Source organism: Acomys russatus, chromosome 30 (assembly GCF_903995435.1).
Source record: "Acomys russatus chromosome 30, mAcoRus1.1, whole genome shotgun sequence".
NCBI lineage: Eukaryota > Metazoa > Chordata > Mammalia > Rodentia > Muridae > Acomys > Acomys russatus.
The window spans coordinates 24,461,810-24,605,988 of NC_067166.1; the positions used below are offsets into that span (position 1 = coordinate 24,461,810).

Consider the following 144,179-nt stretch of genomic DNA (forward strand, 5'->3'; position numbering starts at 1 on the left):
AAGCCAAGAAGAGTTCCTGTATAACCTGTAGGGCCACGCAGCCAGTTTCGGATTCACTTCTGACTTATTGATCTCAGCTTCCAGTGATTTTACATGCTCCTGCATACACCGTGTCACTGTTGGGAAACACTGCTGCTTTTGACAGTGTGCTGCTGCCTGAAGGGCACAAGCATAATTTGTTCATTCATTCACAAGTTGTACTGAATGCAGAACCTGAGTGTTTTAGCATGTATATAACAAATCTTGTTTGGAAAGCAAGTTAACATGGGCTCTTCGTGAATGCCCACAGCTCTTCCTCCTGCCCCTCCCCTATTTATGACTTTCCTTTTATATTCTAGCCACCTTACACTAGCCCACACTACACATATGAACCTGGCTGTGTGTCTGCTATGACCTCTCCTCTCTTCTCTTTTTTTCTGTTCATCTTTGGCCCTCCCCTCTGCCTTGCCAACAGAGGTGAAGTGTAAAAGTCCATTGCAGGGGAACAAAGAGTCCTTTGGAGAGCACTCAGAACTCAACGCACATCCAATGCATGAGAGAAGCCATAGATGAGTTTCCAGTACCTTTCTAACAGAGACTAAACAATACATGGAACAGTAAGAGAAGGATACTAGGGCATGTGGCAGGTTGTTTGTTTGTTTGTTTTTAAATTTGGCTTTTTTTTTTATACAAAGTCTCATTATGTAGCCCAGACCAGCCTGGAGGCTTCCTGCCTCAATCTCCCAAGTGCTAGCGATTATACTTGTGTACCATGCTTGGCCAGCATAATTTTATTTTATTTTTTTAGTTTTTGGGTTTTCAAGACAGGGATTCTTTGTGTAACAGCCCTGGCTGTCCTGGAACTTGCTGTGTAGACCAGCCTGGCATCAAACTCACCAAGATCTGCCAGCCTCTGCTCTGAGTGCTGGGATTAAAGGCATGTGACTCCACCAGCTGGCATGAAATGTAAACACCAAGAATGGAAAAGTTTCAGGTTCAGAAGTGCATGGTGATGACTGTCTCCTCGTAGCCAGGTCACACTGTGACCTTTGAACTCAGATGAATTGTTATCTCTGGCCCATTCCTTCCCCTCACCCCCAAGCACCTGGTCAACACAACTAACTGTTCCAAACTAAGCAAACCCAATACATAATTTCTCACTCCTGATTTCAATTCACAATGCCACCACCCACTCCTCCCGATTTTTCCCCATCACCGTGTACATCTTACCTGACTATCCTGGGAACAGATACATGTGGGTTTCCCCTTTTCTTGGGCACTGCTGGCCACCAGTCCATGAGGGTGAGGAGCCAGGAGCCAGGGTTCAGACGGCCTTGAGTACGATGATGGATTGTCTTCTGGGACCACTTTCAGTGAGGCAGTTGAAATTTACTCAGGATGAACAAAGGTTATATAGAATTTCGGGAGGGTGTAGGCATTTCCAGGGTGGGTATACACCATTGGCTGGGGACCTAAGGTACCAGAATGCCTCATTTCCATGGAGAGGCATTCCAGGGACCCCGGGTGCTTGCTAAGTGGGTTCTTTAGCGGAGGAAGGAGCCTGTAATTTTCCAAAGGAAGTCTTCCATTTTGCACTGAGCTCAGGGCTTTCTGGTCATGATGGACCGACTGAAACCTCAGCAGCAGAGTTTCCCAACAGCTCCCCTTGATTTATTTTATATTGGAGAGGTGTTGTTGTAGTCCTCAGCCTCTATGCTAAGGACAGTTTGGTATTGAAACAGAGCCCGTTTTAAAAATTGAATGAGGCGGGGTGCAAAGGTCAAAATAGAACACAGCATAATCAGAGGGCTAATAAGGAGTAGGGGCCAGGAAAACAAGGGATTTTTGAACCAACTTAATTGTTCAGTGTGTTGAAATCTCAAGAGCAGGTCTGTACAGAGTTTTTTGAGGGTATGAAACTTGGTCTCAAATAACATTTGATTCATTTACACAGACCCAACATTCTTTCCCCAATACTATGCAAGTCCCCACATGTTTAGGAGTCACTGGGTATAGTGCTCTCCTGCTTTGGAGCAGGAAGCCAGTTTTGAGTCTCAGAAGAGACTTTGGACTTTGAAACAGTCAAAACTGAACAACTATGGGGACTTTTGAAGTTGAACTCAATGTATTTTGTATTATAACATAGACGCAAGCCTATGGAAGCCATGGAGTGGAATGTGGTGATTAAAGTGAGAATGTGGCCCCTCTCCCTGCTCCAGTCCCAGATACTTAAGATGTTTGGGCTCTAGCTGGTGGAACTTCTTGGGAAACATTAGGAGGCATGTAACTAGGAGATGGACTTTGTGGTTTTGTTTTATTAGGTTTTTCGAGGCAGGTTTCTGTATAGCCTGGCTGTCACTGTGTAGACTAGGCTGGCCTCAAACTCAACAAGAGAACCACCTGCCTCTGCCTCCTGAGTGCTGGGGATTAAAGGTGTGCACACTGATGCCATTCCAAATTGTGCTCTGAACTCCTCCCTCCCTGCCCCCAACCCCTGTGACTTCTGGCTATTTAAAGATGTGAGGGCTCAGCTGTTGCTCTAGCACCTCATCTGCCTGCTGCTGGCCATGGACTCTAACCCTCTGAAACTGTGAGTCCCAAATTAAACATCTTCTGTAAGCTGCCTTGGTCACAGTGTTTTGTTACAGTAATAGAAAAGTAACTGATACAATCACCTGAAAACCTTTTTGTTGTTGTTTTTGGTTTTAAGTCTTCACACTGTTTTCCATAATAGTTGTATCATTTCACATTTTGTCAACAGCACACCAAGATTCTACCTTCTATTATAACAAAACATTATTTTCTGTTCTTCTGACAGATTAACAGGATGATTAGCTCACTGTAGCTATATTGTACTTACCTGAAAATTAATGATGCTGAACATCTTTCTTTTGCTCATTGGACATTTATACAGTCTTTGGAGGAATATTTATCCAAGCATTTTTGTTGTTGAGTTGTAGATGTTCTTTATGTATTCTGAATACTAAACTTGTAGGCTGTCTTTTCACTTCGTTGCTATTGTCCTAAATTAATGAAAGTCTCTAAGATTAATGTACTACCTTTGGCCTTTTTTGTTGTTGATTTTTTCATTTTGTTGCTTGTGTTAATGTCATTGTCAACAGATAATTTCCTTTTTTTTTTCAATGTGTTTTTTTCTTTTCCTTGCTTAACATGGCTTGAAATTTCAGTACTACAATAGATATCTGTGACAAAAGTAAATGTCCTCTCCTTGTCTCTAATCTTAGATGAAGTGTTCAGCCTTCCATCACTAAACACACTATTACCTATGGACTTTCATAGGTGGCTTTATCAGGTTTAAAGTTTTCTTCCTTGCTGAGTGTTGAGTAGGTGTTTGTGCCAGACTGTGTGCGAGTGTGTGCATGTGTGTATGAAGAAGAGAGGGTGCCAGGCATCTGCTTCTAAGTTCAGTTTTGGCTAGCATGACTGGCCAGTGAGCTTCCTCTGTCTCCATCCCTAATGCTGGGATTATACAAGCATGGCCATGCCTTCTGTTTTTCACAAAGATGCTGGGGATTCAAACTTGGTTGACATATTTGCATAGGAAGTACTCTTAGCTGCTGAGCCCAGCCCTAAGTGTTATTGTTTGTTTTGTTTTGTTTGTATATGGGCTGCTGTCCTTCCATGAAGGTGTGGAATTTTGTTTTTGTCTGTGTTGGTTTTAATGATGACATGGTTCTTGTTATTTTTATTTTCTGTTTTAATGGGATACATTTTCTTTTTATTCACAAATTACTACACATTGTCAGTACACCTTAAGAGGTTTTTGTTTTTATAATGTACAGCTGTTTATTTATTTATTTATTATGTATACAGTGCTCTGCCTCTATATTCACCTGCAGGCCAGAGCAGGGCATTAGATGACATTATAGATGGTTGTGAGCCACCATGTGGTTGCTGGGAATTGAACTCACGACCTCTGGAAGAATAGCCAGTGCTCTTAACCTCTGAGCCATCTCTCCGGGCCCTTGTTCTTTGATTTTATATGCGGAATTTCAGGTACAAATATACATTTGTTAGGGTGAGTGATTCTTTAGTGTGAAGTTGAATTTGGCTTGCTAGTATTGTATTTGAGATTGTGTGTGTGACACTCAGTGAGTACAGAAGCATGACTGAGGGGTTATTTACAGGATGGTGGATATAAGTAATCACAGATGCAGAGACTCAAAAGTGCAACGGTCATGTGGTGCTTGGAAGTCAGAATCCTACAACACTCCACCGCTTCCTTTCTCTTGCTCTTACATTCTTTCTGCTCCTTCTTGTAATTAGGGTTTTTGTATCAAGGATATTGGTCTTCTTTCTTTGTCTGGTTTTGATATAAGACTAATGTGGCCTCATTGTGTTGAGAGTATTCTGTCTTCTTTGTTTTGAGATGAAGTATTTCTGTGGCCCTGGCTGGGTGGCCTCCAACTCTCAAAGAGATCTACCTGCCTGTGCCTCCAGAGTGCTGGATTACAGACATGAACATACTGATTCTAGCTTCTCTAATTTTTAAGAGTGTATATTCGCACACACACAGGCACATACACACAACCTGTATGTGTACTCAAGTATGTCATGGCACTCATGTGAAGATATGAGGGCAAATTGTAGGAATTAGTTCTATCCTTACACCATGCGGTTCCTAGGAGTGAAATCAGGCCATCAGGGTTGGTGGCAGATGCCTTTATAGACTGAGCCATCTTTTAGGCTTTCTTGTCTTACGAAGACTGGTGTTAATTGTCCTTTACATGTTTTAATTTTTCAGGGATATAGTATAGATTTCTGGACTTGCTGTTAGGCTTCTGATTATTGATTCAATCACCTTATTAATAACAAGTCTGTAAGACTTTATTTCAGCTGAGGCGGTGGTGGCCACACCTTTAGACCCAGCACTCAGTAGGCAAAGGCAGGTGAATCTCTTGAGTTTACAGGGCCACACATAGAAAACCTGTCTTGAAAAAAAACCAAGACTTTTTATTTACTGTTATAGACATGTTTCACGTATTTCTTTTCCTTTGTGTATTATGTTGCACTGTCTCTCTTAATACTTTTTAACGTTTTTCCTAATATATATGAAAGTCTGTCAGTTTTCTTCAAGTAAGTGTTTTTAAAAAGATTTATTATGTATACAGTATTGTGCCTGCATGCCAGAAGAGGGCATCAGATCTCATTATCGATGGTTATCAGCCACCATGTGTTTGCTTGGAATTGAATTCAGCACATTTGGAAGAACACCTAGTGCTCTTAAGCTCTGAGCCATCTCTCCAGCCCAATAAATGTTTTTTAAAAATATTTTTTGTCTTATTTATATCTGCTCTAATCTTTAGCACTTACTCCTTAATATTGGGTTTGTTATTTTTCAGGTCCTTAAGTTATAAAGTTATTTCTGTTTGAATATAAATAGTCAATGCTATAAATTCCCCTAAATTGTTTTTGTTGTATCCCTTAGTTTTGATGTATTGGTGAGTAAATACATGCATTTTTATGTATTTTGTCTTTTTGTTGTTTTTAGTTTCATCCTGTTGTGTTTGCTGAAGATATTTGGAAAGGTATTAATCTTATTAAACTGGTTAAACTTTTTGTGATCTGAAGGAGGACGACCATATATTTGAATGGCCGGTCCCCAGTTGGTGGAACTGTTTGGGAAGGACTATTAGGTGTGGCCTTGTTGGAGGCGTGTTGGTGGTGGTGTGTTTTGAGGTTTTTAAAAGTCCCACTCATTCCCAGTTAGTGGCTGCTGTCTCAGTATGTAAGCTCTCAGATACTGTTTCCGTGCCATGCTTCCAGCCATGGTCGTGAATAGACTCTGAAACTGTAAGCACACCCCCAGTTAATTGTTTTCTTTTGGTCATGGTCTCTTCACAGCAATAGAAAAGATAAGACTGCTTCAACTTCTTGAGAATACTATATTCTCTACGATTCTGAAGTAGATTATTTTGTATGTGGAAGTTCAGATAGTACACGGTGTTGTTCATGTTTTCTTTCCTCATTATGTCTTCTTCAATGTAACTGACAACAGAGTCTGTGTTCTACTCTCTCATTTCAGTGTTTGTTTTATATATTTGGAAGTCTGTTAGGTATATACATGTACACATTTCGTAACTGATGTTTGCTAAAATACTGCCATGCTGCCCTACTTCTCTTGTTTCAGCCTTTTGTTTATCTGGAGAAATGTTAATTTTAACTTCCTTTGTGAGTAAGTTTTCCAAATATTGTCTTCCTAGCTGATAGGGATATATTAGTTCCTTATCTTCTAGTCTAGGTTTCCATTGAGTAACCTGGTGACAATATAGTAGTAGGTGCCTTGTACACAATGCTTTGCTGTCTTGGACTCACTTTATAGACCAGGCTGGCCTTGAATTCAGGTATCTTCCTGCCTCTGTCCGCCCCCCCCCCACCCTGTGGTGAGATTAAGGGTGTACAACACCATGCCTGGCTACAACGGTTTATTTTTCTCACCATCATTACTTTGGTGACAGAATCTTATGTACCCAAGGCTGGGCTCCCAATTTGCTATGATACACCAAGTGACTCTGAATTCCTGATCCTCATGTGCCACCATGTCCTTTATGAGGTGCTAGGGACTGAACACACTCTCTGTGAGCCCTTGTAAGTGTTCTGTCAGATGGCTTCACCATCTTTTTTTGTTTTGTTTTGTTTTGTTTTTGTTTTTCAAGACAGGGTTTCTCTGTGTAGCCTTGACTGTCTTAGACTTGCTTTGTAGACCAAGGTGGCTTTGAACTCACAGCAATCCGCCTGCCTCTGCCTCCTGAGTGCTGGGACTATCGGCGTGCGCCACCACGCCCATCAATTTTTTTAAAAGGTAAAGTTATCAGAACTTCCTACTTTTCACAGACATTCTTGTCCTAAGACTATGGGAAGTTTTGCTCTTTTTCATTCAACTAGGTTCTCTGCTTCTTTCCTTCATCTTCTGGAAGACAGATAAAGAATTCTATGGGCATGTATCTTTGCCTACTTCATTTCCTATCAAGTTATTTACATTTGAAATAATTTGGCTGGGCACAGTGGCGCATTCCTGTAATCCTAGAATTTAGGGAGGCAGAGGCAGGCAGATCTCTGTTGAGTTTGAGACCCGTCTGGTCTACAGAGTGAGTCTAGGACATTCAAGGCTACACAGAGAAACCCTCTCTCAACCCTCCCATCCCCCCAAAATTATATAAAAGTACTTTTAGGGTTGCCAAGATGGCTCAGTGGGTAAAGGCACTTGCTGCCAAGCCTAAATAACATGAATTCAATTTTTAGAACTCACATGTGGAAGGAGAATGGACTCCTCATCTCCACAACCTTGCCCTGCCATCTACATCTACAAAACAATAATGCAAAAATTAAAGGTCACCTCAATGAGTAGGAAACAGAGTCAACACTACTGAAGCATTCATTTATTCACCTGAACACAATCTGTTTGTGCTGTGATGGATGTTAAACTTCACCACTTCTGACTTCTCTTTTATCTAATTGACACTATTCATCAGTTTGTTGGCACTTCTACAATCCCAGCACTCAGCAATCTAACACACGAGGAATGCTGCGATTTTAAGGCCAGTCTAGACAACATACTGAGTTCCAGAATAACCTGGGTTAAAGACAGTCCTCTCAGAAATGAAACAAGTTATTTATATCCTGTCATTTCTGTCTTTTCCTGAATACATAACATACCAACATCTGGGCATGGTAGTGCATGCCTGCAATTCCAGCAGTTGGGAGGCAGAGGCAGTACTGCCATGTGTTCCATGCTAGCCATGGCTACACAGCAAGATGATTTAAAATAACCAAATAATGTATCTTCTCATTAAATGATTTTTAGTAATGCAACTGCTGTTGTCAACATTTTATAATGGTATAATGTAGATTCTACCTCTAAGTAAGTAACAATACCCAAAAGGACCTGACAGTCTCTCTACATTCTCACAGGACAACCAGAAAGTGCAGGTATGCCAAAACTGACATTTCTAAGATACAAACCAGGTAAAAATCTTACAAGTTTAATTCAGAAGAGTTCTGCCTAGGTTCCTTCTTGCTACTTAGACATTTTCTCAAGGTAGCAAATTTGAGGATAACTGTAGGCCATCCCTTCTTCCCTTCTCTCACCATCACTATTCTCGACCTTTCTATGTTCAGTACTGTGAGGCCATCTTTTCATATTTTGCCTGACTTTAGCCATTATTCGTCATGACTAAAAAAGGATATGCCAAAAACTTACCATGAAATATACAGGGAATGGGGAGGGGAAAAAAAAAAAAAAAAAAAAAAAAGAAAAGAAAAGAAAGAAAGAAACTAGAGCAAAGATGAATTCTTAACGCAGTGAAGTCTGATATGCCCAGATTGTAAGCACTTGAGAACTTGCTAGAAACGTAAATTACTGGATACCTTGCAGGAGACTCTTGATACTAAAGCTTGAGGAAAAATGCTGGTATAAAATATTAAGATACATGCAGGTTTTACATTGACACATACAGTAAGTTATTAATGAAACACAGATATTAAGTACTCATTATAAACTTACAACTTTGCTGGAACAATATAGGGCCGATGGTCAGGAAATCCTGCACATATTGTTAACTTGATAAAGTTTACATTGCACATAGTAAGCAAAGCAGACTTGGGGCTGGAGAGATGGATCAGAGGTTGAGACCACTGGTTGGTTTTTCTTCTTCAGGGCCTGAGTTCAATTCCCAGCATCTACATGGAGGCTCATAAGCATCTGTAACTCCAGGGCCAGGAGACTAGTGCCCTATTCCATGGGCACTGCACACACGTGGTACACAAGCATATTTGCAGCTAAAATAGGCATACACTGGGCTTATACAATTAATGCAGAGAGACCACGTAGCTGGATCTCCACCTGACCCAACACTCAGTGATAAACTCAAAATGGATGGACTAAGGGTCTAAATGATAGAACATCTATACAACAGAAGTAAACATGAAAAGAGGAATTTTGTGAATCAGACATGAAGGTTTTATTAAGAATATTGAAGCATAAACGAGATTTGATCATACACATGCTAATCCCTTAAAAAAAGAAAACAAAAACAAGATACTATCAACAATGGTGATATTGTAGAGTGGGAGATGTTTGTAATGCCTAAAATAGGAAATTCAGGCACTGAGATAAAAGCCTGTAATGTCAGTACGAGGACAGCGGAAGCAGAAGGATTCAGAGTCCTAGCTACATTGTTAGTTTGGATACTTCCTGGGCTACACAGCAGAACTCTGTCTCAAGTACTCCTATGGCAAAAAAATAAGAAATCAGTATTTAAAACCTGTAGTAAACTCCTGCAATTTTGTCTTTAAACCTTAGAGAAGTTTTTTTTTTTTTTTTTAAAGCGAGAAAAAATGGCCAAAAATACTAAGAAATGTCCAAAATGGTAAGATAAACCTTAATGGACACTATGACAGACTAATCCCCATTGCAGACTTGCATGGATTTAGAATGGCCCATAGGTGTGGTTTTGAGGGATCCCAGAGGGTTTAACTGGAGAGAGAAGACACACTTGAAGTGGGTGGGGGGACGGCTCTGTACTGAATTAAAATTAGAGAGTAAACTGAGAGCCCATATTCAATTCTTCTTCCAGAGTACAGAAGCAATGTGATAGCTGCCTCGAGCCCCTGCTAAGTTTCTGCCAAGAGGGACTGTAATGTACCTCAAATGCAAAACCAAAATAAGCCCTTCCTTCCTCCCTTCAGTTGACTGTGTTACAACCAAGAGACAGTTTTACTAATAAGGCACTTAGTTAAGACACTCCAGTAAGCAGAGGAACCAAGTTTAAACAAACACTAGGATACAAAGCTGTGTGTGTACATGTTTATGTGTGCATGTGGTATTGGGTGTCTTTTCAATAGCTCTCCATCTTACCTTTCTTTTTTTTTCCTTCCCTGATTGTCTCCTGAGCCCCTCGATGATCATTCTGATGGGTACAATTCTCTGCTAAGTGGGACACCATATTAAACAGTTACCACAAATAAGATGCATCTGCTTTTGAAAAACTGCCGCAGAGAAGATGCTAAAGTCAGTTTTGAGCATGGTCATTACTACAATCTAGTAAAAGCAATATAAAAAAAAATGGCTTTTGCAGTTCATTAAAAGATACAGATTGTAGCTGGGCGGTGGAGGCACACGCCTTTAATAGAATACTTTGGGTATAGTGTAAGTGCAACATTTTACTACTTAATTTGTTTTAAACTTTTATTCTATATTATATGCTATTCCAAACTTTGACAACAAACTTTCCCCTCCAACTTTCAAGAATACTTGAAACCAGAAATTGAACTGCAGTGGAATAAAATGCTAGTGCATACACACCTGCTGCACTCAGTTATCTCAATGAGATATGCACAGCAGATCACTGAAGAAGTCCTGATTCTGTAAAGTCTAATTCCATCTGCAAAATCATAATCAACCATTCAATTATATCTATTTTAATTATTCCTAATTAAAAGTGATTGTGGAAATGTGAAGCCACATGACAACATAAAATAAGAATGAAGGGAACACCGAGACTTGCAGTAAAGAAGCTGTTTGTCATTCTTTGTTTAAGAGATTACAACACATACAAGTGAATTTTATCAAAATACAGCACATTTCTTCTACTATATTCATAAAAATCAATTCCTATGTAAATAGTACTGAAAATCAACTAAAATGAGTTAAAATTTACAAAGAGTTGTTAAAGGGTTTCAATCAAAATTATTAAAACTATACAGTACAATACCCAATTGATAACAACTTGAAAGAAGTGCAATATTTGACTTCAAATATTTTAAAAGTGCTGACTATTCTGACTAGAAATGGGAAGTGAATGACTCCAACTCATTTTGTAAAATAATGTAAGTGGTGTTTTAGCTAGTCCCATAAGAACCTCAATGAAGCTGGGCGTGGTGGCACATGCCTTTAATCCCAGCACTCGGGAGGCAGAGGCAGGCGGATTGCTGTGAGTTCGAGGCCAGCCTGGTCTACAAAGTGAGTCCAGGATGGCCAAGGCTACACAGAGAAACCCTGTCTCGAAAAACCGGAAAAAAAAAAAAAAAAAAAAAAAAAAACCTCAATGAGTTGAGGTTTAAAAAACAAACAAAACAAAACAAAACAAAAAAACACTTAAAAAATACCCAAATTATGCTTCTCAGAAATTTAAAAAAAGAAAATGAACTCAAGAACCAAGTACCACTCTAATAAAAGTTTTCAGAACGGCCTTAACTAAGAGCTGCTGCTGGTCTCCTATGGCACTCTTCTCTGGTCCAAATAACCATGCATTACTTCTTACCATTCATGTTACTCCAATTTTATTTGATTACATAGAACAAAAGCAAATAAAATTAATGGTTTGGATAAACGAAATTAATAAACCTCTATCTCAAATATTTGTTACAGCAACTAGGAACAAAGGCAATTGTGGTAAAACACTATCACACCAAGACACTTGGAAACCCTTTAAAGACTCTGAAGTGTGGAGTTCACATTTCATGTTATCTGTAGGAACAGCCCTTTATCTCAACACCTGACACCCTGGCAGGTCTCGAGGACCACCCCTCTGCTCTGCACCTCTCCGTGGCCACTCTCTATCGCTGCGCCAGTTTCACAGACTTGCTTTGGTTTCCTAGCTCCATGCACACTCACGTTTCCTTTCACTTTACCAAGGCAATGCCAGGCCAACAAAACCCAGAGGCTTTCTGAAACCTTCCGATGCTTTGTATTACAGGCAACACACACAACTTAAAACTGGCCTTTACGGTTCATTTGCTTCTTAAAATTAAAAATTATAAATTAGATTATGATGGATTACTAATTATAAAAGTTAGATTGCAAGTACCACCATTTGCTAAAGAAAAAAGTATTGGGACTTCATAGTCTGGGAAATGCATGGACATGCATCTATATTAGAGTTAAAAACTTCAGTAACTAAAAAAATAAAAAATTGAATCACCAGTAGCAAATTTATTATCAATAGCTATGACAAGAATCGATCTTTTAGAGCTCATAAAATGCAATTATTGTCTTTTAAAAAGACATTACATATTTTATTGCATTATTCTATTAATAAAAATACATTATCAGATAACTTTTTTTTTCACCGTTTGCCTCAGATTTTTATAAGAAATAATGTTTTAATCTGGCCTTGGAAAGTGAACCCACCAGCATCAACTTCATCTACCCACTCTTCAGGATGCACATAGCAAAAGCCAACACTTCAAATCTCCTACCCACATGGAAAAAAGCAGTTCGGCAGAAAAAACATTAATACCAGTTGGATAAAAGTAAGGGCACAAAAGCTATGAGACAGATAGCTCTGCCATCTGTCTCTGGGCTACAATCAAGGCTAACTATTGCCTTGCATACAGTCAGTCATGTGTATGAAATCCAAAAATAAACCTACAATCTATACAAAAACAACATAATTTTGTTTTTGTAGCCTTGATTCTCTAAGTTTAAAAACCTAACAACAATTTTATATGATATGAATTCAACAGTCTCTTCTGTCTTCTGTACAGTGGTGCTTCCCCTCGACACAAGCTCCATTATTTCAGTAATGTACAAGTTCCATGCCAACTGTCTGCGTTCTTCTTTACATATAAAAATAAGCAAAATAGTCATTTCCCCTGCAAGTGTCTTCCAATAAATCTTGTTATCTTCCCCCATTTTTTTGTCTATAGTCCTTATGAAGAAACTTCTCGTACAATGATGAGTTCTACTGCATTATGGAAAGTTTTTAACAAGGATACTGCTTGTCCATGTTCAATGTTGATAAAACTGTAGCCATTAGCCTAGAAGAAAGAGGAAAAAAGATCTTAGGAAAAAATTTAGAAATGTATTTGCATGTATGTATGTATGTACGTACGTACGTATTTATGTATGTATGTATGTACGTTTGTACATACGTACGTACATGTCTAGATATAAAAAAGAACTCCTCTAGCAATTTAAATAACACACTGGCTGATGAGATGGACAGGAGAATAAGGCCACTCAATTCCATGTACGAAGCCCTGAGTATGATTCTGGGGACCAACGTCACACAAGAAAACTGACCCCTTCAAGTTCCTCTCTGACCTCTTCACTAACAAACTGCAATACATGTGTGCACACACAAATACACAAAGCTAAAAACACATACAGACTAATGGCCCCTACACTCCATACTTATGGAAATACAATCTCTGAAGAAATAACACAGAAACTTGTTGTTTTGTTCAGGTTATCAGATGATTCTTTTTAGATTTTTATTTTATTAGGTTTTGTATATGGTTGTTTTGCCTTCATATATGTCTGTGCATGGTAACCAAGGAGAGATGCCCTGAAATTGGGGTTACCAATTGTCGTTTCTAGGAACACACCCTAGATCCTCTGTAAGAACAGCTGGTATTCATAACCACTGAACTATTTATTTGCCCCTCAGATAATTCCAATATAGTGGCCCAATGTTGGGACGCACTTGTCTAACAAAGGACCAAACAGGATGTTGTGTGCATGTATTAAGGTATACCCAGGCTTACCAAACTGCAAGGGTAACTGAAGGCAATGTCTAGACTTTTCATTCACTGGAGCCATTGGCTCAAAGCCAGCATACAGGCTATATAAAGGCTCGCTAGAATTTACTGAGCTCACACATACATGCTGAGATGCTTCATATGAATTAAGTGCTTTCATTACTAAAGAGGATGCTATGAATTAACATTATAGTCTTCTCCCCCCACCCCAGGACAAGGTTTCTCTGAGTAGCCCTGGCTAGCCTTGAACTCAGATCCACCTACCTCTCACTCCCGTTAGCTGGCATTAAAGGCTTGTGTCAAGATGGGCTGGCTCTATAGATTCTTTGATTTTATTTGAGAGAATCAAAAACCCAAGAATGTCTGGTCAGGAAGAGTTAACTCCCTGTCTGTCACCAAACTAAAACCACCACAGATTTTCATGTGATTCAGAAAAATATCTCACTCTGTCTGTGTGGTGTGGTGTGGTGTGGTGTGGTGTGGTGTGGTGTGGTGTGGTGTGGTGTGGTGTGTGTGTGTGTGTGTGTGTGTGTGTGTGTGTGTGTGTTTGTGTGTGTGTACACACACGTGCGTTCAGTGTAGAGGGAAAATAAAAGTGGTTATTACAGTGTGGCAAAATATGATCTCTTTTGTTACAAGGTTCTTGTGAGTTTTCTAAGTTTGAAATTACTTAAAAATAAAAACCTTTACATTTAAAAATTCTATTATGAATTTTTATGTCATAGTTTGAATCACTCCAATTTTATTTTACGTACTGACACAGGCACAAAGTTAACATTTAAAAAGTGTTGAGCAAGAATTCAATCTGAGGTTTGTAAAACTCTAATGTCTATCATTTTGGGTTTGAAGGTCACTTCTTATTGTTATCTGAACTAACAACAGTGAGAGGAAGAGGAGGAAATGCACTGACTGTCTTGTGTCCTAAGAAAATGGCATATTGCATGTATTTAGGTAAAATGAGTGACTGAAGTAATAGAAAAGTAGTGTAAACGCAAAAATAAGTTTCGCAGATTTTGAAATTTTACTCACCTCCAAGGAGATTCCCCTAAGTTAATAAAAAGTAACATTTCTAAATTTATTTATTTTTAAATAAATTTTGTTTTGTTTTGTTTTTCAAGACAAGGTTTCTCTGTGTAGCCTTGGCTGTCCTGGACTTTCTTTGTAGACCAGGCTGGCCTCGAATTCACATCTATCCACCTGCCTCGGCCTCCCAGGTACTGGGGATTAAAGCTGTGCATCTCCACACCTGGCTCATTTCTAAATGTATCAAATATATAAGCATGATTTCAAATGTGTAAATTAGAAATACTTAAAACTATAAAAACACTAGAAATTGCTGTAAAGTAAGATTTTAAAAAACATCATAACCTCTAACCTACTAAGCTTAATTGAAAGACTAAACTATCTGTTTTTCAAACCCATCAGAATCTTGAGGAGGGATAAAACTTAAATACCCGAGTGAACCGGAGTGCAACTTAGCAGTTTCCAAAGTGAAAAAATGACAGAGACAGTTCACTGCCTGAACAGTCTCACCCAACACACTCTATAGCGTTGGAGCATCATCTTCAGCCTCTGGCCCAATGTATCTGACAGACATATTGGCAAGGCAGGAACCATTGATGACATGCTTACCCTGTCTTTGCTTTTTAGATCAAGATAGGTGTTTTAAGTTAATAGAGATGAAATATGATAGATATTAAATCTCCATTCAGACATTTAGACCCAACAAGATAGGAAAGATGTTTACTTCAAGTTTGCCAAATATAAATGGCCAAATCACTATGAATCTAACATTTACCTAATTCCTAATTGTCTCGTGGTTCTTCCTGCTGTATGTAGTTTATTTTACTCATGTGTAGTAATATAAATGTATATATTAAAAAAGAAACATAATAAAAAATTTCAAAAAAATAAGATTTTTATTTATTTTTGTTTTTTTGAGACAGAGACTGTGTAGCCTTCCAGAGTACTGGGGCTATAGCCATGCACCACCTGTAATGTGCCTAGCGGTAAAATAAGATTATTATAAAATGAAAGGAAATAATAAAAGGTTGACTTAATTACCTGAATAATTTTATCTCCTGGCTGTAGTAATTTTGATGCTGGTCCGTCAGGCTGTACCCTTGTTACAAATATACCCTTTAATGAACAATAACAAAAAATAATTATTTAAGGCCAAGCTACAAACTGAAAGCATGAATCAGTAACAAGGAAAAAAAATTTTTTTAATTCCATGCAAACATGTAAATAGGGTGGAAACTATTTCCTTGACTTTTCAGAGCAACACCCTGACAGGTCACAATAATTTCTGCAGCTAGTAATTCTGAAAAGCAATGTAATGAAATCACTTTTATGGATTTTGGAGGGAACAATAACAAAACTAAGTATCATTTGGTAATATAGCATTCACATTTTTGGTTAAATTCTTTCCTTCAAACAATGTATAATGATCAAATTTCAAAACCAAAGGCAATAAAGAAAAGGGATGAGGACCCCATAGCTTTACATTAGGTTTTCACTTAATATGGCATTAATGAATGAAAACGTATGAACGTTCAAGGATATATTGAAAAGAAACTTACATCATCATCAGGTCTGAAAGGGTTTCCTCTACCCCCGACACCTCCTGATATGCTAAATCCAAGTTCTGGATCCTTTTCTACTCTTACTCGAATCTGATTTAATATGAAAATAAAGGAAATATTATACCAGAAAATTTTATTCAATAACACCCATCTTTAAATACTGGCAAATTAAATACAAGCAGGTTTTTCAATGATTCATTAAAAATAAACATTTCAGGAGATGAGGTGACATGACAACACAAAACATCATTAATGTTAATAAGTTAGTGAGTTAAAGGCACAGTGGGATTAGAATGTGTAGCTCCTAACTTTACCACTTATGAGTTCAGTCAGTCAACTGATGGAGGCTCTATTTCACTTTTGAGTCAGCATGAATTTTAACAGCATGTGCATATCTATAGAACAGGTATGCATATTCCCACTAGTTTTCACTTACAGACCATCTAAATAACATGCTGTCTTTGCCATAAGATATGTCTTATGTTATAAGATACTTAGGAAATTCAGAGCTGGTTTTAGGAAGTCAATACTTCATTCCCTCTATCTGTTCATATGCTTCAGGTGAGTTAGGATTTTAAGATCAACTGATGGCAGTTTTCGTAAACTAATATAAAATAAGAGGTGCAGAAGCATGTTCTTTTCTTGGGACAGGGTCTCACCACATAGTGCTGGTTGGCCTGGAATCTAATGTGTAGATCAGGCTAGCTTAAGCTCACAGAGATCCTCTTGCCTCTGACTCTTAAGTACTGACTTGTGTTTTGTCACAGTGTCTCACTAAACGGCCTGGGCTAGCCTGGACGGTCTGATGCATCCAAGCTGGCCATGAATACACTGCCCTCCAGCCTCAGCCTTCAAAATGCTGGAATACAGTGGGCTACAGAAGCTAAATGTCTGCTACAGGATGCTCCTGCTTACAAAATAAAATGCGACCACTACCAAAGATTCCAGTGCTATCACCACTTCATAAATAAACCACTAAGGCATATGAAAGTATGACTTACACATCTTGAAGATCAAACTCGTAACACAGTCTGGAACTATACCTGAATTTCCAACTCTAAGAGCTGAGACCCTGGTGTAGAGCGGAGACTGAGTGATGTGCTAGTCAGCGTCCAGAAGGGTATCTACAGGAGCACCACCTACCCATGTGGCAAGCAACTGCTTTAGAATCTAAAGACCCACACCCCAAGACTAAATCCTATGTTACATGATCATAAAGCCAAGTTAAAACTATGAAGTTTAACACTTTAGAAAACTAAACTTTATAAACATAATGGTAAAAACTACTGTTACAATTCTATATAGAATTATTGCTATGGATATATGAAAAGTTTAATTTTGTATTTCAAACAGTCTATTGGTAATTCTTACCTCTTGCTTTGCCAGTTCATGGCCTGGTCTAGGAGAACAATGGGGATGTACATGTGGAGGCTGGTGGGCCACTTTCAGCATCAAATAATCAATTAGTTGTTCTCTAGAGGGATGCCTTGCCACAGATCCCTGAGGGGGGTGATGGATTTGACTATAATTTGCCTGAGGCCTGAGAGGCTGGCCCATCTGTCCATTACTCAAAGGCATCTAAGAAAAACATGAATTATCTTTAAAATGACCAGCAATAATGTGTTATTACAAGCACTTGGCTATTCTTCTTGGAGTAATACAAAAGCCCCAGAGTTTTAACATTCTACACCATTCAATACAGAGTTACTCTTCTAATTTTAAGCCTACCAAAAGAAAAGTTATTACTATCTTAATTCTAAACTTGCTTGAATGTTTACTGATTGAATCTATCAGTAATTGATTTTCTGTTAGATATGAATCTACTGTTATGTTTACCAAATGTTAAAGTAGGAACAAGTATATTGAAAAGCCTTAACTATTGATATACTATATTTTTTAACTTATTGGCCTACTAGAAGGGTATTCTTTTTTCATACCAAATCATAACGCACATACACAAAAGATGCATTTTGTTTGTTTGCTTTTTGAGACAGGGTTTCTCTGTGCAGCCTTGGCTGTCCTCAAACTTACGGAAATCATCTGCCTGCCTCTGCCTCCCCAGTGAGGGGACATCTGACTGTTTGGTTTTGGCTAAATCAGTATTAAACATAAAAAATATATTAAGCTATGTTTAGCCAGTACTTCAAGGAATTGAAAAAAAAAGTTAAGAACTAAGTTATAACGATATTGAAAAGAAAACTAAATTGAATGATAGCTTTGAATGAAAAAAAAAAGGAATAAAATAAATAAGCGTGTATGAGCTGATCTATGGCATGGCTGGAAGCCTGCCTCCAAGAGCAACTTAAGAGTTTTAGATAATAAATATGACCTCAAAATTATATCTAGTAAGAACTACACATGATGACATTTTCTAATATATATATATAGGTCTTTCAAGATAATTTCTTATATTTAATGATTTTCAAATGTGTTAACAGTAAAAGATTCTGGAATGCATAATTTAAGTCATCTTCTAACTCTCCAAATAGGCTAATTATCAAGAACACTAAAATAAGGAGGTGGAACTATAGGGACCAATCCTCTAGTATGTCATGAAAAACCATGGAATAAACCGAGAAACAGCAGAGTCAAATACTACCTTGCATTTATGAATCATTTAAAAAAAAAACCAATGCTACATAATAAAAGAAAGAAAGACCTCATAAGATATTTTTAATCAAAGAACAACGAGATTTCAAACTCAAACACTGCAAAGCACAGTAAGCTCAAAGACACTGCTCCTTGTATCTGCCGCGAGCACCTACTTTCATCAAGCTGTCTGGAGGGTCTCTGTGACTAAGTGGGCCTGGTGAGTAGTTCTGCTCTCCTGACATCAATCTATCATCTTGGCAAGAATCTCCTGGACTGGATGTCTGGGGATGCTTCAAATGAGGAAGGAAAACAAACAAATAATATACCTTACGATGTGAAACCAAACGATGAGGACACATGAAAGAAGACTAACAGAGAGACACTGCTAGACGGCAGAATGAGAAAGACTCAGGTTAGATACTGTAATCATTACTGCCATCAGTACCTTCAACTTCCTTCAAAAGCACATGGCAAGACGTTTGTTCCTGTAAATGTGTAAAAAATTTATAGACAGACATTCCTAATAAAGATTAGGATACATGCCATTTTCTGTTCTTTTTAGTTTCATTTAGACTCCTAAGTTAGTATCTTTGATCAATATAGTCATGGGTTAAAGCTAATTTCCTACAATTTTTAAGAGCAACTAATATATTACTGTTAAGCACTAAAGAAACTGGTTTTGATCAATGAAAATAAACTGTTCTTGCTTTGATTTCATGGTACTGCATCAAACTTCCTCTCAACTATAATGATGTGCAGCCCCAATAAATGTGCTGTATAAAACTTGTTTTGTTACTATGTTATAGTTAATATTAGCTCAATATTTTAAAGACACTGTTTTAGAGAAATGCTTTAAAAGTTAATTCATATCTCCATATGCTAAGTGTTTGCTCATTATAGTTTAATAACCTTGGAGGGAAAAAAATCAGGCTAAATGTCATTCTCCCTGAATATTTATTATTATAAATATGATGGGACTAAAACATCTATATTCACATTAAATTAACTCTAAGCACACCTAATTTAAAAAATAAAGAATAGTATGTTTTACTGTTATTTTCAATTGTTCAAGAAAGTATCCAGCAGTAAAAAACCGTAAATTTTATATTGAAAAATAATTCAAAATACACCCCACTATAATGCACCATGGAACCCATACAACTTTAAGGATTTGGAATTTAACCTTAAAAAAATTGTATTTGCAATAGACCTATCATGTTTAGTTAGTTGCTAGTTCAAAGCATGACTTAGCATTATTTGGTGTAATTTGATCTAATTTTATCTCCTAACAGTAAGAATTTCATTATTTCTTTTCTTATTGTGATATATTTTTAGAATACATAATTATCAATATAGCTCAAAGTGTGAAACTTAAACTCAAGCATGAATAGACAACTATGCTTATGCAGTCTTTAAAAAGAGCAAGCATATTAAGAATGAAAAGCTAAAATTCAAGCCATATAGACTTTAAATTTAAGAAAAACAAGGGCAGAATGTGATTGTAAAACAAAGTTTTAGGAAGAACAATTTTTCTAGATGACTATGAAAGCCACTCATGGTCTGCTGAAATGAAAAGCTGGCTCAGCATTTCTCTTTTAAACTAAGATGCTCCAAAGACTGCTGTTGCTATATATCAAAGAAACCAAGTGATGGCCCTAGCACAGGCCAAGACCAGCTCAGAGCAGGCACAACAAACGGAACCTGTGAAACTCCTCCTGTTCTAGAGCATAACAGAGCAGAGCCAGGGATGAAGGAAGTGGGACTGATGAAAAAGTGAAGAGCTTAGAATAAGTAAAGACTCAAAAAACAAAACAAAACAAAACAAAACCCTCAAGTTACAAGAAGGAATGAAATAAGGCCGTAGAAGAAAGGTCTTCAAGGCAGAAAGGAGTATTTACCCAGGGGCTGCACTACCTTTGTGTGTCCTTGCTGAGCCATGAAGGCTTGTGTTGTTCACGCTTGGCAGTCCTTATAATTGACTCTTAAACTGTCATTAGAATAGTCAGTCTTTCACTACCTAGGACCATGGGTGAAATGTGTTCAATTAAATATTTGATTTTTCCTTTCTGCTGATACTTTTACAACTTCTACAGTCTCATATTTAATCATATTCTGTGAAATATGATTAAACTGTAGTATATATAGTGCTTTTTATCACTGGGCTTATAAATAACAGCTAGCTAAATCATTAACTTATGACCAAAGAAACGGGACAGAAGTTGTAGAATTAAGCCATTAAGAAAATACAAAAATTTCTAACTCATAGAAATTTCCCCCCTAGAAATGTTAAAGCACTTAAGATCTCAATTTTCTCATGTATGTGCTAAAAGTACTAGCCTACTGTAGGTACTCACTCGAAAAATGTGCCCACCAGAACCTCTTCCGTCTGCAACACTCAGGGCAAGGCTGCCCTGGCTGCCAAGCAGATCCCTAGAGCTGCCATAGTGAGAGCTGCTTACAGCAGTAAGATTGGAATTAAAGGACCTTGACAGCATACTCTGAATAAAGAGAGGGTAGATTTACAGAGATTAGTGTAGCATGCAAAACCCACAAGACATGTTATATACACAGATTTATTTATAAGTAACCCCACCCACACCACACACAAGTATCATGCAACACTGAATTCAGAGCCTGAAAGAAACTGGTACATACAGCTACATAAGAACACACATGCACATGCAGAACATGTATAATCATAACCATCAGATGTTTAAGAACCAGAGAAGCACAAATGTGTAATTCCTTGAGTTTATTAAATACTGTAATTTCCTTTATACCTAATATATCATATATGTCAAAAATAGAAACTGAGCACAAACTCCAGTGTGTATATATTTATATAAAGTTGTATATAAGTAAACTTCTCATTATCAGATGAATTGACCAGCAACTACTAATTCTATGTCATTGAATTTCTAAAGGATCTATTTCATTCTATAGGAATTTTCTTATTGATATTATCAAGATTTAAAATACATACTACAGCAAAATGTATTAGTGATAAACATCTGGTTATCAGTCACTTTCATTCTTTCAAAAATTTATTTTCCACATTTTGAAACTACCTTAAATTTTAAGATGCAACGTATAAATTTTTTAAAAAGTTTATATACATGGGTCTGTGCATACATATACATATGCCCACATGTTCAAGGGGCCATGGAAACTAGAAGGCATCAGATCCCCTGGAGGAGGAGCTATGAGGCTTGATGGCTAAATTAGGGAAATCGTATTTAAGGCATGGACTGTTATTAAAGTAGAAAAATGAAACAACAATCATTGACATTACTCTTAGGAAATAGTTTCTCTAGAGTTGAAGTTGATAATACTGAGAAATAACACAAAAATACCAAAAGAAAAAACAAACTATAAAATTAGTTATTTTGCAGCTTCTAAGATATTGATTTGAACATGTTAACTTGATTAAATGCTAGGCACAATGTCCTAGGCACTGCTGTTCAATACTGCTGATGTTCATCTAACAGCAAGACAACAGGGCTAAGTACATACTTCAGGGTTAGCGAGACCCTTTATCAGTGGCTCTCAACCTTCCTAATGCTGAGACACTTTAATATAGTTCCTCATGTTGTGGTGACCCCCAACCATTTATTTTTGTTGCTACTTCGTAGCTGTAATTTTGCTACTATTATGAATAATAATATCAACATCTGGTACGCAGGATCTCTGATACATAAACCCCAAAGGGGTGGTGACCCACGTTGAGAACCCAAAAAGGATTCCTATTATGTAACAAAAACAAATAAAAGGGACAATTATTAACACTGTATTAATAATATTGTTTGGAGTACTTAATATCTGATTTTTTTTTTACATAGGTAGGAATTTACTAAATACTGGTATTAGTGATAATTCAACTCTGAAAGAAAAAGATTTGTCTGGTCTTGAACTCAAAGCCATCCACCTGCTTCTGTTTACTGATTGCTGGGATTAAAAACATGCACCACCAATGCTGTGTTTAATTCTTTTTCTAATTTTCCTTGTTAGTTTAATTAAGTCAGTAAAGAAATCTTCAAAGCAAAATCTGTTTTATGTATTTGGATTCCTAGTACAGTTTTTTATGGATAAAGGAGAGGTTTATAACTAAAAGGCCATAAACCCATATGCTTCAATAAACTATTATCTACTGTGTAAAGCAAAAACAAAAAGCCCTAATACCTCAAAAGGTAAAGGAAGCATTTTCTCTTGAGGAAAATTTAAAACGCCTCTTCTGCCACCTTGAATAAAAAACTGACAGACTAAGCCGGATATGGCAGGCGCACACAAACAGGCAGGCAGATTTTTTTGAGTTCAAGGCTAGCCAGGTCTATAAAACGAGTCCAGTACAGCCAAGGCTATACAGAGACCCCTGTAAACAGGGTTTACCTCGAAAACAAAACAAAACAAAACCCTGCCAGACTACAGCATAAGGTATTTCTTAGAAATAAAAAAAGTAACTTTCAGAACATTAGGCAATACTTTTAGAACATACAAAAAAATAAAGTATGTGTTTGCAAGTCCAGAAACCCTGTCTGAAGAAGAGGAAGAGGAGGGAGAGGAAGAGGAGGAGGAGGGGGAGGAGGAAGAGGAGGGGGAGGGGGAGGAGGAGAAAAAGAGGCTAAAAGGCACACTCAACAATGAGCTAGGTATTAATTGCTTCATATTTACTGAAGTCCAGACACACCTCTATCAAACAGAATAGAGGGAGAATAAGCCATTTACAATGTAAACTATACCAAATAAAAACTTTGCTCCATATATCAGAGCCCTCCTACTTTATATCTGGTAATAATGAAATTCCCAACAGCCACTTAGGCAAAGCACAAAGTCACAGGTTTTGTCACTTATCCATACTGATTATAGGAAAAGTCAACCAGAAACAAACTCTTAAGAATGTCTACTCCAAACGCTTCTTGAATTCATCCCTGTATCTCAATCCTACTGATAAAACATTTCATTCACTGTTACCTATGTCTCTGAAACAGTCTCCTCTTTGACAAAACATTTTCCTTCTAAAATTCATTTCTACATGTACATCAGAAGTTTGTTATAAATTAGAGCCATGCTCTTCATCTCAGCATAAGAAAATTTAAAATTGGCAATAAAATGAATATAAATTTGAACAGCTTCAACTGCATGCTATAGAGTTACAGCAAACAGAAGCGATGGTGAAGTCGCTACAACTGACAGATATTACCTAAAAACTAACAATTATAGACTGAGATCTAATACAACTGGATAGAAAGTGGTAATCATATTTTAGGCATTTTTTTTCAAAAACTTTAAGGAATTTAAAAACAATAGACTAGGTATGTTCAGCTGTAGTTAATATATATTTGATAAGCAAAGAAAATGGTAATTTAAAATAAAATCCATATATATGCATATACATACATACATACATACAAACAAACAAACATACATACTAATAAATACATCTTTGAGAGGGTGGGTGGGTAGGGAAATAAGGTCTCACTACCTAGCCCAGTCTGACTTCAAACTGGTGATCCTCCTGCAGCCTTCCAAGTGCTTCAATTATAGGTGTAGTGTCATGCCTGGCTTAAAGAGTATTGTCTATACATTTGGACCACATGGCCAATGTACTAACAAAACATAAATTTTATAGGATTTTGGTTTTTAATTACTTTCAAAAGACACAGATTTACAAATAAGGTTATGAAGTGAAGCATTAGTTATTTTACGAAGTTGCACTATAGCCACAAATATACTCTACCAAGTTGTTCAAGTACACCAGAAACGCAATCCAGCAAAGTCAAGGATAAAAATGTCACACCAGAATCATGTGTCAGTGACGATGTTAGTTCATTTAATATAGACTGGAGAAAAAAAAGTTTTTTGATGAAATATTTACACTTGGAAATATATTTTCTGTTATTTCAGTAATTCTAGTCTAAACTGGTATTTTCTTATGACACTTACATATCCATCATTGGTAGTGATCAGTTCAGAAAACACTGAACAAAGTTGTGTGTATGTACTGTGCCTGGTACGTGTGCACTGACGAGAAGAGATGCAGCATGACCATCAGAGACGTAGAGGCATGAGAAAGCAACCTGCACAACAGTCTCACCTGTCTTGACTTAAGCTTATTTATTTGATGTATATGAACACTCTGTTTTCATGTGCACCACAAGAGGGAATCAGATTCCGTTACAGATGGTTGTGAGTCACCATGTGGTTGCTGGGAATTGAACTCAGAGCCTCTGGAAGAGCAGTCAGTGCTCTTAACTACTGAGCCATCTCTCCAGCCAGTCTTAGGCTTAACTATAGAACTCTGTTCTCAGCAACAGGGGAAAACGCCTAGACTGTTAAGTAGGTAACAACTCAGTGTCTTATTTCATTGATTAAAAAACAAAGGATGAACCATTTCTGGGGGGAAATAGATTGATAAAGAGAGTAAAAAAAACAAAACAAAACAAACCACGTTCAATTACCTTTTCTAGCTTTTTGGCCTCAATGTGTCGAAGTACTTGTTCCCGCCAGTCATGAGGAACTTTGCTTCTTCCAGGAGCATCTAGTAAAGAATGCTCAGAACCAACCCTTGCATTCGGTCTTTTTGAAGGACTAGTCCGTGAGTAACTGAAATCACTAACTGACATAGTTCTCTCTGGTATTTCACTAATGGAGGGCCGGGCACTCTGAGGCCTTGATGTATTTGGGCCATCAATGCTGTATGCTCGTGCAGAGAGAGGTCTCTGTGATCCTGCCATGACTGGAGCTCTTCCCACTGACTGTAACTCTCTGTGTGATAAATAGTCTCCTTCAGTGCGCCTTGTGGGACCAGGATCACCAATGTTTAAAGAAGCTGCTGAAGACACACTACTCTGTCGCTGAACTGTAGTCCTAGTCACTGCTGGAGGCAGCCGATCATTTGGGGAGAGAGCCCACATTTCTCCATGTCTAGCTGGGGCAAGTCTCTGATGCAAGTGGTATGCAGTACTGGCTCTAACATTGTTGTGGTTAGAGAAATTCATATTGGCAGGATGTTTCCCGTAACTGTGATTTTCTGCACTCTCTGATCTAGGAAGGCGCTGAGGAGGAAAACTGACAGGATCTATTTGTGGATTCTGTTTAGGGTGCCACAATGTATCTTTGACTGCAGCACTGCCACTGTACTGGACATTGTATTGCGGAGGACCATATAGTTGAGGTGTAGGTTGTGGGCCAGTTACCATGGGAGCTCTTATGTCTGGCTCTTCTGGGTTATGATTTGAATCAAACCTGAAAACTGCCTTTGTACCTGACAGTAGCTCCGAAGATGAGGAAGAAGCAGTGAACACCTGCAGGGGCTGATCGTACAGCAGTGTGGCAGACTTGCTCCTCACTATGTTTTTCCCATCCACAGCAGATGCGATTTTAACAGTTGCACTTGGTGGCTGAGGACCATCATCATCAAGAATGTCATAGATTTTTAAACCTCCAGTCTCCATGTTGGTTATACTATGAGACTTCATGACAGGTCCAACTGGACCACTTCTCTGAGGGGAGAGATCCTCAGTACTTTTAGAAATACCCACGTCAGTGGCAGAACTGGTGTTCTGGGGCTCAGTCCTACCAGGAGACTGTGGAACTTCCTCAGAAAGACCGTTTATCGTATTTACGGACTCCAAATTCGGATACTTATTTCCATTTTCTGTGTGCTCAGCTTCACTTTTAGGATGAACATTTAAAAAGCCAGTTCCAAGCACTATATCCTGCATCTTTGTTCTTTCCATGATTTCTGGTTGAAAGGTATTATTGGTCAAAAGTTTATTCAGATTCATGTTGATACGGTCTAATTGGTGAGACTCATCAGATGTGGATTTTGAGTCAACATCTTTTTCTATTAGAACTAAATGATCTTCAATATTCAAATCATATGCAGATAAGTTAAAATCCTTTTTATCATTAACTTTGAATTTTTCCTCTGGTGAACTGTTTAAAATAACTCCGTTTTGTAAAAGGCTGTTAAAATTTTCATCTTCTTGCCTAAAATAATAGAGAATTTTATGAGAAAGTTAAAAAGACACGTTTTCTTGCTAACAGAAGATCATTAGCAACTGTTTGATATGTAGCTAATACAAATTAAAACAATTGATGGAGCTCCTGATGAAGTGCTTTAGAATAATACACAAGTTCAAGACATCACTATATCCTAATTGATATGTAAAATTGTGCTTTTATATCAGTTAAAGTTTTTTTTTTTTTTAAAGATTTATTTATTTATTGTGAATATAGTGCTCTGCCTGCTTGTACCCCTGCAGGCCAGAAGAGGGCATCAGATCACATTATAGATGATTGTGAGGCACCATGTGGTTGCTGGGAATTGAACTCAGGACCTTCAGAAGAGCAAATCAGTGCTCTTAACCACTGAGCCATCTCTCCAGCCCTAATTTAAAATCTCCATCAAGTAGAAAGAGATTTATTTTAGGGAAACATGTAAAACAGCTCAAAGGCATCAATACTATCAAGATCAGTTTTCATCAACATATTCAATATAACTTGCTACAAAATAGGTTACTAGGACTAAGCTAAGAACAAGAGCAGAGTGGTGTATGTTTTGTGTCTTTTCACAAATGTGCTAAAATATGAAATGTTTTAGTTTCATAAATAAAGGTGGAAAAGACACAGAGTCAGACAGTAACATGAGTAATTAAGGAAATGGCATAGGACCGTTTACAAGTGATTCTGAAGCTTTACATTAGCTGTGCTCATCACAGGCTACCATTCGTAACAAAGGGTTATTAAATCCAAATATATAAACAATTAAGTTAAACTAAAACAAAACTACATCAACAGCTAACTTCGTAAAGAGGTCAAAAGAGAAACTATACTTGAACATTACTCTGTGGTATAATTTGGCAAATATTTCATAAATTTGTCATTATAAACCTATAGAAAACACTTTATTTCTACTTGGTGGTACAGAACAAATGTATATAGACCTTGACCCTATACAAAGTTACAGTTCATTAATAAACAGCATATAAAAGGTATGCTATGCTCCTTGTTTAATACTCTTACTTTGTTATATAAAAGAATGATTTATACCCTACTACTTTCCAATAATAACATTAGCAAAGTTTCATAATCCAACAAATTAAGCATTTCCTTTAATACATAAGGGATTATAAAACCAGTATTTTACTCAGCGTATAGCATAAATAAAGAGAACAGATAATATAATATCTGAATTCATATTCACATAGAAAATTAGTTTGTTTTTTAAAGATTTATTTATTTATTACATATACAGTGTTCTGCCTGTATGTACATCTGCATACCAGAAGAGGGAACCAGATCTTATGATAGATGGCTATGAGCCACCATGTGGTTGCTGGGAATTGAACTCAGGACCTCTGGAAGAGCAGACGGTGCTCTTAACCATTAAGCCACCTCTCCAGCCCCCTTGTTGTTGTTTTTACAGTAAGACAAGTAACAGCTTTTACTGAAGTTAACTCTAGTCAGGGTTTAAAATACCTGTAAAACCAGCATGTAGTTCAGTAGCAGCCTACATCTTTCCCTCAAGCTGACTTCTAGCTCACAGACTGAATCCACAGTTGAATGATACTGTTTTGTTTTGAACTTACTCTGGTAACTAACTGAGTTTCTTGAAAGCTTAAAATGATAAAATGACTTTTAAACTTCAACTAAACCCAGGATAAAAGAAGTTTACACATTGTTTTCTCTCAAAAGATTTTTTTCCCTACAAAATTAAGTTGAGGCCAAATATACAGCAGCAAATAAGAGCATCTGAATGAACCCTTTTAATTAGCAAGAAAAACCCAGCATTTCTATGGTCTGAATGAGAAATGCCCCACATAGGTTCATATATGGGAACACTCGGTCTCTAGTCAATGATTCTATTTGGAGGAACTTTTAGGGCATGGGACCTCGCTGGAGAAAGCACATTACTAAGGGCCAGCTTTAAGAGTTTATAGCCTTGCCTCATTTCCAATTTGTTCTCTGCTTTCCAGCTGTTGTTGGAAATGTGAACTTTCAGCTGCCTGCAGGCGTGACTTTCTCACCGTTAAAAACTCTTCCTTTGGAACCATAAACAAGAACAAACTCCCCCCCCCCCTCCCCCGGAAAGCCGCACTTGGCCATGGCATTTTATCACAACAACAGAAGCTAACACAGAAACTGGCAGCAGAGAGTGAGGATGTTGCCGTGAAGAATCTGACAAGGCTGATTTTTGGAGGACGTGGAAGACTTTTGAAGGGCGGCATTAAAAATGTAAGCCGAGCTTCCAGGCCAGGCTAGTGAAGCATGGAAGACAGCAGTGCTGAGGGCAATGAGGGTGGGAGAAGCCCTGCTGAAGAGGTTCCAGAGGGAAGCACAAACCGCCTTAGCAACTACGCTGCAGGTCATTCATCAATATGTTGGCAAAGACTTTGGCTGCTTTCTCTGCCCTAAGAATTTGCCTGATGCTAAACTAACTAGTATCCAGCTGTGGTGATGCACATCTTTCATCTCAGTACTTGGGAGGCTGAAGCAGGAAGATCCCTATGAGTTCAAGGTGTAGGCAGCCAGAGTACGTAGTGAGACTGTCTAAAAACAGAACAGAACAAAACAAAACAAGGTAATGAACTAATTTCTTTTGTGCATGAAATTTCAAGAGAGTATAATGTTGAGTCTCTGGCATAGTTACTACTGGTTACTCTTTATACTGGTCTACACTAAAAAACAGAAAGTAGAATAAAAAGAAACAATGAGTTGTACCATTTGGAGAGAATAGGAACAGTAGGAAACAATATTATAGCCAATACTAGTGCTGGGAAACGGAATGTACCACCATTAGGAACAGTGCCTTGCTCTGACTAGAACAATGAGAAGGGCACCCTCAGGGCAAGACCCCACTCACCTAAGCTTCCAACTAATCAAACCCTAACAGGTCCTCTGCTCTTAGAAAGCAACTGCTTAAGCATGGAAAAATAACTAGTAATACTGGGTGAGGCATCAAGTGTCCATCCCAAGCTGTCAGTTTAACTTGCTAGTAGCATCCATGGCACAGAAGATGTTAAGAGTGGGGTGGCTATGGATTCCTCCTATATGGTTTCAGAGAGCCCCTGAGGACAGGTGAAGTCTGGCAGGGCTGGAGTTGCTGTGAATGGCCACTGCATGAAATACTGAAAGCAAAGCCTGGGATGCAGCAGAAACACCCAACTGTTAGGAAACACCAGAGCCACGAGACATCTGCTAAGATCTGACTACAGAGAGTGGAACCAGCCACGAGAGATGTATGCACAGGTCACAAAGCTAATTGGACAGAGCCATCTAAGCATCTGACACTGGACATGGAGTCTGGTCTTCCTGGGTTTTGGTTTTGCTTTGATTCAGTATTCCCTCACATGTCCTCATTCCTCATTTTAGGATGGTAATGTATATTCCATGCCATAGTATGTTGGAAATACATATATTTTGCAGGTTGGAGGTCACAATTAAGAGTTTTGAGTCTCAGATTTCAGACTTTTTAACAGTATTGAGACTGTTAAAAACCATGGATCCTTTTAACATTGATTTAAAAGAAATTTTCACTATGATATGACCATGAGCCTCTGGGGACAGGGAATGGAGTACTGCTGGAACAAATACATCGCTAGGAGTGGGCTTGAAAACCTGCCCCATATTTGACCACGTCCCCTGGTTGGGGAGACCTGGTGGCACTCAGAAGAAGGATAGCAGGCTACCAAGAAGAGACTTGATACCCTTTGAGCATATAGAGGGGGAGGAGGTCCCCCTCAGTCACAGTCATAGGAGAGGGGAGTAAAGGGAAAATGGGAGGGAGGGAGGAATGGGAGGATACAAGGGAGGAGATAACAATTGAGATGTAATATGAATAAATTAATAATAATAATAATAATAAAAAAAGAAAACCTGCAGCCTCCACTTTCATTTGCCTTTCCTGCTCTCTGCATTTGGTTGGAGCTGTGATCTCTCAACTTCCTACTCCAGCTCCCTGAAGGCATGCCTCTAGTACCATTACACATTGTCCCTCTAGAACTGTGAGCCAACACAAACTATTCTCCCATAAGTAGCTTCTGGTCATGGTGTTTTACCACAGCAACAAGAAGTAATTACATGATTTTTATGGACAAAAATAACTCTTTCCATCTCAACTTCCTCAAATCGGCTGTTTATATGTTCTAACACCTAGAAATATTTTTACGTGTTAATTTTACCTAGAGATGAAGAATCTATTGTGTTTTGTTGTTTTCTTCTCAACTAAAAAAAGCTATTTTAAAATAAAACTGTATAATCACTATAGTTTTAAAATGAAAGAAATATATTGCCCAAGCCACTTGTTTAATATTTGTAAAGCCATTATGTTTAGTCCTATACTTATTACTTGTATTGTTATTTCTATTTATTGTATAAGTAAATAATCTTGCTAAAATTTTCACAAACCTGACTTTGGAGTTACTATCAATAGGAGTTTGTTTCACTGGAGAACAAAGTGAGGCATCTTGACTACTGTCAGTATTAAGAGACACTGAATCAGACATCCGAGATGGAGAAGAACAGTTGCTGTTATTCTGATTGCTATTGTGTGTGACTTCATCTGATAAAGAATCTGTATCCTTTGCATCATCTGAAACAAGAACAAAGTATTTAAGAGTAATGATAAATTCACTAAGAATTTATAGAAAGCTTTGATTTAATGAGGTGAATAATTAAGTAGGTAATATAATCAGAGGCATCTCTGAAAATTAAATTCTATGTGCATATAAAAATTTAATAATTTTAAAATGGTGATACCACTTTTTAATGTAATCAAAGTAAAAGATACCCAAGATTTGACTTGGCTTATTGCACATTTTTCAAAGACTACCAATTCATTTTGGTGAATGAATTGTCCTTTCAATTTTAAGAACCCATGATAAAAAAAATACTTAATCATTCACAACCTCTTACATTTTATCTGGGCAAAAAAATACTTCCTACGCACATGGAATTTTTTTGAATCTATTTTGACAATAAAATTAAGCAACGCAATCAACACATACACAAAATCAAGTGACCTTAAAAGGTCAACTCGCTTATTTCATATGACTGTTTAGAGATTTATTTTTATATGTATGTCTGTATATATGCATTTGAGTGAGGGTGCTCACGGAGGCCAGAGTTATCATATCCCTGGAGCTGAAGTTATACAGTGAGTCACCTAATGAGTGCTGGGAACCAAACATGGTATCTCTCCAAGCTCAAAGAATTGCTTATAAAGTGGCAATCTCAATATGTGAGCTGGTTGTTTACCTAAGAAAAGGAAGCAGTATTTAATTCCACTAATGCAGAAGTTTAAAAGCAGTTTTGAAAATACTTATCCAAAAAACTCTTAAAAAAAAAACAAAAACTCCATTCTAGCCAAATCAAGGAGCTAGTGCACCCAGACATACCCACAGAGCAGCCTATGATTTAGACATGACAGCTGTTCTCAGAAGTAGGGCTCAAATGGTTTAGTAATTCCAACCTCAAGGTACTTACGTCTTATATCTTAATTTATAAAAATACCATTAGACTGCCTTTGAAGTTCTTGTTATCGGGCTAGTATGACAACCAACTGTTTAACTTCTAAACAATAACTGCTTAATACCTAAGCAACTAGTAAAGTATTCAATAGTTTCTAAGTATCATTACAAACCCCTTAACCAGGTGCCACCTTGGCAGTATCACTAGTTCTATGATGGCAACGGTTTGGATAAACATTTGGTAGAGATAATTCAAAGCTAATTAGGCACTAGTTGTAAGAGGTGTGTGATGAGACAACTTACTTTACTCCTAAGACTCTAATATTTTGTTACATGGAAATTAGTTGACATAGGAAGGGGAAGAAGGCTTAATACCTACCATGCTGGAATAGTTAAGAATAAAATAATAATGTGGTTAGCATATATCAGGTACTATGCTATATATTAGATACAAAATCCTTCATAAGCCTCATTGCAATTCAAAATTGCCATGCATCTATGGATAAAATTAAGCACACAAGGAATACATATCTAGAAAATAATCAATAGAAATGGAATTATAATCTGTAATTTATCCCTTTAATGCCATGCCCTTACAAACAAAATCTGCATAAGGGTAGGGAGGACCTTCTTTAAAAAAGGAGTAAGGAGAACCTTTTTGGAAAGGCAGTTTCAAAATTTGCTTTCAAAATGTTTGAATAATGTGACACTCAGTAAAATTTACCCCCCACAAAGTTACTACATCTTATTTAGGCCATTTCTAGTCTTAGTGCTTTTCCGTTTAACATCTAACCTTTTTTGTTATTACTGAGAGCTACAACTTTGGGTTGATTAATCGAGGTTTCAATTAATGGGGGTCGCATCTCTGCCATTTTCATTTCTTCATCAGAAGAAAGTTCTTCAGATTCCTAGTTTAAAGAAAAAGGGGGGAAATACTAAAATTAAATTTTGGACTTTTTGAATATAGAAACAGGAAAAACAAAGTAGACTGTTAAGAACATGCATAAAAGTCCATTTCGATGGTAATAGTAGAAAAAACTGTGTGATTTAACTTCTTCAAGCGCAGCAATAAAATTGCAGCAGTTACTAGTAACATACTGAAATATTTACTGTATCATATTTTGAGTTAAGCCTGAATAAGTATATTAACAGTTATTATGTGTTAGAGCTTTTTAAGATTACAGGCAAACAAAACTGACCAAAGCACAATCCTGTCTTTGAAAACTTCACCTTACAAAGTCCCTTAACAGAGTCTCTCCCTAGTTGTTGTTTAATCTCTTGAGTATATCCGGGTTCTAAGGGATCTTCTAAGATGGGCTGCTATCAATATGAACAATAAAAAACTTCACCTACTTTAAAAACAAAATTGTTATTTTTCCCTGTTTATTTCGTCTAATATGCCACAGTTGTTCCAGATTACTCACTGCTGAGTTGTGTCAACAAAGAACATGTCTTGCTAGTCAATAATTATTAATAGAAATTTTAATATCATGTATTTCTTGCCAGCTAAATCATTCCTAGATACTAAGATGAAATTAAAGCAAATGTTTTACAAGGATTGCTACCCTGAGAAAAAAGCAAACAAACAGTATTAGGGACTTAGATGTGTGTGTAAGTGGCACAATAAAGATATGAGTAGTGGAGAGACGGCTCAGCAGTGAGAGCACGTGTTGCTCTTGCAGAGCACATAGGCTTGTTTTCTAGCACCTACATGGTAGCTCTGGCTCTTGATACATAAAAATAGTGTCTATTTTCATGTAATAGTTTGTAATCTCTATTCATATATTTAAAGATTTATATAGTTTTATTTTTATATATGATTATTTTGTCTGCATCTACGTCTATATGCCATGTGTGTAAGATATCCATGGAAGTTAGAAGAGGATGTTAGAGCCTCTACAACTGGAGTTAAGGAAGAACCAGAGCTCCCATGGAGTTCCAGCTAGGCACTGTAGCTCACACTTACAGACACAGCATGCAAGATGCTAAGACAGGAGGAATACCATGAGTTATACCAGCTGGGGCTGCACAGTCAGCTGCCAGCCATCTGGGGCTATAAACTGATATCTAGTCTCAAAAAGCTTGGAGTTCTGTCTCTGTTTAGTCATCTCACTTACACCTGAGAATAGAATGCTATTCAGCTACGAAAGAAATAAGATGCAGCACTGAGAGATACCATATAATGAACTTCAAGAGAAAATGCTAAGTGAAAGAAGCTATAAAAGACTACTTACCAGACCAGTAAGATGGTAAAGGCACTTGCATATATATGCGTGTGTGTGTGTGTGTAAGTGTATGTTTCATTAATAAAAAATACCAACAACAGGCAAATCTATACAGGCAAAATAGGTATTAGTTGCTTAGAGTTTACGGGGATGCAAAGCCTGAAGAGGGACAGAAAGTATGAGATTTCTTTTTCTTTCTGTGGTTAGAAAAATATTCTGCAAGTAACTATAGTGGTGATAACTTTACAACTTTGTAAATTGTTTAAGCCATGAATTATATACTTTCAATCAATAATCTGTAGAGTTTGAGCTATGTCAATAAAAAGGCTCCCTGCTTTTAAAAACAAACAAAAACTACAGCTTTTACTTATTCAATAGGAGAAATTACATCTAGGTTCTCAGACCCTGAACAAAGGAAATACATTCAAGGATGAATGCTTACATAAGTTAAATGATTGATATACCTATCATAGACATTGTGCTGTTTTGGTTTTTTGCAGTGATAGGGATGGAATGCAGGGCCTTATACAAGGTAGGACAGCACACTACCACTGATCGACATCTTCCATTTTTCATTTTGATGTTAAAGAAAAAAAAGCAAGGTCTGGGGATGGAGATGAGAGACAGAACATGACCCTATTATGGACTGAGTTTGATCCCCATTGCTGCAAAAAATAAAAGCAAATGTAATTATTTATTTTATATAACCATGATAATTTACCTACAAGTCATTTACTCAAAAAGAATACAAAATTTTATGTTTAAAGTGATGAATGATATTTTAGCAGTTTTAGTATTGATATTTTAGGAGGTATTAGTATTTTTTGCACTCATACTATCAGCCTTTTATTATTTTTTGTTTGTTTGTTTGGTTTTTTGAGACAACGTTTCTCTGTCCCTGGTTGTCCTAGACTCACTTTGTAGACTCGGCTGGCCTGGAACTCACAGAGACCCACCTGACTCTGCCTCCCAAGTGCTGGGATTAAAGGCACGCACTACCACCACCCAGCCAGCCTTCTTTGTGAACAGCAATGAAATACTAGAAATTGAAAACTCTCACGATTATATCAGAATGAAGTCATACCTCAAAAACATCATCATGGCTAACAATATGCTTCAGATTCCCAGACACTTTCATATTTGCAGTCCCTGGTAAATTTCCAGGATTGGTCTCAGCTTCAGACTCACTAGTTTTCTGTACAGAATTCATATACTTTTCTCTTTCATCAAGTTTGCTTTTTGTTGTAGTACTTTCTGAAATCTACATAAAAGATACAGATCTGTTATATAAGTTTTATGTCTATTTTTGTATTAAAAATTATCTAAAATGTAAGTAATACATCAACTTCTAATTCTAAATTGGTTTTAAACTATGAACACATAAATTAGACTCACAGATAAAGAGCCCATTTGGAGGGCAGATGGCCTGAGGAGAGCCATGATTACATTAAAGTACATAATTTAGCAAAAGTTACTTTTCCTCTGGAAGACTGGTATCAAGTGAGTCAATTAGGTCAGCATTCTCACAAAGGATAATGAATTATTTTTGCCTGTTATGGAATGTACAGTGACTCTAAATGGCATGACAAAACTTTTGTTTGGGGGTGGGTAGCACTGAGAAAAGTTCATTAAGGAAATATACAGCTTAAGAAATTTGTGAGCAGGGTGCAGTGACACACACCTGTAATATCAGCACTTTGGGAGGCAGAGACAGGCAGATCTCTTTGAGTTCCAGGCCAGCCTGGTCTACAAAGTGAGTCCAGGACAACCAAGGCTACACAGAAAAAGTCAACAACAAAACAACAACAAAAAAGAAATTTGTGAATGTTTCTAAAACATTCCAGGGAAGTGTCAAATGTCTATACTAGTAACTAATTGAAAATTAGAATAAACTGGACCAGTATCATCGAAATAGGTGGGAAAGAATATTTTTCTGACAATATATCAGAATAACTCTGACAATCTTATCTCATTATTTGTTCAGAATATACATTTATTTACTTACTTATTTATTCATTTATTTATTGTTTTTCAAGACAAGTTTTTCTGTGTAGCCTTGGCTGTCCTGGAACTCAGAGATCTGCCTGCCTCTGCTTCCTGAGTGCTGTATTAGAGGCGTGCACCACCAGAGCCTGGCAGGCAATGATTTTTTTAAACAGCTATCTTGAACTATCCTGAGAAACTGGACTTTCTATAGATAGAGAACTGGAAGATGAACAATGTGGAATTCAAAAAGTTCACTATTTAGGCATCTGATAACAAAACTACAATAATGCAGAATGTAACTAAGATCATCATCTCAATTGTCTCAAACACTTTAGATCTTCCTTAGAACTGAGTTTTCTAACCTTCACACCCATGTCCTTATTTACAACTTGCTGATCTTCATGTTGTTTCAAGTCTCTCCCAGACTCTTCATTAGTCTCTTCATCTTTTAATCTATGTACAATGGTTTGGACAGTCTTGACCATATTCTTAAGCTCATCTGGGTATGGTGTTGGATATCTCTTTAAGTTTCCCTCCTAGAGAAATAAGAGAAATATGAAGTATTAGTATTTCTAATAACAACCTCAGAGCTTAATGTTCAATCTATCTGAACTGTGAAGACAGGTGATAGGGTTTTAAAAATTCTGTTTTAATCTTAAGTTTATATTACTTCAAATTCAGCTGTTTTGTTTTCTTTTCCCTTTTTTCCTCCCAATGCTAGTGATCAAACTTTGGGCCTTTATAAATGACAGACAAGAGCTCCACCAGTGAGTTCTATCTCTCCCTGATATCTACCTTTTATTGGCAGTTGTATATTTCTCTCCAATTTCTTCATAGGTGAAAGCATTTGGATTAGTAAGTGCTTTGTGGTAAGCAATGAATTCAACTCTTCTTTGTAACCACAAATAGCATAATATAGGTATTTAATACCAACTTTATTCATCAAACATGAAATAAAAGCTAACAGACTCACCCTGGGGGGTGCCTCTCTTTCATCTTTGTCTTCATCACATTCAAATGCCACTTGAGCCCGCTGTTTCCTCTGCTCTTCCCACAATGCAGGATTAAAACTTTCATTATCTGATATGAACATCACTAGAGGAAAGTAAAAGAAAAGCTACTGTATTTTACAATAACCACAGAAAACTATTACTCATAATCTTCTCTATAAAGACAAGTTTATGGCAGTTAAAACTGGTCCAGAAGAACAGCAACAAACTCCAAGTAAGAAACAGGATTTGGATTTAAGATTTCTTTCTTTCTTTCTTATTACTTAAAAAAGCTACATATTTATTTTGCTTTCTGACTATGTGCTTGTGCCTTCAACACTTTCGCAATGATTTTCTGCTCCTCAATAAGGAAAGCCCACTTGATCCTGTCACGGACACACTTGGCACACATGGAGCCACCGTAGGCCCTGCTGATCTGCTTCTTTGTCTTGGACAGCTTCATCAGGACTTTAGGCCTCACAGCACGAACCCGCGCAGTCTGCCTGGACATACACCGCATGCGGACTTAGGTGCTTTCCCAACCTTCTTGGTGTACAGGTAAACAATCCTGTTGCCAGGGGTTCGAGACAGCCTAGTTTTGTTAGAGGCTGTATTGTAGGAGAGCCTACGATGGTATGTCAAACATTGGACCGTTTTGAGTGCCTATAAGCACTGTCCCCGGAAGAGGAAAAGGAAGGGGCCGGTGTAAGATTTCTTTACCACGACCACAACTTTTATTTCCCAAAAGCTGATTCAGTTTGTTATTAGCGGGATTCATGGCGTTGCCATTTAAATACTGCAAATACATAGGTTTTTGTGAAGGACCCTAAAAATTTTAAGACAGTAAGTCTGCCCCACATCTTACAACTTTAGAAGTCTATTTAACATTACTAGTTCAACATTAGTGGAGGGATAAAAGAGTTCAACAGTAGGGTGAGGTATTTTGTTATAAAGTAAAATGAATTACTTTAGTGGAAATTATATTTTTGTATTAAGCAATTACATACAATATAGATTATGCTAACTAAATAAAATACATTTTCCACACCAAAATGTGAGGAAAATTTACATTTAATGTGAACTCAATCATTCTTTATCTAATCAGATATAATGTTAAAACATTAAAGATTTCTCTACATGTTTTCTGGAAAGGCTTAGAATTCATTCAACTACTATGAACATTATACAATACAAAATATTTTTTTAAATAATGACTCTAACTCAAAAGAGATTAGAGTAGGAGAGTGAAGGCAAATATGCTTCAACATGGGCACACATAAACACACAAAAACCTGAAGCTTCTAAAACATCCAAATATGGCCAATGAGATTATGTGTGCCAAATATGATTTATATCACAACTTTGTTTGGGTTTCTTTTCTTTGTAATTGCAGGTCCAGAGTAAAAACGCCATCAAACAAATGGAACGATAGGAATGACATTTTGTTTGGTTAGTTTTATTTCTTGTTATGTGTTTTGTTTTAAAGCCAGGACATCCAAGTTCCTATGTAGCTGAGGACCACCTGGGATTCTCGCCCATGAGAAAAGCACTCTGCAATGAGCTACCATCCCCAGACCACTGTGTGCTAATTATTTTGTTTTGTTTGTTTTTTAGCTCTTCCTTTATTTGTAAAGACTTATTTATGTATTTTATGTATATAAATGCTCTATCTGCATCTACACCTGCATGCCAGAAGAGGGCATCAGATGCCACTATAGATGGTTGTGAGCCATCCTGTGGTTGCTGGAAATTGAATTCAGGCCCTCCAGAAGAACAGGCAGTACCCTTAACTGCTGCCAACTCTCCAGCCCAGTGAACTAGTATTTAAAACAGGGTCTCATAATATAGCTCATGCTGGCTCTCTAATGTGCAATCCCCCTGCTTTGATGTTCTAAATTTGGGATTATAAATATGTTTTTGTTTTCATGAGTAAATTCAAGATTTTTAATCTAACTACTTTGGTGAGTTGCTTAGTATTTAACAAGCTATTTTTGCTCAAACAAGTACGGCTCAAACGGTTGATATATCTTCGTGGTATCATTAGAAAGGTTAAGAGGTGTACTTTAGTTCACTCACTAGCACTAAATGAACTCATAAGCCAGGCAGAGTGGCACTATGGCTGTAATCACAGCACCTGGGAGGGAAAGGTACAGCATCAGATGTTCAATTTCATCTTCACATACACAGTGAGTTGGAGGTTCCCAGGCCTACAGAAGACTTTGGCCCAGAAGACAAAAAAAGGCAACCACAGCCAGGGGTTTTTCAACAGTGTATTTCTAGGATTCATGTAAAATAATTCATTTAAGTTTAGAAGTCATTTTTAAAAAATTATTATCGTGTGTGTGTGTGTGTGTCTCAGAAGGCAATTTTGTGCATCATTTCTCTCCTCCCACCTTTACATGGATTCTGAGGATGAAACTCTGATTACCATGCTTGGGTGGCAAGTACTTTTACTCACTGAGTCGGTCAACAGCCCTTGGGTAGCAACTCCAATCACCAGCCAGCCTCCAAATGCTTAAGAGGTAAAGCAATTTTACACAAGAATGTATTCAGATTCCCAGACTTTGTAACTTTGACCATGACTTTCATTCTCAATATTTTCTCATTAATTACCCATCTTTTTTTTTTTTCTTTTTAAATTACCCATCTTACTATTTTGTTTGGTTGGGTTTTTATGTTTGTTTTTTGGTTTCTGTTTTTGTTGTTGTTGTTTGAGACAGGGTTTCTCTGTTTAAGAGCTCTAGCTGTCCAGGAACTTACTCGTAGACCAGGCTGGCCTTGAACTCACAGCGATCCGCCTGCCTCTGCCTTCCAAGTGCTGAGATTAAAGGCCTGTGCCATCATCACCTGGCTACATCTTACTATTCTGAATAAATATCATTGAAGTTTCAGGGTACCAGGTAATATTATTTCATACCTGTGCTTTAGAGTCTATCTGAATATTAAGGCACATTCATTCAACACTCTAGTATCTGACTACGGGTCTTCTCTTTCAAGACATGTCAATATCCTGAATAATGTGAATGTGTGATACCACTGTAATTTTACAGTTCCTAGACATTTTAATCCCAATGTTAATCTTCATATCAGGTAAGAGATTCATAACCATGATCATACTCAAAACGTTCCCACTTTGTCACTGTACCCTCCTTCTAAATGTTAAGTCATGTCTTGATTGTTGGTAAACAAGTTTTTAGCCATCTTTCTTGTTAACCTGTAAAACCACTCTTAGTTTTACTTCCTTCTTTAACCAAGTTTCTATTTCATGATACACTAGCCATCACTACTTCCTTCAAATGCCTTTTCTGAAGCACTGGAAGCAAATTTCATTCACATTACTGTTTTACCTTCATCTCACTATAGAGGAACGGTATAATAAAAATGCTCAGAGATCCTTATGGAGATGGCTTGAAATGTGGCAAAATAACCACCTGGCAAAAGGTCCTCATTTCTACCACAGACAGAATTCTGCCTTAAAAAAGGGCAAGCTTGGATGCAGGCAGAGTCGACGGCCAAACTCTGCCTAGACAGGATAAACAAGTCCTCAATAGCTCCTGCGTCACAAATATGTCTGTCAGATATATTGGGTCAGAAGGCTGAAGAAGATGCTCCAACGTTATAGAGAGTTTTGGGTGACTATTCAGATAGAAACTGTCTCTGTCATCTTTTCATTTGGAAAGCTACTAACCTGCACTCCCGTCATAGTCAGGTAAGCAAATTTACTCCTTCTCAAGTCTCTGAGGGAGTTGAAGACCAGGTAGTTTAGTTTTACAATGAAGCTTAGTTGTTTAGGGGTTAAGATGTTTTTAGATCTAGATAGGTGTTCTAAGTTGATAATGACAAGATGTGATGGAGATTTATTTACATTCAGAAACTTAGGTGCCCCAAGATAGGAAAGATGTCTTCTTCAAGACTGTCAAATACAAATAGCCAAAACACTAAGAAGGTAACATTTAGATAATTCCTGATTGTATCACGGTTCTTCTTGCCAGAGGTAATCTACTGTATATATGTGCAATAATATAAACGTATACGTACAAAAATAAAATAAGTAAAAACAAACAAACAACAACAAAAAGCAACAACAACAAACAACGGGATTCCCAGAAAAATTTATCCTTATCACTCAAGCTGCACTTAGTTTTGTGAAATATGGTTCTTTGTAAGCAATTAACAATATAATACAAACCTAAGAAAAACCCTTAATAAAATTTCTATGAAAACAGGAAAAAATGCTCAGAGAAATACTCCAGACTGCTATCACCCCCACCATGCGGTTTTCCAAGTTACCTATATTACATATACAACATGTACCTACTATATAATATAGATAACCTGGGAAACAATCACTTATTTCCTTCTCTCTGTTTAAGGCTAACTCCACTAGGCCAGGCATGGTAGCACACAGCCTTAACCCCAGTACTCAGGAGGCAGATGTACGGGATTCACTGTGAGTGTGAAGAATTCTAAGTCAGCCAGGGTACAAAACAAAACTTTCTCCAAAAAGACTAATTCCTCAACCTAGATAGTCTTTCTTTCTTTTTTTCTCATTCCTTTCAAATTTCCACACCATTACCTACTTCTGGATTCTGAAAGGCAAGGATTTTACTTTGGCCTAATAGCACCTGTCACATAGGCTGACAAACCAGATGAGCTCAATGTAAACAAAGTGTGTTCCTCTCACGTTAGTGTAGACTACAACTCAATGGTAGGAATCACCATCTGATTCACTGTTTCTTCCAAGTACTGGGATAAAGAAAAGTGTCTCCTTGAGATTCCAAGGGAACTCACCATCCTTCTGACAACACGACTGCGGGCTTTCTTCCCCTAATGTCATTGTCACTACTGCATGAGCATGATGGCGCATGTGTGCAGACAACAGCTTGGAGCGTCAGTCATCTCTTTCTACCAAGGGGATCACAGGGATCCAACTTAAGCGATCAGATTTGGGGACAAGCACCTTTCTTTACTGCTGATCCAACTGTCCACTCCCAGTCACTGTTGTTTCTGATGCAAAATGCTGAGTATATTATAGTCATGTATACCTATGGTGAGATACTTTAAGAGGCAAATGAGCTCCAGGGAAACCTAAGAGTTTTCTGATTAATTTGAGAACTGAAAATTTCCCTAATATAGCCCTTCTACCCTAAAACAAATGCCAAAATAAAGTCAACAGTTTTAGGATTCTATCAGAACTTGAACAGCACTTCCTTATCTAAAGGATCATTCTTTAAAAGAAGGAATCAGAAAAAAAAATAAGCTGAGATATAGGATGGACAAAAAGGCCATGAATCATGAAATTAGAAAGCACTGAAAGAAGAGATCAAGGCATGTATACGCTCGTGGTTACGAACACTCACAGTTTAGACAGCTTAGAGAAAGGGCTAGCAGGAACCTTCCTGAAAATGACCAGAAGAGTAAATATTCAAACTTCTGTGAGCCAGAAGCAACTGATGACATAGTACGTATTTTGGAAGACAGGTGTAAGATGAGAAATTACAGGTATAAAGTACTTAGCTTTTTTCAAAGTCATTCAAAGGGACTAATTCACCGTTAAAGGGAAAATTTAAAGACTATATTTGAAATAACTAAACAGATCAAAACTTTATCTCATTTAAGTTGCATCTGTAATGAGACAAATAGAACACTGTCATTTTTGTAGGAACAAAGACTTTCTTCCAGAAGGTTATTGCTTCATAGGTATTTTTGTAACATTTATTTAGGAACAGCAAAGGCAACTGCGACTTTGCACTGAAATTCGAGTTAGGTTTTCGAGGTGTCAAATGTAAATAACTTCATTGAAAGGTCTGTAATTAAAGCTCTAAGAATAAACGTTAAAGATCCATCTCTTTCCCATGTATTTATATCTACTTCCAACCATATTAATTAGCAAGACTATAAAATACAGAACTGTTTCCATAATAAAATAGTGTGCTTAAATTAAAGCTGTCAGAACTGACATGCTGTTACATGTTGTGCTGACTAGTTTCATGTCAACTTGACACAAGCTAGAGTCGTTTGGGGAAAAAGGAAATCTCAATTAAAATTATGTTCCTGGGCTGAGAGATGGCTCAGAAGTTTAAGAGCACCATCTGCTCTTCCAAAGGTCCCGAGTTCAATTCCCAGCAACCACATGGTAGCTTACAACCATCTGTAATGAGATCTGGTGCTTTCTTGTGGTGGGCAGGCACACGTGTGGGCAGGATACTGTATAAATAATAAATAAATCTTTAAAAGAAAATGTTCCCACCAGATAGGTCTATGGCCCATGTTCTTGGTTGACGACTGATGTCAGAGGTCCCAGCTCACTGTAGACAGTCCTACCTCTGGGCTGGTGGAACTGGGTGTTGTGAGAGGGCAGGGCAAGAAAGCTACGGGCCATAAGCAAGTAAGCAATATTCCTCCGTGGCTTATGCCTTAGCTTCTTTGCCTTGCATTCCTGCCCTGACTTCCTCAGTGACAGAGTGTGACCTGAATGTAAGCTGAACTAAACCCTTCCCTCCAGAAGTTTGGTCATGGTGTTTTATTGCAGCAGCAGAAACTCTTAAGATGCATGCAAATAAAAATTCTGGATGTTAAAAATTAAGTTTAAATGGATGTGTAGCACTGGAGGGTATACAGTGCTTGTCTACCATTTGCAAGGTCCTGGATCCAATCACTAGCACCACAAAACAGCAAGATAGAAAAGATAAATAGGTAAATCCTACTTATAGTACTAATAGAGAAAACATAACAAATATTTGAGTATGCCAATGTTTGTTTGTCTGCTCTTATTTATCAGAATGTCTGAATTTTTCAATTTTCTTTATCTCTAAAGATTTATAACAGGAAATAGTACTAAGTATTGATGTGACTATGAAATGTTTCCCGCAGGCTTCTATTTTGAATACTTAGTCCCTAAGTGGTACTATTTTGGAGTCTGTGAAAATGCTAGAAGCTGGGCTGTGTCGGAGGAAGCACGACTTTAAAGGCAGCACCGAGTCCCCAGCCACCACTTCTGCTTCTGTGTTCCCTTGATGTGAACTGTCTATCTACTACATCTGTCTCACTGAGATGAAATGAGACCTCTGAAACTACAAACTAAGTCTTTCTTTTTTTGTTTCTCCTGATTCTTCGGTCATAACAATACAGAAGAAGCCTGGTTGACACTGTAAGAATGTGTGAGAGTCCTGTAAATACTATCAGCTATACAACATGATCAAATAATTGTCCTTTTGGTAGTAAAGAATATTAATACTTATAATATTTATAAGAGATAAAATGATTTCTTAGTCTATAGAAGACAATGTTTTAATGTTTTATTCAGACTGAAAAACTATTTCAGTAAAGGCTGTATAATAAAATATATCTGTTGAAAGCACTCAGGCTAAAAGTAGTCATAAGTCATATGTAAGTAACTGGTTCAAATAAAACTGCTAAAGTTATTTAAAGAAGAGAAAATGGAAGCTTAGCCACTTGACGTGGCATATTTTATTTTAATTTTATTTTATATGCATGAGTGTTTGCTAATATGTATGTCTGTATACTAAAATGCATGCTTGGGGCTCCAAGAATCCAAAAGATTGATCAGATACCCTAGAACTGGAGTTACCAACAGCTGTAAGCTGCCAAGTGGGAGCTGAGAACAAAATCTGGGTCATCTGGAAGAACAGAAAATGCACTTAACCACTGAGCCATCTCTCCAGGTCTCATATGGAAATCTTAATGTGTTAAGACTCACAATGAACTTACCCTTTTCCTCAATATTATATATTGAGTTAATTTCTAAGTAACATCAGGCCATACAGAAAGACATTTCAAGTACAATTTTTAAATGGTGCACACACACACACACAAACAGAGAGAGAGATAGAAGAGAGAGGAGAGGAGAGGAGAGGAGAGGAGAGAGAGAGAGAGAGAGAGAGAGAGAGAGAGCGGAGAGGAGAGAGAGAGGGAGAGAGAGAGAGAGAGAGAGAGAGAGAGAGAGAGAGAACGAACATCTACTACATATATGAGGCTGTAGAGATGTCTCAGTGGTTAAGAACACTGGATGCTCTTCTAGAGGTCCTGAGATCAGTTCCTAGAAACCACATGGTGGCTCACAACCATTTATAATGGGATCTACTGCCCTCTTCTGATATATACTACATATACTAGAAATAATTTGGTCCTCTGTCTTCACAATATAATCCACAAGTATATACTTGTGGTCAATAGTGAAGAACATATTCTCTCTTGCTGGGCAAAACACAGGAAGTAACTTAGCAGTGACATATATACTCAAAGGTTATAGATTCAGAGACAACCTTCATCTAGTGTGTAGAGTCAAAGAGTATTAAATACAATAGAACAAAACATGAACTGGTTTAACACATAACCACACAATGCTTAACATGCATTTTTAACATTTAGTTAAATATGATTTGAAATAAGGAGAGCTACAATGAATACTATTATCAATATAACTTAAATAAAGAAAAGACATGATATGATACATTTTCACACCTCTAAGTTCAACTCAGAGATGTTACTTATCATCCAATATTTTCTGAAAACTTTCTGACTAATTTTCCAAACCATCAATGAAATAGTAAGGAAGTTTGGAGCTAAAAATTCTCCTGATCTTTAGTTAAGAGGAAGGGGAGAAAGGCATCTTCAACTCCTACCATCTTCGGTCCTTGGTTGTTGAGGGAACATGTAATTAGTAAGCACCATTTTCTGAGTCTCTGCATCAGTTTCCTTTTGAAGAGGTATCAGAGGTTTGGACTAGGAAAAGAAAATAGTGGTTAATTTTCAATAAACATAAAGGAAATACACATCTAACAATCCCTATGAATAACCACCACCAATTTTATGAAGTGTCAAGGTGTAGACTACAAAAACAAAACTGTGCATATATACAATAGCACTCTGAACATTTATTTAAAACCACACAGAAATCTAAAAAATGAAAAAGGCAAATTGAGTATATTCTAATTAACATTGAAACAATTTTAAAATATTTCAATACACCAAGAATATCTATAACCTATGAACTATTATACAGTGATTTTACTAATAAAGTTATAAAACACATTTCTCATTTGTTATTTTGCTCTCTCTGGTATTTCCTTTTGCAAAAATGCCCTTAAGGGAAAAATTTAGAAATTTTAAACTAGTTATCTAAACATTTATTCCAGTATGTAGCTAAACAGCAGTTGAAAACTGCTTCTCTCTTATCTCCATCCCTGGATGCAACAAGAAGACACTCTAGAAGAGCTCCCAGGTATTTTAACTTCATTCTTTGTATCTTTCTTCTAATAGTTAACAAACAGTATCAATCTCCTTGCTAACAAAACAATTCTTATTTTCAAAATACATACTTAATTTCCCAGTCTTTCTTCTCTAACACCTCATCAGTCATTCTTTGGACAAACTCTTGTGAAAACCCGATTCTATCCTGAAATCTTACTCCCAAATATTTTTAAAATGTGTGGCCTCCATCTTGTTAAAAAAAAAAACTGTTCTACATCTTCAAATTCTTACTGTTTTACTTGATTTCCTCAAATAATGGAAATGGTAACCCTACTCTTTCCTAAAGTCCTGCTTTCTCAAGTACAGGCTGATTGTTTCTTCATGCTTTGTTTTACAAAAGCCAGACAGTGGTGACAGTACCTACAATGCTTAGCGCTTACCCTGGCCTATCCCCAAATGTAAATGCCTGTGCTACTCCATCCTGGTTTTCTTACTATCCACCAATCCCCTCCACTCCTGTAAGATTATCTTCCAGGTAAAGCACACTTAATTAAATATTTTTAAATATTTGAAAATCTGCAAGTTCCGAGCACAGATATAACTGTCACAAGTAGAAAAAGACACAATGATCTCAAGAGACAGTTTATGGTGAAAACACAGATTAATTTTTAAATGTTAAATAACATTATTTAAGAACATGTAAGCAAAGAATACATGAATCATTGTGATTATAAATAACATAGACATAATTTGGGCCCAGTAGTTTCTTAGTGTGTGAAGAAGCCCCTATTAAATGGTATTATCAAAATTATCTGGGACATTAAAAAAACCAATTTCCCTGAAAGTTTTTTACTATTATTCTTTTATTATACAACCCACTGCATATACCAAACCAACACATTTTAAAATGGGTGAATTGAATGGCATATGAATTACACCTCATAAAAGTTACGACTAACTATTGCTACTTACATAGTACATGGACCAAGAAAAGAGTTAACGTACCAAGCTTTTCCTGTTCCTTCAATGACTATCATCTTTAACCCCATTTATGTTCAGACACTAAGTTATCATTCCCTAGCACACAGGATGTCATTTGTCGGTATTCTTCCCCGGAAATATAAAACCACTCACTCATCAAATAACTCACTAATAGTACTTTATAATCAAAGCACTAAGCACTAGACACAGAAGGCAGGAAAACAAATATTTACACTGACTTCTTGAGTTTGCAGTGTGTAAGAGGGATGATACACCTAACAAAGCCTACTATTACAAAAGACGTAATCACAGGCTGACAAGCTGTAGGACACTAGACAGCACAGGAGACTGGCATTCACTTACTACTCAGAAAAACGGGACAGCATTTCTGAGAGGTTTAAGGTGAAGACAGGAAAATAAGAAGGCATGTAGGGCAAAGAGAACTCACTTGGTGGAAAGAGTGATATATGTAAGAGATAAAGCAATAGCTACAGCATGAATGAGAACTTGAGGCCTATGACATGCAGAAAACCACCATTTCAAGGATGCTAGTGCAAGGATAAGACTGAGAGAGCATATGAATTATAGTATTTGAGTGATACGGGGCTAAAAGGGGCAAGCAGTAACAGGAGGCAGAGGCCCCGTACAAAGTTATTTCAAACAATTTGAGTGAGCAATGTCCAATTTTTAAGTATCTAGTAACTATACACTTTTCTTTTAAGGCAAAAAAGGTAACAGAGTGCTTGGCTCTAGGTTTGAGTCTCAGTATTTGGGGGGGGGGGTTTGGCATGACAGCATATGCCTATAGTCTGAGCATCCTATTAATAAAAAAGGATTACAATTTTCAGCATAGAATCCAAAGTAGAAAGTATAAATGCAAAATTCGTATGTGTGTAATTAATTATATGGCATCTGACTCTGGATTAACTACATATGACACTACTAGATTCTGCACTGAACATGAAATGATGAAACACACATGAGTTATTCAATATTCCTGAGGACTTGGTGATGAACTGGACCGGCAGTACAGAGATGCTAGTAGAGAAAGGTTGCACTCCTGTGTCTGACTCCATAAAACACTTCTCAGTGAGCAAAGACTTGCAAGGAAACATTTGTGACAGAAGATGGTATGCTGTTTTAGGGGTGCTGAGTCTGAGAAATCTAGGTGTCAGTGTTAGATAGATACGGGGCTGTATATATGATTCAGGAACAGGTACTTGTTGGGATAATCTGATGTATTCTGAGGCTAAGTACTGTTTGTTGTCTGACCCACCTTTTGCTTAATAAAAAGCCATCCCACCTGGGCAGGAGACAGGTGGGGCTTAGAGAGGCAGGAATTCTGAGAGTGAAGAGAGGAAGGCTGCCATGGGTTAGCTGCAGGAGAAGCACATGGCCTGCGGCGTGGATGGAGAATCCATCTCAGACGAAAAACATGAGCAAGTATTTGGGATTATGAATGGGAGGTAGCTTGACAGAAGTTATTAAAAGTAGATGGCATGGGATTAACACAGGGATCCCATGCCTGCCCCACTATGGGAGGCAATTTAGAGGATTGATATCTGCCCTGCCCCAGGTCAACTAAGACTAGCTTAAAATATAACAAGTGTCTGTGTCTTGATTGATTGCTAGCCGGCCCTACAGATAATACTTGTAATTTTAAAAACAATAGGTACTAGGCTAAAGATATTGTTAGAAATAACTAGGATGTGAAAAATAATTTGAAGGATAGTTTACAGAAAATAAAACAGGAGGACTTCATTATGTAAGTCACTGAGAGAAGAACCAAGCCTGAAAAGCAGACTACAGAACCATCAAGTAAACAGCAGAGCCAGGTGAACCATGCGAAGACTGTCTTCATCTTCATCATCATCATCATCATCATCATCATCATCATCATCATCACTACAACTATTATCATTTTACTACTTATATATCTGTATCTTTACAGTAAGATAAATATATTTTTACATGTGAACCAGGGTGTAACTGATCTTAAATGGCTCTATATAAACTAAAGAGTACAATTATGTAACACAACTGGAATTCCAGCCAAACTTACTAGGTCAGAATGCCCACCTGATTATCTGAGAGCCACATAGCAGTCAACTGTTGTAGCTTTGTAAAGCTAAAAGGCAAATTCTTTAACCTGAATGCAAAAAGACAAACAAAATTTAAACTTAAAAACGAGAAACAGTGGTATAGCAATTACCTAGCACAGACCCTCTCTTTCTACCTCCTAGCACCACAAAATAATGAGAATGAAAACACAAGTCATTTGAACAATGCTATACAATGATATATGCAGGTAAGACTTAAAAAACAAAAATGAAAGTAAAGCCAAAGGAATACCTTTATATAGGAGAAAGGACAACATTATCTAGTCTTAAACAGTACATGCACCAGCCTACGAGATGCTCTATTTCCTGAGGGTAAGGAGTATCCTGTCATCAATGGAAGACCTGAAAAGCATCCTCCAATATTAGGACAAAAAACACTCCAGATGAACATGACAACTTTGTTTTAGGACAGGTTACTGTCCTACAGGTTAGCAGCTTCTGTACTTTTTAATAAACATCAGCTAGTGTAGTACATTTCATATGAAAGTTTAACTTCAATGTATTCTATAAGCCAACTGAAGATTACAAACCTATTATCACTTAAATTAATGACTTTTAATTTTTGCATATCACCCATTTCCTCTGGAAGTGTCTCTAGTTTATTAGAATGGAGAAACAGCACAGTTATATTTTTCCAGTTTCCAATCTGAAAGAGAAACAAACTGGAGATCACAAACCTGAGATTTATAAGTTAGTAATCAAAGGAATATTAATATATCTGAAAGTTATACCTCTGGGGGTAACTGTTGTAAGTAATTGTGATCCGCAGCAAATGTCCGTATGTTTGTGAGCTGTCCAACTGATGAAGGCAAAGCTTCAATTTCATTGAAACTGCAATCCAGTTCTTCTATGGATCTTAACCTTTAATTATAAATGGAAACACATGGTTTTTTAAATCTACACTACAGCCAAATTTACAAACATATTAACTTTAACTTTAGCAAATAATAAAATTTAATAAAGCTCAATTTTATCAATAATAAATAAGCATATTTTTATTAAAAAGATAATTAAACTATATGCCAGTTACTTATTTTAAATGTCTATGGAATCTACTTTAGATGTTCCTTATGTAAACATCTGAACTGCATGCTAAATTAACAAAATATTTTCCAGGTCCTACATATTCACACACAACTCACCCTCCTATTGAGTCTGGTAGATACATTAATTGGTTTTCATCTATTTTAAGAGTTGTGACATTTTTCAGTGAACCTATTGAGAAAAAATAATAACCATTTTCAGCTTAAATTAGAAACCAAATCCACCAATAGTCAATGTGAAACCCATTACATTTGACAAGAACTAGAAACATTATCAATAAACCTACCTATAGGAGGCACTACCCCAGCAACATCCCCTCTTACTCTTGCCCAACATTTTCTATTTCCATCCACCTCACTTATGTGTGTGTGTGTCTGTGTGTGTGTATGTGTGCGCGCGCGCACGCGCACATGCGTGCCTGCAGGAGCGTAAGCATACTTCTGGATGGCAGAGGTAAGCCTTGGGGGTCCTTCCACAGGAACCAGCCTCCTTGTTGTTTAGGCAAGGTCTCATACTGGAACCTGGAGTTCATAGTAGGTTACACTGGCAGCAGGCTAAGGAGCCCCAGGGATCTACCTCCTCAGTGCACATCACTAAGGTTGTTTGGCTTGTAATGTTAAGTGTCTGAAATCAAACTCAAGTCCTTATGCTTGCCAGGAAAGTCCTTTACTGATTCTACCTCCAGGCCCCACTGCACTGTTTAACTTACCTGGATCCTAACTAGTTTACTACCTACCTTCTTTCTAACTAAAATATAACCTACACAAGAAAACAGGCATTTTGCCTGCATCGTTCACATCCTTAAAAGCAATGTCATGGCATAAAGAAGAATTAACTCCAATTTGTTGAATTAATAAAGAAACAGCAGTGTGAAGCCTGTTTATCACTATATAACAAAATAGTATATACAAATAAATAACATTTCAATTCAAATATTAAGAAGACTGATTAAATGAAAATATAAGCCTGAAATGTAAAGTGTATTTTGACTTTAGAACTGGTGTAATTCAACTGAGAAATATGTAAAAAAAAATTCCCATTTTTCTATTACCTTACCTTGAAGATTGAAGTTTTTTAATTTTTCATCAAAATGATCTTTTCTACCTAATATTTTATTAACATTTATCAATATTTTATCTTTCTTTTTTGTTTTGTTTTCGAGACAGGATTTCTCTGTGTCACCCTGACTGTCCTGCATTCACTTTGTAGACCAGGCTGACCTGAAACTCAGAGATCTTCCTGACTCTGCCTCCCAAGTGCTGGGATTACAGGTGTGTAAAGCCACTGTGCCTGGCTCCAAACAAGCAATTTCAAAATATATTTAGCAGGAATTGTAGATTTGTTATAAATTTTTAAAAAATCCTTCTCAGTTTTCTTATCTATCAATCAATAGTGAAGCAACTACAGTTTCCAAATAAGGGCTAGGAATCCAAGAAAGCTGAGTAGGCGAGCTTCTGTGTAAAGAATTTACTACTTATAAAAATGGAGTTTCCTTAGAATAAATAAAAATAGTAACAACAGTAAGGTAGTAAATTGTGCAATGGAACATATCAGGAAAACTTCCAAGTAATCTGCATGTGGTAGTACACTAAAACATTAATAAGACTGAGTTCCTATGAAAGTCTTGGTTAAAAAGTCTTTAATAATTAAAAAAAAAAAAAAAAAAAACCAAAACTGTTTTGAAAGCAACACAGACCGATAGTCTCAGGCAGCTGTTGAAGGGAGTTACTGGATAGGAGGAAGTCTTGGAGGTTTTCACATGTTGAAATTCCTTCTTCAACCATCTCAATATTATTTTTAGAAACATCCAAATATGTGAGCTGTCTCAAACTACCAATAAACTGTAAGTAAAAGACAGAAAATACCATTATTATATCAAATAATGTTTAAGTTCAAGTAACAAGCATACTGAGTTTTAATTAATAGTTAAATGTGAATGTTTCATAAATGTCACGACATATTTAATAATGAAGATAAGAATTAATTTTAGGGGCTGGAAAGATGGCTCAGCAGTTAAGGGCATTGACTACTCTTCCAGAAGACCCAGGTCAAATCCCAGTATCTGTATGGCGGCTCACAAGTGTAACTCCAGGATCTAACACTGTCACATATGCATGTATGCAGGAAAAACACCAATGCACATAAATAAAAGTAGATAAATTTTTAAAAGATTAGTGTTAGGCAAGCAGAGTGATGGTTTCCTTGGGGAAATACTCGTCAGCTCCTGTGTAGTAGAAATACTCTTATGCCTTATTTAGATCTGAGAGCATATAATTTCTCAGTTGATAGAGCAGAGATTATTTTAGTTTAACTATTCGTGGAAACACTGAATTTCATATAAATCTGATTGGTACTAACAGAATGCATGTTTTTCAGTAGTAAAGACTATTTTTAATAAAACTTGTTATGGGAGTTCTCAGATTTTAATCAAGAATGTATACATAGTTTCTAAGATATACGATTTGCTTCACACTGTTTAGCAACAAATTAAGTAAAAAGTTCACTAAATGATTAAAAAATAACTTAAATGTGCAATTCAAATACTGAAATGAAAGAAAACAATAAAGGAACTATTGAAAATCTCATATACATACCCCTGGAATAAAAGTCAGCCTGTTACCATCCATCCAAAATTCTTTCAATCCACTTAGTTGTTCAAGTACTTCAGGCTATTTAGATAAGAGGGAAGAATTCAATTAACTTACTTAGCTATCTGTATCTAGCTGAAGAAGCCTCAAGAATTTCCAAGGTAATCTTTACTCAAAACATTAAAGGGGAGAGGAGGGGGAAGCACTTTCTAGCTGTACACTTCTGGATGGCACTTAAGCCCTGGATTACACAATTGGGTCAAATATTTATGTAATTAATAAAAAATAGAACCCAGTTTAAAAGTATATAATAAAAATATTATCAATAAAGATATGGCCTTTTAGAAAATCTTAGGAAAAAGCTCTAAAGTGAAAAAGTCAATATATGATTAACTCTGTATTGTGTGTGTGTGTGTGTGTGTGTGTCTGTGAGTGTGTGAGTGTGTGTGTATGTGTGTGTTTATGTCTGTGTGTATGCAGGAGGCTAGAAGAGGGATTCAGATTCGCCCAGAACTACAGCTACAAGTTGTGAGCTGTCCAACGTGGGGAGAACCAAACACCAGTGCCTTGACTGAAAGAAGAGCATGACAAGAATATATTATGTAAACTCCTAGTAGAAAATCAGAATTATGTAATGGAAAATTAAATATGGTGCTGAAGAGCTAAACTCATTAGCCTACCCCCCCTTATGTTGCTGTGAACATTAGTATTCAGGTCAACTTGCTCGTGGGTACTGGCCATTTAGCTGAAGGTTTGAATGGCTCCTTCAAGTTGTCACTTCTCTAGGTGCTAAGAGCCATGTGTAACCAATAAGTCCACAATGGTAAAGGGCACTACCATACTAACCACCATAGCCAAAGTCATACATGAAACTCATGTAGTTCAGGTTTGTTGTTAAGAAATATAGGCAAGACTTCCATGTATAACCTGAATTTAAAAACAAAACAAAAAACCACTTCACTTTTATAAAAGTTCTTTAATTCTGTAGTAAGTTTTACAGGCTTAATTTCTGTTTGTTTTGTTTTTTGTTTTTATTTTTGAGGCACGCTGTAGTCCCTCTGTAACAGAGAATGACTTTAAATTGATCCTCCTGGACTCCACGTCCCAAGTGGTGGGATTACCAGTATACATCACCTAGCCATTATTATTTTTTTCCTCTAAGTGTGATACTAACACATATCAAAATGAGGAGGAAATGGATGATTTTGAAAGCTAAAAGAAAATCACAAAATAAGGTCATAAAGGATAACTTAGGAATAAGTAAAAATTTGAAAATCCACCAGAAATCATTTATTTAGAATATGAAAACATAGGCTGCAGAAGTGGGTAAGTCATTAAGAAAACTGGCTGCTCTTTAAGGACCTGATTTTCGATTCCAGAACATGTGGGTTCACAACTGCCTGCTTGTAACCCAGTCCTAGAGAGTTTATACTCTCCCCGCTGGTCCTCTCTTCTAGCCTCTTCAGGCACCAGGCATGCAAGTGGTGTACAGACACACACGAAGGCAAAATACCCATAAACATAAAATTAAAAATTAAAACAAAAATTTTAAAGTATATGAAAAAGTACTTTAGAAAAAGTATAAGGTATCCCAAATACCAGTACTCTGACTACAGCTGAAATGCACAAAACCCACAAGAGAAATTCTTACTTCCAACACTATCATTTGAAAGCTGCAGTAATTTTGAACAACAGATTTGTAAACATGACTTTTAACTATGATTACCATAGTTAATAAATACCACTTTAAAAAAAAGTGAGTATGTACCATTTGACTCTTTCTGCTTCTGGGTTAACTCACTCATTATGATCACTTCTAGTTCAATCCATTTGTCCACAAGTTTCGGGAATTCCTTGTTTTTAATAGCTGAATAGTATTCCATAGTGTATATGTACCACAGTTTCTTTATCCATTCTTCTACTGAGGGACACTTAGGCTGTTTCCATGTTCTGGCTATTATGAATAAGGCCGCTATGAACATGGTTGAGCATATGTCCCTGTTGTGTGCTGGTGCATCTTCTGGGTATATTCCAAGGAGAGGAATAGCTGGGTCTTGAGGAAGCCCTATTCCCAGTTTTCTGAGATAACGTCAGATAGATTTCCAAAGTGGTTGTACTAGTTTGCATTCCCACCAGCAACAAAGGAGTGTTCCTCTCCACATCCTCGCCAGCATGTGGTGTCGCTTGAATTTTGATCTTTGCCATTCTGATGGGTATAAGATGGAATCTCAGAGTTGTTTTGATTTGCATTTCTCTGATGACTAAAGACGTTGAACATTTCTTTAAGTGTTTCTCAGCCATTTGATATTCCTCTGTTGAGAATTCTCTGTTTAGTTCTGAGCCCCATTTCTCAATTAGGTTATTTGGTTTGGTGGTGTTTAATTTCTTGAGTTCTTTATATATTGTGGATATTAGACCTTTGTCCGATGTAGGGTTGGTGAAGATCTTTTCCTAGTTTGTAGGCTGTCGCTTTGTTCTGTTGACAGTGTCTCCTGCCTTACAGAAGCTTCTCAGCCTCATGAGGTCCAAAAGCTATATGGCTTACTTTCTGAGCTATTTTTCAAAATTTACTTAAATTAAAATACTCTATATTTACTCCATTCCAATACAGTTCACTTAGAATAAAAAGAACAAACTCACCTGACAGATCTCAATACAAACTCCAAAAATAACAGTTCTTCCCCCTCAATGACTTTCCTTTTAACTATGAAGTAAAATTTGGAGCTATGTCACATCAGCTGCACTTATTGGATGCCCCCCTCTTGTAAGCTGTCACATTTGCTGCTTATACAAAAAAAAAAAGTGTTATCTCTTCCACAGATTTCTCATTAATTTCCTATTTTGTCTAACTATTTGTCAGATCTCACCTAATTTTTAAGAGAAATGAAAGACTCATGGCAGTGAGACTGCAAGGACTTACCACTTCTGTGAATTCATTACTTCCCAAATCCAGTCTTTCCAGCTGGGTCAGTCTATTCATGGTTCTTTTGACAACAAAGTAACAAAGAATTAGCCCCACAAAACATGAATTACACAGAAACTTCCAAATCTCATGTTTTAAAACATACTTATATAAATGTATAGATTTTCCCTCCAAGGTCTTGTTAAGACTACAAGCAGAATTAGATAGTAAGTTTAAGTTAAAGCAATAGGGGTTGCTAAGATGGTACAGTCGTTACAAGCACTTGCTCTTTCAACAGAGGACTTGGGTTCAGTTACCAGCACCAACATGGCAGTCCACAACCATTTGTGACTACAGCTCCATGGGATCCAACGCCCTCTTCTGAGCCCCACAAGCACCACACATGTATGTGGTGTGCACACGCACATGCAGGCAAAACACTCACACATAAAATAAAATGAGTACATCTAGAAAAAAAATTAAAGCACTAACATATCATGTCCAACCTTCTCCCTAAATGTCAATACTTTTCTGTAAGAAAATTAAAATAGCATCAGGGGAGTTGGTTCAGAGAACCTGCAGTTGGTTCCCAACACCCACATGGTGGCTCACAATCATACCTAACTCCAGTTCCGGCTGCCATTTTCTGACCTCTGCAGGCACCAGGCATAAGCAGACAAAACATTCATACATATTAATCTAAATTAATCTAAAATAAATCTAAAAACAAATTTAAAATAAATTTATCTATAAGTAAAAATAAAATTAAATTTAAAAAATAAAATTAAAAGCACAGATTCTGCAATGAAGAAATTAACCTATAATTTTATTTCTTCCACAAAAATATCTTTAAAAAATTTAACCGCTAATTCATTCAAATGTGTTTATGTTCTTGAGTTGCTTAATTAGAAAAATCTCTTTATATGCGCTGAGGCACTATCATCTATCCAGATAAGAAAAAAAAATGTGTTTTAGTTACACACTAAGACTTTGTAGCATAAGATATTTGACAAGTATACTGGGATACCATTAGTATAACATGCAAATGTTATTGTGTTGAAAATGAAACCTTAAAAAACAAAGAGATTTTAAAATATGGCTAAAGATTGCAGAATTTTATCCTCTCTGAATGTTCAAACATGTAAGAATGAGCAGCACACTGCTAATGTATTTTCCACTTTTTCAGTGAAAGAACGTAAGAACACACATAGTAACCATAATGGAACTACGTCACGGGCGCAAACTGAATAAAGCCGCTTTTCTCCAATCCATACATTTAATCATGATGTTAGATCACCATCTCTTTTTTCACTGCACTACACCTGTCTTTATCACAGTCACCTTAATGTAAGATTTACTGAGTGTCTATCCTCTGGAACTATAGTTCTTTTCCCCTTATTCAAATCTATCTTCGTCTATAAAGTCTAGACATTCTAGCTTCCTTCATAAAATACCACAAAAGAATTTGCAGGGTTTGTATCTAGTGTATAAAGTCACATGCTGTGTTATCAAGTTAATATCTTCAAAGTATTATAATGTCAGATGGAGATATGAGAAAAGTGAAAGAGGATTGTGAGGAGAAATAACTGAAAGGACACAGACAGACATTCTTGTTTTGACATTGTCAAACTGCTAAGATGGCAGAAATTTACTTGTAGCAACTGACTACATAATAAACAGTAAGGCAGTTTGAAGAAAATTATCCTAGTACTCTCGGGGCAAGGTATAAAAATGTGAGCAGAGCACTGGGAAAGCTCAATCACAAACAGTGTCCTGGAAAAGACTTGAAGTAGATTTTAAAAGGGGAATAATACAGTACATGACAAAAATGATATTAGTATTGGTTCTATTTGTACACTTCAGAAGCCTCAGGAAAAATTAGACTGCCCCTCAAAACTTGTCAGTGCCCTCCAGAATTCCCCAGGCAGTATACAGTTTCACTTAACTGTATATGTAAAACAAATTTTCTCACTGTTTTAATCACAAAAAAAGTTTAGAGTCTGCAAGATGGCTCAGGGGGTAAAGCACTTGCTGCTAAGTCTAACAGTCTTAGTTCTAGTCCCAGGACCCAGATGGTGAAAGGAAAGGACTGAGTCCCTCTCACTCTACACACACACACACACACACACACACACACACACACACACACACACACACACACACACACACACACACACACACACACACACACGAATGCACATACATGCTTTTTAAACTTTCAAATCTGGTTACACAATCTAAATGCACATTAGTATCTTAATATTTAAAATCATGGCCTTGTATTTATAGCTTATAAAGTTAAAGATTTTAAGCATGTAGCTCCCAAAAAAGATAAAAAATAAATTTACAAATTCATTTATATAACCAACTGAATCTCCGAAGAGTTAAAGTTTATTGAATTGTCTATGGTATCAGAAAATCCATAGGCTACAGCTTACACTTTCCATGTCCCCTATGGGCCCATATACTGTAGGCTTGGTCCCCAGCCTGTAGAATACTCAGAAGTAGTGGAACCTTTACAAAGGGATGTTGTGGAAGAAAGTTAGATTGGGGGAGGGAAAAGAAGGGGCCACAGGAACTCTACCACTCAACTCCTGCGTTTCTCTTCACTTCTAAAATGACACACCGTAATCATCACATTTTTTTCTACCTCACCAGAATCTGCTACTTCTCCACAAGGCTAAAAGCAAGGTCAGCCAACTCAAGAAACACAGCACATTATGAGCAACAACAAACCTTTCCTCAAAGTCTGCATCACAGCAACACAATGCCCACACTCTGGTAAGTCATCCTTTGACTGCCACAATCAAACATGACACGACTGAGCACATGCAAGAGAGCATGTGAGAGCAATAAACAGAAACTGCACCTCTGTTTTTGGGTGGAAAGTGTATTGCTTTTCTTATTACTGTGATAAAATACTTGAATGAAGCAAAAATGTTTTTATCAGGCATTTTGTCACAGTGATAGAAATCTAGCTATCATTAGTTATTACAATAAATAATTTTTATTTAGATTTTTCACATCTCTTCCTGCCCAGTCAAGCTCTGAAATAAGCCAGTACCAAAGCAGTAATATATGTCATAAAATTAAAATATGAATGCTTTTCTAATTTACACTTATTAGCATGACTACAAACTTCATCCACATAATAAAGCCAATGACTAGGCTTAACACATTAACTTGTAATGAAAATCAAATAAGGTCTCCACCCTCAAGGACATATCCTGTGGGGGATACACATGCAAGATGTGTTCATGTTAACCATAGAAGAGTATAATAGAAAAAAATACATTAAAATCAGTTACTACCTGCTATAACTCAACAGCAGCCAGAAAAAATTTAATGAATATAGTTCCCTGAAATTATATTTCTAAATATTGATGGTAGATCATATTTAAGCATAGATTACATAGATACAGTGATTCATTCAAGAATCTATTATTTGTTTAGTAAATGGTCAAAGGCTACAGTCTTATTTTGAACCAGAATTTCTGTTTTTTTAAATACTTCTAAATTACTATTTGCTCTTAAGGTGCCATATCTTTTTGATGTTAGCTTATATTAGAGATCAATCATTCATTTCTAGTTTTACAAGACTATAAAGCCATACAAAAAAAGTTGTGTAGGTACAAAACTTCCTATGAAGATCTTGTGAGCAACTCTGAATGATGTGTATGAGCTCTAGCATAGAATCTCTCTGAGACTCAGATTTACTTAGTTTTTACTTCTGTGTCACATATAGGACTGTGGTTCAAAAAGGGATGAGATCAGTGTTATCGCACTATCATATGAACACCAATACATCTGTACATTTTTATATGTAATACCAAAAGCCAGGTAAAAACATATCATTCAAAATAACATATACTCATATTTTAAATTAAACTTTATTTTAGAGCTTAAGGATTAAAAACTCTAAATTGGATTTTAAAAGAACAGCAAACTGACTTACTTAGGCAACATTTTCAACTGGTTTTCTCTAAGTTCTAGTATCTGGAGTTTAGTTAATCTGTATAATAAAGAACAAATTTGGACAAAAAAAAAATCAAATATAAGAAATTGCATTAACGGATGCCACATTCTAAGGTAAAGCAGTACATCAATTACATAATTACTATATGCATGGTGATGTTAAATGTGAAAGAATTTAATAAAGCCAGTCTTTAATCCCAGCACTCTGGAGGCAGAGACAGGTGGATCTCTGAGTTCAAACCCAGCCTGATGTACACAGAGTTCCAGGCCAGCAGAGGTTACATAGTAAGATCTTGACAAAAACAAAAAGAAAATGAATCAGCTACCTAACAACAAATACCATTCTGCTCCTCAAAATTAAAGTAAGAGAAAAAAATTAAGCACAATTATCTTTGTTTGTTTTTTGTTTTTCAGACAGAGTTACTCTGTGTTACAGGCCTGGTTGTCCTGGAACTCTATTTGGAAACCAGACTGGCCTTGAACTCACAGAGTTCCATCTGCCTCTGCCTCTGCAGTGCTCGGATTAAAGGTGTGCGCCACCACCACAGACTAACACAGTTTTAAAAAGTTTTATTTCTTATTATTATTGTCTGTGCACTATGTGATATGTGGGTGTGGGTGTGCATGTGCTACAGCACACATGTGGAGGTCAAAGGACAACTTTATGCAGTTATTTCTTTCTACCTTTCTATAGGTTCCGAGTGTTGAGCTCAGGATGCAGGGCTTTCATGGCAAGTGCCTCTACCAGCACAGCCTCCTCACTTGCCCTAGGCAAGCCAGTGTCATACATTTTCAAAGGGACAATGTGATGATTTTTAATTTCAATTCTAGAACAAATTCTATGACCTACAAAACCACTCTAGGATTATAGCACAATAATACACCTGTCTAAGGAGAAATAAGTAAGGGAACATTACAGACCATGAAGGAAAAATACTCTTGACACTTGAAAATAGGCACAGAAAGATGAGAGACCTCAGAGGTTCCTCTTTCTTAAGAACTATAATTCCCACAGCTAAAATAATTGTTGTCACTTTAGAATTTTATAAATGTTAACACAGCATTTAGTGTCTCAAATACAGAGGCACTGCTCCCATCAAAACAGCTGATCTTTGGCACACACCTGTGACCACAGTACTCCAAAAGGCAGAGGCACCCAGATCTCTGTGAGTTCGAGACCAGTCTGGTCTACAAAAGCAAGTCCAGGAAAGCCAAGGCTACACAGAGAGAACCCTGTCTCAAAAAACAAACAAAACCAAAACAAAAAACAAACCTGATCTTACTAGGTTAAACAGCATTACAAACAAACTTCTGACTTATTGCTTATTTGGAACAGTAACTCCAAATGGAAATAATTCAAAGGAACTGTAAGAATTGCTATGCTTGGAAATAATTACAAAAGAAAAGCCTATGAACTGTAATTAATAAGTGTTACTAAAGTATTCTGCAATTGTATGCTGTTTACAGAAGCTAACAATGTAAATGTCTTTAGAATAATCTATAATTTACCTGCCAAAATTAGCTGGTAAGAATTCAAGGAAAGCATCATTCAGATACAACTGGGTTAGGTTTAGCAGCTGAGAAAAACCATCAGGGAGCCTATATAAAATATAAAATAATTAAATTAAGTACATATTTAAAATGTCGGTCTCTTGCCAAAATTTTATCTCAGAATTTGTATAATAAAGATAGCTTCTCAACAACACTTACCTTTTCACTTTTAAATTAAGCTTTTTGTAATAACTTATCTCTTATAAAAATCTACACAAAATATTACATTTAGAATGAGCCAGACATAGAATTATATATAGGACATAACTATGAATCAATACTTCTTAAATATATCTTATCCAACATAAAATAAAAAGATTATATAGGTAATTTGTAAACACTAATAATGCAGTAAGATGAATGGTTCTTTGTTGTGAGAACTGGTCCTGTCGGATGGTAAGCTATAAACCTGGACCCTACAAAACTTACATATCAATAGCATGAGGACACCCAAAATCTACAATAATGCCAATCCCCAAGGATTTAATAGCCAATAGTGAAGAATCACTGGATTTATATTATTTTCAGTTTCAACTAATCTATAAGTGATTCAGGCTGTAAAGCTTTATAATGAACAAAGGAGAAATCAAATAGGTGAATGACAGATTAAGACCAGGTAAGAACCTATGTTATTATTTTATACTTTTATTCACATCTGCTTATAAAACAAGTTACAGATGTAAAACTTGATGCTAGGAAAAGAAATCTTCAAATGAGTATCTACTTCAATAAATTCCCATGCTGGAAGACATATCAAACTTTGACTTATTTTCCTTTGCCTCACAGCATTCCACCATCTTCAATATCAAGTAAAACAGCTCTATCTTTGGTAAAGCCTCTCATGGAGTGAGAGCTCTAGTTATCCTGAGCTGTACTTCACTCTATTTACCATTCACATTAACATTTCAATTTTGTAAAAATTAACAGCTGTGGTGCAAGAAACCCGCATTTACAGTTACTACCATTACAAATGACACATACCTTCAGGTACATGTTATAAGCAATTGCCTGTCTTTCTCTTCAGTTTCCTCTCTTTCAGTTTGTTTTGAAAGTGCCCTGTTTATACATGCAAATTTTAAATCTCACTTTTCACACTTGACTGTGACATCTAGAGCACTCACATTCTATTTTTTTTTAATCTCAAATTTATATCTGTAGTATATGGATAAGAAAGATTATTAGAAGGTGTCTAAAACTGAATCTCTGTGGGGCTCAAGATGGCTTAGGGTTTAAGGCATTGGCCGCTTTTCTAGAGTATCCAGGTTTGATTCCCAGAACCCATGGGTGGCTCACAAATGTCTATTACTTCAGTTCCAGGGGTTCAAGGCCCTCTTCTGGCCTCCCCAGGTGCCATGCCTGCACACGACACACAGACATACATGCAGGCACTCCCCCCCCCCCATGCAGCCAAAACACAGAAAACTTCCTCCCCCCCCACCCCTCCTACCTCTCGTTCTCTCCCTTCCTCTCTCTCCCTCCCCTCCCCCCACACACACAGGGGAGGGGGAGGGAGAGGAAGAAGGAGGGAAGGAAGTGCCTGTGAGAGAGGAATGAGTATGGGGGGAGCACACATGGTATACAGATAGACATACAGTCAACACATACCAAACAAACCTGAATCTCTGTATAACTTTAGGATTGATGCAATTTTTCTTCAAAGTATCTAAAGAAATACTCTACGTTTTACTATAGAATTACTGTTGCTCTATAACTGTCATAGTTTAAGAAAAAAAAAAAAAACCTTATAATTCAATTTAAAGACTTACTTAGAAATAGGGTTTACACTGGCCTCCACAATTGTCAAAACCTTACAGTTTTTAATATTTTCTGGAAATTCTTGTATTCCTAGAAAACAAACAACCAAATTAATAGAATACATTAGAAATACATCAGTCTTGGGGGAAAGGTGTATTACAAAGGCCAAAATAATAATAAAGCCATTTGGAGATTCAGAAACTAATTACCAATTAAGGAAAAAGTTGGGGAAACTGACACAATCAATGCAAATCAAGCCACTTCCACAACAATCTGTCTCCCTTTTAACTTTCTTTCATTTGCCTCTTTATAACTGCTAACTACTTTAATTGGTTTTCCTTCCTTAGCACATCTGGAAATTAGTACTTTTTCTATGAACTAGTTAATGATAAAGATACAAAATGCAGAAAATTTAACATTCTATCTTTTTCACCTCAGGTTAAAACAAAAAACAAACAAACAAACAAACAAAAAAAAAAAAACCCAGCTTTTAAAATGGTGGGCTCCAGATCGGGCTGGTCCCTAGCATACATAAAGGAACAAAGGTGCAAACAGACCTGGAGTAAAAGAGGTGGAAATATGGATGAAATATGCCCTAAAATGTGCCTGTGCCTGTCTACCCCTACAACATTTTCTCCTATCTTCCCAATTTGTCACTCCCCTCCTTTTTCAACATTCTTACTTCACATAACCCAGTGGTACACGGTGACTTCTGCACACTGTCATGTGCATGTTTCAAGAAACCTAATAAACATTTTGGTTTCTGCATGTTCTTCAGACCAAGTAAAGTAAAGGATTTCTTTTTAATTCCCAAACTGCTATAGACTTGTATATTTGAAACAGATCTTTAAATTATGATGATATCAAATTTTGATAAAAGATTCTAAGCACATAATCATTTCCTTTAACTTATCACACCAAATAATTTGTAAACTGGCAGCAGACCACACAGGCTGACCGATCCATCCATCCATCCATCCATCCATCCATCCATCCATCCATCCATCCATCCACTATCTATTGGTTTTCCAAGATAGGGTTTCTGTGTAGGCTTGGCTGTTCTGGACTCACTTTGTAGACCACGCTGCCCTACACAGAGATCCGTCTGCCTCTGCCTTTGCCTCCCAGAGTGCCAGGATTACAGGTGTGCACCACGTGCCTGACTTCTCAAGACCAATTTTAAGTACTAACTAGTATCACTCTACTCTAAAAGATCACTAATTAGTAACTTTCAAATAGTATTCCCCAAGTGAATTTTACATAGTTTCCATCACTAACACAATATGGTTGATTGTCACTATAAGATTGTCACTATAGTGTTATTTAAGCTTTTATCAATTTTATCACAAGAAGACTCTATGTTTAAAAAAAAAAACCTGTAACATTGAGTGTTGAGTTCCTCAAAAAATGAATGATGCAAAATCTACAACTAACAAATTATTTCAATCAAAACTCACCAATGAACTAGGTGTGGCAGAATGTGTGCTTAACATATGCAAGGTCCTGGGTCTAATCCCCAGCATCATTGAAGACAAAAAAAAACAAAAACAAAAACAAAAACAAAAACAAAAACAAAAAAAACACCAACAGATGCCAACGTTAGTAGATTAAAAAGTATAATAATAATAATGTCACAAAGATTCCTCCTACAAGATGCTTCTGTAAGAACAAGGAGTAACTGAATCTCGTGAGTACCACCTAAATGAACTGCTTTAGGGCAGTGATTCTCAACCTTCTTGATGCTATGACCTTTTAGTACAGTTCCTCATATTGTGATGACCTCCAACCACAAATTACTTCGCTGCTACTTCCCAATGGTAATAACATAAATATCTGATATGCAACCCACAGAACCACTGCTTTAGAGTTATTAGCAGTTACCAGTTAGTCTCATCATATGGCAACTGAGAAAAAAATGCAAACACATACAACTTGAATTTAATGATAGAAAGTATCAAATAAACTCATATTAAGAGAAGTGTAAAAGAAATGGCCAGTATGGTAAAACTTAATTATTGAAAAGGAAAGGAACTAGGTAGAGAAATCTGTCTTAAGAGACCTGACTAAATGTAGCACAGATAAGTAACAGATCCCAGTATAGATGTTGAGAACATGCACTGCTGTGAAGAGCACATAGCCACTATGAAAAATAATCTGGTGGCTCCTCAAAATGTTACATATATGGGCTGGAGAGATGGCTCAGTAGTTAAAAGCACTGGCTACTCTTCCAGAGGTCCTGAGTTCAATTCCCAGTGACAACATGATGGCTCGCAATCATTTGTACTGGTATCTGTCCCTCTTCTGTCCTTCTGTCATGCAAACATACATGCAAATAGAATAGTAATGTACATAAAATATACACAGAAATACATCTTTTTAAAATGTTATATATAAAATTACAAATGGCCTAGCAATTCTATAGCTATGTAAGAGCATGTAAAGCATATGTTCAAATAAAATATTGTACATGAATGCTCATATTATTTAGAATAACTTACATGTCCATCATTAATAAATGATGTATTACCATAATGCACAGAATGCAGTATGGTCACACTATGAAATATCAATATTTGGTACAACATAAGTGAGTCCTGAAAATACTATGCTAAGGTAAGGAAGCCAGGAACAAAAGGCATACAGTGTATGATTTTATTTATTTGAAAAATCTACAATAAGCAACTTTGTTATCCGCAGAAACAAAGCAGATATGAAGTTGCTTGGTGATTTGTGTAGCTACTCCCTCCAAACTGAAACTTTCAACCGCAACTAACCAACCTTGGGAAGAGACACACAGCCTCTCTTCAAGATTATGTGAATAATCCCTGGGGAAGAGGAGACTCTGGTGGAGCTTCCTTACAAGCTGGGCAGGAAGCCAGGTAAAGAACCTTTCATGAGCGGTCACCAGCGTTTCAGTGATGCAGCTGCCCAAGCAACCGCAATAAACTCACTGCCTCGGAGCTCTAGGTCTTGGAATAATGTCTTTGGTCTGTCCTTGGTGCTCTATCTGAGGTGGAAAAACAGTTTGCCCACATCACCACAGAAAATACAACAGAGCCTAGGAGATACTACACAGGGGTACAGGAATTCTCTAAGACGATAAAAAACATTCTGTGTAAATACTAGTAATGGTGAAATAAAATTGGAAATATGCTAAATTCTACAAAAATGTACAATGTAAGAGGTCTTTTGGTTTCCAAAAGTGTATCTACAATTCCTACCATTTTCTGAACTTCACTTAATACTTTTTAAATACTAGGTTTTGTTCAAGTACCTCAAATTTCAACACATCTTTATTTTATTATTCAGCAAATATGAGCCAAATACAAAGTGGAAGATATGTTAAGAGACTACAAATACTAGGACTTTTTCAAAAGTTAAAATGTTCCAAGTGGTCTGGGGAGATGGCGCTGTCAGTCAAGTGTTTGCAGTAAAAAATAAGGCTGGGCATGGAACCACACGTCTGTAACCCCAGCTCTGGGGAGGAAGAGACAGGAAGAAGCCAAGGCTTGCTAACTAGTTATTCTAGCCAAATCTGTCAGTTCCAGGCTCAGCTAAAGAACTTGTCTCAAACAAGTGGACAGCAAACTGAGAATGGTATCTGACTTCAACCAATGGCCTCCACCCAGCACACATGTACAAAGACAGACAGACATTCTCATATTCTCTCTCTCTCTCTCTCTCTCTCTCTCTCTCTCTCACTCACACACACACACACACACACACACACACACACACACACAGCTTTCTACTTCACATGTGTAGTAAAGAAAATGCGTTTACCCTATTTCCCTAGGTAGTAAAGTTCATTCTCACTATCTCAGTCTGTTTTCCTACTCTTAAGGTAGTAAGATACAACCAGGCCTCATTCTTTGGATGGCCCCCACCCCATGCTTATAACTTGGTGAATGCACCTAATCTTAGTAATTACATATCATCTATATGGTGACAATTCTCAGATGTATGCCTCTAGAACTATTTTTATGACTTAACTTTATACTCTTAAAAATAACTGGATGAAAAGCTGGTATCTCAAACAAGCAAATAAAAAGCCTGAGTTCCTGAGATAGCCTAGAAAATAGGAGAAAATCCTTGGCAGCTATACTTCAGACAAGTGGTTCATATCTACAATATATAAATAATTGCAAAAATTAAACATACACATGTATACACAAACCCTGCAATCCATAAGTAGGCCAATGAGCGGAACCAACAATTCTAAAAGGAAATACGAACGCCCATCAAAGAAATACATATTACAATGATTTTGAGATCTACCTCACCCTAGTCAAAACGACTACTGTTAAGAAAATAAATGTGAGTGAGGGTATGGAATAATGTTTAATCACTGATATAGTCACTATAGTAAACAGTGTAGAGGCTTTTCAAAACACTGGAAACAAAACCAGCATTCATCTTGGCTACATATTCTAGGGCATATACCCACAGGGATCTTTATCCTCCTCAGAGGCACTTGCACTTCCATATTTATCACCGATATTTTAACAATAGTAAGGAAACGGGATCAGCCCAAATGCCCATCAGCCAATGGATGAATGAATGGTAACGTGGGACATATAGTCAAAGGTATTTTACACGCACGCACGCACAATGAAGTTATGGAATCTGTAGGAAATGAGAAGAACTACAAAGTATTAAGTGTCGTAACCCAATTCAGGAGGACAAATACCATCGGTTCTCTCTCATAGTCAAATACCAGCTTTCTTTTAAGTGTTCCTTTTGCTTTCTTTGTATGGGTGTTTCTTTCCCCTACATGTATACCACAAACATGCCTAGTGTCTAGAGAACAGAGGAGAGCATCAGATTCCCTGGGACTGAGGTTAAAGGTGATTGTGAGCACTGGTCCAGGATGAGCCATCTCTGCAGCCCAAAATGCACAGTACAGACTGGCCTCTAACTCATGGTCTTCCTGCTTCCTCCTCTACAGCATATTCTACCAGTGTGAGCTACTACCACCTGCCAAATACCAGCTTCTAATTGTTAAACCTGTGTTTCTAAGCAGAAACAAATGGGAATAGGGCAAGAAACTAAAAAGCACCAGATACCATTACAGATGACTGTCCCTAGGAAGGGGAAGGCACCCCAACATGAGATAGTAATGTGGAAGGAGTACTGTGGAAAATAGAATACAGATAGGAAAAAAGAGAAGCAAGGGGATGAAAGGGTATCTTAGAGATGGGAGGAGCAACCAAAACAAAACGATTTATAAAATTGATATAAGGAAACCTGTTATTTAGTAAACTAATTGAAAACCATCCCTGAGTTGTCCCTTGGAATTGCAGCGCCTACCAATTCCTTCACCTCAGATGACAGCAATCTTGTCTTTCCAGCTGCATGATAAAATTAATTAGACCATCTGTACCTCTTCTCACACTTAGATGCAATCCATCATGAAACACTGATCTCCATGGCCTGACCACATCTGTCTCTATCACTATCTCTAAGAGCTAAAACTGTATTTGAATTGGTTGCTTTTCCACCTGTGTCCTCACAGACTCTTCGTATACATAGCTAAACTTAAATATCAATGTGCATACAAATGCCTACAAGGCACATTATCTACTCCAAATCACAACCTCTTTCTTTGCTAACATAATCTCAAATTGCTTATTATTGCTTTCACTACCCTGCCCCTGTCTTCATCACGCATGCTGTGCATACTAGAACCTTATAAAAATTAATTCTATTCTTTCTTTCTGGTGCACTTACTTCACATACCTATATGGCAAACATCCTTACTGTCTCAAAGCACATTTCCAAAGAGGCTTACCATCACAGTACAAATGTTATCTAGTCTGAGGGAGATTAGAAAGATGGGGAAAATTAAGGGGACAAAGGAGAGAAGCCCCAAACTCCTCAAAGTGCCAAACATCCCTTTCACGATTACTCTATTTAGACAGTAACTTTTATTTTCCTGTAGTCTGTTGTTCCTAGAAACAAGATTTTAACCAGCTGAGAGTCAAATATTCCAACACAAGAAAATTTGCTATAATGTCTACTTACATAGTCAATATTTCTTTTACAGAGATATTTCAAGTAAGAATACTAAAATATCAATGAACCATTCTTATGGCCTAAACATATATAACCAAGTATGATCTTTGTCTTTTCACAGGCATAAACCTAATAAAAAATTAAAATCGCACAAGAAACCCCATTTATAGTAAAAGGTGTGTCCTTTTCTGTGTGTTTTGTTTATTTGTTAAGGAATGGTCTCACTCTGTAATTTAAGCTGTCCTGGACTCACTGTGAAGCCCAGACTGACTTAGAAACCATGCAATTCTCATGTCTCAGCTTTCCAAATGCTGAGATTACAGGCATGAGTAACCATACTCTGCTTAAAGAGCTATCTTAACCCCCCTGTACAACCTTTCTGTGCTGTAATTTTGCCTGATCAGATAGTCTATCCAAGGCACTTCAGGAACCATCCTGGTATCTCATATACCAAAAAGGAGGGGAGCCTGGGAAGATGGTTCATTTGTCACATAAGCATGAGGATTTATTTGAGTTCAGATTCCCAAAACCCACATTAAAAGTTGCATGCACACCTCTAACTCTATGCGGAGGAGCAGATCAGAAGACCCTAGGGTGTGCTCACCTGACCGTCCGTCCAAATCAATAACCTCCAGGTTTCGTTAGAGAAAGTATCTCAGAAAATAAGAAAGACAGGGCCAAGTGTGGTCACACACACCTTTACTTCCAGAACTCAGGAGGCAGAGGCAGGCAGACTAAAGAGTTCTAGGCTAGCCTGGTCTACATAATGAGTTCCAGGGCAGCCAAGGCTATACAAAGAGACCTTGTATCAATAAAACAAAATTAAAAGACAATGATTGAAGATATCTGACACTGATCTTAGGCCTCCAAATATGCATATATACAATTGCACAATAAAATAAGAGGGAGAAAAAGGTCCCTCTGCAACCTTTTAAAGTAATACTTCAGAAAGCCACTGAGATTACATACACACAGTGTGTGTGTGTGTTTGTGTGTAGCAGCTGCTAATACTATCCTGAATGCTTCTCTTTCTTATTAATCAGTATGCTTAATCTATGTTTAAAGTCAACCCCTCTGTTCCCCTCCCCTCCTTTTTCTCCTGAGACAGGGTTTCTCTGTGAAGCCCTGGCTGCTTTGGAACTCCTAGAGATCCTCCTGCCTCTGCCTCCCAAGTGCTCAGATTAAAGGCATGCACCATCACCACCCAACTAAAAAATCTCTTCTTAATAAACTCTAACTTTGCTCTTCATACTAGGTAGTTAGAAATAAAATTCCTTTGTGAGATACAATGAAGAACCACGGCTTCACATGTATGGAGGTCTTGTACAGAATTCCCAAGTTGCTATAGGGATGGCCCACTGCCAATGACATACGGATTCAGTTCATTTCATTCTTATAAATGAAAAAATAATTGGAATTTTGTCACAACCCACTTAATTCTCTGATAGTTTCACCAGCAACAGATGGTTGGTCCTAGTAACACTAGCCTGGCGCTCAGAAGGAGAAATCAACACTCTGCTCAATTACTTCAGAGGACATGAGTATCAGAATAGGCCACTCTGTAACCATGACATAGCAAGGCAGAAAAAAAAAAATCTGTAATCAATTTGAAACAAAGACAAAGCACTACTGTTGTTGAAATCAAGAAGTACCAAGCATCCCTTACTCCAGTTAAGACATGATCACTGTATCTTAACCAAGGACAGCTTTACCGTTGTTGTAGTCCACCCTGCAATGAGGAGAAAGTTTAAGGTAGACACTCGGAGCATTACTCCTGACAGCATTTCAATGGGGAAACTCTCTTTTTCTTAAAGCCTTCCTAATATTACCAAATAAACTGTAATCTAAAGCCCAAATCCTGTAAGTCTTAATATACTATGCAATTCAACTACATTCTCGTGTATAAGGTTTGTTCACTGAAAGCCCAAATTCTTCAATTATGTAAGCACCTCTTTCTAGTTTAAATGTGTTCTGTTCAAACTGACAATCCTCATGTTTACAGAGCAAGCATTTACCCAACTAAGCCATCTCAGCCACATTCCCAAGTACTTTAATCATAAACCATACTATCTAGCCAACTGAAAACATGGGAAGAATGATGTAAAAGACCAACAATTATGATAATAAATGTTTTAAGATTTATGTATACAGTACTCTGCCTGCATGTATGCCAGCAGGCCAGAAGAGGGCATCAGATCTCATTATAGATGGCTATGAGCCACCACCATGTGGTTGCTGAGAATTGAACTCAGGACCTCTGGAAGAACAGACAGTGTCTTAACCTCTGAGCCATCTTAGCTTTTTAAAATAAATAAATATAACTTGCTGAAGCTATTAATAATAAAGCACCCACAATGTTTCCTGAATCCTTCCAAAGAGGGAGTAAGAAGTAAACCACAAAAACAAACAAAACACCTCAAAAAGGTACTTGGTATGCTAAGATATACTCAAATGATATAAATGTTTCAAACTTCTGACCAACTCCTCTTGGTACTCAAAGATAAGCAGGCTACCAAGATGAGACTTGATAGCCTATGACCATATAGTGGGGGAGGAAGTTCTCCCTCGGTCATAGACCTAGGGGAGGGGAATAGGGTGAAAGCGGCAGAGAGGGAGGAATGGGAGGATACAAGTGATAAGATAGCAATTGAGTTGTAATCTGAATAAATTAATAAAATAAAATAATAAATGTTTCAAACTTCTTATTCAAGATTTAGTGTGGTTTTTTTTTTTTTTTTCTTCTCCAAATATAAAACACATCTATATCTATCATGGTACTGAAGTAAATCCTAAATAAAAATTTACTAGTTCTAAGATATAATAAAGACCACAGTCACTTAATATAATGGTGCTGGTGCTTGTTTATCAACTTTACACAAACTAGAGTTATTTGGGAAAGGGACGCTCAGAGCTGAGAAAGTGCCTCCACTAAACTGGCCTATCTGTGGGGCATTTCCTTCCCCCTTTGCTTCTGGTCATGGTGTTTATCACAGCAAACTAGGACACATACTAACCTTCATTTACATCAATTATCATGTAATCAAAAGTCCAACTAACAAAATTGAAATTTCTCATAACTAGCCACCCGTGTATGTTATACTGTCTCTTTAATAAAGTAGACTTGTAAAGATACACATGTTAGGGTTAAATATTACAAACTTATAAAAATCACCTTAGCTCCCTGTATGTAAAATCCATTAATTTCATCATTTATAATGATGAGCATAAAGAATTAGAATGACTACAACTTACTAAGCAAGGTAACAGCTCTGACATCAGTTTCATTTCTTTTTCAACTTTATTCACCAACAATAAACAATAGCTTCATTCAAGCATCAGTTAAAGATGAAAACGAGATGGTTAGGAATGATGCCAGACACTTGTAGCCCTAACCTCAAGAGGAAGAGGTAGGGCTGCCACATGCTTGAAGTTATCCTGGTCTAAATGGTCAGATTCAGGCCAGTTGGAGCTATACTAAAGACCCTGTCTCAAAATAAATATACAAATAAATATATTTTTTAAATGAAGTAAAAAGAAGAAAATATAAAGAATGAGTAAAATACATGGAAATAAGAGTAATCAAATTGAAAAGGAATAACAGGTCAATTTAATTTTTTAGTTAACATAACTTACAAGAGTTTATTGTTAGTATTAGTGTCAATTTTCAAAGAAGAATACTATTTAAACACTTATCTTAATATTTTAATTACTTGAAATGTTTCTCTAAATCCTCAAAATTACTCATGAGCTCAAAGAACCACTAAATCAAGTGTTTTACAACCAACTTAGTTGATTAGGGGACAAGATCATCTTAGATTAAGTTATAGAAGGTAAGCTATTAGAGTTGAGATAGGATAGATACTGAATTTCATTCAGAAGTTTAGACACAACAAGACAGGAAAGACACTTACTTCAAATGGGACGAATGCCAATTCACTATGAACGTAACATGTATAGAACTCATTATTCTCATGATTGTCACATGGTTCTCCCTGCTGTATGTAGTTTGTTTTATACATGTGTAATAAAATAAAGGTTAAAATAAAAATCAAGACAAAACCAACAAAAAAAAAAACCCTCTGCTACAACTGAAGACAGATTCAACAGGCTACTAGGCTGCCATGACTGCACCACCGTATCAGCCTTTCTGCTCTATCAAAGTCTAGGACACTAAGGAATGATGCTTCAGTGCTGAGTACAAGCCATTTGACTGGGTGCTCAGGACCTGACCCAAAGGCCCCGTACATGCCAAGGAAGCACTCTATAACTGAGCTACATTTCCAGAACACTTCCTAACACTTTTTAAGATCTCTCTGTTAAAAGACCAAAAGTTGCAAACCTTTTTGATGGAAGTGTAGATTTTATGAATTCTAAAAATCAAGTAAATTCCAAAATTCCAATGCTTTGGTTTGAATTATCTACCAACATATATAAAGATGTGATAGGAACAAATGAAGTTCATTTACTCTGGAATTTATCAAGTAACACTTGGCTTTATAAGAAAAACCAGGGAAAAAAAAAAAAAAAAAAAAAAAAAAAAAAAAAAAAAAAAAAAAACCAAAAACCAAAAAATTTCCCCACTTCATTCTTTAAAATTTTCACATAGCAGACACTTATTTAACGTAAATCAAACTCTGGGAAAACATCACAAACCAAAAAACAATTGTCCAGGTCTGTTCAAAATTAGTATCATGAAGTCTAGGCCAACTGTTCAAGATTTTAGAAGACTAACGAGACACAACTACTAAGTACTAAGAGCTTTAAGCAGAAAGGACAGAAAGAAAGAAAAGGGCTAAACAAGTGAAAACGGGCACCATGCACAGTATGATGTCAAATTTTTGAGTGATACTGATTTTACAGTTATATTATTAGGAGATGCATATTCCAGCATTTGAGAGTAAATTCATGGTGTCTACAACTTAAATTTATAGATTCAGAGAAATAAATTTTATATAAGGAACAAATATAAACATTTTTTTCTGGATAGATTTAAATATATATATACACAATAAATAAAGGGCAGCTAACAACTGGTGAATCCATGAGTATCTCTTCAAGTCTTATGGATTTTTAAATTTCCCTTATAGGTTATTTTATGTATATGAGTTTTCTGCCTGCATTTAAGTATGTGTCCCATGTGTGTGCCTGGTGCCCAAGAAGACAGGAGCATCAGATCCCTATGGATGGTTGTGAACAACCAGATGGATGCTAGAGACTGTACTCAGGTCCCTTCTAAGAGCAGTGACTATTCTTAACTGTTGCACCATCACTCCAGCCCTGAGTATGAAATTTTTAATGCAAAGGAAAAATTCTCCCAAGATATCCTTAAGAATGAATCCAATCCAACAAAAACTATAAAGTATGTAAAACACGTTTTCTAAAAAGAGGGAACACTAAAGTTTGGTCCATAGAGTTAAATGATTTTATAGCAAAGAGTAAATAGTCCTTCATTCTGGGTGTGAGTATGGCTGTGTATTGCCCTTTGTTCTGTCTTGCTTTGTTTTGTTTAGACAAAGTCTCCCTCTGGGACCTGGAGCTTGCCTCTAGGTTTGCTAGTCAGTGATCAGCAGCAATCCACCTGTCTGGACCTCTCCCGTGTTGGAACTACAGGCTCACACCACAGTACCAGGTGCTGGGGACAGAACACAGCTGCATGTTTGTGCAGCAACACAGATATTATCTTTACAGCCTATGATGGACTGGATGAGAATGACCCCCACAGGCACATCATATGTTTGAATGATTGGCCCAGTTTAGAGGAAGAACTGCAAGGTGAAGGTTTTTGGGAGGAGATGTGTCACTAGGGGTGGGCTTTATGATTTTAAAAGTCCACTGAATGCCCAGTTTTGTTCTCTCTGCCTACATACCTCCATATTCCTCAACATGATCAGCATGGTCCAACTCTCTAAAAGTGTAAGCAAACGCCCAATTAAATACTTTCTTTGGTAAGCTGCCTTATTATGGTGTCTCCTCACTACGAAAACAGTAACTAAGACCCAGCTATAACTTCCTTGCTATACAGCAGAACACTAACCACTAGAAATCTCACCTAAACCTAAGGTGAATGACTGCATCAAAGACTTAAAATGGATTTATTATTTAAGACAATGCAATAATGTAAAAGTGTCAAGGTAATCATTTTTGCTATAACTTGCAACCTAAATGCCTTATAGGGACTATTCATATGGACTACATATGGAATGCTTTATATAGCTTGTATTTCATAAATAAATGCATATTCATATTTTTACTTTAAAGGTTTTTTTGGGGGTATAGCTAAATAGTAACTTGCAAAAGTTAACTGTTATTTGTTAATACAAGTGAACATGACTATTCTAATTCATCCTAGAATGAAGCACAGTAAGCTTATGAGAATCAATACAAAGAACGTCTACATCTCCATGCTCATATCAAAACAAAGAGTAAGTGACCTTGGCACTAGGGCAATGGGATATGATTACTATGGACTGTCTGAGGATGTGTTGTACTAATTTGGTAGGATTTGTTTCCAAATGTTGAAAAGAAGTATTTTGAAACTATTTCTTATTTAGTGTTTCCTGAAAGTCTTATTTCAGGTTAGGACATTAAAACGTTATTCTCATGTGATTCACTCTTTTTTGTAATTATAAAATATATACTTCATTTAAAAATTTTCAAAAGCTCATTTTTTCTTTTCCCCCTCTTTCTGAATGTTTTAAAATTTTTAAATTTCTATGCTAAGTATAGAAAGCTTAACAAAATTCTTTATTTGTTAATAATTTATTATTTAGGAACCTATATATGCCTCATTAGTAGGATGTAGAAGCAAAATCTTTCAAATGCAAAAACAATTTGACAGCTTTTTATAACTTCAAAATAATGTCACACAAAATAAGAATAAAAGCAGGGTTTTTGTTTGTTTTTGAGAGATGGTTTAGAGGTTAAGGGCACTGACTGCTCTTTCAGAGGTCCTGAGTTCATTTCCCAGCAACCACAGGATGGCTCACAACTATCTTTAATGTGATCTGATGCTCTCTTCTTCTAGCCTGCAGGTGTACATGCAGGCAGAGTACCTCAAAACCAGTAATGGTCTTTTTTAAAAAGTCCTTTTTCAACATAATAAAGACCCAATATAAAGTCACAACTAACAGCATACTCAACAATGAAAAGTTTAAAGCTTTCCTCCTACGATAAGGAACAAAGACAAAGATCTCCACTGTCACTATGTCTATTCAGCACAGTATAGTCATGCATGATAAAACGTTCCGGACAATGATCACCCACACAAGCAACAGTTATCTAATACAGTGAATTGAAAAAAATCCCTACTGCCAAATGCTGCAGTAGGCTCCAGTGTCTAAGTGCAATATTTTACTCATGTATATGTGATGATACTGGTGTAAACATACTTGTGCTGGCAGTCAGAGAAAACTCAAGCCTGACAGTTACAAACGGCATATAATGCCAGATCAGTGTTACCCGTTTCTATATTTACTATGTTATATACCATATTTTCAGACCATACGACGCACTTTCCCCCCAAAAGTGGCGGGGGGAAGAATTAAGGTATGCTTTATGGTCCGATTGCTGTTTTTACTGTTTTTCTTGTTTTACTGCTCTAAAAACTGGGTGTATCTTATAGTCTATAATAATTTTAAAGAATACTTGATATGATTTGGGCCTTAAATATTTCCAAAAGCCTATATACTAAAGGTTTTATGGCAGTCTCTAAGATAGGTGGTAGGGCTTGGGAGTGAGGGCACAACTGAAGGAAATATTCTAGCAGCAGTCCTCCGTTCTGTTCACTTGCTGGCTATCTGGGATGATCAGATTCCCAATCATGTTCCTGTTATGATACACTGTGCCACACCAGCTGAAAGCAATAAGGCAAGAAAGCATGTACTTCTCAAACTGTAGAACTGAGCCAATATAAATTTTCACTACTTATGGCATTATTTTCTCAGGTATCTTGTCACAGCAGTGAAAAACTTAGCACAGAATTCCCTCCTACTTACTAAGAAAATGTTTACTGTACTATAATCCAAGTAGCATTCCCATACACTCCATGTTTACCATTGCTTGATTAAATCAAGAGACCACATAAACAGCCAACATGGCAGATAACCTTAAGGGTGCAGTAATGGCATTCATATCTTGGTATGGACTCTCACTGGACTTAAGACCCGCTCTCCAAGAGGGAAATCATGCTTGGTAATGGAAAGCCAGCCAAGTACCCAGGGTTAGATAAGTCATGGATCTCGAAGGAGAACATCCATCTGCCACTTGAATATATCAGCATGATCTCTAACTACACTCTATAAATATTTGTCCCTATGCCTACAGGTCAGTACAGTCCTCACTCCTCATCAAACGAACTTCTCTTTGCAATAGACAGAGACCATTATAGAAAAACCACAACCAATTAAAATGTAGAGAAAAGGGAATCTTGTGGTACCCAGTACCAACTGATACAACTACACCACAACTCCTACACCTAAGGCTCAGGGATCATTACAGAAGATGGGGCAAGATGACTGCAAGAGCCAGAGCAACAAAGTCAGCTTACTGTGAAGTTCTGACTCCTAGAGAAGTCAGAGAAGCCACATCCAGAAAGTCTCCTCAGCACTGCTGCTAAAACAAGACCTGACCACCACCACCAGACACACTAACACAAACGGGAAACACGTATGAGACCTCAACCCTAGACAGAGAATCTTAGGGTTAGGTGTGCTGGCACAGGCCTTTCATCCTAGACAGAGAATCTTAGGGTTAGGTGTGCTGGCACAGGCCTTTCATCCTAGACAGAGAATCTTAGGGTTAGGTGTGCTGGCACAGGCCTTTCATCCTAGACAGAGAATCTTAGGGTTAGGTGTGCTGGCACAGGCCTTTCATCCTAGCACTTGGGAGATAGAGGCAGGTGGATCTCTGTGAGTTTGAGGCCAGATCTCTTTGAGTTTGGGGCTACTCTGGTCTACATAGTCAGTGCCAGGACAGCCAGGGCTGTGTAAGGAGACCCTGTCTCAACCCCCTAACACACACACACACACACACACACACACACACACACACACACACGATCAAATGTGCATGAATGCACACCCTACAAGCAACTAGGAGAAACCGTCTTCCTCATGGAAGAGCACCCCCCCATTGGTTATCCAATACTAAATGGCCAGCCCTGAAGTCATATACATACAAATAGCAAATAGGCTAAGAAAGTTGTATTTATATTTATGTAAGAATAGTCAGGAAAAAGAGGCCATGAATTTGAAAGGGGAGGGTTACATGGAAGGGGCTGGAGGGAGAAAAGTATATAATTTCAAAATATTTAAAAATATTTTTTAAAGACCATATTCTATAATGTTCAACATAACAAAATTGCCTGTGATATATTTCTTAGAGGAAGTTGTATATATGTGGTCAATAAACTACTTGTAGCTGTAATAAGTCCTAACTAAAGCAATCAGGCAACAGAAATGAAAGTGATCTATATTAAAATGGAACATTAAGAACTCAGTTACACTTCTATATGCTAACAATAACCTATCAAAAAATTTTCTTTTAAAGCAACCCCATTTGTAATAGCTAACAACAACAACAACAACAACAACAACAAAACTACATTGAGAACAACAAAGTTCTGATGAAAGAAACCAAACTGTAAATAAATGGGCGGGAGGGGGGGTGGGGCGGGGGAAACATGTTTCAAGATTAGAAGGAACAGAACTGTGAAAATGTCCAAACCACACAGTGGCCAGTTGATCCAATGAACTATCAAAATTCTAGTGACATTTTTCAAAAGAACAAAAAAAAAAAAAACAATCTTAACACAGAATTGCGAAAGTCTCTAAAGCAACAGTGATCTGTAAAGAACACAGCTATGGGCCTCACACCATGTAACTTCAGAGTCTATTTGCAAGCTCTGATAATTAAAGAATATGGTCTTGGTGTAACAGGTGACTGCCAATGGAACAGAACAGAGGACCAGAAATAAATCCACATATGTATAGTCCGTCGACTTCAAGAAAGGCACCAAGGACACATCAAAAAGAAGGGAGATAGGGGTCTCTTCGATGGGACTGGAGAAAGCAGATGTCCCCGTGTAGACCAAAGGATACAAAGCACCAAACCAGATACTGCAAAACTACTTCTGAAGAAGCAGAGGAAGCCTAGACGATAATTTTAAATGTGGCACCAAAAAGATAGACAAACACAAAACTAAACCAGTTACATAAGACTAGAAAGCTGTGCACAAGCAAACAAGCAATGGATAGATAGAGAGGAAGTACAGCTGTCTTAGTGGGAGGAAAGGTGTGTAAGCCACGGGACTTCTGGAGGAAAGAGAACAAAGATCTCTTCTGTGCTCACTGCAGTACTATTCACAAGAGCTAAGATGTGAAATCAACCTAAACTTCCATGAATAAATGAGCTAACAAAGGTAACAAAGTACATATGTACAGTGAAATATTCATTTTAAAAGATGAGATTAGTGGGGCTGGAGAGATGGCTCAGTGGTTAAGAGTGTCGCCTGCTCTTCCAGAGGTCCTGAGTTCAATTCCCAGCAACCACATAGTGGCTCACAAACATCTATAATGATATCTGATGCCCTCTTCTGCAGATAAAACACTCATATGCAATAAATAAAATAAATCTTAAAAAAAAAAAGACAAGATTAGTGACACTCAGAGGAAGAGTAAGCAGGTTACCAGGAAGAGACCTGCCAGGCTGTGATCTTATAGTAGGGGACAAGGTCCCTTTCTGTCACAGACCTAGGGGAGGGGAATAGGATGAAAGAGGGAGGGAGGGAGAACGAGAGGACACAAGTGAGGGGATAACAACTGAGATGTAATCTGAATAAATTACTTAAATAAAAATTAAAACTTTTAATCAGTACACACACAAAAACTAATAATAAAAGACGAGCCCTAGTCATTTCTAATAGCATGGATAAACCTAAAGGGCATCATGTTAAGTACAATAGATCAGGAACAATAGGATAAACAATCCATGAGCTCATTACTGAACTTAAAGGGGCAAACTCACAGAAGCAGAAAGTAAAATGTTAGTTAGCAGAAGCCAGGAAGGGTCATGGAAAAAGGAAGATTAAGATTTTCATCTGGGTATAAGCTTTCAGTTATGAGGAATAAATCTGAGAGGCCCATTGCACAATATGGACTATAATGATTTACCTAAAAGCTACTTATTTTTAACCCGTTTTGAAGTATCACAGACTTTATATTTATAAATAAATTCTAAGCCAAGGCTATGACACTAAATTTTACTACATTATAAAACTTTTGAAATGGAAAAAATGTTTTTATATTCATGTAGAATAGATTCTAGATAAAGCTAATATACTACACATCTGAGTTTTAAACATCTGGAAAACAGAAATCCTAACAATGAAATATGTCTCCAAGGACAAGAATTTGGAGGACTTACCATTTTTGCTGACATCCAGTTCCCTGAGATTAATAAGATTTGCAATGGATGCTGGTAATGTTGTTAAATCATTGTCTGGCAAACTTAGTTTATGTAGAGACTGACAATTAAAAAGTTGCTAGGGAAAAAAAGAAAAAGGATTTTGACTATCTTTCACATTTCTTTAGGTATTTCATGAATTACTTTTTTCTGCAATAAATATTGTCCATATGAAAGCTAAATAAACACTGTGAGGCCTACATTAACACTGGGAGAGGTCTTACATTGTTCTGGCTATGTTACTGTGAGTCTGAATAACCCTGAATCACTTAGCATAACTTATACTTCTAACCTGGGAAAACTGCACACAGTAAGAATAAGTATATAAAATATATATGACTATGCTCTCTGTTGAAGCTGTCAAAGTGTAAAGATGCCTGGCTGCTACATAATGTAAGCTCTCTAGCTTGATTTTCAATCACGTTTATTCCAAAAAGAAAGCCATACTGAAGAGCATACTTTGGAAAATGCGTTATTTGTAGGTCTGACGTAGCCACATGTTCAGTTGCTTACAGTATTACAGTCAGCATCTCTCTTGTACAGGCCTCCAGCCTGAGACTCTATTCATGACTGACTAGGTTTTCCATATTCTGTCAGAGAACTAGCCATGGAATATAACAGACTTGTTGGAGTACATAATAAAGATGAACAATAAATTACAAGGTATACTACAATCACAGTGCAGTTATTATTCACAACCATCTAACTGGTGACCTTTCCTATTTTTCCATAGCTGTTCAAGACTTCTCCACAAAATTATCATGAAAAAACTGGGAATAGTGGCTCAAACCTATAATTCCCCAAATCTGGGAAGCTGAGGCAGGAGGATTGCAATGAAGCTAGCCTAGACTACAAAATGGGATCCTGTTTCAATAAAGCTTTAAAAGAAAAAGTCATCTCCTAGGACAGCAGTGGCTTTCAAATGCTTTTAGTATTGGTCATCAGGATTAAAAGCCTTTGAATACCATCAACAAAAACATTCACAAACATATAAATATATAAAACAACCATATAAAACAAGGTCTATATACAACATGCTTTATTATCTGTTATATTACAATCAGGGTTGCTGGATTAAATAGAGGATATTCAATTAAATTTGAATTTCTGATAAACAAATTTTTAGTATAACTAAGTATCTTACAATTTTATTTTCTAAATCTCACAGTCCAAATTACAGCTTATTTTGCAGAATCCTGATTAAACTGTTTGTTGGTGGCTGTGGTTGGTTGGCTTTGGAAACAAGGTCTCAGCCAATGCAGAACTCAACGTGTAGGTTGACGGCCTTCAGCTGGAGCTCTTCCTCCCTTAGGTACAAACTCTAACCTGTTTTTTAAGCCACCAATTAATTTCAAGTCTCCGTTTACAGCTTCAAAGGGCATGTGGTGCACACCAACAGACCTTCGAAGTCAAAGGCAGACACATCTCTGAGACTTGATGATTAAGTCTAGTCTACAAGGTGAGATCCTGTCTTGAAAAAACAAAGTAAACTGCCATTCAGATGGCTCTAGACCGTAATAAACAATCTAAAGCTGCTGTACCTCTTTAATAAAGAGGAAACAAATACAGATAAAACATACTAAAAAAAATTAATAGGCAAAGTGACAATCTGAGAAAGAACTTCAGAGCAGCAGTCTTTCCCCTAGCAGTTGTTACTAGATTTCAGAGACCCATGTTCTCCTAATCAATTCCATACAAAATGGAAGAAAGCAGATTTCCACCTCTAAAAAATCAGAGAACCATAAAAGCATGATGTGGCAATTGAAATGACAGCCCCAATTATAACAATGCATGTAAAGGACTAATAGAAATTACAATAACACCGTAAAAGTTCGGCTTTCTTTGTCTAATTAAATCTAATGGCTCCAGAAGTTGTATATACTCATTATCTGTTTTATGGTTATAATATGCTATAAATAAAAATAAAATTAAGTTATTCACACAAGTACTTAACTTGAACAAAGGTTTAAGAATCTGCATAATTTTGAATTGTGCTTACAGAAAGACTAAACCAATAAATGGAAACACGTATGTACAATGGTATAAGAATGTAAACTTCTATGCATAGACATTATCTATGTAATTCTTGACAGTATTAACATACCTTTGGAAGCTCTTCAATCTGATTAGCATCTAAATAGAGCTCCTCTAAAGTTTTTTCAAAGGTGAAAATCTCTTTGGGAACTTGTTCCAAGCTGCAATGAGAATAATCTAGAGTAGTGACTGTCTCTTCTTCCCCTCGTAGACAGCGACATGGTACCAACCGCACAAACAAACTTCGTTTTGTAGTCATTTTTAAATGCTGTAGCATGTAGATAAAAACAAATCAAAATGCATATAACAAACAACTTTACTAACAAGTTACCACTGATATAACACAACTCAACATGCCACGCAGACAAACAAGACCTCCCCACCATTACACATATCCAGTGGAGCCAATTAATACCTGTATTTAGACAGCCACTGGACTTCAAAATTAAACTCAGGCATTGCAGTGCCTGACAAACAATCCAGGAAGTAAACACTCATATGTCTACAGACCATGCTTTCTGAAGTCTGCTTAGCTCTCAAGAATGAGAAAAGATTTCTAATTTCTGGCCCTAAGAGTCTGTCTCTTAGTTAAGAACTTTACTGTGTGCGTTTTCTGAGTAAGAAATGACTGTGCAGACATTTTCAGGTCTTCTCAACCATCCATCAGTGATCAACCACCACTTACCTTTTCTATCACTCTCCTACATGAAAATTCCCATCTACTCCAAGTATAATTTTGTTTCAATCAAATACTAACTTATAGTTTTTTTTTAAAAGAGCTTGCAGGTTTTAAATTGTTTAAAATTACATGTGAGTAAATTCATTTAAATACAGTCTTTCAGTTAACAGAAAAGGCCAGCTTTGAACTAATAAAAGTTCACAAGGCCAATTTCATTAATAACGTGTATAAATTCCAACTAGGCTAAGATTAAAAACTAACATAAATTATTTTTTAAAATGAGAATGACTGCCAACTGGTTAGTAGCTCTTTGTACATAAATACAATTTTACCTTAGGCATAGAAACAATACTTTTTAACCAGCATCAAGCTCGAGTTTAAACTCAGTAAGACCTCATGAACAAAACGTAAGAAAGTATCAAAAACTCAGTAAGAAAGACAAATACCTTAAATATTTTAACTACTGAAAAATAATTTATGAACAAAATGTCAGTCCTTAAATAAAGATGTAATTTGCGTTGTATTTTTCTTGCCTCAAGATCCAATTTGACTCTGCAAGGCTCTACACCACACTAAACTAAACGTTCTACTACTTCCTGCTTTGTGATACTTGAATATGTCAAAACAGGTCAGTACTCCCCAGTACAACTGTTTCCACTGACTTTACTCAATCATCAGGCACTATGCTGAAGTTCATTGGATAAGGTTTGTAAATGTTTTCTTTGACTTCATACAACTTTCTAGAGAATGTCCTATTGTTTCCATAGAGGAACAGAGTTTCTTAACTAGAGACAACAGCCAGAAATTAAAGAAAGATCTTCAACATGATCATTAGTGCTTCTTCTTTAGAACTCCACAGACTCATCAAGCAGCCTTTCCTAAAAGCATGCAGTATACATTTCAACTAGACCCTCAGAACCCAGTATCAATGGGTTTATTTACATACTACTTAAAAGATTTTTTTTAATCTAGTAGGTTAAGCGTCAGATGCTTTCTTCTGAGGCCAAAGGTACTGTGAGATGATAAGGTGCTTGCTTATCAATCATGCAAGGCTGGCCCTGGTTTAGAACCCCAGCACCACACACCCAGAAAGATCCCATCTGAAATCTTTGTCTACAAAGAAATTTAAAAAAACAAAAGTGGACTGAATTCTCATCTATGTTAATAGAAAAGTACATTTTGCCCACAGGAATAAACGGTTTATTCAATAAGAAATTTATCTGCTAAAAAGGGATTAAGCTTACAGTTATATACTAATAAGATAAATTTTAAAATCCCCAAAACAGATATAAAATCTTTCATTTAAATTGATATTGTTAGGCTGTTTAAAAACCTCCTACCTGTTCTGTCCAATATGGTAGCTGGTAGATACACACATATTTACATTTAATATTAAGGTTAAATCAAATGCAATTTAAAATGCTATTTCCTTATTCCCTACTAGGGATACCAAAGTGGATCAAACAGTTACAAAACATCTCTATCACTCCAGAAAGGTCACATACCATGTATTAACAAACATGTCTGGACATACAATTTGACGGTCTGAAAGAACTTTTAGGATTATGGCTTTAAAAAAAATCCATTTCCCAGAAGCTATTCCAGATTTAGAAATATAATGAGTAGCATAAAATGTTATTACCTAATATGTAATCTAAAAGATAGTATATTTATTTTGGATATGATGTAGGAAACTTGAGGTACAAAGTAATTTATAAGATAAAGTAATTGTTAAACTGAAAATCTCTAAAAATTTTCCTCATAGAGCAAATAAATACAAAATTATTAAACAGGAAAGTTAATTCAGGAAAAGAAGATTGAGTGTGTGGTATGCTCTTGGAAGCTAAATAAGAATGCACATTCAAAGGAAAAGTTTTGTGGATGGAAGCTACAAAGACAGCAATTCAAACATCATATTAAAGTCAGATTTTTTTTTTTTTTCTTTCTGACTTCTGTTTTGAGAAAAAGTCTCATGCTGCCCCCAGGCTGGCCTCTGGGAGTCAAGTGAGCCTACTGCCTCAGACTCGGAAGTTAGGACGACAAGCATGTGCCATCATGCCATATTATTAGTCCTCAAATTCAACTGAGTGGGCACAGAGTCAATACAAAAATAGAACTGAAAGCTATATAGGTCTGCAGATAAGAGTTTGGAATAAAAGCTGCTAAGAAAAGTTAAATCTAGCCAAGCATGATGGTACATGCCTTTAATCCCAGCAGTTGGTAGAAGCAGGCAGACATCTGAGTTTGAGGCCAGCCTGATCTACATTAGTGAGTTTCAGGATGGCCAGGCTGGAGAAGTGAACGTCCTCCCCCCGCAAAAAATTCCAACAAACAAACAAAAATACAATTAAATCTACTTACCACTCAGTTGAATTTATCTCCCCGATGTTTCTTAATTGAGCCAACATTCTATGAAAAGCAAAAAAAAAAAAAAAAAAAATTACCAATAAAAATATATCTTCTAACATTTCTAATTCCTAATTTACAATAAAGAGCAGTCTTCATTTATTCTTCCCACTGCACTTTTTAAATTTTATGTGTGTTTACATATATGTATATGTGTGCTATGCGTCTATGCATGCCTGTAAAGGCCTGGGGGGAGAGGGCTGTCAGATGCCAGGAGTTGGAATTACAGTCGATTGCGAGCCTCCTTGTGCAGGTGTTGGGAACTGAGTTCACACTCTCTAGAACAGCACTAAGCACTCTGCCACTGAGCCATCTCTGCACTCCTCAACTGTTCTTAATCCAACTTCAATCACATTTTTCCTGCCGTTTCACTGAAAACTATCTATCCATCCTAGTTCTGTCACTGCACCTGGATATGCCCAAGTCTCCCCTGCTTGTGGATCCTTTGTATACCAACCCCTTAGCTTAAAACACACATCTTACTCCTCTGTTACAAACACTCAAACTTACCAAGTGGCTGATCAATTTCCATCTTTGAAGTATTACCTATTTTTCAAATACTAAATATTCATGAATCTAGAAGAAATACTTTTTAAAGTTTTTACCATATGTAATGAAACTTTGTTTGGACATATATTTAACCGGATTTAAGGTTTTATACAATGTATCCATATCAGAATATTATATTCTTCCATTAACATGTACAATTGTATGTTTTTATGTACCAATCAGAAGAAATTTAATTGAAAATTTCAAAACTAGAAAAATACAATATAAGTAATAACAAAGTGCATTCTTTGTTTGGGTTCCAACTTGTCCCCCAAACTGGCTGAAGCTTGAACATGATTAAGAATAGGTGTTTTGAGGAATTAATTGGAGGAGCAAGATGAGTCATACAGAAATAGAGCAAATCCCAATATAAAGAATGGTGTGTTATCACAGTCCTCCATATGATGAACAGGAGCTTGTTCTCCTTAACCCTGCTGAGAAGAACACAAAAGGCTGCTCAGAACTCTCTACCTATAGGATGAAGAGCTTTTACCCACTGCGCCTCTCGGTGTGGACAGAACCACAGCTTCTATGGGCACTAACTCTTCCTTACTATCACCACCTTGCTTTCTATCTAGAAGGCCTCCCAGAGTTAAGAAGCCACTGAGGGCAAAAATTTAAAAATAAAAAAAATAAAAAATAAAAAAAAGGGAATACTGCTTGAGCCCAGTCTCAGGTGAGCCTGAACTTTCATAGTACCAATTCCTATGGCTGAGGCTAAACATCAAAAGTGAGCTAAGAGAATACCATACAGTCCAAAAGCAATGCGAACTACACTAAAGTGAGTCATTATCCAAACTCAAACTTGAATATCTACCTCCCTACCAAATAGCTCCATTTACTAAAAGGACTCAAATTATTAAGACAATGAGTAATGAGAGCAGACTTAGATGTTCAGGAGACAGAGGCAGGCTCAAGCAGAGCCCAGCTCAAGACCTGCCTGGGCTACAAAACAAGTATGGGGTCAAGATGTTAGTTAACAGCACTGTCTGAAGCAAACTTTGTTAAAGATCGAGGGACATCACTTACAGCACTTGCCTATGTGTGATGCCCTACATTCAATTCCCAGTGCTGCTGGAATGAGAAAAAAAGGGAGGAGGGATGAAAGAGGAGAAAAGAGGAAAGAGAAAAAAAGGATAAAATTAATGCATGGTTCTGGTTTAGATGAAAGAATAAAAACATTAAGACAGGAAGGGGGATTCTGAAGAGAGTTCAGGAGGTACTTGATTTGCACTTCTGCAAAATCCTAACGCCTGAATTCCAATTCCAGCATCCATGTAGAAAGCCAGGTGGCCATGTACGCCTTAACCCTAGTGCTGTGGGAGGTAGAAACGGGGGTCACTGAGGCTTGTTGGCCACCACCTCCCTCCAAGGCCAAGGAAGTAAGGCAGACAGTGAGAGAGCAGAAAGCCCAGTATCTTTCTCTGGTCTCATGAGTAACCCTCCCTCCCCCATCCACCCACACAGACACATACACCATGCTCACAAACATTTAGATAGACAGACAGACAGACAGAGAGATACAGAGAGAAGGGCTAGGAATGTAAATGAGGAGTAGAATGCTTACTCCAGGAGACAGACAGACAGACACAGACACACAGACAAACACACACAGTCTCAGAGTCAGTCTGTGTGTGTGTGTGTGTGTGTGTCTGTGTCTCTCTCTCTCTCTCTCTCTCTCTCTCTCTCTCTCTCTCTCTCTCTCGTACATCCAAGAAGGAGTAGCATGAACCTCATGTACCTGTAATCCCAGGAAGGCCAAAGCAGGAAAAAATTGAGTTTGAGCCAGCTTAGGATACCTTGCAAGTTCAAAAAGTAGACTCAGAAGACTCAAAGACACAAAACCTACCAGCAGAAATGCGTATGAGCATTTAGTAGTACAGATAAAAAGTTTAAAATTGCTAAATTCAAAAAGTGGTTGTGTTTTAAAATATATATTGCTTTTTATAAAAATGTTATTAATTAAATTTCATTTCCAGTCCATTATTATAAATTCAATATAACTTTGACACTGGTATCTAGCGAAGTAGTATAAATTAATTATTTTAACATGCAGACTCAAGAATACTCGAAAAAAAGAGTCTGAGGTAGGAGGATGACAAGTTCAAGGCCAACTAGATTATTCAGGGAGACCTTGTATTAAAACAAAACAAAAACTTCCAAAAGTATCTTTTGAGTCCAGATGTTTTAACACCACCCTGAGCATCATAGGAAGAGCCTATAGTGGTCATTACTTGGGGTTGTTTGTTGGTTTGTTTGTTTTAAACCCTATATTATGACACAACAGTAAAGTATAATTAAAAGGTGACAAGATGAATGAAGAAGCTATTACCTATAGATCACAAAATAAAATTTTAAAAAATGAGCTCTCTCCCTAAATATCAAAGAACTACAAAAGCAAACATTTACATAAACAAAACCCAACATTCACTATTGACAAAAATTTTGGTATATTAGAAACAGAACTACTTCCTCAGTTAAAAATCTAACTTACAGGTAGGCATGGTGGTACACATCTGTAATCCCAGCACTCGGGGAGGCAGAGGCAGGGAGATCACTGTTGAGTTGGAGGCTAGCCTGGTCTACAAAGCGAGTCCAGGACAGCCAAGGATGCACGGAGAAACCCTGTCTAGAAAAACAAACAAGCAAACAAAAAAGCCTAACTTATGGGCTGGTAAACTGGCTCAGTGGTTAAGAGCACTGGCTGCTCTTGCAGAGGACCCTGGCTCAGTCTCCAGCAGCCACACGAGGCCTGGAACCATCTCTAAGTCCAGTCCCAGGGACTCTGAAGCCCTCTTCTGATCTTTGAGGGCACCAGGCATGCATGTGGTACACACATGTACGTGGAGGCAAAACACTCAAACACATACAAAAAAATAAATCTTAAGAAAACTAACAACCATCTGTGTCACCTCCAAGAATAAAACAAACACTAGAGACACTGTCAATAAAAAAGAATATTATTATTAAAAAGCTGAAGAAACACCCCACAAAACTGTAGATGTATTTTTAAATCATATCTGATAGTGGATTTGTATCTATTTTATAAAGAATTCTTAAAATCCAACAACAAGAAATCACAACATGGGCAGAGATACAGCTCTATTAATAAAGTGCTTGTTTAACATAAAGCCCTGGGTTTAATCTTCAATACAACATAAACTGGACATGGTGGCACAGGCCTATGGTCCCAACACTCAGAAGTAGAAGTAGATAGATTAGAAATTCAAAGTAATCCTTGGCTATATAAGGATACTGACCACTAGTTAGAACTCTTGTCTCAAAAAAAAAAAAAAAATATTTGAACAAGTTTTTCTCCAAAGGTAAACATAAACCAAAAGCACATAAAGATGCTTTAATCATTAGGAAAAATGCAAATCAAACTCCCAGTAAATCCCTGTAACGCCAGTAGAGGAACTGTCATCAAGACAGAATTAAGTGTTGAAGAGGATGTGAAGAAACTACAACTCTTTGTACATTACTGACAGAAATATAAAAAACAGTACAGTTAGTTTGGAAAATAGTTAACAGATCCAAAACATTAAACAGTTACTGGCAGGCATGGTGGTGCACACCTTTATTCTCAGAACTCCACAGGCAAGTGGATCTCTTTCAGCTCCAATCCAGCCTGGTCTACAAAGTGGGTTCCAGGACTGGCAGGGCCACACAGAGAAACATTGTCTCAAAAACCCCAAAACACAGGACTAGGTATGAAACAAAAGGGCTAAAAACAAATATTCTCAAATATATGTATGTACGTATGTACGTATGTATGTATGTATGTATACATGTATAGCAGCATTACACAGTGAGCAAAATGTTGAAGCAGTCCAAAGACTCATCAATTAGCAAAAATAAACCAAATGTCATGTCCATACAATGAGTATCAATCAGCTATTTTCTAAAAAGGATTGAAGTACTGGCATATGCTACAGCAGGGATAAACCCTGTTCAAGAAAACATACCAAACCACTTTAGAATAGCTTCCTGCTTCATGGTGACTTCTCTTTTCTCCAAAAAGCTCACCACAAACCCTTCACATGCCTCTATGCAAATATGAAGGCAGAGTATGTGGCTTGGCAAGTAGGTATGTATAGCAAGCAGCAACCCAACAGAGCAGCTCTGCGCTCCAGGCTGTTCTTCCACCTGAATGGGTGCCTCTCCACACCCACTGTAGAACCAGGAAGGAGTAACACTGTGGCAGACCTCGTACCTAACCAATCATCTTCTCTCCCCATTATGTCCATGGAAGGAACTACATAGAATCAGAAAGCTCTCACTGAAGAAAACTACAGAGATGCTCCTCAATTCCTGATAATTTTCTAATTATTCTAATTTCTTTCTGAAACTAACCACACTCTAGGCCTTGAATGCCCACATGACCAATTACATCTCATTTTCTAGATTCTGTTTATTTCATATAAAGGGTCAGTCATATTGATAGCTTATACCAAAGCTTCTGAACTTAAAGTATAGAAAAAATTCAAATACATGAAAAAAATCTAATATAAATAGTCTCAATTATTTTTTAAATCACTGTCTCTATCCTTCCATCCACGCTGAAGGACTAAACATCTAAGTTTTGTACCAGAACTCAAGTGGGTGTAGTAGCCTGCTTTTTACTTAGGTGCCCAGAAAGTCCAGGCTGGAGATCCCTGGAGCAAGCTGGCTTTCTAGACAAGCCTTACTGTTGAGCTCAACGAATAAGGTGTAAAATGATCATGTTAAAACTAGAGGTGTCAAGCTTGAGTCTCTACACACACATGCACCTACGTGCGCTGCATATACACCATAAAGGCATATACATGTGCACATTCCATACAAATAAACATGCAAAATATCAGTAAGGAAGTTAGAGAGCTGGCTCAGCAGTTGAAGAGGGCTTGCTGTGCAATCATGAGAACCAGGGCTTAGATGCTACCACCTACTTATCAAGCTGAGTGTTCCCTCAGTGCCTGTAACTCCAGCTCTGGGGATGCAGAACACAAATGGGAGAGTTGTTGAGTTTTTGGCTTCCATTTTAGCCTAGAAAACATGAGCTCTAGGTTCAGGGAGAGGCCCTGCTTCAAAGAAGCAGGCAGAGAGTAAGAGAAGACATTACATTTTTAAAAATAAGACGGAGAACAAAAGAGGAAGATAGCTAAGCCAACCTTTATGTTCACATGTGCATGAAAGAGCACACACCAGGACACACACATATACCATATGTGTGCTCACAAACAACTGCTTTATGCTGTCCTTTATTGAATCACAATAATTTTAATATTGATCCATCCCAATAAATTATGTTTTTACAATCTTCTAAATAGGGTCTTTTTAATCTTTAGTATTTTCTTTCTCCCCCCCCCCCTGCCCATGTGGGTGTGGGCTTGTCTGAGGTCAAAAATGAAAGTAACTTTCAAGAGCTGGTTCTCTCCTTCCACCACAGGTTCTATAAATCAAACTCAGGACATCAGGTTTGCATACACTGAGCCATCTTACTGGCCCTGAAATAGTTTTTTATATGCACTGACTATAATTACTAGAAAATGTTATTAACTGAGTAATATTAACATCTCTAAAGTAGGAATCAATAGAGCCACTATTTCTAAAGCTTAATCAAGAGCTTTAAAAATATCTTTTTTGAAATTCTTAAGAGAAAAAATACTATGCTACTTTAAAGGTGAATAATGTTTGCATAAAACTGTATTTAGTAACAAAATTTCAGAGCAGGTACATTTGATTTTATATATACGTGATTTGCATTTTGGTGGAACTCTTTTTTAAAAGATAAGAGTAAATTAAATAATTGTGTAGCAAATAAGAGAGCTCTTAAGATTCAAGTAATAACAATTTTGTCAATTCAATCCCGTTTATATTCTTAATCTCAATATGAATATTTTTGAAGAAAATTGTAGACTTTGTTGAAAAATTTTAAAGTAGAGATTGAGAGTATAGCTCAGGAGTAGAGCACTTGGAATGCACGAACCCCTAGTTAAATCAGCTAATATAAATTTGTAAAATAGGGGGAAAATAATTTAAAAGATTAAATCTAAAACTGGATTTACATGAAACACATATCTTTATTTCTATAATGTTTACATATAAATATGCCCTCGTGTATTATGCTACATTAAAGTTATGGAAGCTTAAGCAGAATCAAACTATGCAAGTGTATTGTTTCCTGTCATATTGCTTAAGTACTAATATTTGCTTTAAGTTGTCCACATACAAATTACCCACAATAAAAACACACAAGTACATCTATAAATTGTATTTTAACAAAGTCTGAAGCTTTATGAACGGGCATGATATTTTTTCTAGTAGCTTAATTTCTCCATTCTTCCAGTAAGATTCTACAAGTAGTAATTAACTCAGAAAACAGAGTTTATGCTCTAACGAAACAAATTCTATAGAAGTAAAGTGAGAAAGTCACTGATTTCTCATTCTAATGGAAAATCAGCTGTTTCTTCAGTATCATTTCAGATATATAATATGTTTACAAAATAACCACTCTTCCATCCACATGACTTTAAAAATAAAAGTGGCATGTCTCAGAACTTCAGTAATTATTTTAGCATTTCATTAAGGTATTACTATAGGCATGTATTATTTATAAGCTTTCTTTCTTGGTTTTACAACTTTTCTCTGGTCAAATGCTAGGTCATTAGTTTTCTGCAACATAATAAAAAATTGACACTCAAAGAGACCTCACCACTGATATGAATTACCTCTCCTGATACCAGCATATCAAAAGTACCAAATTGGCTGCTTGCTCTCAATACCGACACATTCCCCTTAGCTCAGGGGTTAAAGAGCGTTTGCTGCTCTTCAGAGGACCAGAGTTTAGTGGCCAGCACTGATATCTGGTGGCTCACAGCTCCAGCTCTAAGGAATCTGACACCCTCTTTTAGATTCTATGGACACTTGCACTCACATGTGTGCATAAATCTACACCAGCAGCTCTCAACATGTAGACCATGCAACCCCTTTAGAGTACAATGACCCTTTCACAGGAGTCACCTAAGACCATATTTAAAACACACACACACACACACACACACACACACACACACAGCAAGAGATACTTATGAGTCACGGCAATACCAAAACTACAGTTATTGAAGTAGCAATGAAAATAATTTTATGATTGAGGACCACCACACCATGAGGAACTGTATTAAAGGGTCACAACATTGGGAAGGTTGAGAATCACTGGTCTACACACACACACACACACACACACACACACACTCTCTCTCTCTCTCTCTCTCTCTCTAAAAGTTTTAATGTACCCTCCCCAGCAAAGATACCTAAAACTTATCCTCATACATTATCTAACTCAAATGAAAAAGCACAATTCCTTACAGAACAAGGAACTGACGGCGAAGCACCACCTCTCACAGCAGTTCTCACAGGTATAACAGTACATGGATGAGTCAGCGGTCAGGGATGACAGATGTCGTGTCGTGCAGGAGTCAGTTGCACACAACTTTCAACATCCTTTACTCATGAATCTGAGAAACACAGAAGTGTGTATCTGGAGTGGGTAGACTGTTTTCCTTTTTTTCACACTATTTTAATAGGCTGTAAATATCCCATAAATTAAGGAAATATTAAGATTTTGTTATAAAATGCATCCAGCATTTTTATCATCAAATCTTTGCACAAACAGCAAGGTCTCTTCTAATTATAGTTTAATTGGCAATGTAGCATATCTGTGCCAGTCTACGTGTGTAGCAAGTGCATTCAAGATGGGACTACATTCAAAGACTAGGTATCTGTAACCAACGCTTCTGACAACCAAACTCAAGTTCTTAGGAAGGACTAGACATCAGAAGACATGCCCGAGCCATCACCCTAAACAAAATTAAATCTTAATCTGTGGTACAGGATCTAACATGTGCATATTTTTGTTTCATTTTATTAAAAAATATCACTATAACCCTGTACCTACTGGTGTATGAACACGTGTCATGTCACACAGAGGTCCGAGGAAAAACTTGCAGGGATAAAACTTGTGTTGTCAGGCTTGCAATGCCTTTACCTTCTGAGTCATTTAATCTGCCCTGTTTCTTTGTGGCCAAGTTTATATACAATGAAATGAACACATCCTAGGGTATATGTTGGGGTTTCAGAACATTTTCATTACCCAGAAAGTTCTCTTATGCCCTCTATCAGTTAATGCCTGTACTATCCAGAGGCAATCACTTGTCACATCTAATGTCAGAGCTAGGTTAACATTTCATAATAGAATCATATAAACTTTTTTGTGTCCGGCTTCTGTCATTAAACAATATTTAAGAGATTCATCTGTATTTGGTCAATAATTCATCCTTTCTAACTGCAGAGTGGCATCTCCTCCAATTGTTTATCTGTTCTTTAGTTAATCAGCATGTGAACTGCAATCATTGAGGGACTATACAACTCTTCCCACCATATTTTGAAAGCATGTTTTCAGTTCTCTTGGGCAGATGGGAGTGCTGTTGTAGGTATGGATTTTATTTTAGAAGGAGTGGGCATCAATTTTTTGAGTTCTCCACAGAATACTAATACGCATCTTTAAAATATATAATGAGAGCCTGGTGGTGGTAGTGGTGCACAACCTTAAGGTGGCAGAGGCGGGAAGATCTCTGAGTTTGAGGCCATCCTGGCCTAACACTGTGAGTTCCAGGACAACCAGGGTCACAGAGAAACCCTATCTCAAAACAACCCCCTCAAAAAAATACTTAAGTGACATTTTCTAACAAGATCATGGCAAAATATATGGTAACAACAATAGTACTGTTGTATGTTCTTTGTTCTAGTTAATAGGAAAAAAATAAGTCACTCTGCCCCCCCTTAAACCTTGTGTGTGGTTTGGAAGATGAAACTACCTATGATTTTCATTTCAAATAAAGTATATTAGTCAATTTTCCATTTCTCCCAAATGTCTAAGACTGGTACTTTTTAAATGAAAAGTGGTTTAATTAGCTCCAAGGTAGACTCCTCTCTCATATGCGCTCTCCGTGTGTGTGTGTGTGTGTGTGTGTGTGTGTGTGTGTGTGTGTGTGTGTGTAGGGGGGGAGGGAGGAAGACAGAGACCCATTACGTATTTGAGAAGCAGAGACAGAGAAACTCTCACTATGCAGCTCAGATAGTCTCAAACTTGGCAATACTCCTGTCTCAGCCTCTTGAAATGTTGAGATTATAGGAATGTACTACCATATATGGTTCAACTCACAGGCTTGAATATTGAAATCCAAATAAAGAAATTAATAAATGCAGAATCACAACTACAAATTACATCTATGGTGATATATTATCCAAAATTTATAACAAAGGAGAATTATCACAAGGAATAGAACAACATATATATGTCACACAGCCATTATGAAATCTCCACTTACTGGGCTAGCAAAATGGCTCAGCAGGTGAAGGCACTTGAGGCCAAGCCTGATGAAATGAGTTCAATTCCCAGGAACCACATAGTCAAAGCAGAGAACCCAACTCCCACTGGTTTCCTTTGATCTTTACACATACTAAGTGGCATCTGCAACCACACACAGACATGAAAATATAACATAATAAAAATATTTAACTAGAAAGACCGAGGAGATGGTTCAGCCAGTGAAATGCAACCTATGGCATAAGGATCTGAATTAGATCCCCAGAATGCACATAAAACCAGACATGGTAGCACATCCTTATATTCCCAGCAATGGGGACGTTCTACAGCAAGAAGGGTCCCTGCAGCTGGTAGGCCAGCCAGTTTAGCCGTATCAAAGAGCCACAGGTCCCAGGGAGATCTTGTCCCAGCAAATTGGAGGAAAGCGCGGGCTACATGGACAGTCTGTTTCAAAAGGAAAAAAAAAAAAAGGTTCACCACTCTGTAACATTATGTAGATCAAACGAATTTTCAAAGTTTAAACTGACTACATTTGAGACTCCTTTTGCTAACATATTTATGTTTTTGGATTAATGATACAAGCCTTCCTTGCTATAGCATAGTCTCTTTTACATATCAAGTACTTAAGTGGTTGTACAGGGAAAAAATTACAAAAGTATGGTAATATATTAGGCAAACCTTTATGAATAAGTAACAACAAAGGACCAAACATCTCTTGTATAACATCTGTATGATGTTATACTAACATATGCCTTGATACTTAATTCTCTCTAGGAAGTCAAACTTAATTGGTCCCAATTTCCCTAAAGATGGGCTGGGCTTCTAACAAATGCTTATAAAAAGGCAAAAATAACAATCTTACAATGGAGAAACTTAACAGATACTACCCTAACCAAGTGATCAAAGTTACTTCATGGTAAGATTATGCATTTTTCCTAATATGGTAGGAGCACTTCCCTTGTATAATTTCTAAAACCTTATTCTCATAGGGTAAGGAGATCTAAGACCTCAATTTAAGATCATAGCAAATATACCTAAGCAGACTTTTTTTAAAAAGTCATGTAAAAACAATAAAAGGTGGGCTGGGCATGGTGGTGCATGCCTTTAATCTCAGCACTCGGGAGGCAGAGGCAGAGGCAGGTGGATCATTGTGAGTTCGAGGCCAGCCTGATCTCCAAGGCTACACAGAGAAACCCTGTCTCGAAAAAACAAACAAACAAACAAAACAAAAAACAATGAAAGACTGAGTTGTAATAAATTATAAGAGACTTTTAAGACATTAAGACTCAATGCTTCTTGACGGGTGGATCGGGGCCCACGGGGGTCAGCTCAAACTCTTGCACTAACCAAGGACAATACAAGTAGTAAATATCGAACCCCTACTCTGATCTACCCAATGGACAGGACATTCTCCACAATTGTGTAGAGAGCGGGGACTGACTCTGACATGAACTCTGGTGCCCCATAGTTGACCACCTCCCCTTAATGGGGAGGCCTGATGGCACTCAAAGAAAGAATAAGCAGGCTACCAAGATGAGACTTGATAGCCTATGACCATATAGTGGGGGACGAGGTCCCCCTTGGTCACAGACCTAGGGGAGGGGAACAGGGTGAAAGCAGGAGGGAAGGAGGAACGGGAGGATACAAGTGATGGGAAAACAATTGAGATGTAATCTGAATAAATTAATAAAATTAAAACTTAAAAAAAAAAAAAGAATATTACGTCTCTTCTTGGTAGCCTGCTATCCTTCCTCTAAGTGCCATCAGGCCTCCCCATCCAGGGGACATGGTCAAAAATATGGGACACCAGAGTTCGTGTGAAAGTAAGTCCCCACTCTCCACTCAACTGTGGAGAATGTCCTGTGAGCATATACAGGGGGAGGAGGTCCCCCTCAGTTACAGTCATAGGGGAGGGGAGTATAGAGAAAGTGGGAGAGAGGGAGGAATGGGAAGATACAAGGGATGGGATAACAATTGAGATGTAATATGAATAAATTAATAAAATATTTTTTAAAGTAATATTAAAAAAAAAGATTCAATGCTGCCATGGCACTAGCAATTGTAGTTGCCAGGACCACTAAGATAAACTGAATAAAAAGTACACAGGCCCCCACTGCAAAAAAAAATCTATGTGAACATACAAGTATTTTTTAAAAATTCAAAATCTGAAACAAAATACTCATAAACTGAGAAAGCCCATACCAACCTAACTTCATCTTTTCCCACACCACATCTAAACTCCAAGCCCTGCCTTGTGAGTCCCACTAATCTTCCATTCTACTAAAATGCCCAGAGTCAATACAATCCCAATCAAGATCTCCATCTCATTCTTCACAAAAATAGAAAAGACTATCTGAAATTTTTATGGAACCACAAGACTCTAGACAGACAAAGCAACCCTGAGCAAAATGAACAATGTTGAAGAGAGCACCATTACAGATTTCAAGCTATTATGAGAACCACAGTTATAATTACAGTATGGTGCTACAGGCAGAAAAACAGGCACACAGACCAATGGAACAAAATTTCAATTTTCCAGATACAAATTACCACGTTTATTATTTTATTTCTTCAAAACTACAAGTGACTTCCGTACTGGTAACATGTTATTCTCATATAAAAGCCAGTAAAATACAACTGGATCTCTAATACCTAATATCAATGCTGCCATTCCTTTCATGTAATCCCCATCACTCAATCCATTATGGCTACTTTTAGCAATAATGATAGATCAAAGTCATTAAACATTTGCCAAAACCCACAGTCCCATATGAAAAGCAAAGTTGAAAATAAACAAGGGAGTTCGTTTAGTAACAATGTATCAGTATTTGCTGAATTGCAAGGACTGTACCACATGAAAACAAGATGCTAATAACATGGGAAATAAAAAGATAGCACGGTACTTCACCTAATGCAACATTTTTTACAAGCCTGAAACTACACAGAGCTTAGGTGCACTTGGAAAAACAAAAATCTGAAATCATGTTGCAGAACTGCATACCACTCTAAGATAAACTTCTCTATGAACTTACGGGCTTAAGTACTAACACATATTTCTTTTAAGTTGAACTGTATTCCAATTATTTCTAAAGGTTAAAAACTATAGTCTATAATAAATTGTCATTTTCCAAAAAGGAAAAAAAGTATCTTAGTCCAGAATCCCCTGGCTTATGTGAACCCAAACATTTTTTCTCTAATACTTATTTAAATCTTTAGGAAATAGTACAATGCTAAAGAAATCAGATTTGTCAAACATGTTTAAAGAAATACTAATATAAAGGTGAAAGCAACAGAGTTGAAGAAACTGGATTTATATTTCTTTTTTTTTTTTTTTAAGATTTATTTGTTTATTTATTTAATGTTTACAGTGTTCTGCCTGCATGTACACCTGCAGGCCAGAGGAGGGCACCAGACCTCATTATAGATGGTTGTGAGCCACCATGTGGTTGCTGAGAATTGAACTCAGGACCTTTGGAAGAGCAGCCACTGCTCTTAACCTCCGAGCCATCTCTCCAGCCCTGGATTTATATTCCTAATCTCACTTAATGTTACTGATAAACTAAGTTATTTCTAGAAATTCACTTCCTGCACTATGCTGAGTTTCACTCTTTCTTTCTTTCTTTGTTAACCAAAAGAAAAAGGAGAAGGGTTATTTGAAGTAGACTATTTCCAAGTCAGCAACAATGATACAGAGGAAAATATAACATCCAAAGAAACATGCCTTTTGTTGGCAAATTATCTATGAGATACATTAGGGGAAAGTTAACATCCTGATCTAAAGTGATAACTAATAACCAAGGACCTTTGTGAAACACTTACTATGTAAATGAGCTACATAAAGTAGTGCATTTATATAAAGATCAAATAAATGACTGAAATAACTGCCATTTGATGATTTGCTAAATTATTAAAAAGTTCAAGAAAAATGTTTAGACAGTTCGTGTGGTTTTGTTGTTTGTAAGAGAATGAGAATCAATACAGAAACAATGTTCAAGAAGTCCTTCTCAGATAACTGACGATTTCTTCAAACCCAAAGAGAGAGAAGGAACCACCTCTTGTTAAAAGAATCAACCCAAGGATCTTTGTTTCTCTAGTAAATGTTCACGAGTTTAGTAAGTTTCCTTTTGCTTCTTCTCATTTTCATAGCTGACAACGCTAGAGAAAGCAAGTGTGAAATGGTCCAGTGAAAGGCTCTTAAAAGGCAGCACTAAAAACTTCCAGTGGATTTTGGAGAAGTATAGCTCAACTGATAAAGTGCTTGCCTTGAATACATGTTGCTCTGGATTTAATACCTATCATGGCAAACTAAGCAAGCAAGCAATTAACTAAATAATTAAAGAAATAAAGCAAGCAAACAAGCTTTAGGAGGAATTAAGGAATATTTTTATGGTTAAGCATATATGGCCAGGATTATATAACAATCAATGAGGAATTTCAGTTCTCTATGAACTACACAATGAAACCTTGCACCACTCCCCCACATACAAAGAATACCATATGATGAAATAACTGTTTTTAAAATATCTGTTAGTGTGTGTTTTAAATTAAACCATAAAATAGTAGAATAAAATGAAATGTATGGTACAATTAAAAATAAAAGGACTATTGCTAAATTTTATAAGAATACAGCTCGGAAATACAAAGATATCAACTAAAATTCTATTTGAAAATTTTTGTGTAAGGGACATGAATCCAGGGCTTCCTGCATTCTAGGCACAGATTCTAGCACCACTTCTCCATTAGGAATTTCTTAAGTCTTCAGTGTGATTCACTGATCAATAAGCATCATTTGCCCTCATTTCAAGAGCCAGATCAAGGGCCTTGGGTTCAATCTCCAATATTGGGGGAGGGGGAGCAAGCAAGAAAGACAAAATGATAAAACTAGATAATTTCAGTAACTAAGAACTCTTTTTAAAAATATGACTACAGATGACTGCTAAAGCACCTCAGCAGGTAGCATTTGCAGCAAAACCAGAGCGCACATAATAGGAGGAGAGAATAAAGTCCCATAAGTTTTCCACTGAACCTTCACTTGTTCACTGTGGTATTTGTAGACAGAGACTGACTCTCTCCTTCCATCTCTCCATGTGTCCATCTCACACACCCTTCCCCCTACACACATACACACCTCTCTATGTGTCTGTCTCAAACACCTTTCCCCCCTCCATACACACACACACACACACACACACACACACACACACACACATTAAAAATAACAACAGTAAAGAAAGAAAAGTTTGCTTCCTTGCTCTTTGCCTTAAAAAGAAAAAGATGAGCTGGGGAGGGGGTAAAGAAAGATAAGCTAGGCATGGTAACTCATGCCTTTAATCCCAGCACTCAGGAGGCAGAGGCAGGCAGATCTCTGTGAGTTCGAGGCCAGCCTGGTCTACAAAGTCAGTCCAGGACAGCCAAGGCTACACAGAGAAACCCTGTCTCGAAAAACAAAACAACAACAAAAGATGACTAGTATGGTCTCTGGTTTAGAAGTGACTTTCACTTGCCAATGATAGATCAATCAGTATCTACTGTGTATAAGCCCCTCCTAACACACAGTACTAAAACAATAAACTATACTTCATGAAGTCCCCAAAGATCACAGGACATCTAAAGAGTTATGAGATACTTTCATGGTGATTGCTTGGCCTTTCCTTCAAGCCTAAAAGTAAATCTAATCACATAAAACTATCTTAGTATGTCCCTTAAATCATGTCCAAAATCTCCAAAGACAAGAAAGGTCAGCCTATTAATTCTAGGATAGATAAGAATTTCACAAAAAAGAGATTCATTTTTAGATTACACATTTCTTACATGGTCCACTCCAGAGTTTAGAATTGACCTATGGTTTGAAAACCAAGGGTATCAGTATCAGGTAGAGGTAAGTTCCAAACTTTGAAATGATATAAACAACAGAATTTCAACATGGCAGAGCAGGATCTATGAGTCAGAGTATTTGCACTCTCCAACATTGAGGGTGGAGTCAAGCAGATGTCACAAGCTCCCATGCCAGCCAGCCTAACCAAGATGGAGACCCCTTTTTAAGTCAATTAATTGGAGAACAATGGACACTGGACTTCTTGCTCTGGTTTTCCCAAACACACTTACATGTCTGCACCAATTACACACACACACTACTTTTCAGTGTCATAGATGAGGTACAAATACTGGACAAAAGCAGAATAAACAAGAAGGATTTCAACTGCGGGGTGGGGTGGGAAGGGGAGGGGTGAGGGAATCTGAGGCAGGACTACTGAATGTTCAAGACTGAGCTAGACTGACTTCAACCCTAGCCTGGGCAACGTAGTATGGCTTTTTTTTTTTTTTTTAAATACAAAGTAAAAAGAAGACCAGAGACACAAGTCAATGGTAGATACCCAAGTCTGCTCCCCATTAAATCAAAATAAAAATTTAAAAAGCTGGGTAGTGGTGGTGCATGCCTTTAATCCCAGCACTCTGGAAGCAGAGGCATGTAGAACTCTGAATTTGAGGCCAGCCTGATCTATGGAGCAAGTTCCAGGACAGCCAGGGATACACAGAGAAACCCTATCTCACACACACACACACACAAAAGACTTTAAAATAATTTAAAACCATATTTGTGTAGATTAGAATTAGTTTTATTGTAAACTCATAGCCTTCTCACATAGATATAAATATAAATATGTTTTCATAAAAAGACCCCCTTACTCTGACTGGAAGGCCTGGGGCAGGAGCACCCCAAGAGAAATAAATACAAGTACCTAGATGCTGACTCCTAAGAACCATTTTCCTCTTAAAATAACAAAGGAGGGTCTGGAGAGATGTTACAATGATTAAAAGCCTTTGCTACACAGATGCTGAGGACTGGAATTCAGATCCCAGCATCCACATAACAAGCTAGGTATCCTGTAAGCCCATCCTAGGTGGTGGACATAAGAGTGCAGGGACTTGCTGCATTCCAGCCTTGAAGAAAAAGGAAACATGAGCTTCAGGTTCACGGAAAAGGACACCAAACAAGGAAACCTTGTGGCCTCTGCACCTGTACACATGTACTCCCCCACACACACATAGATAAATCTTTTAAAATTAATAACCAAGGAAACAGCAGATTAGTTGAGAACGTATAAAAAGCATAGCTGCATTCCAGAATTTAAAAAAAAAAAAAAAAAAAAAACAAGTAGAAGTTCTCACTAGCTAAGCCAGTAACAACATGAGGGTTGGGAGTATAGTCCACTGGAAGTGGACTAGTCCTACCATGCTCAATCACCAGCCCTACATTTAAAATTAGAAGCCTCAGGATTAATGAAAACAAGTTAATTTTGAACAATAAAAAACATGAATTTAAGTAGATATAAATAAATTAAAAATCTAATGAAGAAACAATTTTACATGTTTCAAAACACCTATCTTCAAAATACTAGTTACAAATAGGGGGGAAATACCTTGAAAAAAACTGGACACTGGTGGCGCACATCTTTAATTTCAGCACTTGGGAAGCAGAGGCAGGCAGATCTCTGAGTTTCAAGGCCAGCCTGGTCTATAAGGTGAGTTCCAGGACACCCAGGGCAATTAGCACAGAGTATCCTTGTCTAAAAAACACACCTTTGATTCCGGCACTCGGGAGGCAGAGGCAGGTGCGTTCAAGGCCAGCCTGGTCTACAATGCAAGTCCAGGACAGCCAAGGCTATACAGAGAAATCCCATTGGGGGGGGGGGGGAGACAACAAAAACAAAAACCTTTGAAAAGAGAAGTTTGGCCGTCACAATCTTTGTCACTTGAAGTGAGTATCAGCAGTGAACAAATTAAAGCCGCCTAGCACCTGGTAAGACGCCATGAGCAAGCGGGAGTGTGGGTCTCTGGTAAAGACACTGAAGAGCTAATCACAACAATCTGATCATGAGATCCAATGTAAGGTGGATTTCAAAATATCAGACAATTGGAAATGATGGAATGGTCTACAAACAATGAAGCCTATAGTTTTCAAACCTATCAGTGACTAGAAAGACAGACATTGTTCTTGGTTACAGAGGCAGGATGACAAGCAACTGTCACACATAAAGACAATTGATAGGGTTTAGGACATAATGCTCATGTTAAATTCTAATTTTGATAGTCCTGATGTGATTGAGTGAAATACCCTTCTTTATAAGAAATAAACATAAAAGTATTTCAGAGTGCTAAGTCATCAGATGGGCAATTTATTGCCAAACAGCTCAAAGAACAAATAAATTCAACTTCTAGGTCTTGTCATTGCCTCAAAATTTAAGACAACTAGGGATGTAGTTCAGGTGAATGAGTATTTGCCAAACATACTCAAAGCCCTAGATTTGATTACTGCTACCACATAAAACTCGTCCTAGAAGTACGTGCTTGTAAGCACAACACTCAGGCGATGCAGACAGGAGGATCAATCAGTTCAGGGTCATCTTTAGCTACAGAAGTCAGTGTGTGTCTGTGTGTCTCTCTCTCTCTCTCTCTCTCTCTCTCTCTCTCTCTCTCTCTCTCTCACACACACACACACACACACACACACACACACACACACACCAGAAAACCATCCACAAAGTCTGAAGTCATTTTAAAAACCTGGCAAGAGTATGTTTCTACAAAGTAATCTGAGACTACCAAGGATTGGGGAGAGGAAGTGACATCAAATGCAACATAATAGTCTGTTTTTCCAATTCCATGGCCTACAGTCAATTACCTGAAGTCAGTCATAGAATAAAACTATTTGATAGAAAATTCCAGAACTAAATTCTACAGTAAATACAGTAAAGTATATACTAATTATCCAATGTAAATATAATTCTAAAGTAAAAGCCTGCACTATCCCCTTGTCCAGAGCATCCACACTGTGTACACTCCCTACCTGTCAGTCACTTAACAGCCATCTAGGGCATCAGATACTTTGCAGAGGTATTTCAGCGCTTGTGTTCATGTAAAGCTTATTTTACTTAATGGACTCAAAATATAAATAGGCTAATAATAAGCCAAAGAAAACCCACTTCCTTTTCAGTTAAAAAAAAAAAAAAACAACAATGAAATTGCTAAAAACCCACATTAAAAATCCATCTGGTGATCAGGTATAGTGGTACACACCTATAATCCCAAGCACTTTGAAAATAGAGGCAGAAACAGAAGTTCAAGGCCAATCTAAACTACATAGTCACCGTCAGCCTAGGCTACATGAGACCCTGTCTCCAAATCAGAAACAAGGAATGTTCCTTCTAATTATGAACTTGTAAAGATATTTACACTAGTTTGTTACCCCACCTTAAACAGCAAAGGCCATAGCCATTGGAGCTGGGCTACTACTACCTGGCAGACTACTTGTCTAGCAGGTAGAGGCCCTCAAAGGCAGTACTTACTGCTCAAAACACTAAAAATTTTGGTTGGTTGGTTGGTTTGATTTTTGAAATAAGGCTTCTCTGTCCTGCTGGACTCAGTTTGTAGATCAGGCTGGCCTCGAACTCACAGAGCTCCACCAGCCTCTGCCTCTGAAGTCTTGGAATTAAAGGCCTGTGCCACCACACCTGGCTGCAAATAAATAAATAATAAATAATAAATAAATAAATAAATAAATATTAAAACTTTAATAAGTTACAACCACAGTATGTGGTGAGTGCTTAGTTAAGACAGAAAAGGCATACAATTATAGAGTTTGGTACTATCAGCGGTTACAGGCATCCACTCACTCAGTCTTGAACCTTTTATAGTCAAAAAATAAACAAGTACAGCAAATGCTAAAAAGAAGCATAAAATGTATCTCTAAAAATACTGAGTTTTCTAAGCAAGAATTGGGAGCACTGTGTCTGAGCAATCAGTCAGCTCACAGACAGAATTGCAGTAGAATGCGCTAAAGTCCCAATAGCGCAGCTATCTACTGTGGGAAAGCAGACATGCCAGCAGGAGCTGAAAATAGGAAGGCATCTCCTGAAGGACAGGAAACACCTGTACCAGGAAGCCAAGTGATCCTCATATCCCAAGCTGCAACACTCCTCTCCTAAAGCCAGTACCAAAGCAGGAACAAGTATTCACTTGAACTGGGAAAACATGCTAAAATGGCCAATGAGGTACAATGTAGGCCACTAATAAAGACCTTACACACTAGGGAAGAAAAAAAAAAACAACCGTATAGTATTTGAAGAAAACCCAAAAGCACAAGAGATCTACCAAGCACAACAAAATCAAATTTCAAGTAGAAAACAGAAAGCAGTATTAAAATAATTAAGTAATAGCTCAGAGATTCTAGGTTACATGTAAACCAAATTATTGCTGAAAAATAAAAGCCAACATCTTTGAAAAAAAAGAGTTCTTAGAAACTGTACTTCAAAAGCAAATTATTAAGAACTGGAAACCATGGAGCAAGCTGAAAGACTAAGCCTCAAGATTCTGCCATAGCTGAGAGTACCACGTAAGTACCTAAAAGGGGTTTGAAGCATTCCTTCCTTTCCTAGAAATATAACTGTATGGAGTGGATTTTCTTCATACATTTCAATCAAAACAACACACTGCAACAGATGGAAGAAACTGATTTGAGATTTAGGTCCTTTACATTAAGCCCAACACAAGTAACTTGTAAAAATGCAAAAACACTCTCTTCTCATTTTTTTCTAGTCAGTCCTCCAAATCGCTAAGTTCAACCATGCTGATAACACTCAGGGGGGAATTGCAACTGTAGTGAATACATAGACTTTCTTTCTTGTCGTTATTTCCTAAGCAGTGGACTTAGTATTCCAAGTCCTCTAAAAGTTGTTTTAAAGTGTTCCCAGCAGACAACTACTATGCCATGTTAGTAAGGGACCTAAATGTCCATGGAAGGGGCTGGAACAACCCACCGTGGATACTGGATCACAACTATATTTGTTTTGGAAAATAATTATATTTTCTGTTAAAAATAATGTTAGCAGGCAATGGTTTACTGTTATTTTTTCAATTTTGTTTTAATTTCTAACTAAAGAATAGTAATCAATAGCTGACATAAACCCAAACCCAAATTGAGGGGTTCTCAATTTGTAGAAGTATTTGGGAATTCTAAGATCAAAACACCAAATAATCTTAGGACTATTACTACTTCTCATAATCATCCCACGTTACAATGAAGTGAGTCCTCTGGCCTGCAAATGAAATGTACAGAAGCATTCTGTCCCAAGGGTCAATTTATGGCTGTTTCACTTTACAATACATAGGGACACATACTCAGCAAAACTACTTGAAATGCTGATCACTTCTTCAACCAGTAATCCAAGTCACGCTATTTCTCAGGAGCCACCAAAAAAAAAAAAAAAAAAGGATGAGAATAAACAATACCCTCGCATGAACTGGATTGTTAGAACATTTGGACACAGGTACTCAATAAATGACAAGAGATGCTCAACACGTGCTATAAGCTAAGCCTTTGTGTGAGCTGATTTTGCCAACTGCAGAATTAGTTAAGTGTCCTGAGCATGGGTAAGGTAGTCTAGGCTAAGCCATCACACTTGTAGGTGTGGTGTGGTGAATGCATTCTTGATTAGTTCCAGTTATGATCATTTTATCAGCTTGCAATCCCATCTTAAGTTCAGAACATCTGTACCTTCTTATTCAATCTTCTTTCCATTTTTCCATTCTGTCATTGGAATACTCATTAGTTATAATTTCAGGGTGCTGTCAATGTGCCTTTCTCAATCCTTCTACACACCAAAAACCCAGGAAATAGCTAACTATGCACAAAAATCTGAATAAGGATGTCCCTATGAATAAACTTCACAGGCTTTATTATACCTATTTTGATTACACAAATGTCACTTCTGCTGTTTGCTAGGGTTTCTTCAAACTTACGATATTATTATATTCATAGATGGATACATTTCATATATGTAGAGCTTTATTTTACTAAGTTTATTTTCAGATGTTGTTCTTTTCTATTTCTCTTATGCACTATCATTTGCAAAGCATGTAAAGGCCTTCCTTCATTTCGTAGAACAAATCTGGGAGTGACAAAATAATGTGATACAGTACCAGTGCAATTGTGGATGAAGACACACGAATATATACAACTTGGGAAGGACTAATTGCAAAGACAATGAGGTAGAAGAAGAAAACTGATCACACAATATGAAAGCAAACAGCATACTAAATAAATACTAACACACTACTATGTACCCTGAGCTGGGATGTAAACATAAGAACTAAAGAGACTGATCAAGCATGCATGCACTAAGGGATTTTGGGAAAAAGAGCAAGGAAAACATAACTAAATATTGATGAACATGGAAAAAAAGGATAAACAAGTAACGTTAACAAAAAAAAAAAAAAAAAACCTAAACTAAAGGAATCACAAGAGAAAGTTAAGTAACAGGTTTCAAAATTAGGAAACCAAATACAAAGGAAGAAGACAAAGTGCAAAAGTGAAGACTGGGAGTACAATAAATGACAATAAGGAAAAAGAAATATAATGCAAAGGGGGAAAATGGAATTCCCCTAGCTAAGTCAAGGTAAATATTATAGACTATAATTCATATAAACATTTTCTATGGCAAGAATAATGTGATTCAATAACTTATCTATTATGAACAGTAAGGAAGTCTAACACTGCTGTTAAGAAAGAAAAAGAGAAAGCCATCCTGTGTTGTTAGTGTTTCAACAGCAAACAAAACATAACAAATGGAGAATAAGACAAAGAGTCAAGATTAAAGTGTGAGCAACAAAGCAGATGTATTTAAAGAGACTGAATAAACAGCAATTATAAAAAAAATTTATTTGCTATCCAACATCACTAAAAGTCTGTGTAATCCTAAGTACTCTGTAAGCACTACCATAACCTACTTCTATCAAAAGAAGCTTAAACTCTAAGATCTTATTATTAATAAACAATTATTTCAACTAAATGCTCAAATAAGTATCTAGTTTGCTACTTGGCAAATGGTGCTTACTATAAAGTATTTTTAAAATGAAAAAAAGAAGTTAAAAATTAAAAGTATATAACATGTCTAACACAACCCAATTTGAGATTTACTACTAATGATAAGTGTAAACTGCCTCTACCCTTATCACTTTGTTAAGACAAAGCACAATAAACACTTTCCATTCTTGAAGCTCTCTGAACCTTGTATACAAGGCACTGACAATAGCTTGCTCTTAAATGTCAAGGAAGCATGGGAACCCTGAATCAGGTGGCGCTTTGAAAGCTTATGATCACCTTCATTAACAAGCCTCTCTGCGCAATTCAGGCACTCTGGAAGTACTTTTATTTTACAGTTTCATGGGGGGAGGTCTCCCTCACACAATACTAAAAATACATAAATTTTGAGGCAACTCAGAAAGACTTCAAGTCGCTGTCTTTAAAAATAAACTCTTCTCAACTCTTTGTTGCATTTTTAAAAACGACTTCGAAAATATTTGGTTGGAGAATAGTATAGAATCTAAAATTCATTAAGCTAGTTTGGTGGGAATTAAAGGTTCACAAAGGCTCACAAAAGTGGGACATCTCATTTTTAACACGTCAAAATCTAAACATACTACTCTTTCAAAAAGACTACTTCTTTAAAGGGTGGGCGTGTTAAATGGGCGTTTTCAAGTGCCATAACACGTTACAGAAAACTGACTGATACAAAAACATCTTTGCAAAGTGTTCGTTCTCTAAAAGACTTGCTCTATGACGGCTCACTGCTCTGAAGCCAAGCAGAAGCCATAAAAGGAAACCCAAGTTCAATGTCATTAAATTTGTCCACCTCTTTCATACGCTCAAGAATAACCTCTTTGGCTGCCTAATTACACGTCCCCTAATCATAAAGTCCACCAGTTATGCACTTTAAATTCCTTCCTAAAGCAGTCTGGCTTTTAACAGGAATAACTTGATGGGTCACAAATCTTACCAATAAAATAAAAATGAAAACAAAACTCCAGAAACCAGGCCCTAATAACCCAATATAAATACTAGAATGGTTCTCTTTTTTGAAATGTGCTTGGTAAAAGCGAAACAGCCAAGAACAAGTGGTGAAGTTATTTGATCCTGCTCTTTAAAACCTACCTTCCCTCTTTCAACTAAAGGAAGTCAACTCTTTTTTTCCTCAGGTTTCTGGTAATTATTTTCGTAGCATCTGATTAAACATTAATTTAAGCTTAAGCTACACCTACCTATAGCTAATATTTATTTAAAATACAGTATTATCTGTCATCTCCCTTCAGCACAAAATCACTTGGGAAAAACAAACTAAAAAGGGCACACAGCTGCAACACACTAGGAGAAAAGGGTTTGCTGCAACCAAAACTAGCTTTCCCCAGGAAGACGACCCCACTGTTCCAAAGCGTTCCTAAGTCTGACTGGGGAATGCCTGCCATACTTCACGAATTCCAGCCCGCACAGTCCGTACCTATCACTTATTAGGCAGAACCAAACAAAAACAGATGGGCCAACACAAAAACACGAGCCCACAATTGCAAAACAGCGCCGCTCTTTCGCACTAAGTGACACCCCTGATAAGCGTTTTATTTCTCTTCCCTTCCTATGTGGCTAATCGGAACTGCACACAAGTCATGACCAATCAACTACTTGCAGGTGTTTGGGGTTTTGCTTTGTTTTTGTTGTCATATCCTTCTCTGTCTGAACCATAATCTTTACCTCAATTCTGCTTCCTAGAACACAAGTTTCAAGAAAAATCCAGCAGCTACTTGTCCTCAGTCAAGTAACCAAGCAAGCACTGTGAGATACTGACTGAAAAGGACGCATTACTTACTACAACTAGTGCCTCCGCCGTCCAGGGGGGGAAAAAAAAAAGGCAACCAAGAACGGCAGGCAGATGGCTCCTAAAAGCCAAAGAAACAGACGCGTCTTAACAAAAACCACCTCAGTGTAGGATTAAAGCGAAAACCAAAACAATCCGCACCAACATAAACAAATGTGGCAGCCATCTCAGTGCGAGCGAGCGAATCAATCCGGCAGCCCGAGACTTAACTTTCCTCCGAAACAAAAGTTGCCAGACTCAGCAACTTAACATACATTGTATACGTCCCGGAACACTAAAACTTTTGGACCTTCTGCAGAACAAAGGCACTCTTTCTTCCGACGGCTGAAAACTTTTCGTCCCACCGCATTCTTACAATCCCACCTTTAAAAAAAAAAAAAGAAAAGGAATCCGGGCGGTAGACGGGGCAGAAAAAGAAGAAAAGGGAGGGAGAACGAAAGAAGGGAAAAGGAAAAAAATCAGTTGTGCCGTTCAGCTGCTAAAATACCGAGGCACCCCGACAGGAGAGAAAAGAAGTGAGGCAAAGTCGGGCAGAGCGAAGCCGACTCAAGTACCGTCGTTTCCGGCCCACGAACTTGGCTCGACGCTTTTCTTAAGAAAAATTACCTCTCGGGGTGTCTCAGGGCAGCCGTCCCGAGGCTCGGCTTGACATGATTTCCTGCCCTTTCCTCCGTGGCTCCGGGGCCCCGCCGAGGCTCCCGCGAGGGCGAGGCGGATGTGCAGCGGCCTCCCGCAGCAGTGCGGCTGCTCCGGTGGGGGTTGGGGCGCGGGCCGGCTTCCTGCTCGCCACTTCTGTCAGGACTTTCCCAGCCCCAGCTAGGTCCTCCGCCGAAAGGGGGGGGTTAAAAAAAAAAAAAACTTTTTTCGCTCGTGACACCGCCCGGAATTGCCGTGCGAAACTCACTTCCTGCCTGGGCGAAAAAGCAGGATCCAGCTCCGTGCCCGGGAACCCGGAACCCCGGGGCGGCGCGCCGCCGAGGGGGAGGGGACGGCGCCCGCCCCGAGCCGCGGGAACCGCGCGCGGCCCCCACGGGGGGAACGAGGACACGGAGCTCGGGCCGGCCTGGGCCGCGCTAGGCCTCCGCCCCCACAGCCCGCGCCGCGCCGCGCGGGTATTGTCTCGAGTGCGCTGGCCGCGCCCTGCGCCCGGACGCCCGGCCGCCGCTGCCGCCCCGAGCCGGAGCAGACCGGCCGCGCAGGCTGGAAGGCGGCCGTCCGTCGGGCAGTCCGTCCGTCCGTCTGTCCGTCCCGGTCCCGGTCCCTTCCCGCGGCCGCGGCGGCGGCGCGGTCTCCTCCGGAGCTCGCGGGGCCGCGCCGGGAGCCAAGGCTGCGTCGCGCGCCGCCGCGCCACCTTCACTCGAGCGGGAGACGGAGAAGGGAGGCGAGGCAGGAGGAGAGAAAAGGAGGAGGAGGAGGCGGACCCGAGCCGGGCCGGGCCAGGCAGGGGTGGAGGGAGTTTCTGCCTCACAGGCCGCGGCGGCAACAGCGCCACCGCCCCGGCGGCTTAGGGGGCCGAGGCTGCGCGCGGCGGCGGCGGCGGCGGCGGGGGCGGGGCGGCCTCCCGCGGGGGGCGCCCCAACCGCCCACAGCCGGGGCGAAGGCCGGCGCGAGCCAGTCAGCGCGCACGGGGTCTACGCGGCCGACGTCGGCGGCGGGGGGCGCGGGCCGGGGGCCGCGGGGCTGGCGGGAGGCCCGCCCCCCTCCTCTCTCCCGTAAGCCCCGCCGGCCGCCAGCCCGCCCGCCCGCCAGCCCCGACCCCGCCGAGGGCCTCCGCCGCCCTAGCCGATCGAGTTTCTTTGTACGCCCGTAATTGGTGCAAAGAGGTTGTTCAAGTGCAGCCCCGATTTGCAGGCGGCAGGTATCCCTTTTCAGCCGCAGCACTCCGACATCCTCTAATGGCACGCTCGGGTTGCAGGAAACCACCGTCGCTGCTCCGTGCAGCTTCTTCCCGCGCTGGGCCGGGACTCCGAGCTCGCTGGAAGCGACCGAGGCCCCTCCGGGAGGAGACGGAGGACGGTGCTGGGAAGGGGGGGAACCGTGGCCCGCGAAATTGCCTCAAGACGGTGCCTTTGTTAGAGGAAACATTGGACGCGCTCCGAACGCGCTTTCGGGCGTGCAAGTCGTTCAGTCGCCCTGGCCCTGGTAGTTCTTCTGCCTGGCAGGGTTTGCGTTTATTGCAGAGACAGACTTAAGCATTCTGTCAACACATATGGCTTAGAAAGCTTCAACCATAACATTGCCGGGTTTTTTTTTTTTTTTTTTTTTTTTTTTTACAGTTACTGCTTTAAGTATGTTAGCAGACAGAACATCCTTGTTTTACCCGAGGGAATGGAATAGATTTCTGGGCAAACCATCGTCCACCCCCACTCTGTTGTATTAACTATGCACAGGGATGGTAATTAGCCTCTGGGTCCCTCAAGCCACTGGTTCAGTTCTTCCGTCTGTAGCCCAGAGATAATTATTCATCACCAACTTTGAATAAAAAGCTATGTGCCTTACAGATGAGTTTTGGCTTGCGTCCAAAGGAAAGAGTTCACAAAGTCCACCAAAGAATTATTTACTAAAATGAGTTCTAAGCCAGAGACAAATATTTGGAATAACTCCAAATATATTCAAGTCATTTTGAATGGATGTGGAAGCGTTTTTAACTACACCCAAAACTGCTAGAATTAACTAACACAGGCGCTAGTTTCTTAGCATAGAGCAGAAGTTGAAGATGGGACAGATAGCAGGGTTTCAGTGCTGCCTCTGACAACATTCAGTGACACCCTGAAAAACACAGATCTAGTAATTTTAACTTGGGTGTCTATTTTACACTAATAGGGATCTTAACCATGTACTTTTAAAAACAACAAAACACAGTATTTGTACAAACCGTTTCCATGAACAAGAGGAAGTTTTGTCTTAAACCGATTTGGAAACTGTCTAGAGTTTGCTCAGAACTCAGTGGCCAGGCTGTGATCCACGGGTCTTTCCAGAGCATCCTGGACGGAGCAGCTTCCATCCTGTGAGAACTCAGCTGAATCCTGGGATTCCAGTTCTGCATCCTGTGGGTAGATTTAGGCCGCAATAAATGTAGTTCCATATGTAGCTCAGTAGTAAAACACTCAGTACCATGTGGGGATGGGGTAATACAATAGATTGAAATAAATCTACCCCCAGCCTAAATAATACCAGACGCCATCCTAGGCTAAAACTTATCCTGGTCCTAGATTTTTGTGTTTTATTTTGTTTTGTTTTAAATACTCCGGCTGGGGACCACTGTAACTACCACTCTATCTAAAAGTTGCCATAACTCATCTGAAATTCTGTCAGTAGCATTTATTCCCCTGGGGTTTATTTCTCTAGAGCAAAGCCATAATCCCAGGAAAGGTAATATTTTAAGCCCTAGCAGTCATATATACCTAATTCATCAGATTGTTCTCTAAAGCAGCTTTTAGTGGAAGGAGAAAATAAAGATGGCATATGTTGATGCTGAGTAAATAGAGGGAAATGAGTCCCCCTCCTTAGAACAGTGTAGTGAGAATAAGGGAACACAGGCAATAAAATGATCCCCATTTAACTGTTAAATAAGTTCTGATTATGCCATGGAATGAGGCCCAAGAGTGCTACGCTTTTTAGTATGTCCTTCTGGGTAGCCGATACAGAACTATAACAACATTGCTTGTATGTAAAACTCTAAGGAAAATAGTCTAGTCCATGTGCTTACGCATGTGTGAACCTACAAAATGAACCCCAAAACACTAACTTTTATAAGAATTGAAATCAGGGTACACTTTGCCTACTTGGTGAAATCTTTGCTAATCCTTTATTAAGTATTTCCCAGAAATTCTGTATCTATGGTCAGGTACCCAGCAATCACACGTGGTCCATCTTTGTTATTCGTCACTGTTTCGTTCTAACATGAACAGACACACAAAAATAGCCAAATCTTGTATCTGGACTTTCTCATAAACATTCTTTTTTGAGACGGGGTTTCTCTCTGTAGCACTGGCTGTCCTGGACTCCTTTATAGACCAGGCTGGCCTCGAACTCACAGCGATCCACCTGCCTCTGTCTCCCAAGTGCTGGGATTAAAGGAGTGCGCCACCACACCCAGCCTCAAACATTCTTGTTCTGGAAAATCCTCTCACAGGACTGAGTTCTTCATTTCTGATTAAGCAGAACTAGAACTGCACCTTCAGCAAGGCTGCTTGCTGTGACTCTGGAATGCTAACCTGGCCTCTAGGACCACGGCAAGAGTGAACTGTTGATAGTGGTTCAGCTTCCCTAGTTGGATTCTCTGAGAAACACCGGGAAGCACTCTTTGTGATTCCCTTTCTCAAACTGGGGGCTGAGAGGAGAGCTCTGATGGAGATCAGCCTTTTCAGTGAAGTAACATTTGTAAGGCCTTAAGCATCCCAAACAATGCATATAGACCCACTGGCATAAGCCAGAGAGAGCATAGCTACTGGTGTTCTGTTTGATTTTTCAAAAAGCCCCTTGGCCCCTTGGCCCCAGCCAAGCAGTTATAATACACAAACACAAGGAGACAGCATTAACAGAGTACAAGGGAAAGCTTGAAATGACCAGTCTTCTTTTCTCATCCTTTGACAAGAATTAGTCATCTAAAACCAGTTTTCTGTTTTACATACATGCACACGCACGTGTGTGTGGTAATCTGGCTAGCACCGGGTTAGACTAAAAACAAGTGTAAAGTGTTAGCTGAACTAGGTCAAATTGTATCCTGTCTTCTTTTTTTTTTTTTTTTAGTGGTAGAGATCTGAGTTCCCTCCTTTCACTTCCCTTTTAGCCCCTTGATAGAGCAAGGGCAGGAGGTCAGGGAGGCAGACCCATGACTCAAAGGAGGCGGTGCAGGGCCTGAACCAATACTAGCATTTGTCCCTAACACTTTGGGAATAGAATTCCCCCTGCCATAACACCAACGATTTGGTAATATTTTATGAATTACAAGGAAAGACTATTGGTGAAAATGTGTCCATAAAAGTCTTAGAGCCCCCTCCCCCAGTACGTCAGGCACCTCTGATAAAACTACATACCATATAGTGCCAATTCTGGATGGATTGGGGTTTTTTTTGTTTTTGTTTTTGTTTTTTTGTTTGTTTGTTTTTTTTGTTTTTTAGGTACATACACACTGATGAGAAAGTTTAATTTATAGATTAAGTACATTAAGGAATCAACAACATTAATAAGGTCATTGTAACAATATATAAGAATAAAAGTCATGTGAGGCCTAGTGTGATGGATCCATGGGTGAAAGTGACTATCACTAAGCCTCACTTCCAATCTCCAGGACTCACATAACACAGCCAGAGGCATGCCGCTAAGATGTAATTTTATTTTTTTTTTAACTTTCCTTTTAAAAAGTATTTTATTTAATTTTAATTTATGTTCATTGGTGTGAGGATGTCAGATCTTGGAGTTACAGACAGTTGTGAGCTGCCATGTGGGTGCTGGGAATTGAACCCAGGTCCTTTGGAAGAACAAGCAGTGCTCTTAACCACTGAGCCATCTCTTCAGCCCTTATCCTTTAAAGCTATATAAATGAAGTCTTTCTAAATGTCTTGTGTTACACTCGTGCTCTTATAAAATCTCTACAAGACAGCCTAGTGTGGTAGGACATGCCATAACCGCAGAACTCACAAGATGACAGCAGATGGGTTAAGGCCGGTCAGGGCTGTGTAACAGGACCCTATGTCAAAAAGGCAAAACATAAAACAAAGGCTACACGATGAGACAAAGCAAGATAAATTATGTGACACAGCAATGGCCTGTCACTTAAGACTTCCTTGAACACAGGCGCTGAGAACCCATGACAAATCAGCCCTATCACTAAAGTGACTAATGGCTGGATAATGTATATGACGGGAGTGCACTAGGCAAAAGAATGATTTACTTCTCCATCAGGACAAAGCAGAACAGCACACAGTTGAAAATGTAAGAACTGGCCATCTCTAGAATTTCCGTGCAATATTTTCAGACCATATTTGACTCCAGGTAACAGAAACTGGGAATTGTGAAAGTGTGGATAAGGGAGGACTGATATGTACATTTGTTAATCTTTTTTTTTTTTCCCTGCCCTCTTGACTTATGAACTACAAATTCAAATTTCAGATATCTTGTTAATATTTTTAATGTGAGGGGACGATAATCAATGCCTACGGATTATCTGTGTAGCTTCTGAAAGCTGACTGAATCAGAAACATGGCTACTGGGTGACAGGGGCCAAGTTCCTCAATAGCTGCCAGCACATTTGAGTGTCCCCTTCAGAACAGGGACATGATACCCACTACATGGCGGACGATTGGCAGTACTAAGTGGAGTAGCTAGGCGAGTGCTTTGCACACCAGTTGGCAGACTCAGGAGTGTTAGCTAGGGTTGGTGGTGACTTTAAAGGAGCTGATAACATTTCCACGTTCTTGGTGTTTCTAAGACTACCATCGTCTACCGTCCGATGACACAGGACACTTTGAGAATGAAAGCAGACAAGTGAGTGTACAGAGTGACAAACGTGAAACCCAAACTGGCCTCGGCAGATGAGCAGCCACCCTAATCATTTCCACCTCGGCTTCCTTTCTGATCTACTTCTCCCTAGTATGAATCATCGTCTATTTTTATCATATTACGGTATACATGTCTCTGCAAATTTCAGCAATCCTAAATCAAGAAAAATTTAAATACTGACATGCATTGCCTATCCATGTAGGCTTGCAATTCTAAGCAAGGCAAAAAGTAATGTCTTTCTTTAAGTAACAAAATTACTCTTTTCCTACTTATGTCATGCATTAAAAGTTTTCCTATAGCATTTTATTCTAAAAACAGAAGTACTTAGCATAAAAAAATGGAAAATATCAAATGCATAGGCATTAAAAATAATTTGAGTAGGGCAGTAGTGGCGCACACCTTTAATCCCAGCACTTGGGAGGCAGAGGCAGGTGGATCTCTGAGTTCAAGGCCAGCCTGGTCTACAGAGTGAGTTCCAGGACAGCCAAGGCTACACAGAGAAACCCTGTCTCAAAAAACATAATCATCATCATCATCATTTGAGGTGTGTAGTAAAAGGCTAAGTGCCTTGCTCTAAAATATCAGCTAAATATTTTTGAAGTCTGTTTATTAGTTAAGCCTGTGTCATGCCTATCTCAGGGTAAATCCTCTTTATACTGTCAGAGGCCAGCATACCGTAACTGTAACCCTGGGTGAATCTCACCGAAATCTGGTTTAATCAGTGTTTGAAATATGGTATTCCTTGGTGGGTCTTCTCAAATAATTCTGAATGTGCTTTACTGACTTACTTTCTTCTCTGACAGATAAATATATTTTCTGGAAATAGCCTGCAAATTTCCTTCCACACTGCTGATCCAAAAAAATAGCAACATAATTTTAAAGGTTCCATCTCTTTCCTGTTTCCCCTCATTCAATCTCTTTGTTTTTATGCCAGTCCCCCCATCCAATCTCTTTATTTCTATTTTAAATTAATGTCTGTTTGTTTTGTTTTTATTTTTCAAGACAGGGTTTCTCTGGGTAGTCCTGTCTGTCCTGGAACTCGCTCTATAGACCAGGCTGGCCTCAAACTCACAGAGATCCACTTGCCTCTGCCTCCCTAGTGTTGGGATTAAAGGTATATGCCACTTCCACCTGGCCAGTGTCAACCACCATATACTTCAGCTTTCTTAGTTTTAAATTAATTACTCTTATCCCCTCCCTACCCCCAGTTTTCTTCTGTGATGGGTGTTTAATTTCTTTCTACCTCTTGGAACTCCCTTGGAGTCCTTTATTTTCTTACATAGAACTTTATATGGTATGTCATTCATTCTCTTGCTAGACAGCACACAGACTGTTAGTAGAAATGCCACTTTGCTTCCACAGGATGTTTATTTATACTTCTGTGTGTCGATGCAAACATGTGGAGAAGAAATGGTTCTCAGAGTCCTCAAGCACTTTGTCACCTAATGTCAAATAATATTTCTGATATATATGTTTCCCTTTGTAGATGAGGGTCTCTCTGCGTATCACAGGCTGACCTCAAACCTTCTATCCTTCTGCCTCAGCTTCCTGAGAGCTAGAAACACTTTCCTCCATGATTCGTATCTCATTTACTTGATAACTGATTTTTTTTTTCCTATTTTTTTGAGACATGGTTTCTCTGTGTAGCCCTAGCTGACCTGAAACTCACTCTGTAGACCAGGCTGGCCTCAAACTCACAGAGATCCACATTCTTCTGCCTCCCGAGTGCTGGGACTAACGGCGTGCGCCACCGCTGCCCTGTGGCAACTGAGATTTCTATTTCACCAGCTGTAGTGATGTAACCTAACCAATAAAAGTTTTCTTATCAATATGATCGTCTTGTAGAAAAGTTCAGAGTTGGCCCCAGCACTTACTAGTTGAGAACCATAGAAAAGTCACTTAATTTCATACCTGTGTGGCCTATAAGATGGGAAAATAGGCCCTATTTTCCTATGTGATATGGCTGTTTCAAGTGCCAAATAAAATGGTGGACATTAAAGTATAGTGGAAACACTATATAAGTAACTATCGCTATTGTCATGTCTAAAATAGCATAAGCCGTATTGAACGTTCATTTCATTGGTAGTTCCATTGATACGAGTTTGTATTTGGCTCTTTAAAATGTCCCTTGAAGGCTCGTGTGTTAGAAGCCTGGCTTCTGACAGTGATGGATCCCAGGGGCTATATCGATGGCTAAGCCCCTGGACCTGGGGTCTAGTTGAAGTAACAAGGCCATGAGAGTGTGAGTTTAACAGGTACATGCCTAGTCCGTGGACTCTTTTCCTTGTCTGTCCCTGATTCCCAGCAGCCTTGGGGGTGAGACGTTCTCTTCCATCACATGTCTTGGCTGTGGTGTTCTGCCTGCCCTCAGGGACAAAGCAACAGAAACACCTGACTGTGCACTGAAACCTCTGAGGTAAAATAGTTCTTATGTCTCTTAAGTTGTTTACCTCAAGTGTTTGTCTCGGTGACTAACACAATACGGACATTTTCAGTTCTATATTAAAATCAGTGTCCTTTTTCATTTTTTAAATGAAAGTCTATCACCTACAGGAGAAGATATTAACTCATCGTGCTTTATATGAAAATCTAAGTTATTAGTCCAGAGAACAAAAATTCAGTAGTCTTAATAATTCATTCAGTAACTGGATATTGCACTCTAAAAATACTGATAGGAAAAAAAAAAAAAAGAAATATTTATCTTATGAAGAATGTCTGCTCTACTCCAAGAGAATATCTGCTCTGCTCTTAAACCGGGCAGCGGGGTGCACATCTGTAATGACAGCACTTGGGAGGCAGAGGCAGGAAGGTTTTTTAGTTTGAGGCCAGCTTGATCTGCAGAGTCAGTTCCAGGACAGAATTTTAAAAACAAAAGAAGTTCTCCGGCACTCCAGAGGCAGAGGGAGGGCGTCTCTGGACAGCCTAGTGTATATAGTGAGTGCCAGGGCAGCCAGGGCTACATAGAGAAATGCTGTTTTGAAAAAACTGAGCATGGTAGACACACCTTTAACCCCAGCACTCGGGAGGCAGAGGCAGGCAGATCACTGTGAATTCGAGGCCAGCCTGGTCACAAAGTGAGTTCAGGACAGCCAGGGCTACACAGAGAGACCGTTTCGAGGGGTGGGGGGGGGAACAAAACAACAACAACAAACAAGAAGAAGAAGAAGAAGAAGAAGAAGAAGAAGAAGAAGAAGAAGAAGAAGAAGAAGAAGAAAAGAAAGAAACTAAAAGGGGACAGGGAAAGCAGAATATATGAATTGTTGATAATCAGGAACTTAAAATGCAACTTATTTATTTATTTTGGTTTTTTGAGACTGGGTTTCTCTGTTTAGCCTTGGCTGTCCTGGACTCATTGGACCAGGTTGGCCTCGAACTCACAGCAATCCGCCTGCCTCTGCCTCCCAAGTGCTTGGATTAAAGGCGTGTGCCACCAAGCCTGGCGCAACTAATTTTATAAGCAAATAAAAAAACTACTAGTTAACTAAAACCCAGTTTTCTGGGGATAGGGAGTTGTAGAGCACTTGTCTAGTGCTTATCTAGGGGTTCAGTCCCTAGTACTGCAGAGGAGACAACAAAGAAGGGAGGAGGAGGAAGAAGAGGAGGAGGAAGAGCCCATCATGCCCAGTTTTTCCTGCTTCTGCCACACTGCCACCTCATAGGAATGCAAACGTAGAACCCAGAAAGCACCAAAGAGAAAGTTTGACAGATACAACTACTTAAGAATTCAAACTCCTGTTGGCAAAAGACACCACAAACAAAGCTGAAAGATAAATGCCAGACTAACACACACACACACACACACACACACACACACACACACACAATGATTTAAAAAACACAATATCTGTAATACATAAAAAATCTCTTATAAGTCCAGAAGAGAGTAACAGTCCAACTGAACTATTTATGAAAGACATAAACTGATATTGTGTACCCACACACACACACACACACACACACACAGATATAAAAAGCCAATGAACATTTAAAAACAGGTAAAGGCTTTAAAAGTCTAGCTGGAGGCTAGCAGGGTGGTTCAGTTGGTGTACTGCAGACCTAGCAAGCCAGAAACGCCGGCTTCCATCCCACCATCCCATAAGTGGGATGTGTAGCGCTAGCACTCAGGAACTCAGGAGGTAGAAGAAGGGGGACCAGAATTTCAAGGTCATTCTCAGCTACATAGTGAGTTTGAGGTCACCCTGGGATACATAAGACCCTGTCTCACTAAAACAATATTAACACTAATCATAGCAACAGAAACAGAAGCCAGTCGAAAACTGGGATAACTGAAACTCTCATGTTGCACTGAATTGTATCGGTTTGGCCTATTGGCTTCCAATAACTGATACAGAGTCTGACGCCTACTTTAAGGCTGCCAGCACTATGCCGGACAGAATATAAACCGATTCTAATCTACTTGTAAATTAAAACAAACTACTCTAAACCTCATAAGATACATATATTCCAAGCACTTGCCAATCTGATCCTCAGGCCACTACCCCCCCTTCCTTGTCAACTATCACCATCTTCTTCCTCTACTGTTAAATCGTGGCTACGCCCCCTCTCCAGGAAGTCCCACCTTGGCTTGGGTATGTGTCGCCCAAGAGTCTGCCAGGCCTCTAAGGTATGGATTTTCCTTAGCTTACCTAAATCCCAAATTTGTATGCTTTGGAAAACAGATACAGTGGCCCCTAAGTGTCTGTGAGTTTCACACAGACTCAATCACAGACTGAAAATAGCTGGAAGAAAAGCACGTCATCTGAATGGAACACTTGCAGACATTTTTTCTTTCACTCCCTGAACAATACAGAACAATCATTAACATAGAATGCACCTTTTATTACATACTATAAGTCTAGAGGTGATTTAAAGTATGTGGGAGGATGTGTGCAGGTTATATGCAAATACTGTGTGTTATATAGGAGACTTGAGCACCTGGCGGCTTCAGTATTTTTAGAGCTTTCTGGAGCCCATCCCCCAACAGGGACAAACAAGGGCTGAACAGGAGGAGATGACAGCACATAGTTCTAGCAAATCACAAGGGCTGGTCACATAGCAGCCTTCAGGGGAGTGGTATGCAATATGATTGAGCCTTTAGGGGAAATAGCTTTGCAGTTCACTGCAAGGCTGGGAAAGCATAGTTCTGTGAGTCCTCGAGAATCCTGTGGTGAGATCCAAAAGACAAGGGCTGGAGCCGCTGCAGGGGCTGGGGGAGGGAGTTGGGGTGGGGGAAGAAAGCCTTTCCTGCTGTTGAGGTGGACTTTCACCATTCTGCACACACCCTTGGATTTACTTTTTGCCAAACTGTCATGAAGACAACTAATAAAGTAAATGGATCCGAACAGAAAACAAAGTGAGGCTTAACACCACTTTCAGAATAAACTAAAGGGGCTGGAGAGACGGCTCAGCAGTTAAGAGGCACTGTTTCTTCTTCTAGAGGACCCAGGTTCAATTCGCAGCACCCACATGGAAACTCACAACTGTCCTCTAGAAGAGCCATCTCTCCAATCCCCCAGACTCATTATGTAGTCATGGTTACCCTTGAATTCTGTATCCCCACACCTCTTCCTCCAGAGATCTGCATGGACCACCATGACCAGCAGAATGGAATCTCTTGAAAACTGAAATCAGTTTGTCAAAAACTGTATATGAGCAGGGAAAGAGAGTTAAAATTTGCTGAATAACTCAAGCAAAAGGGAAGAAATTGAGAATTCCATTCTCCATAAGAAGCAGAAAACTGTTTATGTATGGATGTATTTATGTACATACCACTCATATCTATGTATGTATATAGCAAAGTTGAATTACAATTTTGAAAAATGCACTCCTTGTGATGAAAGTTTGTAATCCCAGCATTACAAAGGAGGACTGGGAGGTGAAGGTTGTCTTTAGCTACATAGCTGTTTGAGGCAAGCCCCTGGCCTACATGCGATCCTGTCTCAAAACAACAAATATAAATTTTAAATGAACGGCATGGTATCAAATATGGTAATTTTTCATCTCTACTGTAACACATAACAAGGCTACTGGAGTAGTTCACTGGTCTAACACTTCCTCACAATGCCCCAAGCCCTGGCTTCCATCCCCAGCAAAGTTCACTCACACCTGCATACAGTTCTGAATTAGTTCAACATAAAGAGAATTGCTGGAGGCCATTGGGTTCCTCAGTTGTCGGGTTTCAGCAGGAGACAAGGTACAAGCTTCCTGAGTAGAGAGAGGTAAAGAAACAAAAGACCGCTCTGAAAATGCCCTTGGACTCTTGGGTTCATAGCTCCCAGCGTTCTTGGCTCTCTAAGGAAGTATCTAACCTACATCTCCAGCAGACACAGCAGCACAGTCTGCCCATTACAGAGCCCTCTCAAGCCCTTCGCTCCATTCTCTTCTCCAATGCATCCTTATTAGGACAGCGAGTTATGACACCAGTTAATAGATAACCTGCCTGCCAAGGATTATGTAGCTAGGAAACCACAGAGCTGGGATGCGGACCCAGCCACCAAGGACCAGCCTGTAAGCACCAGCTATTAAATTACATGTAATCTTCTAACCACTTTTAGGTCTGGTACCAGCAGGTTTCCTCCACCACAAGTAAGCAAGCTTTCCCTTCTAAAGCATTGGTTGGGGAGGGGGGTATTTTACATAATTAATAATCTGTTAATTCAAGTATTTCCTGCATCTTCATCTTTCTCTTATGCATCCACTAAACAAAAACTGGTGCTTTTCCTTCCTTCCCTCCCTCCCTCCTTTCTTTCTTTCTTTCTTTCTTATAAAAAAGGCAATATTTATATATTGTATTAAATAGGCTGCTTATGACGTACGAAAGGGTGACAAAAACATTCCACCAAAACCAACTAAAAATAGAACCTTATTAACAGTGTTGCTCACGTGCTTCAGGAAGACTGTGTAGATGGTAATTCGAGGCCTTTTTCTCTCTGAACATAATGTTCATTTTTGGACTGTAGCAATTGCAAAGTGTAGAAGCTCATCACTAAGACTAGATCCCTCCCCCCAACACACACTCTCTCCAACTCAGTGTTGTGGCTGTTTGTGTAGTTAGTTTGCCCGGCTTTGCTTTTGTTCTTTTGAGATAGTGGCTTACCATAGCCCAGACAGGCCTGGAACCATGATAGCCCTGCCTCAGCTTCTGAAGTCCTAAGACTGGACACATAAGCCACCGTGCTCACCTTGAAATAAAGTCTTGTATTTTCTCTTATAACTGTTGTGCACATGTGGTACATGTAGAGTGAGGGATAGAGATGCCACAGTGCACATGTGGAGGTCAGAGGACAACTGTGTGGAGTGGTCCTCTTCATCCACCGTAGGTGTGGATTCCAGGGATCAAACACAGCTCGACAGGCTTGTGAAGCAGATGTCTTTACCCACCAAGCCATCTCGCTAGCTCTTCTTCTTCTTCTTTTTAAAGATATGTTTACCTCAACTTTATTTAATAATTCCACCTTACTAAACCAAACATCACAGCACTCGAGTCTTTCTAGTAACCATTCTGCACACTTGTGCAATGAAACGTAAAAGGGTTCGGTTGACACTTACCTTCAAAATTGGTGCCTTTGTCCCCTGGTCCCCTTTCCTGCCACATATCTGATGATTCTCAGCCGCTGGTGGAGCTTAAAAATCATTACCAAAGTAACCCCCATCCACTGACTAGCTCGTACTTCCTCACATCACCTCGTTTTAAGCCTTTGTGCCTAAAGATAGGCAATGGCCCTAAAAGAAGGTATTATGTGTCTCAACTATTGCTCCAAAAGAAGAAAAAAACAAAAAACAAAAAAACAAACAAACAAAACTAGCTTGTTAACCCGATGTGTAATCCCTGCACAGACCACAGCTCCTTTCATCAGGAAGCCAGGCTCTGCCAAGAGTGGGGAGGAGTGCAGTTTAAACATTACAGGCTCAAGTTCAGCATTTGCTCCATTCACAGAGCTCCCACTGGGATCAATGGGACTTCTGTGCCCAGTACGATTTCTCACTTGGTTAGGTGATTTCTGGAAGGGCTTCTATTTTGTCAGAGTGTGTTCCACAAAGAAAGTAATAAAGAAAACATATGCACTACTTGTCTTTTTTTTTTTTTTAATCAGTCTATTCTTGATTTCAGTAAAATGTCATCTACAGAAAAGTCTTTTTTCTTACAAGACATGATTTATAAGCCATTTTGCAGCAAGTGTAAAGAAGAAGCTTCACTACTATTCCAGATTCATCTGTTTGCAATTGCTATGTTCTTTTTTTTTTATTGTTTGTTCATTTTTGGCTTGGTTTTTAGAGACAGTGTTTCTCTGTTGGTTGTCAAGAACTCACTTTGTAGACAAGGCTGGCTTTGAACTCATAGAGATCCACCTGCCTCTGCCTCCTGAGTGCTGGTATTAAAGGAGTGCACCACCACACCCAGCAAGTTATTATTTTTTTTCACCTGTGACATAAAAAGCACAATTTCATTTAGCCAGCAGCCTTTGAACCTCTAAAAATTTTTTCCCTAAACTATATCATGATTGACTGATTTGCAACATAAGACCCTTAAGCCTATTAAACCAAAATATGTGGGATTTTCATTTCAGTTCCACAAAGCAAACAGAAAAAGGAAAAGCCCTGGAGTCTATACAGTTGTTGGAAGCACCATGCCCTACAATACTGTAACGTAACCTTACTGTTCAGTTGTATCATAGCACCAAGGAAATTTAATGAAGTATTTATTTATTTTTTTTTTAAAGATTTATTTATTTATTATTACATATACAGTGTTCTGCCTGCAAGAATACCTGTAGGTCAGAAGAGGGCATCAGATCACATTATAGATGGTTGTGAACCACCATGTGGTTGCTGGGAGTTGAACTCAGGACCTTTGGAAGAGCAGGCAGTGCTCTTAACCACTGAACCATCTCTCCAGCCCCCTAATGAAGTATTTAATAAGGTGATTGTAATCTATATTTAACTCACTGCTTATGCGACATGCTTTAGAAAACTTGTATTTTTAGTTTGTTTTAACATGTTCATGGGAAGGGCACGTGTGCTACAGTATACTTATGGGGGTCCTTTCTCTCCTCCCACCACATAGGTTGTAGAACAGAAGCTGGGCAGTGATCACCGGTGCATGAGACTGAAGTCTGATATACAGCTTTTATTTCTTTGAATAGGTATAGGTGTTAGCTGATCCACATTATGACCTGGAGAAATTACACATAATGTTTACCAAAGTGAATTACGGATCGCGGATTTTTAAGGTTTCAAAAGAGCATCTGAAGCTTCTTTGAGGCCAAGGAAACACGCTAGACTCAGAAATCTGGCATGTTTTGCTTCATCTTCAGAAATACTTTTAAACAGATTGGATTTCAAACTTCATTAGTTTTCTCTATAAAGCTTTGGCACAATTTAGTCACACGTCATAGAAGGGAAATGCTGTTGGTTTTAAAACAGGCACCCGTGAGCTAGGGAGACACTTCAGGTACTGCATGGAGCTGGGCTCTTGACAGCTGCAGGCTGAGGAAGCATCACTCTTTAGACAAGGCTGTATTCGTAAAAATGAGTTTGTGTTTTTCTCCCCACATTGCTTCTCTACCAAAGCCAATTTAAAGCCAAGAAGTTGTTTTCTGATTGTTTTCCACGACCTTTTATCAACTTTATTGAATTAAGCTTACCTAATAAAGGATTATTAATGGTCAGTAAAGAAAATTAATAATGTATGTGCATTTAGATGGAAAATACAAATATGCTTCCTTTCATATAAAAAAATGAAGTAGGGGATGGAGAGATAGTTCAGGGTTACGAGTGTTCTCTGTTCTTACAGAGGACCCATGCGGAGTCCCTTGAACCCGTATCAATGGCTCACCACCAACTCTACCTCCAGCTCCATGGGACCCAGCGTCCTCTTCTCCCTTCCACATAACTAAAATATAAAATAAATGTTGAGAAGATGAAATAAGACAGGAAGAGAGCTCTCCTAAGCTCAAGGCTTGTGTCTTTGTTGTGAACAAGACAAAGAAGGAGGAGGGGGAGGGAGAGGAGGGAGAGGAGGGAGAGGAGGGAGATCATTTTAAAATAACATGAATTAGGGGTTTGTTTGTTTGTTTAATAGATACAGAATGTTTGTTTGGGGTGAAAAAATAGTTATATCAAAAGTATATTCTGGTAGTGTTTACAACACTGTAAATGTACTTACTGTCATGAAGTTCACAGTTAAAATGGCTAAAGTCACAATGAGTATGTGTACTTTACCACAAAAAAAAGAAAAATAGATATGGGAGTACTATTGCTTGGATGAGTGCTCCTCAAAGCTCATGTGTTAAGGCTTGGTGACAAACCTGCGGTCCTATTGGAAGATGGTAGATACTTTAAGAGGTGAGCCTAGTGGCAAAAGTTGGGTCATTGGGGATGTGCCCTTGAAGGGACTATTGAAACTCCATCCCCCTGCCTCTTCTCTTTTTAGCTTCCTGGCTACCATGAGCTGCTGTAAAATTTAAAGTATGTTTTTTTTCCTATACTCACTCTAGCTCCCAAATAACAACACAGAGACTTATTATATGTTTTAATAAGCTTTAAGCACTATAGCCGGGCAGATCCTCATCTATTCTAACCTGACTATGCTGGCCTGGGTTACTTCCCAGCCTGCCATTACTGTCCCATTACCCGTTCAGCTCTTTATTAACTAATCAGAGATGCAAAAGAATGGTTTTTACACAACACTGAGACAAGTGGTGCTGCAAAGAAATGACAATGCCCATGTATGACTGTTTTGCTATAGACCCAAAAGCAGTGGACCAACCAAGGACCGAAAGCCAAAGTACACTTTTTATCTTATAACTTGATTTAATCTCAAGTGTTTCATTATAGTGATGGAAAACTGACACAAGGCACAAAGTATTCTTATTTCAGATCAACCCTACTTTGAAATGAAACATATTAAGTGCCATGACCTTACCATGTTCACTTATATCCTTTGGCCAAGTATCCAAACTATTATTCCTTTCTTGATGTATAATAAGAATAAATATAACTGGTAGATGTAACTTGAACGTTTCCAAACCTACTTTATTTGAGGTTCTTTAATGCTTACACCTCCCTTCCAACCCACCTATCATAGAAAGGAGAGAAAAGAGGTTAATGGGAACAGGAGAAGTAGACCTTCGTAGACTCAGTTCCTGGGAGGAAATCCACTGCCATAGTCAGCAGGATTCCTGCAGAGCCGTTAAACAGCAAACCAGCAAACCAGCAATTCAGCAAAGGTGACTGCAACTGCAGTAGCCAGAACCCAGAGCAGCAGCCGGAGCTCAGAAACGTTCTTTGGAACAGTTCTCCTTAGGAGAGTCTCGAAGTGGAGTGATGAACAGCCAAACAGTAGGAAATGATGCCAAGACCAAAAAGCACAGCTCCTTGTTTTGGGGCATTTATTTATTTACACACACACACACACACACACACACACGTGTGTGTACATATATGCACATATATGTATATACATATACAAAAATATGTGTGTATGCATGTATAGATAGACAGAGGCATAGGTGTAGATATAGATATAGAAATCCTCTCAGAGACTCTATCAGGATGTTTATCAACTGGCAAAGACCACGCCCCCAAAAGAGGCATTTCCTCCTCTAGTGGATAAACATCACCTGTTTTCTTACAAGTCTGTGTCCCATCCCACACTTGAGGTCAAAACAAAAACATGTTTACACCCACTACAGATAGATTGCTTATTTAGCATATGTAAAGCCCTGGATTTCATCTCTGAAGCCAAAAGGTAATAGGTAAATAAGACGAATAAATATAAAACTATTTATTGAGGATCTGCATATGTATTTGCTTACAATATATCATTTAGTATTTCTAAAAGGTAAATCCTATTATTTCTTTCTCTCTTTTCTATTTTTGGATATGAAAAAACTGAGACTAAGAAAGTTTATATCGTTGGTCAAAGACCACCTAACTCCTGAGGGGCAAATCAGGGTTTGACTGGAGGTCTGTTTGACACCAGATCACTGTCCCTTGCCACCTTGCCTTCAAGGGTTTGCATGCAGCAGCTCCATACTGCCATATGTGGACTTCTTTACACGCTATCTCTGTGGTCATAAAAAATTCTTTGCTAACTTTCCAGCTATGAGTTTACGTAAGAAGCCAGTTGTGTTTACTTTTCAACTTTTGAGTTTCTGCTATGTTTTTAAAGAACTGATTAATAGCGCTTTCATTGCAAATTACTCACATAATTATTAATTCTCCAGTCTTGTGAAACAATGTTAACTATCCCACTTTACCCTCGTTTGGTTGCAGACAGACTCAACATGAAGATGTAATTTATGATGCAGTTTGAAAACAGTTTTTCAAGATGAAGTCAACAGCTTTCTGGAAATGCTGGAGAAAATTATCTTCCTAGACTCCATTTCAGAGTCTGAAGGAGAAGACGGGGGTTCTGGTTATACCCATCTTTAAGAAGCAAACCCCACGTACTTCCCCCAAGTTTGGAAGCTTAAAGAAATATGTTAATAGTCAGCAGCAGACCAATTCTATGGCCTAGTCTTCTGGTTGGGTGTTGGAAGGATTTTGACCTTTTAGCATCTTACGCTTTTGTTTACAGTTCCTGCAGAGACCCTGGAACCTCTCCACTCCTTTTGATACCAGGAAGAGCTTAAATTCTGAACCACATCTGGCTTCGTTCACAGATGGACAATCAATAGGAGGGTGTTGTCACTGAGCCACTTGAGCTGACCTTTCAGACACTGAGGTTCATGTTGGGGAAGAGCTGAGTAGGAGTCCTGCTCACAAGGCTGAGGATCATTCATGTTACTCTCCTAAATAAAGTGTGATGGTGAACTCACTTCAAACGAAGAGTGCTGTTTCAGGAACTGTCAAAGCGAATGGAAATTTGAAAACATTAAGAGCTCACTGTTGAAAGGAATGTGAAAAGCAATTAAAAATGAACAGTATTAGGGCCGGCAAGATGTTCACTGAGCAAAGGCAATGGCTGCCATGCTTGATGGCCAGAGTTTATCGCCAGGACTCATGTGGTAGAAGCAGAGAACTGGCTTCACACAGACTGTTTTCTGACCTCTGCATGGGGCCTGTAGCAGATGCATGCACACACATTAAATAAATACAGCCATACAATTTGAATTTTTAAAATATTTTTGAAGTTAATTTAAAAGTATGTATATATGTGTGCTCTGTGTGTATGTATGTACACCTCAGTACAGTCCTTCAGAATCCAAAAGAGAGTGTTGGATCCCCTGGACTTGGAGTTACGGGCAGTTATCAGTGCTAGGAACTGAATTTGAGTCCTCTACAGGAACAGCAGGCATTCTTAGCCACTGAGACATTTTTCAATTTCAATTTAAAAAGAACAACTTACCTGTATTAACTACAGTTGCTGAATGTGGCAGGAGATCCCTGTCTTTCCAGAACTTGGGAGGCTGAGGCAAGAGGATCAGGCACTCAAGGTCAGTCTCAGTGACATAGCAAGCTCACTCCAGGCCTGGATTACATAAGACCCAATCCCAGAAAAGCAATGAAACAAAACCCACACAGACAAAACTAACCACGCTTTCAGACTGAGAATGGAAAAGGAGAGCGTATGCCAAGAATCTGTCCAGTCACGCAGAGCCAAGCATGCAGGTAACTCAGTTCCTCGGAGTCAAGTGAGGGTAACGGAAAGGCCTTTGATACACACAGGATATATAAAAACTTAAAAACCCATAGGCTTGACCCTTATGGTATTATCCACACCTCAGTCAAGACTCGGACATCTTTACACGGCTGTCTACTGCCTATAGCCCAGCACCAGCCTTTAGTCAAAGGCCAGCACATTCCCGTGTGAAAAGTGGGCTGGGCCTATTATTGTAATTTGAAGGTTATACATCCTTAAATAACCAGGGAAAGGCATGCGCAGAGATGGATAAACACACATGTAACGTCTGTTCTCCTTGTCACTGGAGGGCAGCTCTGGAGCAGAGGGTCTAAAGCCAAGGATAATTTCCCACAGCACACGTATTTCTAGGTAAACTGCATTTGTTAATTGTAAATTGCTTCTCTATTTTGTCTCTATACCAGGGTTTCTCAACCTTAATATTATATGCACTCAATACTGTATATATATTTTCATATATACATATATATACCAATACTAAATATGCTCTATGTACTGTATATGCATTATATATACTATGTGAGCTATGTATGTCACATGTATATATTATGTACATATTATATATACTGTATACGATGTCTACGTTATATATGCTTTGTATATACTCAGTATGACATATATAATGTTATATACTGGGTAATTTTCATAATGGGGAGTGTCTTATAAACGATGTAACAACCATTTCTGGCTTCCGTCAAATGAAGAAAGCACCTCCCACAATTGTGACAACCACATATGTCTTCAGATCCTGCCAAATGTCTCCCCCTTGAAAGCCGCTGATTTATACCAATATCAAAATGAGTTTGGATTTGCAGCTTTGTACACACCAGCTGGGTGGTAAGAAAAGTAGTCTAAAAGAGTACAAGAAGAAGCCGGCTCGGGACAAAGAAAATTTATTGCAGATAATCTGCCGTGTGGATAATCAACAAGTAATTCACGGGAATTAAATACAGGGCTTGGAGCGTCTTATTAGAGCCAGTTGGTAGACAGTGAGTGACTGAAGTTGATATAAATACCGGACACTGTATAATCACCTTCCGGGCACCAGAGCCTGGCCACTGAAGATCAAATCAAGTATTCCATTTATAGAACTGCATGACTTGATACAAATTGTGCAACTGAGTGCATGCTTGTTTTTCAGTTGTCGACAGCTGGGCTCACAGAAAGGCTGCCAGGAGCTTGGGCCTGAGGAAGTTATAAAGGTGATAACTAAGGAATTCAAGAAGTAATTCCTTCTAATTTAAGCATAAATTTGATAAGGTTTCTGCTGGTTTTACATCATATTATATGTCCGTGTATATTTTATGGATTAAAACCTTAGTTCAACGAGAAAGCCTTGGGTCTTGGTTTTTGCATTGAGACAGGCTGTCATATAGTCTAAGCAGGCCTCACGCTCATTATGGAGTTGAGGATGATGCTAAGCATGTGTAGGTTTTACTTTTTATTCCATTTTATTTGGGTGCTCTCATGCCTCTACCTCCCTTCTCCACCCATTACCTCTCCTAATACCTCCCAAAATGCCAACACGAAGTTAGAAGGTTAGAAGGGAAAGGAGTGGAGTTCTCTCTTCTCCGTCCTGCTGTTCAGGGTCATTGGGTTCTTTGGGGGCAATACCAATCTCAGTCTAGCAAACGGCAAGCGCAGCAGCCTTCTTCCTTCTAGAAACATCCCTAGAAGCCCTCACCATCACCACCACCACCACTTTCTCTCTCTCTGAGCATTCCTCAAAGTGTCCTTCTCTGTCTGGGCCCTCATCTTTATACCCTCTCATACTCCTCAGAATTCCACTCTGCAGCTGCCAAAGACCACACCCCTCTCCAAGCCACAGGAGGCAATTATCAGCCATGGATAAACCAAAAGCAGCCCCATATCCCACACTTGGGATTAAAACAAAAACATAACATGACTGAGTTTAAAAAAATAAATAAATAAATAAAACTTCAGCTACACTCCTGACTCAGCCCTGACTGCTGGGATCCCTGGTTTGGGCCACCACACCTAGCTCTATGAGAAAGTTGTTTGAATGGTGACAGCCTGGGGACTTATGAATTGCTATTCTGAAGACAGGTATCACTAGGGACAAACTAGGGCTTGGGATAAATGTCAAGGCTAGAGTACCTGCCTACTATGAGGGAGGCCCCAAGGGCAAACACCTGCAGAGAGAGAGAGAGAGAGAGAGAGAGAGAGAGAGAGAGAGAATATGAATGAATCTCTCTTTCCAGTCACTACTTCCTTCAAGAATAGTCACAAGACCAATCTCAGCAACACAAACACAGTTTGCAGCCTTTGTCCTTTATGTAATTAAAATGATACAGTGTGTACTATTTTATGTGTGGTTTCCTTTCTTGACATTCTTTTGTGAGGCTCATCCAAGTTGCCGATTATAGCTACTTTGTTTTTTTCATATTGCTATTTCAGTTACAATGAACTCACATACCACAATTAGTTTCTCTATTATTACATTGCACTTAGTTTGATATTATTAAAAATGATAATTTAGCTGGACATGGTAATCCCAGCATTCCAGAGACAGAGGCAGGTAGATCTCTATGAGTTCCCAGCTAGCCAGGACTATGCAGTGAGGTCCTGCCTCAAAAAACAAAACCAACACACACACACACACACACACACACACACACACACACACACACACACTTAAAAAAAAGAGCTTCACAGGGGGGAAAAAAAGCATATTCTTTAGGAGAATATGTTGATTCTATTTTTTGTTCCTCCACTGGGCCCTGAGCTCTGTTGTCAGCTCAACATGAAATATTTGTTTGTTTCTTTCAATTTGGGGTTTCCATATGCTGCTCAAGATGGTCTTGAGTTTATGAGTTCAAGTGATCCTCCTGTCTCTGCAGTTTATGTACATGTGCCTGAAAACTGTGAGGAATTCAATAAACATGGTACAGCTGTGGGCCACAGATACAGCCCAGCATGTGTGAGACTCGGCTTCATTTCTAGCACTGCAGGGGGGAAAAGTTACTTATTGTACAGGCATGCCTGGAAATTAGGATGCAGTTCACTTGATTCTATCTGTAGCAGGTACAGCAATTACTTTATTTTCATTAGTGAAGTTCTGCTTACTTATCCATTCAGAGAAAAAGATGCCTTTAAGGGCATACCCTCAAGCATAGTTTATGAATCAACTTTACCAGTGGATGTAGTGAAAACCAGTGGTAGTCATTGGACGTGCAGTATGGTACTTGGTACCTGGGTGGCACATACTTGTTGAGTGATTAGTAGCAAATGACTGAATAAAGGGCAACATCTGTATAATTGATTCTTTTAAAAAAGCTATTCAAGAAAACATTTATAACCTAACTATACAGAACTTTGTTGAGATGTATGTAGACTTTGGGTCTTGTTAATTTTGCTTTGTGCTTTTTCTCTTTCTTTCTTTCTTTTTTGTAAGCTCTTTACAAGGAAGTTTAATGTATGTACATATATGAACTGGGCTATAAGCCCATCCGACTTTAAAGCGCTTAACTTCCCTTTCTCCTCCCTCTCCTCTTTTCTCTCTCCTCCTCCACCTTGGTACAGTTTCATTCCCAAGCTGGCCTCAAACTCCCTAGGTGGGTGAGGACAACCTTGAACTTTTAAACTTCTAAACCAGGCAGAACTAGGTGGAAAAGAATGTCAGTTCTAGTCGTCATAAGGAAGCACTCCCGTCTGTGAGAGAGAGAGAAGTGTGCTGCAGTAGGTACAAGATGGTGAATAGGTCATGGCCACCATTCCCATCTGAGAGACAGCTAATGGCTTTGGTTACTCAGTCTCTGCTGAGCCTGTTGTATACTAGAATACTGAAAACGCTTGTGCTACCTGAGGCCACATTAGTGAGCATATTAAAGCAGCAACTGCCCTATGATCCCAGCCCTACAGCTTTTACTTTCACTCAATGAATACAGCACGTAGGACAGAACGTTAACCATTTGGCTCCTTGTGTCTATCTCCATATTTCACTACCATAAGAGCTAAGAGAAAGTAGGGAGAACAGAGCAAGAAAAGGCACTTTTCATTTTATTTACTTTAGTTTTTGTTTTTGTTTTTCGAGACAGTGTTTCCCTGTGTAGCCTTGACTGTCATGGACTCGCTTTGTAGACCACCAGGCTGGCCTTGAACTCACAGTGATCCTCCTGCCTCTGCCTCCCAAGTGCTGGGATTAAAGACATGCACCACCACCGCCTGGCTGAAAAGGCACTTTTTAAAAATCTGCACGTATGCATGTGCACTCGAATTCATGAGTGTGTGCATGCACCACACATGCATGCCTGTGTACCCACCTAGTGTGTGCCGCCTGCTTTATCATTCCCACACTATTGTCCTGATATAGGCTCTCTCCCATAACCTGCGGCTCACTGGTCCAGCTAGCTTGGATGAGGCGCGGTGGGCATCTTCCTGTCTCTGCCCTTCACAGTGCTAGGTTTACAGGGCCAGGCCTACACGGAGCTTTTTACCTGTGTACTGGGGACAGAACTCCAGCCTGTATGCCTCACAGCAAATGCCCTTTCCCCTGCGCTGTCTTCACAGCTCCAAGACATCAGTGTCAAACTTTGAAAGCTCTGCTTCAGGGCCATTTCTTGTCCTCAGATTGTCCCCCTGTTGAGGTCACATTCTGGATGGCCCCTTGACGACCCTGTCTAGAGAAGTAGCTATCAACATTAGCTGCTTCTTCCCCGAAAGCCCATGTCAGCAAGAGCCATTCCTACAACCTCAGACTGCATCCAGCCATGGCCTCAAGCATTTGGAAACTATTTGGTTATAGTTTGGTACCTATTAGGTTATAGGACTCTCACTAAGACAGATTTTTAACTGACGGAAACCAAAATGAAGAAATAGCTAGAAAATATACCACATGTATACAGGTGATCACAGACAGAAGACTGAGGACGAATTTGCTGTCTGAGGAAAAGCTGAAGGAAACAAAGGTGCTTAGCGTGCACTTACAAAGGGCAATGGTACGACTGTGTTCTAAGTGAACAGCTGCTGAGCAGACCAGGAAGTGAGAGTCACTTCATCTATAAGTAGGAAATATAAATAGGAAGATTTTTTGGTTTTTCTCAAGACAGGGTTTCTCAGTGTGGCCTTGGCTATCCTGAACTGGCTTTGTAGACCAGGCTAGCCATGGACTCATAGAGCTCTGTCTGCCTTTGCCTCCCTGAGTGCTGGGATTAAAGGTGTGCGCTACTCCTCCCAGCTTATGAAAATGTTTAAAATTGACTTTTGGGGCTAGATGGAAGAGCAACCTTAAATATACATAGTTTATTCATATATACACACATATGTATATAATTATGATATATAACATATGTACATAATTCAAGTCCATTCAACACAAACCAGTTCATACACTGACTATGATATACTGTCACTTTAGCTACAAAATTTAGAAGGAAGGTTGCTTTGATCCTTGAAGGTGGAATGGCGGTGCAGATAAAGAAGAGACAAGGAATCTCTAGTGCTCTTGAGTCATGCAGAATTTCCCCTAACGATTGGAGTGTTGTAGAGTTGATCACTTGGAAGAGATTGGCCTTGAAAGTTTTTAAAGAGTAGAATAGTAGGATTTTCAGGGAAACAATGAAAGATTGTTCTGCACTATGCAGCTGGGGTTGAGAGAAGAGAAAAAGAGCATGGCGGGAGATTCTCCCTGACTAGTGGGAACAAGATGTGTGCAGGACAAAAGGGGCGGGGGAATTGGGATAACAGCAGAACAATTGATGGGTTAGTCTTATTGCGTCTTTTAGGGAATTTACGAAACACACAGATCAAGATGCCTAAAATTTCTCGAAAGTTTACTTCAATGTAAAGTGATATCTACTATCTAGAAAAGAAAGTTACATTGTTTATAAAAACTATGTCAGTGTGCTAGTAAAAGTATCAAGCCTTTGGATACTTATGCAACTGACATTTCTGGGGAAAGTATCAAAGCTGTGTGTGAAGTATCAAGACACCATCCTTCAGCACCCTAAGCTGAGAACATATTTCTGGAAAAAAATACAAGAGGTTGGTAGTGGCTGCCAAGGAAGGAAACTTAAAAAGGTAGGAGCTCCAGTGGGAGGCAGAATTTTCATGTCCTACCTTGTGGTACTATTTGAAACCTTTTATCATGTGTCTTGTTCAACATATGCTAAATAATTAACTAAAATTATAACATTTTATGCTTGAATTATCGACATCAAGTTGAAATATACTATTTTTTTTTCTTTTTTGAGATGGGGTTTCTTTGTGTAGCCTTGGCTGTCCTGGATTCACTTTGTAGATCACACTGGCCTCGAACTCACAGCGATCTGCCTGCCTCTGCCTCCCAAGTGATAGGATTCAAGGTGGGCATCACCACGCCCAGCCTGATACATGGTTGGTTGGTTGTTTTCATTGACTTACTTTGGTATTTTTGTTGCTGGCTTTGTTTGTGTGTTTGTTATTTTCTGAGACAGGATCTCACTATGAAGGCTGCCCTCAAACTCACACTTTCCCTGCTGGGTTTCCCATGCGCTAGGGCTATAGACGAAGCTGCCATGCTTGTTTTGCTTTGCGCAGCCTTGTCTGAGAACACTATCTTGCCCACCCTTCCTCATTCTTTTTTCCCTTGAGTATTTTCTCCACAAAGGGGCCAGCAATCTAATAATGTCATTGTCAAGCAGGGTTTTGAATGCCTATTCTCTGTCTTCAGGGAGAAGAGATGACATCTTTATTTGACTTATAGAGTCTTTCTGTAGCTCCTGGCTGTTCATCCTCATCTCTGGTAACTCTCCCCTTCTCTGATTTAGCTTTTTCCATTCTTGCGACTCTATATGACCTTTCTGGAGCAGTCTGTAACCCCAGCATCACCCACCTAACTCTTATTTATTCTTCAGTTCTCTTCAGTGTGATGTCTCACAGCACCTCTCAACCCAGGTCAAGAATCCATGCTCTGTGTACATTGGCGGCTGCTTCACTGTATGGTGTTTTGCTCGCCCGGCTCCTGTACAAGACCCTCAACTTCATGCAAACAGTGACATACACACGGACTAATGATTACATCTCCAGAAGTTAGCACAGGCTCTGGGATGAGGGGACATTGAAATCAGTTGGAATTACACTCAAGAGAAAGGATCTGTGTTTAATTATGTGTTGAAAAACAAGACCGTCATACTTTGCAATGGAGACTGATCTGACAGGCATTATAGAAAGGAGGGATCTCAGTAGTAGAGTTTATGAAACTATGTTAATATAGCTTTGCTTATGAACATTATCCTACTGAATTCCAGGAAGGAAGGCATTAGGATGCTTCCTTTGGCTTGAGGATATGTTTGTAGTCGGGCCACAGCGGCGAGGCTGGTTTTGATTGTTGGAAAATTCTGCTCTCTACCCATCCTAACTGGAGTCAGGTGAGAACACTTGGTGGCCCTGGCTTGAATTTCTCTGACGGCTTGCGGTGTTGAGCACATGATACACCTGTCAGCCATTTGTACTTCTTCTTCTGAGAAGCGTTGTCTGCATCATTTGCCCGTTTTTAGGCTGCATTGTGTACTTCATGGCTACTCCGTTCTGTCCTTCACTGGCACTCAGCAAAGGCTTCTCTCCTGCTCTGTCACCTCATTCTCGACTGCTCTTTGCTGGGTAGAAGCTTTTTAGTTGAATGAAATCCCATTTCTCTAGTTTTGTTTCCATTGTCCATGCTTTTGAAGCCCTATCTAAAATGATTTTGCCAGTCCAATACATCCAACACCCTGAACTGTTTCCTCTATGAATTCTTCTATTAGTTTCATAGATCCAAGTCTTATATCCAAGTGTTTAGGCTGTTTTCAGTTGATCCTCAGGTACTAAGGGTCAAACTCAGGGCCCCACGTACGTTAACGACTCTGCCACCAAGCTACATCCCCAGCCATTTGGGTTTTGTGTGTGTGTGTGTGTGTGTGTGTGTGTGTGTGTGTGTGTGTGCGTGCTGCAAAAGACAGAGGCCTAATTTTATTTTTTGCATGTGCATATCCACTTGTTTTCCCCCTAGCGCCATTTACTGCAGAGACCACTGTTTCCTCGGCGTCTGCTCTTAGCAGCCTTGTTGGAAGTGGTTGGCTCTGCGTGTGCTGTCGAGGATGTGGAGGCCAGAGAACTGTTACACACTGTGGGTGGGAATGTAAACTAGTGCTACCTTTATAGAAAACAGTATGAGGGTAAAAAACAAAAAAACACCACCTTAAAATAGAACTGTCATACGACTCAGAAGTCCCACTAATGGTAGCTATCCAAAGGACATCAAGTCATTGCATCAAAAAGTTATGTGCACTTCTCCTTTATTACAGCCGTACTCACGGGAGCCAAGACTGAGACTTAAATCGCGTGTCACAGGAATGCACACAAAGAGTGAGAAATGTATAAACAGCAGAACGGTATTTGGCCATAAAAGATAAAAGCCCACCATTTACGCCAGCAAGAACAAACCTAGAAAATGTTATGAGAAGTGAAGGAAGCCAGATACAGAGAGACAAATACCATGATGTCACTCATACTTAGAATCTCAAAAGCAACAAAACAAAAATAAGATAAGTCATGGAAGCCAAAGGTAGAATAGTGATTGCCTGAGACTGGGGGTGGGGGACGGGGAACAGGAACTAGGTTACGGCTAGACGGAGAGAATGGGTTCTGGAGCGTTCTTGCTCTGTCAGGCACGGATAGTTATCAATGGTGCATTGTGTATCCCAAAATAGCAAGAAGAATTTTAATGCTTCATTGGAAAGATGTGATGCATGTGGAAGGCAACAGGCATGCTAATCACATTGATTTGATAATTGTACAATGTGCACACTCACCAAAAACATCTCGTTGTACCCCATAAACTTCTATGATCAATATGTCCCAAAGAAGAATAGACATAGAAAATGTATGTAGCACAATTACACATGATTACTTGAGTATGACTTTTTTTTTTTTTTTTGAAAGTTCTAAGTTTTTTTTTTTTGAGACAGGGTTTCTCTGTGTAGCCTTGGCTGTCCTGGACTCACTTTGTAGACCAGGCTGGCCTCAAACTCACAGTGATCTGCCTGCCTCTGCCTCCCGAGTGCTGGGATTAAAGGCGTGCGCCACCACGCTTGGCCTTGAGTATGACTTTTAAAAGTTTTCCCAAAAGTCATTTTCAACTAACCTTCCTCAAGAGCCTCCTTCCAGTTCAGAGCTATGAACTCATTGATATTTAATTATGAATAAAATGGTATCTAAGTAAAATTTTATAACATTGCATATTATAGTTCTTCATTTGTAAGAGAACAAACACCTTCTATTTCTTTTTCTCTTTAAGGAAGAATAACAAAATTAGCTGTAACCAACAGGCGAGCATGGTGGCATACCTTCACAACCTCAGCACTTGGAAGGCTGAGCCAGAAAGATCACAAACTCAGGCCCAGCCTGGGCTAAATAGTATGATATTTTCTCAAACCCCCCCCCACACACACACACACAAACACGTAACCAATGACATTAAGATTCGAAATGATTTAAAATATATATTATGAGAAAGACACCTGCCTAAATTTTCACATACACAAATACATACATTTGAATAAAACAAATAGGTCGAAAACTAAAAAGGAAGCAGCAGGAACCGGAGTGATGGCTCAGTCAGAAGAGCATACACTGCTCTTCCAGAGGGCCAGAGTTTAGGCCCTAGCGCTTAAGCCAGATGGTTTACAATCACCAGCTCCAGGGGATCTGACACCTTTGGCCTCTACCAACACCTGGACTCACCTGTACCTGCCCATATATACACACGCATGCACACACGCGCAATTAAAATAGGAAAATAAATCTTTGAAAAAGAAGCAGCTGCCTGGTAAGATGTTAAGCTTCGTGGGGTGTGAGCCGTAAATAGTTTTCATTTTCTTCATTTATATTTCCACAAGGAGAATTACACTACTTTCCCCATAATCAGCAAAGATTAGTGAACTTGAAAAATAGGCATGGGAAATAATAGAAAGAAAAATAGGTTGGGCGTGCTTAGTGTGTTGCTGCTTCGCTCCCAGATGACTGGGGTCCCCGAGTTCTATATCTGTCAACTGAGCTGACACATCTTAACTCTGCACTGCACTGCTGTCTGCAGCTGAAATGACAGCCTTGCTTGCTGCCCCCTTCCCACCACTGCTTTTTCTTTTATTCCTTCTACCTTCCCCCCCCCACCCCTCCCTCTCTATAAATAATTTCTGTCTTTTATTACTCAGTATATTGTTCTCCCTTCTGGTGATAATTCCAGGGAGTGTTTTTGGCAGATCTTGGGTCATGATCCCTTGAGTATCTGCCCATGTCGTCTTCATCAGTACTTGTGTGTTTTAGGATGTTTCAGAAGTGATTCAGGGCCTCGGACACAACTCTGCGTTCTACAAAAGAGATGCCACGGAAGTCACTTTTCAAGAACCTGCAGATTCTACAAGATTTTCCTGACTAGCTGGTTAAATGAGTTAATGGGAAAGGAGAGAGAGAGAGAGAGAGAGAGAGAGAGAGTACTTCCTAGATGTTTTTTATTTTCCTCCTGATGTTCACGACATGAATAAAATGAATAAAAAGAATAAAGAATTCAGAACTATTTTCTACCCTATTTCCTGTGTCTGTAAACAAAACAGCTTGGTTCTTATAGATCCCTGGATTAGCTCTCCGTTACAGTGACAAAGTACCGGAGACGATAAACTTTATTTTTTTATTTTAAATATAATTATTTTTATCTGTACGGGTGTTTTGCCTGCATATATGTCTGTGCACTACATGCATGCACAGTGCTTGCAGAGCCCAGAAAAGGGTGTCAGTCCCCTGGAACTGGAGTTATGGGCAGTTGTGATCTATACTGTGAATGCTGGGAGTAGAACTTCTGTCCTTTGGGGAAACAGTCGGTGCTCTTAACTGCTAAGCCATCTCCTCAGCCTTCACAGGGGCTGAAAGCTCTCAGCTTCATAGACTTCAGCTCTTAGTCACTTGGACCCATTGCCCTTGAGCCTATGGCAAGGCAGTGTGACGTGGTTACTGTACGTCATGGCTGCTGCTCAACATGCAGGAAGCTGCTTACCTCAAGGCAGGCAGGGAGTAAAACAAAGAGGAGATACCCGTGTCCCACAATCCCTTATCCCTTAAAGGGTGTGACTCCTGGGATCTAAAACCTCTTTCTGGGGTTCAAGTCCTCAAGGCGCCCCAATAGCACAGCCTTGGGCCTTTTGAGTGTATGTACTCAAACCATAGTGCCTTCTTGTGTGAAAATTAAAACAAATGTCTGTGAAATGTCGTTTCCAAGGAATCAAAGCTAACCAGTTTTTTTCACATCTACACTGTGGCCAAGGGACGGCACAGAGGTATCACCTTGAAAGAAATCAATGGCGAGGCGGCGTCTGCTTCTCTGATAACACTTTTTATAAATTGCAATTGTTAGAAGATAGAGAAATGAACACAAATTTCCTCAGTCAGTCAGAAAAGCTTCCCCACCACCAGGATATACTTCGCCTATTTACTCCCTACTCATTGATTTCAATTTTGAGCATCCTTGGGGACATTCTAAATTCTGATAGCAATATCGAGCCTCTTCCTCCTTGTCACCCTCCTCCTCCTCCTCCTCCTCCTTGCTTCTCCTCCTCCCCGCTGAAGTTGGAGGATTTGGGGGATACCGGCCTGTTATGTGGGTGCTGGCATCAAACTCTGGTCCTAACGATTGAGGAGTAAGTGCTCTTAACGGCTAAGCCATCTTCCCAGCCCCCTTCTAACTAATAGCACATTTCTATTTTTATTTGGTTGAACTTATTGTAGAAACCAGTTCATCTATGAAAAACTCATGGTTGTTTTTTTTCCTGTAACTCAGTGGAATTTATCTGCTCTTGTGGGTCTAAGTCACCAAGTCTGTACTAGTGGCTTGAAGCCCCACATCTTTTTCCGAACGCATCTCCTGAGTCCCGGATGGCCGGTTGTCAGCTACCTATGAGAAGATACTTGTGTGCCCTGTATTAGCTTCCTTCCCACATCTTTCTCTAGTCTCTAGTCTCCTACCTAATTTTCTACCAATGCCAACTGCCATCTTAGACCCAGTTCTTTTCATCATCTCTTTCTCCAAATGCCAAGTCCTATGCCTTTTACTCATTAAGTGGATGGTAAGTCACTTGTCTCCATCATCACGGCCACCAGCAGTTCAGCCCGCCATAATGACTTGCCTCTTTGTCGTAAGTTTGGCCTCAGAGATCCAGTCTACTGTACAGTACCTAGAACGACTGTTCTAAACCACAGCCTAATCTCGTGTCTCCCCTGCTAATATATGATGCCCACGGCCTTCAAGATGAAACCCCAACTTCTCAACCGGGTTTCTCAGACGCTCCTGATCCGCTCTCTCTACCTGTTTCTACAGCCTCACCTCTCCCAGCCTCCCTTCCCCCAGCCTGGCTGAAGTAACAATGAGCTTCTTTCTGTGGGCTCTGGTGTTTCCTGGTCTTTGCACACACTGAGACACAGTCATCGCTTGGAACACAGCAAAGGCTCTTTGCATCACTAGATGTTCATTATCAGCTGCCCTCAGGTTTGGATCCCAGTACAAACTCCACAGTTCTCAGGGAGGCCTTCTTAGCGTCTGTCTACTCTAGACTGAGTTAGGTGCCCCCCGCTCTGTTCACACAACACCCATACTTATTCCTGTCAGAGCTTATTACACACTGGATTTTCGTTTTCTGTTTATTTTTGTCACCCTTATTAGGTTGCTAGCTCCCTATGGACAAACATGGCTTCTTGTTTACTTTAACATCCCTGGCAAGGTGATAGCTCAAAGGTTTTGAAAGGAACCCAGCAGAAGCCTGGAACCGGTAAGCCTTTACTTCCTACTGACTGAACTCATGAATGAAGTCACAGAAGTGACAGGCTCCTTGGCTGCTGCAAATTAAGCTTGAGTTACTCAGACTGGATTAACAAGTTAAACCTTCAGGTCTATGCCAGATTGGGGAGACCAGGACTTTGATTTTCATGGCCTAGATTGACCCGGTCCCCACAGTCAGTTGTTTCAGCTTTAACAGTCATAGGTCTGTGAATTGTAAAATACTCCAGTGTGTGTGTGTGTGTGTGTGTGTGTGTGTGTGTGTGTGTGTGTGTGTTCACACACCTCTAGTACCATTCCTTACCCCACTCACTTTGGTTTTCGAGACAGGGTCTTTCACTAGCCTGGAAGTGGCCAAGCAAGTTGGGCTATCCAAAGTGCCCAAGGGTCTGCCTGTCTCTACCTCCGGGTGCTGGGATTGATCAGAAGTGTGTGCCGCTGCAGCTGGTTGGTTTTGCATGGCTCTGGGAAATGAATTTGAGTCCTCATACTTGCAAACACTTCACCAGCTGAGCTTTTCCACCGCCTTAATCCCCAGTTCTGATGGAAGCTCTTTCGT

At 38.6% G+C, this 144,179-nt stretch overlaps 1 protein-coding gene and 1 pseudogene across 7 annotated transcripts; both read right to left on the reverse strand.

The window, feature by feature from the left end:
• Nucleotides 1-12,558: 12,558 nt before the first annotated feature.
• Erbin (erbb2 interacting protein) lies at nt 12,559-111,508 on the reverse strand. 7 transcript variants are annotated; one of them, XM_051172412.1, is made up of 27 exons: nt 111,279-111,508; nt 86,007-86,054; nt 83,037-83,234; nt 80,894-81,011; nt 63,469-63,547; nt 61,661-61,750; nt 60,132-60,188; nt 56,195-56,258; nt 53,281-53,355; nt 52,383-52,527; nt 50,785-50,857; nt 50,374-50,503; nt 50,173-50,288; nt 49,602-49,671; nt 45,974-46,073; nt 37,313-37,434; nt 36,702-36,875; nt 35,438-35,614; nt 32,922-33,036; nt 31,068-31,251; nt 25,115-26,648; nt 21,014-21,157; nt 18,833-18,949; nt 17,439-17,645; nt 16,065-16,157; nt 15,547-15,621; nt 12,559-12,759 (listed from the first exon to the last, which is right to left on the reverse strand). In XM_051172412.1, the coding sequence occupies exons 3-27, from the start codon at nt 83,223-83,225 to the stop codon at nt 12,652-12,654; spliced, it is 4,356 nt and encodes a 1,451-aa protein (XP_051028369.1). In that variant the 5' UTR covers nt 83,226-83,234; nt 86,007-86,054; nt 111,279-111,508; the 3' UTR covers nt 12,559-12,651. The 7 variants fall into 7 exon arrangements, with proteins under 7 accessions (XP_051028369.1, XP_051028370.1, XP_051028371.1 ...); XM_051172413.1 differs by lacking the exon at nt 111,279-111,508 and adding an exon at nt 110,927-111,036; XM_051172414.1 differs by lacking the exon at nt 21,014-21,157.
• On the reverse strand, nt 37,608-42,165 carry LOC127212181 (60S ribosomal protein L34-like; annotated as a pseudogene).
• Nucleotides 111,509-144,179: the final 32,671 nt, after the last annotated feature.

Bases quoted from the DNA above. Each gene is read 5' to 3' on its own strand.
- Erbin (XM_051172412.1), bottom strand. From the start codon at position 83,225: ATGACTACAAAACGAAGTTTGTTTGTGCGGTTGGTACCATGTCGCTGT. The intron at 61,751-63,468 runs GTAAGTCTTTAA...TATTTTATATAG, and splicing joins AGTGTAAACCCTATTTCTAA to GCTCCCTGATGGTTTTTCTC. The intron at 15,622-16,064 runs GTAAGTTTCTTT...TGTTCATTAAAG, and splicing joins CTTTCAGACCTGATGATGAT to GGTATATTTGTAACAAGGGT.